The following is a 114,618-nucleotide window of genomic DNA, read 5'->3' on the forward strand; positions in this document are numbered from 1 at the left end:
GTATATATATATATATATATATATATATATATACATATATATATATATACATGTATATGTATGTGTATATATGTATGTGTGTATATATAAATATATATACACACACACATACATATATATATGTGTGTGTTTGTGTATATGTGTGTGTATATATATGCGTACATATAATTATATTATACTATACTATTAAAAGCAGCACTTTCAATTGTCATACATTGACGTACTGTTGGTACTTTTTTGGACATTGAATGTTCTACTAGTTTACCTGTTGAATTAATTATAAATTCACTAGAATCAATACAATAAAGTTTATCTCTCACCAAATAGAATATTTACTAAGAAGTCACTACTTGGTGTGTGTGTGTGTGTGTGTGTGTGTGTGTGTGTGTGTGTGTGTGTGTGTGTGTGTGTGTGTGCTCTGTCTTCTCCATCCCCAGTGAGTCGTGGAGGATGACTGCTTATACTGAGCCAGGATTCTGTGGAGGTTTCTTCCTGTTAAAAGGGAGTTTTCCTCTCCACTGTCGCTTTATGCTTGCTTAGTATGAGGATTGCTGTAAAGTTACTGACACTAGTCTTTGACTCGATGCAACCTGCTGGGTTCCTTATATAGGAAACTTTTTACTGATTGCCTTAATGAACTGACCTGTATTGGAATGTTTACTGTGTGCCTTGAGATGACTCTTGTCATGATTTGGTGCTATATAAATAAATTTGAACTTGAACGTTCCTCTTGTTTTGCAGAGATTAAATCCAGTAAATCCGTGTCTAGGCGACGCCTGGCCCGCTCTATAGCGTTTGAGCTGGATGGAGACCTATATGCTGTAGACCTGGAGCAGGGCTACCGACCGCTGGGATCCAGGAACAGCAGCTGGACCAGAGACAGGAGCAGAGCAGTGGGATATGAAGACGACACTGAAGAATTCAGTGGAATGGAAGTCACAGCCAGACCTACCAGCCGCGACAAGCTCACTCCACCCTCTTCCCTGAAAGTTACTTACAGGTGTGTGTGTGTGTGTGTGCGTGCGTGCGTGCGTGCGTGTGTGTGTGTGTGTGTGTGTGTGTGTGTGTGTGTGTGTGTGCGGGGTTTGACCTGAAGAGAGTGCTGCAGTGACGACTTTAGGCTAAATATTTAATTTTAAATGAGATGCACTTAAATGCCAAACTAATGGCTGCACATGTTCACAGCACGATTAGACACTCGTTTATACATTTTATTGGCCAAAAAAATTGACATGGGGATGAGTTGCTCTTTAAGGTTTTCCTCACCCACGCTTCCTGCTTTAGCCACAGAAAGGAAATGATTCGGTCAGAAAAAGCCACACAGATCTACGTCATACAGATCCAGTATGGCCGTGCCCACCATAGATTGGGGACTCTCTTGGGAAGGAGAGAGCAGAGCATATTTCAGATGGTATAAGCTAACTGTTAGCATTAGCAACACCACAGCATGGTGGAATTCCTTCAGGCTTGAGTTACTTGAGGAGATAAAACCGACATCAATGTTGTATTTTTTACCCAAGAAAAAAGAGCAAACGAAGGCAGAGGAAGAGTTATGTTGCTGTTATCCAATCAGAGGCTAGATGTTTACTTATCATGAATCTTAATGAGGAAGACTCCTTATCTTGTCCTTCCTCCCAACACCATTAAGGATGGTTACTTATGACGTTTGTACCAATACAGTATATATGTAACATAGGAATCGATACCAGTACTTAATGGTAGCAAGTTTCAATGCTTTTGAGTGTTTAATAATGAGTTAAATCTCTTTTTTAATTAAATATATATTTTTCTCAATACATAACCATATTTAATAAATATCATTATAAATAACACACAACTGTTTTTTTTCATTATAGTGTTGTACTAAATTCTTCAACATGAAAACCTCTAAGAGCAAGTCACCCCCTACCAGAGCCGCTAAAACACACACACACACACACACACACACACACACACACACACACAGGCCCACAACGACATTGTTACATCATAATGTACCAGCTAACGTCAAAGTGTACCTCTTAGCCAATAGCAATGGCAGATTTAAATTCAAATATACTGCAGAGTTTTTACCTGACGACAGCACAACACTGGCAGTTTTAGGAAGTAACAACAATTGTAATTTGATGATGGCCGGCGAAAAGCTGCAGAGTTGTTTAAAGTGGTTTCAGTAACCAAATTTTACCACAGGATGCCATTTTTACTTCATTCCTACATAATGCACCTTTAAACAGTTAATTTCACTGCTGCTGCAGATTAAGACAATGATGCCTCCCTTAGATCGTTGTCGCTGTTGTCATCATCACCTGTTCACCCATTGTATTATTTTTTAAGTGGACCTAAACTTTAGAGGCTTGCTCTGTTTACAGCTTGCCTCGCCAGCAGTGACCGACGACATTACGCTCTTGCACGTGCGCTGTTGTCTATCTTGGGAAGATCGCTCTCGCAACTCTTGTTAATGAAGGACAGATGCCGAAACAAGGCATCGTTTCATTTCACGTAAATCGGTCCTTGGTAGGTTCCACAGAATTTGCCTTAAAATGCCTAAAATGACCGATTCCTCCGGTACCCGACCCTAGATACCAGTCCCGTGAAAAACTTCAAACTCCTAACATATCTGCAGGATCTTATGATGCTGGATCTTATGATGCTGCATAAAATCACGTTATTTTCTAGATTTGATCAAATTCTATGGAAGGTTCTGGGAAACAACATGCACTCCTTAAAATAATGTCAGGTTGTTCTTCTCAACAATTGTGTTGTTTTCAGGTGTCAGAAACTAATTTGTGATTTCAGAGCTGTAAAAGAACCAAGTAATCCTAATATTAGAAAAGGTGAATCAACTGTTGATAATATTCCCTCAAAAACACATTCAGCCCCTAAAACCTGACACATTCATAGAATTTTTAAATTGAACTATTTGTTGGCTAATAATTATATAACAATTACAAACTTACATAATTATCCTAAGTAGTTTTTTACACAATATCAAACAAAACAAAAATAATGAAAACAAATAAAAGTTACTTGCAGTACTTTGATCCTCCACCAGAGAGCAGCAGATTTTGGTTGAAACCAGTAATCCGGGATAAATTTGGTTTTCTGTAGTTTATGATAATTTTGTTTTAGTACAAGTTGTGAATGACGACATCAGAAAACTGATTTAATAGCATAAATGTGTTTTCCTCTCAAACTAGGGGATTATTTGGGTAATCTGTATTCCAGGGCAGGAGACCAGACGCCAGTAGCTTCTGGGGTTGATAGATGAATCCTACGTGAGCTGCTGGAGCTGTTGGTGCTGATGGGGGGGGGGGGGGGGGGTATTCTTGATCCATATGAAACACCTCCGTGTGTGTGTGTGTGTGTGTGTGTGTGTGTGTGTGTGTGTGCGTGTGTGTGTGCGTGTGTGTGTGTGTTTGCAGGTGCTCCATCCTTATGAATGACACTGTGAAGTGTGATGGAGGACTCTATAAGTCCCTCCAAGCGTGGAAGGACCACAAGCTGCACATTGAACACGAGGTGCTGACAGATTATTCCTAATCCTGACCCATAATTTCTCTTCTACAGCTGAGACTCGTGATTTGAGTGACACTATGAATGTATTTGCTGCACTTAGATTGAAACTTTGCAGACCAAAATCAAGAACCTCCGTGAGGTCAAAGGTCACCTGAAAAAGGTTCGGCCAGAGGAATGTCAGTGTAGCTCTCCCAGGTGAGAGGTCACCAGGTGAACGTAAACCCAACGCAGGTCAGCCAGACCTCACAGCTGTCCTTTGTCCTTTCAGCGATGTGCTCAGAAATAAAGAGACCTACCAGCTCAGCGCAGGACGGACGCTCCCGCTCAGGTATGGTTCCGCTCAGCTTTGTGAGGCAGTAACGGAACGGTCCTCTAGCGTCTGGTTTACAACACGAGTTTGTGTTTTTACCAGAATGCCGTCCAAGCTGAAGACTCAGTGGCTGCAGAAGGAACAGAAACGCAGGAAGAAACTGCGTAAATTCCTCAAAAGGCTCCAGAACAACGACACCTGCAGCATGCCTGGCCTCACCTGCTTCACCCATGACAACCATCACTGGCAGACCGCCCCCTTCTGGACAAGTGAGGAGTAGCTGTGTGTGTAGTGGGTGGTGGGACAGATCTTTTGTTTCTGGTGCTGTTTTCCACTCCTGATGTGATGAAAACATTTTTCATGGCTCCCTGTTCTTGTTATCCAAACCTCACCCCACCCCCTCTGTCCCAGTGGGACCATTCTGTGCATGCACCAGTGCCAACAACAACACATACTGGTGCCTCCGGACCATCAATGACACACACAATTTCCTGTTCTGTGAGTTTGCTACTGGCTTCCTGGAATACTTTGACCTGAACACGGACCCATACCAGGTACCGTACCTGACAGCAGCAGATAACAGACACAAACACAGAAATAACTCCAACACGCTGCATTCCTCTGAGCACCGATGTTGTTCCAAAGCTGTTGCTGACATTTTGTCCCTGCTGTTCCTGCAGCTGATAAATGCAGTTAGCACGCTTGATCGGAACGCTCTGAACTCAATGCATCAGCAGCTCATGGTCCTGCGGGGCTGCAAGGGCCATAAGCAGTGTAATCTGGAGAGAGGTGGGTCAAACCTCTCAGGTACACATGTTTACTCGTGTTTCTATAGAGCAACCTGACAGATGTTTTCTCTACTTCTTTTTAGGAGGAAAGGAGAAAAACCACTTCAGTGACTACAGGTATTTCTTCCTCTATGCTGCTCACAGCTAATAACTTTTAAAAACTAGTCCAGCTGCGGTGAAGCTGCTGCTTGAGCTCAGGGAGGTTTCTGGCTCCCCAGTGAGTCTTTGGCCATGTCTCTGCCTATTGGGTAGTCAGGAGAATAAAATATAATAGTGCTGCTCTGAGACAACCTCCTCTACACATGCGTGATGCAGTCACAACCTTTTAGGACAAAGAACCAGCATCAAGGAGGACTAACGTGCAAATCTGCTTTGCAGCTTCTGCTGTTTCCTTTTATGTGTAATGATGCCTAATTGCTTGTTTCTGCTGTGCGTGTGGGGGTTGTGTGTGCATGCATATATGTGTGTGTGCACCTGTGCGTGTGTGTGTGCGTGTGTGCGTGCGTGCGTGTGTGTGTGTGTGTGTGTGTCTCCATGCACGTGCATTCGCCCTGCTGTGCATGCTTCAGGCCAGTTCATCGTCGAAAGAGGCCAAAAGTGAAGAGGCCCTCCTCCAAGTCACTGTGAGTTTGCCATGACCCATCTGCTCCTCTCGTCTCCATCCACATCTTAGCTCAGTCACATGACCATCAGCCTGCTGTGCTCATCCAAAAGTCTTGTGTTAACTCCAGAAACATACGCAGAAACATCTTCTTATGTGGCGTCTCCACTCCTGCTGTTGTGCTTTCTTGCTTTTTCCTGCAGCCCCGGTAGGAACTGGAGCCGTGCTTTCCGGGGAACGCTTGCAGTGGCACATCTAACTGAACATCATTTTATTTTTCATGTGCAGAGGGCAGATCTGGGAGGGCTGGGTTGGTTAACCACCTACATCTCCTAGCAGAGGAAGAAGGATGAACATAAACCAACATGAAGACCTTGACTGCACTTCTGTGGACCACAACCTGAGATACTTCTGTTCTCCAACTTGGGTTTCATTTCTGGGAGAGCTGCTCTCAGTCGACTTTTCCCAGCAGGAGGAGAAGCTAAGGCTGAGGAAGCTTAAAGACTCCGGAAACACCTCAGCACAGTTTACACTCATTACCCTCCAGCAGCTGAAGTAACTGCACCGCTCTGCTGTAAATAAGTGGGCAGCCTGGTACCCACCAGCCATTTAGCCTGACAGTGATGTTTGTAGATAATTTACAGGATTTCGCTTCGATCTGCTTTCTTTCATGGCAAACGGGACTCTATGGTAGAATGATGAGCTACGACGGGACTCTGCTGCTAGTGATGTCATGGCCTCATGACGTCCAGTCTGTAGCTCATGCTGGATAAAAAGACCCCCCCCCCCCCCCCCCGTGTTTGCACATGGAAGTGAAGGACAGAACCTTTCGCTGTCATCTTTTGTACCATAGTAGGTCTTAACACTGATGAATGTCTCTGATAAAGCTCGTCTGCTTCACGTTAGTGAGATGTGCAGGATTTACCCTTCAGCTTGAACCAACACCGCCTCACCATCAGTGGAGCCCTCCAGAACGTTGGACCGTGCACACGGTGTGTCACCAGTAAATATAACGTCATTCCCTTGTAAGGTCAGCCCCACGCCGTCTCCAGGTAGTTTAGCTGGTTCTACATGGTGCTACAGGACAGAACCCTGCTGTACAGTACAGTGTGTATTTGAATGTATGTTGTGCAATTAATATAAATGTTTACAATATTTTTTATAATACTGGAGAAACAGACCTTATTGTCCGATAGAAGATGGCGAGCTGAGTGTTGTGGGAGAGGTGTGACTCTGGGGAGTTCAGTACCTACAAGATGTCTGTCTGTCGTTTCCTTATGAGAGAAGCACTTAAAGGGTTCACTGTGATGAGTTGTCTGCTTAAAACACACACGATGTAAACCTAAATGTGAAGGTTAGCTGCCTGCTGTTGTTAGCTCCTGATTCCATAGAGCTAGAGATCTAATGGTAATTGTGAATAAAGTGTTTTGTTTGAAAATAAACAGCATGGATGTTATTGCGAAGCTGCAGTCCTGTCCAGCAGGTGTCTCTGTTAGCCTGTCCACGCTCTGTGCAGAGAGGACATGTTCCTGTCATCTAGAACCACACCAGAGAACAGCTGATGCCTCACCCTGAGGATTTTAAATACAAACAAATCCTGTCCAGCTATGCAAATGTAGTTTCCAACAAACAGGATTAGTCATGACCAGGCTCAGACTGAACTAGTTACGCATGTTTATCAGTGGAGACTTACCATTAGACATGGGTCGGCGGCCGCCTGGGGACCACTTATGTTGGGGGGGGGGGGGGGCTAGCCCTGACCGCTATGATTTTGATTGGTCAGAACAAATTTGCGGTCGTAGTCTTTGCGGTTGTAGTCATGTAGTCCAAAAATCAACACTTTTTGGAGAAAATATGTTTGAATTTCTAAAGGAAATGTAAAATATAAGCAACTGATAAACGGTGACCCTCAAAAGCTCTTGATGTTGATGAAATGGGGCAAAATAAAATATAAGAACTTTGTTGAAAGACACCAAGCAATATTTTGAGTCAAAAAATGTATTTAGATAACAACTAAGGAAATATACAGACGAACTCCACATTAATACAAACAGACGTGGCCTCACATATAAGAACTGTTCTATTTTGCGTCAGTCCGATGTTGTTTTTATGCAGTTTCACATTCTTTACAAAACAAAGATAATATGGTGTTTTATTAACAAATTACAATTATAAAGAAAACATTTAGGTATGGGGGCCCCTTGTCTGTGTTCGCCTTGGGCCCCCAAATTGCTAAATCTGCTACTGAGTAGCAATTACTGAGAGCTGCATTGTTGCTAATGCTGCAAAGGAAAACAAGTCGCAAAAGCTTGCTCCAGCGCTTTTTAACTAAGGATTGAAAAAGGTTCCGGTCAGCTGCTGCTGAGGGCCCCAAGCCTTTGCCTGCCTTGGGGCCCCAAACTGTTATGTCCGCCACTGTTGATCATCACGGATCATCTGGGTTTAACTCATCTGTGCCCTCCAGTCCTCCAACTCCTGCTGTCTCCTGCCCAGTTGGACCGCCGGGTGGAGGTGCAGGTAAGGCTGACAGCCTTCTCGGTGTGGGACTAGAGCGGGAGGAGCTGGGATGCCTCGGTGGGGTTACTGACCCCCCCGGCTCAGCTCATGACTCACGCGGGGAGGCGGAGCCTCTCCATCGGATTCACTTATCCTGGACTCCCCCGCTCGGGCGGCTCTGTCCGCTTAGAAAACTACAACCTCCGAAACAAGTCGCAGCTTTTCTTCTTCCTCTAACGTGTCGTTTACAATGTGAAGAGGATGGCCGAGGGCAGGTGAGTGGAGAGGCTTTACTTCCACACAGAAACGCTGAAGTTAGCTAGCTGCTTGGGGCAGCGGCGGGGAAGCAGCTCGCGCCGCTCGGGATGCTAAACGATCAGTTACCGGTCACCAAGCAGCTAAAAACTCTGGAAACTCTAGGAAAGTGACAGGAAAAGTTAAATATGATCAGTGGTATAAAAGCAGCGATAGTATATAAGTGTATTTGGTCGGTGTTATTAGCTGTTTTTATAACTCCTGTTGCTCCAGTCAGCCAGAGGACCTCCTGCTCCTCCGGCACTTGGATCCCGTCCAGGAGCTCGTTGGACTGTTTTTCCTCTCTGCTGTGGTTTAGGACGTTCAGATGGTTATTTTATGATTATTGATAGCTCTCAAGCCGTAGCTCCTGGTTTCATCTGCACATGTGGATGCCTTCACCATCTGCTTCAGAGCAGATGTGCTTTAAAACTTCATCATGCTGCTTCAGCCCTCACTAGCCAACAGCTGCCAACATGGTGGAGATGATCAACGCCGCTAAAGCTTACCAGCAAATATCAGATGGTTTGCTTCAACTCCGCTTTTGAAGGATCAATATCAATATTTCACTTTAGATCAATATTTGGCTTCCAGCAGCGACGAATGTTAAAGTTAAATAACAGTTGGTGCATGTTTAAATCTGATTATTATTGTAACGAATTAAACTGATGAGTACCTGTAGTCTGATCCCTGCATACCTTGTGGGCAGTACACACACATACCAGCTGACCACACATACCTCACATAGACATCTTCTCTCTGTCCGATGCTCTTTACTCAGCCCAAAGCTGTTGGTACTGCGACCCACCCATGCTTCCTGGGTGCAGTTGTGCCTGATCATCCTGTCAGCTCGACCAATCCTGGTGGGACGGGCAGGATAATCACACCATCCCAGGATAATCGGTGAAGCTGGCATCTGAAAGGCGTTGACCTGGAGTTTTTATTTTCCGTATGTTTTTTTACCGGCCTGCCAACTTTTCTCTGTCCAAATGGAAAATGGAGGGAAAACCATTTTGTGCCACTGCCTGACAAAATGTCTTTTGTTCACGTGAACAACTGGAGCCACAAAAGGACGTTGTCTCTGTGTTTACTCAGCTAACCCAAGGCAATTGTCAAGCAGAAAAAGGACATTTGACTCCTCTGTGCCCTCTCAGCAAAACAAACCAAATGGCCTGTATTTGTATTACACCTTCTTAGGGTTCCACAACCCCCCAGGCACTTCACAACACAGCCATTCACACGATGAGCTACAATGTAGCTACAGCTGCCCTGGGGCACACTGACAGAGGCAAGCCTGCCGTACACAGGCGCCACCGGTCCCTCTGACCACCACCAGCAGGCAAGGCAGGTGAAGTGTCTTGCCCAAGGACACAACAGCATTTTCTGGTGGGAGCTGGGGTCAAACCTGCAACCTTCCAATTACTAGACAGCCCGCTCTTCCTCCTGAGCTACTGCTGCCCAGAAATCAGAATTGTGTCTTTTGATGAGGACTTCTGTCCCGTCGGTTGGGATAATACACAACATTTTAAAATCTAAGAGGAAATAACTTTTTCAGTCTTCTGTAATTCTGAAGTTGGTTTAGTGAATGTCGAATCTGTTAGTTCTCATCTTTGGGATCCTAAAGGCAACACACTTCTGTTTTGGCTCTGGTTCTGTGTGGTGTGCCACAGCAACTCTAATCAGGTTAAGGTGATTTGGTTGGACATATTTATCCGCACCTATACACTCGTATGATGTGTCACACCTTCATCCTCTGGGAATTAGGGCTGGCTTACCTCACATGAGTTCCTAATGCTGGAAGTGCTGATCACCACTCTGGAGCATTAAATGGGATAGTAACTGGTGCTGCATCTGTTTTGGCTGAGTGGGACAAACAGATCAACAGCTGAAGAGCTCCATGTCATCATGTCAGAGAATCTAAATTTAAGGAAGAGACCTCAGGCTGAGGGAGCTCTGCCACAACCTTAAAGTCGGTCTCTATTAGGAAAATATTAATCTCCCCCTCATGTTTATCCCCTGCGATGGCCTCTTAAATCCAATCCTCCCCTCAGGCCCACGCAGACCAAGCCTTAACGTCTTCAGCAGACCGCTCTGCGTTTCTCATCCTGACAGGTTTGCATCTTCACTTCCTCTAGAAGACAGTCAGCCCGAACGTTCTTTTCCTGTGTGGCTCCTCGTCCGGCCACTGACCCCCAGCCTAACCCTGTAACTCGACTCTGGCCTCATTTGTCATGCCGGGGCAGGCGGGTGGGATGGGGGGTCCAAAAAAATCATGTTACAATCTGCTGCTGGTAGAGAACAAACCAGTCAGTCTGCACTCAGCTAGCACCAGTGTGTTTACTGCTGTTTGGTTTATTGCAGTTTCAGAATCCTAGGGTTGTCATGGTAACTGGTGTAGCGGTAAACCCCGGTAAAAAAGTTGACAATAACAATAACCGTCTTGTTTTAAAAAAACTTTATTATCTCGGTGGATTATCGTGGCTGCGGTGTAGGCGCGGTAACCCTTACCAGCCACCGTATCATCTGCTGAAGTTGCCGGCGGCACATGCGCACTTTGTTGTTTACAACCAAAACTTTCTTGAAGCTAAAGCTGAAATGATCGCCAAAGGAGGAGACGGCAGCGCTCAGGACATTTATTATCCCTCAAAGAAGACAAAGTCGGAAGTACGGGCATCTTTTAGATATTTGAAGAATGCCGAGGGACAGTTGATAGAAGACGGCTATCCTGTTTGCAACACGTGCAGAAAAAGAGTCTGTGAAAGGCAGCAACGCTTCAAATCTCATGACACATCTGCGTGACCATCACCCACAACTCCACAGTCAACGCAAGGCAAGCTAACGTTAGTGTTTTAGCTAAAATGCGTGATCCGAGGATTTGGGTTGAGGGAGAATGCAACGAGTGGCTATATGAAGCAGCCGCAGCGCCGCTACCTGCATATAAACCGTGTCGCAGACACCCCCATGTTGAAATGACGCTATGCATTACGGGGCTCCCAGGGGCCGATAAGAGTTGGTCTCTCTCCGAGAATAATTATGAATTTAACAATGATTACTGCCTGATGACATTTTCCCAGATCTGCAAAGCTCACTGGAAGGACACAAACCGAGGACAATATTTTCCTGATATAGTTTATTACTCAAGTAAGGGTAAAAAAGTATCTGATTAGAAGACTACTTGAGTACTGAGCATCATCTGAACTAATATTTTTAAATTGATGACCTCAAACAGACAAAAAATAAGAAGTTATGGGCAAATATTGGTATTTTAAAGACTAAAGGGGGAATATGTAAACAAATAAACAACATAATTACAAAATAGCACATTTTAGACTAAATTTAGACACAAACTGAGGACAATATTTTCCTGACATACAGGGTTTATTTAGTTTCCTGAAAATTTAACATGTTTAAAAAAATACCGCGATAATACCGAAAACCGTGATAATTTTGGTCACAATAACCGTGAGGTTAAATTTTCACACCGTGACAACCCTATTCTGCACATGTTTAACCTTAAATTTTATTGGACTGTAGACGTTTTAGGGTTATTAAGCATATTAAATCATTTGTTTTTCTTGCTTGGACAAGTGACCATGTTGTTCATACCCAGACAGCTGGTGGACCACTCCATATGTGATGCTCCCACATTCAGCCTCTTGTCCACAGTCTGTCCCAGCTCGTCTCCATATTTTCTTTAGCTGGATTTGAGACAACCCGAGAGTTCTGTTGGCTCTGTTAAAGCACGCTTGGTGGTCCCAGTCTCATGGCTGTTCCTGGAGGCTGTAAGTGGGAGAAGGTGAGGCGACGGAACTAGAGGGTACTCTCCATCCTGACACCAGACTGTTGCTGATCTGCCTTTAGTCTGTGTGACGATCAGCAACAAGTATCTAAAGTAGGTGAGAACACAAACGTGTCCTCCTGGAGCTGGTGAGGAGGTAGGCACTTTTATTTTACATCTCGTGAAGAATCGCTTCGTTTCAGTGGGGGCTGAACACTTTGGCAGCTTTAGGAAAGAATTCACTCCGGCCATGTAAAATCGGATGTTGGAAAGCTGCATGGGAAAAGCTGGCCTGGCTGAAGGTAGTTCATTGACCCAGTGGGTTGGGTCTAGTGCGATGCCAGTAGAGAGCTCTGGGTTTAGGCAGCTGTTGAAGGAGGTCACCCTGGCCCCCCCACCTCCTGCGTGGCTCTGATTGGCTGGGCTTCCCTGCGTGATGGCAACAGAGAGAGATCCTCTTGAATGGGGTCTGCTTGTTGATCTGACAATAGTCTGCATTGTTCTGTAGAACCATGGGTCCATTTCACAGGCTTTGTAATGCATATGGTCACGAGTCATCACAGCACATTCTTCGTCATCAGTTAGGTTCTCGTCTGTGGTGTTGCTAGAGACCCTTTAGAACCCGTCTTTATCTCATTAAAAGCTCTGAGGTCTGGTCAGTAATAGTCTAATGGTAGCATGGTCTGAGTCATCTGCTGCTTAGACTGTAACGTTATTCTGCTTTACTCAGTCGGTGTTCTTCAGAACATTTAAAACTTTAACGAGTCAAATCTACGTTTTTCAGTTTTTACGTAGAATTAAACCACATGTTCTGTCTAGTTTATACTGAGCAGCGGATAGAACCAGTCCGTCTAGTTGTGGTTTACAGGGTGCGTCATTGTGGAGACTCAAGGACGTGGCTCCGTCTCAGGTGAAACCAGACTATTTACTACGCTTCATTGGAAGTATATTTACTTCTCACCACTAAGTGATCATGGCTCCCCTGATAAGATGGCCGCTGCAGGGCCTTCTGCTTTCTGTCTAATAGATGCAACACTTCCATGTGTGTTTATTCTTCTGGTAATTGGACATTCTCACTGCAGAGAACTGTCTGTCTGCTTTAGTTCAGTCGACGTCCTACTTTTTAAAACTAAATCCGGTCACGGGGGTAACGGCTGAGGATCTTACCCATCTCCCACACCAACCCTGAGGTCTTATAAAGCGCTTTACCTCGCTTCCCCTCCCTGGTACGGTGCCATCATGGTGCTTTGGTCAGCTCACACGAGGCAGCTCAATCACGCCTCACGTGTTCTAGTGTGAAAGACAACCCCCAAAGTGAGGAATGGGCATCAACAACTGGTGAGGTTTAGGAGAGGAAGCTCCAGGAGGAAGTAGGATGAGACGATCCCTGGACCCTCTGAGGCTGCTCTATTTATCAGCTACACATTTGTTTCATTCATATTTCATGTTCCTTTAACCCGTGTGGTCGTTGTAGACGTCCTCTGGCAGAGCAGAGGGGAGTTTATTCAAACTTGGCAGATCTGTGTCACTCATTAGTTAAAGACAGACCCAGGTAATTAAATAGCATCCCAAAGCCTGGCATTAGCTTTGACGTGGGCTGGTGAATACCTGCTAGAGGTCCATCACACCCCAACGGAGGGCAGGCCTTTGTTTCTTCTAAAATGACTCAGTACTGGGCAAAAGTTGGGGCCGGTCCTTAGAAACCAGACTTTGAGTTCCCTCATGGACTGGGTCTTCCTCAGAGGAAAGGGGCTTTGCTGGTGAAGCCACAGAGCGTTGACCTTTAACCCATTCAGACCAAAAGGCTCCTCAAGCTGCTCCTCACTGGGCTCGCCTTAGAAACACACAGCTGGGAGAAAAAGTTCTTCTAGAGCCACTATGAAATGGTGCACACCACACTTAAGAAAAGGATTTGGTCACACGGAGTACATGATGTAATATTAGACACCCTGCATTGGTAGTGCACGTGTTCTTGTGGCAGCCCAGTCCTACAATGTCTTAATTAGGACTCCATTTGTTCAGTTTGGTGGCCAACGCCCGTCAAAGCAGTCTTGCATCTCTTGTGCTCTCCGAGTCTGATGAGGATTGGTTCTAGATGGGTTCCAGACACCTCTAACGGTTCGTCAGGCGTCCTTCAATGTTCAAGTTCCAATGAAATGCCTGAGAACCCTCACAGAAGTTTGAGACGGGCGTTTGTGATTTTCATTCACGGCTCAATGATTTACAGGCTGAAACTCAAAAGTTAAAATAATAGAAATCTTAGCAAAGAATCTCAATTTAGGCTCTTTGTTTCCAGCTGTTCTTCACAACGACACCGTTTAATTCAATGGATCTACGAAACACATAAACAGCACAGCCCCTCTGGTGTAATTTAGCTTTGGAGCTATGACTGAAACAAACATCTGTTGGTTGAAGGCTGGACTGCTAATGATTGATGGGTGGTCGGTGCTTCTCTGTTTAACTTTAGACACGAGTTTCAGGTTCTGGTGATGAAAGTAGTTTGTTTTAGGCCAGTTTTGTTTCCATTTCTCCTAAACGTGTCTAGTTTTCTCACTCTTCCTTCTATGGTCAAAGGTGAGTTTCACACACCATGACCAGATCTGACCGGGAACAGGCCAAAGCGCCCAGGAGTGTGGTTGTTGGGAGGCCACGCTGCCGTGTTCTGACACTATAGAAATGGCAGCGGCTGTTACACAAAAGGCTTAGAGAATGTGTGAACGGCAGGTGCAGGACATGGTCCTGTCATGTGAAGAATGTGAACTCTCCCCTCTCTCTGGGATCGCTCTGGCTGGAAACTTGGAAGGAACGGTTTTGTGTAGGGGCTGATTAACGGCTGAAGGGAGGACCGGTCCCGTTTCTGTTCTACAGGGTTACGCTATGAAGCAGGTTTACTCTTACATTTGGTCACAGCTACTGGAACCACTGCCAAACTCCCAGTAGTCTGCTCTTGTTTTACAATATTTAGATAAGCCGGTTGCCTAGCAGCCACCACGACTTCAAGCATGGTTTATCCATAACCAAACAGAAGTTTGTTTTTGGCAGATCATTCCTTGTATTTGATTGAACTACAGGCCTCTGCTTGCTCTACGGGGAAAGTAAGCAGCAGTTTCTCAGTGTTGCAACATTTTAATGGTTTTTATCCCCGTGGCAGAAGGATTTTAAAACCCCTGCCTCTCCTCACAGCAAAAGAACCCTACTTTTAGAGCAGTATCCAAGCATAAAGGGTGCTTTATGCCTGTAAATAGGAAGCGGCTCTTCTGTAAATACACCAGCCAGGGTGGACGGCAGCGCTTGTTGCTGCGCTCGCTGATCAGAGCGCTTAAGTTTCCCAGATGAATGCCGAGCGCTGTGTGAGCTGTCCGCCTGCCTCGCTCCATCAGGGACCGTCACAAGCAGGAACTCAGAAGTCTGCTGCTGGGAAGGTTTTAGGTTACTTCAGCAGGAGCGGGCTAACTGCTTTTGTCCATTATCTCGCTCAGAAACAGTTTTGGGAGGCAGAGCCTGGTCAGAGTCCCATTATCCCCGTCCATGGAGGTGTCGTATCTGTACATCAGAGATGCCACAGAGGCACTGAAGCAGAGCGCTGCTGTTCAGCCGTTACAGGCTGGGTGCTGCTGCTGTCGTAAGTCTAAACTTTGTCCTCCCCAGTGAAATCTCCCCTCTCTCTGTATGGTTTATCCCTCTGCTGAAGTCTACAACCACACTGGTATGTTATTTTGTTTGAAACCCAGAGCTGGACAATGACACAAGGCTGCTTGTTGCCCTATTTCCAGAGCGTGCATTGTCCAGTCCTCCATGTTTACTGTTGCTGGGAAAAGCTCCATTTACACTTTGGCGTTGGCTCTGAACAATGGGGCAGATTCCATGACTGTGCTGTTGTTTCCCTCTCAGCTGCAGTTATATTTGGCTCTGGCTGTAACTCTGGTGTGATAGATGAAGCATTCTCCTACAGAGAGCCTCTGTGACAGGGAGGAACATGGTGGTCAGGACGGCGTTGGTGAGCCTCATGGTCCCAGCTGTGGCTTGTGTTGTTTTATAATTTGACCAGCTTTATTTTTAGTCGCTGTTGAAAAAGACACATGCAACTGAAGTATCTCATTGACCCAAATGGGAGACAGAGACCCTCTGTACCATGAGCTGAGTGTGAAGGGACATGTGATTTCTCACGTTAGTGTGTTTGAAGCCTGCAGGCCCTTTCTGACATAGATCTGTCTGTCGCCAGGCTGATAGTAGCCCAGATGTGAACTAAAGTTCAGACTAGCTGGAAGTTAACTCACACACTTTGGTAGGAAAGTATCATTATCAAAGGTAAATGCCTCAGATTCCTAGAAGGATGCTTAACACCACCACCAGATTCTTTATCTAGTCATTTATGTTAGAAATGGTGGCGTTTTGGTCAAATCTGAAAGTAACATCATGCTCAGTCATGCAAGGTCTTGAGCATCCTGCTAACCCAGCATCTCACACGCCTGCTGCAACACTTAGTCAAACATTAACATGCTTTTTTTAGTGGGAGTCACCCACCACGCTAGTCAGGCTCATGGTGTCATTGAACAGTTGTGCTAATGCTCTCGCCTTTATTCGGTGTCTGATTAGTGTCTCAGTTCCGTCCCCAGCTCCTCCCAAAGTTGTCTCGCACTTTCTGACTCAGAGAAAGTAAACTCAGAGGGATCACAGATGTCACGGTGAGTCTGTTACTATTTTGAGAGGAGATTTATTGTGCTCGTTTTCATAAACGTGTACAGTCCAGCAGCATGAGACCATGTGACTCATACAGGGATAAAAGAAGCCAAAGGTTACTTTCCTCTGCAGGAAATCACTGCAAACCTTTGGAGACACGTTGGAATTAGTCCCAAAAGGTCACATCCCAGTTAGATACTGGCTTCAGCTCCACCTCTCAGCTACTACGGCACCAGGGTTCAGCTCAGTCAGTACATCAGAAAATCAAACTACTGGCTGAAGTTGTTTTTTAAATGCATGTAAACGTGTTCGTCTGGCGGAAGGCGAACTGGTTCTAATCCAGCTGAAGCACCCGGGAAATGCAGGGTGGCACCAACTTCCTTTTCTCAGCCGAGTTGTGACTGGTTTGACACTCACCTTCCAGAAGAGACGAGATCGCAGAAGTGGACTTCTGATGATATTGCCACCTTGTAACACCATCTAACAGTACAGTAGATACGCTGTGCTGCTGCGATGTGGTTGTCCATCCCTTTGGCCATATCGCCTCCTACTGCAGCAAACTGGAACATACTTCATTTTCTAACGCACATCTAAACTAGGATAAAGGCTCCCAGTTTATTGCTGTAGATCGACTCAGGTGTGCATAAACGCACAGACTCTAAAACTAACCATTTAAAGCCATCTATGACCATGTTTACATGCAGCCAATATCCGGGTTATGATCGGGTTAAGGTCGGTATTCGGGTTTCTGAGTTGATCAGAATAAATGGAGTTACCCCTAACTTGCATAACCCGATTTAAATGCGGACGTTGGAGTAGCGTCAGGACGTATGGACTACGTTAAGACGCAATATGCGGTTACCTTCTTGTATATTTCGCTGTCTCTGTACGTTCGGCCGTCAACAAAAGACATAATGTTCATACTTTTCACCAGACCGATGAAGACGGAGGTTTCCTCGTCACTCCAAAAGTGTGGTGCTGTGCCGCGACTCGCCATGTTGCTCCCAACTTGTTGTTTACTTCCGGAGTTCTGGCGCATACAAGACGTCTCGCTACTCAAAAGACCAAGATTCCTTGTGAACAGAGAATGCGCAGAACACACGCTTTGATGGGGATATCCCGATATGCGTTTACACGACCAAACATTCGGGTTAGAAAAGGGTTACCCCAGGTGTAGTAACCGGGTTTTTAAAAACCCGGTTATGAGCATATCCTGGTTTTTGGCGGTGTTTACATGGCCCTGCGGAACCGGGTTCTTGTGAATATTCGGGTTTTAAAAGGGTTACTGGCTGCATGTAAACACACTCATTGTATATGCTAATAGTGATTAGCCCCACCACCCTTCACCTTTATGCATTCATGAGGGGTTGTGGGAAAGTAAAGAAGAACCCAGTTTTATTGACCCCTAGTTCTCGCGCAGCTGTAGTGTTAGGCTGACACAGACCTGCACCATGGCCTCATGCTCACAGGTGAATCAGGTACTGTGTGCTCCAGTCATGAGACCCCCCCCCCCCCCCCCCCCAAGTTTATTTTAGATCAATATTCAATGTCTCCGATGGAGTTGAACCTCACAGACTTGGTGCAGACTGCATTCCAGACCATTTATGAACATTTGCAGCATGAGGCGGATTGTTTGGATCATACTTCATGTCTGTGTCTGAAGTAGGAGGAGGTGGAGGGGTCATTCACATGCTCTGATTTACACACGGTACTGGAAGGATTATTTAATGGAGATTATTTTATTCTTCAGTTGGTTGAAGTTTTATAGTCCACTAACTTCATTATGGTTGAAAAGAAAAAAACGAAAGCCTAATGACGTTAGCTCTGGAGAACACGCGTGACTTTGTATGAGGTAAACCCATTCAGGTGTGTGTTTAGTTTCTTCTCTATAATGATTTAAGAAGCTGAATGCCAGCTTGTCTTCTTCTGCTTATCTGGTGATGTCAGCAGAACCCTGCAGGTCAGCTCGCAGCCCCAGCTGTTTATTTACCCAAAACGAGCAGTCCTTTCTGAGCTGCTACACCCCATAGGGCTCAGGTTGTCTGCTGCAGCCTCTGGAGATGACCCCTAAACCCTGACTTCCTGTTGGACGGTTCAGGTCGCCGCCCAGCACGTTGACTTCTGGAGGTGTAGAGAAAATACACAGAAAAGAAGAAGCCACGACTTCTTATTTCAAATTTATGCTCTGATAAGTTTAGATATTTTCTCAGATGGAATTTAATTTAATGTAGATTTAATAGAAAGCCGTGATGATGGCAACTGAAGCAGCACATGGGTTTGGCTGCGGGAACGCCTCTAGAAATGGGCAGTAATGAGAGGATGAAGGGGTGGGTGGGTGTGTGTGTGTGTGTGTGTGTGTGTGCGTGCGTGCGTGAGACCCAGTGTTGGGAACGTTACTTTAAAAAAGTAATTAGTTATAGTTACTGATTACTTTGTCAACAAAGTAACATAATTTCTTATTAAGTTACAAGATTATAAAAGTAACTAATTACCAACAAAAATAACTATTTCGTTACTTTTTTCATTAAAGAATGCAAGAAAAATAAGTTCCTTTCTTAATTAAACTTAATTTACTATAAATCACTACAATACTGAGATATAAATGACTAATGACTGGAACATAATAAAATGTATGTCCAATTTTTTTCTATAAAACTGAATAATTGAAATAAATGGGCAGCAGTAACTACAAACAGGAAACATTACACTAATCTAGACTATTAAAATGTCACTGTGTGATATTAACCAAGACCCCAATCAGCTAAAATGTACAACTGCAAATAGAAACACCTGTAAGGGCATGCATTTTCATTTTTATGCTGACGACTGTCAGATCTACCTCCCCCTTCAGCGGGGGGTCGATGGGTCATTATCAAAGCTTGTAGATGCCTTAGAGGATGTGCGCTCCTGGATGGCTACAAACTTTTTACATCTGAATGACGCTAAGACTGAAGTAATTGTACTTAGCCCTGGCGTGTCTACACGCCCATGCGATGCTGTGAATCTGGGCCCTTTAGCATCCGACATGAAGACCACCATCCGAAATGTGGGAGTGCAACTGGACTCAGCCCTTAAATCCGACGCGCAAATCAACCAGGTTGTGCGATCGTGTTTTTTTAACTTACGCCGACTAGCCAGAATGAAGCTCCTGCTGTCCAGAGTACATTTAGAGACTGTCACACACGCTTTTGTTCTTTCAAGGCTCGACTACTGCAATGCACTGTATGCCGGCCTTAGTCAGGGTGCGGTAGCACGCTTGCAGTTAGTACAAAACTCAGCCACTAGGTTCGTGACAGGAACTAGGCGCAGGGAGCATATCAACCCCTGTGTTGGCATCCCTTCATTGGCTGCCTGTGTAATACAGGGCAGAATTCAAGGTCTTGGTACTGGCATACAAGGCCTTACAAGGAACTGCTCCAGCATATCTTGGCAACCTTTTGCATAGGCATGCCCCCTCGCGGGCCCTTCGCTCAGCCGGCAGGGAGCTGTTGATCGTTCCACGCAATAAGTGCAGGTCACGGGGGACCGTGCGTTCTCTGTGTTGGCACCTGCACTTTGGAACCAGTTGCCTTTGGTGGTGCGTCAGTCACCCTCATTGGGGTTTTTTAAGACTCGCCTTAAGACCCATTTTTTTGTCGAGGCATTCCAGGATTAGCTAATTTTACCCAGTTCCGATGCCCCGGCCTCTTAATCTTTTTCAGGATTTTATTTTTGGCTTCTACTGTCCTCTTTTAATCGATTTTATGTTGGTTTTATGATTGTTATATTTTATTCTGACAGTTTTATGTTTTTATTGTGTTGTGTTCAGCACCTTGGGCATCTGCATTGGTCGCAGAAGGGGCTTTATAAATAAATGAAATGAAATGAAATAAAGGTTCCTGAGCCTTTAAATGGTCTCTCAGTCTACTTACATTACTGAAATAATGTAATTTTGCCCAGTGTATAAATGTTTCCAGCTCCACATAATTGTGTGTTTTTAGCAGCATTACTGTTGCTGGTAAGGTAATCTAGTAATGATTGAAGAAATAAATAAATAAAATCCTTTAAAATGACGCTAGAAGAATCACAAATCTGATGGAGGACTTACATTTACTCACTTGGGTCAGACCCAAACACAGAGCAGCTGAAGCTGGGTGGTAAAGACGTCCATGACGTGTGAGACTGATGCATCAGTGTTACAGCGGGACTAAAGACATGATCAGAAACAGGTTACAGCTGGATGATCTAGGAAGGTAGAAGATGGTGAGGTCTGAGCGGTGAACAGGTGAGCGGACCTTCAGGACGTCTCCCTGTCACGCCAAGAAGGGCACGGCTGCAGCAGCAAATCTGAGGGTCTGCAGCCGTAGATATTCATCTCGTCTTCCTCGTTCTTCACGGGCCGTGATGCGCTTAGAGGAAAATATCCACCTCTTTAGCTCTCAATCAGCTGATGATGGCTTCAACACACCGCGCTGCTTAATTAGTAATGCACACATTTTCTTATCAGTAACAGAAACGGCGTTATGATTAAAGAAGAAGATAATTAGTTAGATTACTCGTTACTGAAAAACTATTTTTTTTAGTAACACCATTATTTTAAACGGCGTTATTCCCATCACTGGTGAGACCTCAGGGGGATGTGATTGCTGCTAAGTGGTCAGGGACACAAAGTAAATCTGTACTTTGACACTTTGGCATTTGTTGAAACAGCAAATAGCCAAAATTGCTGAAAACGTTGTAGAAAACTTCTTGTTAAAATGTTGTCCTGGTGTCCATATTGTCTCTGTTTTAATTTATCTTGGTTCTACAACGATTTGCCAGAATGTCAGCCTCTCCTAGTCAGGTGAATCAGTCACCTGTCTGAACAAACAAAGCCAAATTAAGAGTTCATGATGACTGTTGACACTCCGGTCCTAATGCTACGTTCAGATGTTTTCTGCTACCAGCAGGCTTCGGCCTTTACCCAATAGGACCACATATAAAATGGCCAGGGCAGAAAGTCAAACTCATGCAGTTATTAAAAGCTGCATTTATACAGTCAGTCACTGAGTTAAACATGCAGGCTGAATGTGAAAACGGTCTTCTACGCCTATTTCCTGCTTTAGTGCCAACAGGAAATGGATAGAAAACAGTTGGGTGAGAGAAGCCTGACAGATCCATGTCATGCTGAAAACTAACATTTATGGACTCGCCCATCATGGCTCGCGATGGGAAAGGCTGCTGTTTTAGTGTGAGGGGAGATTATCTCTTGGTAAGTGGAAGCTAACCTTTAGCATTAGCAACTCCACCACACGGCAGAACTCCTTCAGACTTGTGTTATTTGTGGACATCCATGTTGTAAAACAAACTGAGTCAGTGGTAGTGTCATGTTGCTGTTAGCCAATCAGAGGCGAGATGTCTGAATATCAGGAAATAAGACTACAAATCCTGCCGTCTTTTGCTCACCTTCGGCTAACTTCCACTACTTGAAACAAAGCTCCAGATGTGCAGACCGCTGCAGGTGCAACACGGCTGAGGGTCTGAGTTACAAGTGGGAGAACTGTTCTGAACCTTTTGAGACATTTTACCTGCTTTAGGTCAGGATTGCACTTCTCCTGTGTGCACAGCTCCAGCTTGTTTAGGGCATGTAGTTTTTTCACCCCAGGTAGAATGAAACAAACACCAGAACATGTTGAGTCCTCAAAAGGCGAGGGCTGTTTGCCTGGTGTGAGGGAGGGGGACAGATGGCTTCACAGCAGGGAGCTCAGGTCCAACTGGGAGAGCAGTGTGTGGAAGACCAGTACTCCCACTGTTTACCTGACTCTTATCTGGAGGTGTGGAGAGCCCGGGGCCGCTGCTGAGAGAGCCCGACACTTGATGCCTGATGAACAGGTTACAGTCGTATCACCCAAGGCTTTTCAGTTCAAACTGAGAACAGCTGTTGTTCCCAGTGAGTCACAGCCTATGGGGTGGCAGTGTAAATCTGGCAGAGCTGACTGACTGGCACCATGCTCGTGTGTCTATTTTCAAGCCTGGGGTGCACACGGGCTTGATCTGGCAGGAACACAAGGAACATATGAGTGCTTGGTGGATATTGTATCCACGCTCAGCTGTTTTGTCCCCTCAGATCATCCCAGGTAGTCTGGAGCAAAATATCACAGCGCAAAGAGCGTGACCAGGAGGAGAAAGGCTGGGAAATAGGGCTGCAACTAACGATTATTTTCATAATCGATTAATCTGTCGATTATTTTTTTCGATTAATCGATTAATCGGTTTGTTATTGTTTAGCTATTTAACCTATACAAGTGATGGATGCATTTCAGTTAAGAACAAAAAAACATAAGAGAATTGTGCAGTTGACTGCAATCTATTTTATTGCACATGAACACAGTCAGCAGTATAAAATGAGCTAAACAGTGCAAAATATCAGTCCAGAATAATTTTTAGCATTAGCTGGAAGCCTGCTCCTTCCACCATGGATAGTGGCCTCATGTCTTTTACCAGCATGTTTAGAATAGAGTTTGTAAGTGGTATGAATTGCTGGGGGGTGAGTGTCTTCTTCCCCATGTAGTTGTCCATCGTTGCTTGTTTTTTTCTGCATAAGAAACACAAATAGACTGAAATAAGTACACATATAAAATAAAGCAGCACACACACTACAACACTAAATCAATATTATATTATTTGAATTAATTAACAATATACAGTGATCATTTATTTTGAGGGTTACGTTCTACAAAATAGCCCGCAACAGGAGATATTCAGAAAAAAAGTAAAACATTTTTACTATTAAAAAGCTCTAAGTAAGAAGCTCATGAGGTTTTTACTTTGAGTCGGGAGTGTTTAAATTAGCCAGAGAAATGTGAAAAATGTTTATTTTGTGTAATACTGTTTAAGAAACATGATAAAAATGTGTTGTGAGGCGTTTTACAGCGTTAGATAGTAAAACAGCCTTTTAATAGTAAAAAAATGACTTTTTCTGAATTTCTCCTGTATTTAAAAATTGAAAGTGTACAACTATGCCGCGTTATATTCACCTGGACACAGCTTGTCTGTATATTTTTCTCCGCGGAGTTGTCCTTTTTTGAATGAGGAACATAGTTATGGGTTTGTGCCGTTTTTCTCTTAACGAGAACATTCTTATAAACAGACGTGCTAAATTTGGCAAGCGCATGATACACAACACGGAGGAGATTCACGATTGCATCTAGTCAATCAGAAGTAGAACACCGCAGACTGACGCGGCAAAAAAACATGTTTAACATCCACTATAACGAACTCAGCTAAAACACTAAGTCCAGCTTGTTTATTTTCTGTTACTTACCGGGCTGGCTCTTCCAAATGACGGCTCACTTGACCGCGGTGCTCTTCCTCTGCTGCATCAGCCCCCACATGCTTTCGTCTCAAATGTGCTCCCATACTCGTGAGGTTTTTGTCCGGGGTTTCTCTTCAGTTTTGTCGCTTCTATTTTTCTTCCGTATTTCCTCTTGTTCCGCCATCTCTCACAGAAAGATGAGCGTCAGTAACGTGATACGTCATGAAAACCGAGGGCACCCATTGGCTCATTTCTTCTTCTACGGCTCCACTGGTAGATCAGTGGCTCATTACTGCCACACACTGGCGGCAAATTTAACAGCTTGTAACCGATGTCAGATTGTGGTAAAAAATAGACTTTATGCGGTAAAATATGATTATTAAACAACTAATCGATGACTAAAAAAGTTGTTAACTATTTTAATAATCGATTATAATCGATTAAATCGATTAGTTGTTTCAGCTCTACTGGGAAACCATCCAAAACTTTCCCCACTGGCACTCTCTGCCAAAGCGACTAAGCTGGAGTAGGTGGGACACTAACGGAGAGGACCTCCAAGAAGTAATGGAGAGGAAAGAGAAAGGAGCCTTGAGATCAGTCAGATATTTAAAGTTCGTCCTCTGGCTGTGACCGACACACATCTCTTGTTTGCTGAGCCTCGCTGAGCCTCCTGGCGGTTTGAAGCAACTTTTATCCCCATGTGAATTTTCTGGCATATTTAAGGCTTCCACTGCAGAAGTAGACCAAAGCTAAGCCCACAGCAAGTTCCATGGCCTGGATATAGAGCTCCAGCAGCCTATTGTGAAAACACTTTGATAGAAATGGACCGAGTTACTGTTTCCTTCAGAGGCTTCAAAAGTGACCCGCCATGTCTGACCTGTAGAAAAAAAGTCATACCTGACCAAACTCTAAGCATCTTTCTCTTTGTTGGATTCATTCAAACGTATTTAGAAGAATTCTCTTCTCAGAGTCTCTAGAAATCTACAAAAACATCCTTTAGCTCATCAGACAGGAGAATTTGTATCGCAGTAAATGGCCTCGATTGTTCCTTTTACCTCTGTTTTATTATGTTTGAGTTTCTAACATTACTTTAGTCAACTTGGTCAGAGAACCTGAAAGTAGTCCAGCATCCCTATTAACACACACACGCACTTATTTTCCTCCACTCAGATGAAAGGAGGCGAGCTGTTGCAGCTGTCCTCATGGAGAATAAAATCCAGATCATTAGCATCAAACTATGAAATGATTGTTTCTGCCTGTAGGTGGTTTCCCTTTTGGATTCATGAGCAGCTTCTGTTTGTTAGCCCTTTAAGTGGTAGTTATTATTACTGAGACGCATGACGTTCCACTTGGACCTGCAGCTGCTTTTTAAACACATTTTCAGGTCAGTCCTTGCTCTCAGCCGTGACATCAGCATGTGCACTAGTGACCTTCCTACGTGATAAAAACAAGCGCTGGAGATGCTCAGAGAAAGCTTTTAGGCGTGAAACATTCGAACAGTAAACAGATCCAGCAGGACCTGCGCTGTGTTCTCCACGTTTTGTGCTGAGCTGGCCGTCCTAACCCTCTGATGGTAGTTAAGCTCTCTGAGCGTATGGCTCCCCTCATGTCCCACTGGGTGTGTCCACCTGTCTACCCACTATCACTCCTGCAGCTCCACTGCTCAGAGGTGACATCACTGGTAAAACACACACTCTCACACACAGATGGGTGCATGTAGGGAACACAAACATTACCACGGTCTCCATATGGACCGGTGTGCCTCTCTGAGCCACTCGGCCTGTCCGAGGGTGTGTGTTGTTTACTGCTGCCTGGCTGATGAGCGCTGAGGCGTGACCGTTGCTGCTGATGGAGACGTGTTTCCTGTTGCTCCATAATCTGTTTGTGTTTTTCGTTGGAGGTAACTCTGTACCTTCTGCCTTGTTTCTCCTCAGCGCTGATTGGGTGGAGATCCTGGAGCCGCGCTCCCGTGAGCGCATGTATGTAAACTTGACCACAGGTGAATGTGGCTGGGATCCTCCTCTGGGTGTTCCTGTCCGCCAGGCCGACGGCAACCAGTGGTGGGAGCTGTTTGACCCCCACAGCGGCCGCTTCTACTACTACAACTCAACCGGGCGCCGCACGGTCTGGCACAGACCCCAGGGAGCCGACATAGTGCCCCTCTCTCAGCTCCAGGCCATGAAACGATGCAGTGAGGCCTGGCAGGGTGGGGTGGGCGCAGAGAAGCACCGTACTGGGACCACTGGGAGCGTCGGTAGTGTGGGGAGCCAGGGGCGCCGTACCCCTCTGCAGGACCAGAACAGTGACAGCCCTCTGCCCAGAGCCCTGGAGTCCACAGATGACAACGTCAGCTCTGAGTTGGACCCAGCAGGAGACAGCAGGACGAAGGGAGACGGAGGCAGCACTGACGACTGCAAAGACCCACAGAGGTAAGTCTGCCTAATATTCATTATTGGCTCATGTTACCAGAAGAAACCGGATCCTCATCACAGCGTTCACCGTCGTGAGCTTAAATTCTTCAGCTGTGAGCGTTTGCTAGATTATGTTAATCTTCAACCATCTGGGCCAGACTCAAACTGCTTCTTGTTTTCTTTTTCACTTATCTGAGCATTCCTTATGTCCCGAGTTTCCATACGAGCCTGTGAACCGGTTCAGCAAATGGCTACCAAATGGGAGGAGAAAAGGTCGGTTCTCTTAGGGTTACTGGTGCAGAACCAGCCCTAACAGTAAGCCATTGAGAGACCCCATCATGTGCTTGGTGTTGTGGCCTAAACCACCTTTCCCTGTTTCCAAGTCAAGCAGCAGACATGGCACCTCTGTTTCCCCTGGCACACGGCCACAGAGGCCATCTCAGTCCCTCTGTGTGCTGACCGCCACCCAACGCTGCTCTCATTTTGTTTTTCCTAAAACAAATCCAGAACCCAGCTTGTAGAAAACTGTAACCCCTCTTACGTGCATGCACGAGAGGCATGTGAGAGTGTTGTTTGTGGTTAATAACAAGCAGAACCGCTACATTCCTGCTGCTTACGAGCTGCTTCTCTGGGGTTCTGCTGCCGCAAATGTGTTTTTCTTTTCTTGGACATCTGTAGCTCTCACACTGTCTAATCCTGTAGTTTGACCTAAAGCGGGACAGGGACGTAAACATTAATCTAGGACCTTTCTGGACTGTATCTGCTGTTTGTGGAGGGGTCACACAAGCTGCCCCATGACTCAACCTTTCCCAGAACCTTTTCTGTCTCCCCTCTGAACAATAACCAGCTGTGATGCAAAGGAGAGTCGAGGAGTGGCGTCTGATCCCCTGCTTAGCCATATGGTCCTTTAACTACTCGCCATCCTAAGATGGTCATTAGAAACCACCAAAACGCACAGCCAGGGTGGAATGTGTCAGTCAGCCTGGGGTGGATGAAACCACAGGCTTCACTTAGTGATTCAGCTCGTGAACAGGACGAGGAAAGAGAGAGGAGAAAGTTTAGACGACTCAAAGTCCAGAGACAAACGCGTTAGAGATAAACTGGTTGTTCTGTCTCTCCACGACGGTTAAAACTGTAAGGTGTGTGTGTGTGTGTGTGTGTGTGTGTGTGTGTGTGTGTGTGTGTGTGTGTGTGTGTGTGTGTGTGTGTGTGTGTGTGTGTGTGTGTGTGTGTGTGTGTGTGTGTGTGTGTGCGCGTGTGCGCGTGCGTGCGTTACGCGGGCGCGCGTGTGATCCCCCTTCATTGGTTTTAATAAAAGTTACAGTAATGATCAATCATGAGATCAAAGGTGTCCAAATGAGGGCCAGCATCTTTACGGCAATAGTCGTGATGACACACGAGCTCGATGATCGACTTTGTTGTTGTTTCATCTGACCTGTGGCCTCATGTCTTGGACACTCGGGTGAAGAGAGAGGCGGAGCTGTCAACTGACCACTACCTGGTGGTGAGTTGGCTCAGATGGTGGGGGAGGATGCCGGTCAGACCAGGTAGGCCAAAACGTATCGCGAGGGTCTGTTGGCAGGGTGTCCGCGGGTCCTTAAAAAGTCTTAAAAAGTCTTAAATTGGCGTTTCCAAATTTAAGGCCTTAAAAATCCTTAAAAATTACAAATAATCCTTAAATACAGTTTCCAAAGGTCTTAAATTACCAAAGGCCCACTAAACAAGATTATTTTATTTCTATAAAATTTTCATGAATTCCTAGTTGGTGTTCAGCGTTTTTTGTGTATGATATTGGCGTAAGCGGAACCGTACACATTCAGTTGGTTGTGAAAGGGGGCTATCTTTAGATGAGCATGTTAGCTGGTTAAGCTAGTGGGAGCTTGCGCCATGGGGAAGTGCAAGTTTAATGGTAACTGGATGGCTAATCCCACGTTCGTAACGTGGTTAGCACCGGTTCCAGGCAATAGCTGGAAATTATAGCTTAAATTAAGTTTTAAAAATAGCTTAAATTTGGTCAAAGTGGCCTTAAAAAAGGTCTTAAAAAGTCTTAAATTTGGCTCCCTTAAACCTGCAGATACCCTGTGTTGGGAACGTCTGGCAGAGTCTCCCGCCAGAAGGAGCTTCAATTCTCACCTCCGACAGAACTTCCAAAATGTTACGGGGGAGGCGGGGGACATTGAGTCTTAATGGACCCTGTTCTGTGCCTCCATTGTTGAGGCGGCCGACCGGAGCTGTGGTCGCCGGTGCCTGTCGTGGTGGCAACCCCCGAACCCACTGGGGGACACCGGTGCTGTCAAGCTGAAGAAAGCGTTCTATCAGGTCTTTTTGGCCTGTGGGACTCCAGAGGCAGCTGACGGGTACCGGCAGTCCAAGCGGAACGCGGCTCGGTGGTCGCCAAGGCAAAAACCCGGGTATGAGTTAGACAGCAAGACTTCCGTATGGCTTCAAGGAGATTCTGGTCCACCCTCCGGCGCCTCGGGGGGAAAGCTGTGCGCTACCAACACAATCTATAGTGGGGACGGTGTGCTGCTGACCTCTACTCAGGACTTTGTGGATCGGTGGGCAGAATACTTCGAAGACCTCCTCAATCCCACCGACACGTCTTCCAGTGAGGAAGCAGAGTCTGGGGACTGTGGGTTAGCCTCTCAGATCTCTGGTGCTGAGGTCACTGAGGTGGTTAAAAAGCTCCTCTGTGGCAAGGCTCCAGGGGTGGATGAGATCCGCCGGAGTTCCTTAAGGCTCTGGATGTTGTGGGGCAGTGTTGACTGACGCGGCTCTGCAATATCGCGTGGACATCAGGGGCAGTCCCGCTGGACTGGCAGACTGGGGTGGAGGTCCCCTTATTTAAAAAGGGGGACCGCAGGGTGTGTTCCAACTACAGGGGGATCACACTCCTGAGCCTTCCTGGTAAGGTCTATTCAGGGGTTCTGGAGAGGAGGGTCCGTCTGATTTTCTTCCTGGCTGTGGAACACTGGACCAGCTCTATACCCTTAGGGGGATCCTGGAGGGTGCGTGGGAATTTACCCAACCAGTCTACTTGTGTTTCGTGGATATGGAGAAGGCGTTTGACCGCGTCCCTCGGGGGGCCCTGTGGGGGGTACTCTGGGAGTACGGGGTACCAGGCCCTCTGATAAAGACCGTTAGGTCCCTGTATGACCGGTGTCAGAGCTTGGTCCGCATTTCCGGCAGTAAGTCTGACTCGTTCCCAGTGAGAGTTGAACTCTGCCAAGGTTGCCCTTTGTCACCGATTCTGTTCATGACCTTTATGGACAGGATTTCTAGGTGCATCCAAGGTGTGGAGGGCATCCGTTTTGGTGGCCTGAGGATCAGGTATCTGCTTTTTGCAGATGATGTGGTCCTGTTGGCTTCATCAGAACGTGATCTTCAGCTTTCGCTGGAGCGGTTCGCAGCCGAGTGTGAGGCAGCTGGGATGAGAATCAGCTCCTCTAAATCTGAGACCATGGTCTTGATTCAGAAAAGGGTAGAATTCTCTCGATTTACCGGTCGATCTGCGTTCCTACCCTCACCTATGGTCACGAGCTTTGGGTAGTGACCGAAAGAACGAGATCGCAGATACAAGCGGCCAAAATGAGTTTTCTCCGAAGAGTGGCTGGGCTCTCCCTTAGAGATAGGGTGAGAAGCTCTGTCATTCGGGAGGGGCTCGGAGTAGACCCGCTGCTCCTCCACATCGAGAGGAGCCAGTTGAGGTGGCTCGTGCATCTGGTCAGCATGCCTCCTGGACGCCTCCCTGGTGAGGTTTAACGTGCACGTCCAACTGGGAGGGGACCTAAAGGAGACCCAGGACACGGTGGAGGGACTATGTCTCTCACCTGGCCAGGGAACGCCTTGGGATTCCCCCGGAGGAGCTGGCCCAAGTGGCTGGGGAGAGGGAAGTCTGGGCCTCTCGACTTAGGCTACTGCCCCCACGACCCGACTCCGGATAAGTGGATGAAAATGGATAGATGGATGGATGGATAGATGGATGGATGGATAGATGGGTGGATGGATGGATGGATGGATGGATGGATGGATGGATGGACACATGATCCACAGAAACCAGGCTTTTTATTTAAAATATGCAAACTTGATTTCATGATGAGGTTTGTATTGGTTCTTCTCTAAAGGAGACCAAAATAGACATGTTGGTAAAAAACATCAAATGTTAAAGTGTTGATCTACATCAACAGTCTGCTGGAGAGTCACAGTTCCTCATTCTAGAAACGTGTGTGGGGTTGTTGAGCTCATTCTAGTTGTACATCAATAACTAGTTTAACTTTAATTTCAACCCAATTCAACATGGCCGCCACAGCAGACTGAAGGTAAAAACACAGAAATTTCTCCCACTGAAAATATGGAGTTTTGAAATGTGATGTTTCAGGAGACATGACCAAACAGCTGTACCTCCATTATTAAGCAACATAAAATAATCTGGGACTACATGTGCTGCATCTATTTCCATTTCTTAGCATTCTCCTTCAGGTCTTCACCAGGACCGCTTATGAAAGTAACCAGGGTAGAAAACGTCTCATTTCCTTTTCTCAGGTGTTTGATGTTAACACTCTGGCTATTCCAGACATGTCTGTACATGTCAGACCTGATCTGTTCCTCTTTTTCTGACCAGCACCAACCTTTGACATTCACGCCATTTTTGCTCCGTGCAGAAAAGGAACAATCACAGACTTCCCCTCTTTCTGAAAACGAATGAACATGTTGTCCTGACAGTGCCAGGCCTTTGTGTGTGTGTGTGTGTGTGTGTGTGTGTGTGTGTGTGTGTGTGTGTGTGTGTGTGTGTGTGTGTGTGTGTGTGTGTGTGTGTGTGTGTGTGTGTGTGTGTGTGTGTTTTAAGCTCATGCCCGTGTTTGTTCACAGTTAGCTCACAAGTGTTGCTACACGAGCACACGTGTCTGTCTGTGGAGTGACACACTTTTGAACCATTGGCCAGGTCTTATCACACATCCTGGGACTTTCAGGATACTTTGAGCCTGGGCGGATTGTGGGTGAAGTACCAGGCGCTCCACGAATTACCAGGACTGTTTCTGTCAGAGATGGGAAACTGGTCAGTCGCACACACCTTAACGGGATTCGTCCTGCGCGTTATTAACTGGGTTAATCAGATGTTCATTTTAAAAGCATTGGTCTGCCTCTGCATGTACATCCTGACTGGTGTGTGGGCTCTTATACCTGGAGCTTCTGAGTTCCACACCTTCAGCCGAGGTGCAGTAGACAGTGAAGCTTTGCTGACTTCTGTCAGACAAGCCAGAAGTGACTCACGGTAGTCTGAGTCGGTGTCAGAACTGCCAGCTGCCTCAGGGCTGCTAAAAACCTGCTAAAACAAAGAGAAGCTATTCCTGAACTGAGTTGTGCTGCGGGGTAAACCGAAGCATTCTTTTAGCAGGAAGTTTACGTACTCTGAACTAGGGCAGGACAATAATTCAATAATGATATATATCGATCAGTGGACGTGTGGTTCAATAGGGGAAAAATGGATCAATAAAAACTTTCCATTCTCCATCATTACCCATCGAGTAGCTTCATACTGGAGTCATTACTTACAACCAAGACCTCCGCTTTCAAACCTAAACTTGACAGCAGTGTGACTTAAACAAGACGTTGCAGCAAGGAGAGGTAGAAGAAGCCGTCCCAAAATGTTACAGTAGCTCACCAGCGTGTGATGCAATCATTCTTACAAGTCTGACAGAAAACAAACAACGGTTTGCAGCGAATCGATAAAAATCAAGTCTGGTAATGATTGTTTATCGATTGATAAGATGTTTTCTATACGTCTCGCCCTACTCTGAACAAAAAAAAAGTGTAAAATGCTCATTTATCTGTGGATCAGAGGCAGGCCCGTAAAGCACTCATTTCCTGATTGTGGGCGTGGGATAACTCCAGATGGTAAGCGATCTAGTTTTTATGTGAGTGTTTGGTTTGTGTGCTTGCACATCAAAGGTAAACATGGAGGCCGTGTTTGGGTTCATGAATGCAACGCGACCTCAGCTGAAACGTCGGGGGTTATTTTGTTAGAGGACACTTAAAACACAACTGGAATTATTCTACATTTAAAAAATTGGTTTCGGTCCCATTTTTAGGGAAGTTTATTTGGGAACTTTTGTAAAAACTACTCACACAAACGATCAAAAGAAGTCAAAATGAGGCAGCTTCCTCTGACTGGCTCATGACCAGCAGGTTGTGTGAGGCATGCAGCAGAAATCCGTAGCAGTAGGGATTATTTAGGAAACAAGGCTGGGTTTATGAGCCAGATAAAGGTTTTAATGAACCACACATTCTGTTCGTGTTTACGGCGGGAGTAGACGTCTTTATGCTTTTCATCTCCACCACTCTGAGGACAAAGCCACAGTTTTACACACTCTGGAAGGACTTTTATCTCAGCGCTCCTGGTGTGGTGAGCTCATGTTTCAGATCTTTATGGTTCGGTTTTCAGCCTGCTTATATAATCGCTTTTCCATTTGGAAAAAGATCCACTTTTTGGACTCCGGCTCCTTTTGTAATGAGTTGACTTCTTTTTTAAACCTGTGCTTGTTTCTTCGACATATTCCTCTTTGTGCTGGACGTAATTGGAAAGTTTCTGTAATCTAAAAGAGCTTTATTACAGGCTGAAGTTGAGTGTCCAAAGCCTCTTTTCATCGACCTCCCTGTCTGTTGTTTTGCTGAGAGAGAATCTCTGAGGCACCAGAGGTGAACTCGTGACATGCGCTGTGTGATATGGCGGATTTCTGCGTATCTCCTGTGTCTCTGACCCTCTGAACAGAGCGGAGTTGGTGGACCTGCAGACCGAAGCATCACACACGTTTTCAGATTCCAGAAAAGGGTCTCCAGTGGGGTTTGTGGCCTGGCTGTCCTCTGACCCAGCTTGGCACTCCCTGCTGGCTCGGGCTGCAGGAGCCACAGACCAGCACAGCTGCTGGACGTCTTGGAGTGTCTGTTCAGCTGTTCTGGGACAGCTGGCTCTCATGAGGTGTCTTCCACCAACCAGAACACTAAACTAAGGCCTAGTATTTATTTAGCGTGCTGTTTTACTCTTCAAAAACAAAATAAATGCTGTCTTTCTACCAACTGGAATCAGCTTGATTCCTCTTGTCAACGTTCTTCCTACACAGGTTGGAGCTGTGCCGTTGACCGGTACTCTGAGGTGTTAGTAGAATATTAACCTGTTTCTCACAGCACAGCATTCTTGCTTCTGTTAGCTTTGAAAAAGTCTAATTTGGTCTCGGCTAAACTAGCAGCTTGGTGCAGAAGACGGACAGTTGCTGGAAAAGGGCTTTAATTTCAAAAGGTTAGATCTGTCCTTGAAATCCTTTAATTATTTGGCACTGCAGATTTATGAATGGTGCCACATGTTTGAGCTGTAGTGCGTATGTCAACGGTAGAATATTGTTTCCCATTGTAGCATTCGTCAGGTTACAACCAACCCAAGAATACTGAGAAACTCCCGGAGAGCTGTGTGTTAGGCTGTTTAGGACGAGAGGCACCATAGTGGCTGAAACTTGCTGAGCATTAAGTTGATTTATTGCTTTAGAGTCTAATCAGATTACGTTGTCTGCTCCCAGACTGCCTCTGACTTTATGTGATCTTCTGTTTTTATTTTTGAAAAGGTCTAACATGCTAGCTTCTGTCTCTGCGTGAGTGAGCCTGTGTGAGGTACGTCTACAGCTGCATAACTAACAGGAGTGATGATGATGATGATCCACCCGCAAACAGTGGGAGCTAATGCACTCTCAGTTATAATGATGGTGTCTTTTCTAAGTCTTGTGATAAATAGTTGTGTGTAATCCCATCCTTCAGCTTAGCCTGTTCCTTCAGCTTCACCTGACAGGCAGCACACCCTTTCTAAACAACTTTCATTGTGGTTAGAAAGACACCTAGGCCTGCTCAGCGTTACGTAATCCCCATGTTGCCCTATCAAACAGAGGTCAAAGATGCCTCTTTCACTACCTCTTCCTTGATCTCCATTGCTGTCATTGTGGGAGGCGTCTCCGTGACGATGGCACGGCCATGCATTGTGTAAAGCTCCCCTCGCTGCCACAAAGCCTACTGAAAGAGCCCTGAGGAATTCCAGCCTTCCCGCTCATTCCCTGGCTGCACTCTCCCACGACTAATCCCCACCCCTTCTGCACACTTGCACCATCCGCCGCCACTTCTCCCACCCCTTCACTCCCCACACCAACACCACCGCCTCTACATGGCTTGTGTCGTAGCTGCTGAAGGTTCTCATCATTGTCTCTCGTCTTGGTTTCAGAACTTTAACCGTTTATTTTACCTGACCGCTGATTCTCTGGCATGGGCTTGGTGTGTAATGAGATTATAGACCTTGACTACAGATTGAAGACGCTACCGCTTTCATGTTGAAGTAAAATTATACAGTTCATACTTAAAGCCTGTTCTGGCATCCGGTATGTTCAGCTGATGCTGCGGGATGGGGGGGTCGGACCGTTACTGATCATGGTCATAACGGCGGGGGATAGGGTTGGGCAGGCAAACAAAAGACAAAGCTTTAGAAAATGCCTCTTCCTCAGCACTGCTGCACCAAAGCACCTCCTACAGAACAGTCCTTTGTCTCTTCATAGGCGTCGTCATTTTCACACATTTCACCATAGGATTAAAGATTTTAACTGTTGCACAGAAAGGATTGGATAACATAACACATATTGAGTGTCTATATGGCCTTGCATTCCTTCATGTAACAATCACACGGTGGAATATTTAAAGTGAGACCATCTTCTGTTGAGAGAAATGACCGATTTTCAGCTCCAAATAGTAAAAATATTATTTGTGTTCTCAAACTATATTGCAGATTTAGATCAGTTAGCTCTCAATTCTTGTCTTGGCTACTATTAAACCTAATTTAAGCTCATTATCCGTAAACATCCTTTTTGTCTTTTCCAAGTTCTGTTATAGTGGCCATTTTGAATTCCGTTGACTCCAAAGTGAATCAGTTTATTTGTTCCTTCTAGAGTTTCATCTAAATTCATCTAGTAATTCATGAGATGTTGTGCTAACAAATACCCAGAATAAAGCAGAACTATTATTATTTACATTGAGCATGATGAAACTTTTAGAGCTTCTTGAACTGAAGGATGGACTTTTTTCTGAAGTTCTTCCAGTCTGAATGCAGCGTGTGAACATCACATTAAGCATTTCCTGTTTGCATTTAAATTGGGGAAGCCTTCTCTCCAACCCTCCAGAGAATCTCCACATACAGGAAGGAGTGGTCACTGTTTTTGTCCGAGTCAATCCGCCACAGTTTTTCACTCTCAACCAAACCCACACTGATGTTGTATTCAAAAAGACGGCAACGTTACCATCAGAATGAGAAGCAAGCTTTGATTTGTCTCTGGAATGTCCTCGTGCGTGGAAATCTAATTATGAACATTGTTGGTGTTTCGTGTGCGAGTGTTTCCTGTGACGACAAACCAGTGCCAAACGGTCGGCTGTGCAGCACCTGCTGAGGTGGAACCTCTTCCTGTTTGACAAGACCAAAGTGAGAAAGCCTACACGGTTTCAAAGAGGGGTTTACATGTTTACAACTATTCCCCAACCACACAGAGTAAACCCTAAACATTCACACCTGCTTGTAACAACTAGACAGGGACAGTTTGTCAGAGCTGGTTTTCACGTCTGTCTGTGGATGTGTTAAAACAGCAGGAAATGGTCTTGATTGGTTTTGGTGAGGCTGGGACTGATGGCTGGTTCAACATCAGAGGTTTGGTGCTGGGCCAGGTAACCGCAACCCAGCTACTTAAAAATGTTGTACAACCACATTTTTTTACAACTGGAAATGGTTGTTTGAACCGCTATAAAGCTGGGGCTCACAATGGCCCAGGAGCCCTGATAATTGGCCAAACACAACCCTATAATAAAGCCCTAGAATGGAAACACTGGTTTGCCCTGCCCACTCAGCCAGGACATGAACATCGAATGAGCTGCGTGCTAATTGGCCGGTTAACCCTATTGGCTTTATGAACCTGCCTGAGCTAGAAACTCTGTACAGCTGTGTACAGTATCTGGAGAACTTGGTAGGCAAACTGGATCTATCTGGCATCCATTAAAAGTCTGATATTCCCAGTACATTACATGTGAGTTCCCACATTCTTGGTGATTTTCTTTTTGTCCAACAAGACGTTAGCAGTAGCTTGGGCTAGCATGATTGTAACCAAAATTCAGTGCTGGTGTTGTATTAGGGCACCATACCAGTCAGAGGAGCATACTGGGGTTAGGTTAAGAGTTGGGGTGCAGGGTAGGATTACAACTACGCCAGTCTGACATACCAGGCCTGTCAGACTGGCATGCCCTGTAATATGGGTATACCAATCCGACATTGTGTGGTCTTCGACAGAACACCGGCACTCTGCCCACGTGCATCACACCGTGTGAAGGGCACCAATTGACTATGGGTGCACCAACCAATCAGGCTTATGAAAAAGCTCACTGAGCACCATCATCCCAGCCAGGAGGAGAGATAAAAAGTACATGATTCATTCAAGGGTCTCATGTAGACTTTGGCAGCATCACAGTAATACCGTATATACAGACGGTCTTTAACCCTCCCACTGTCTTTATGGGTGACCCCGGGAGGAAAGTTGACCTTTGAGCAAGATTGATGGTTTATCCCTTGAGGTCCACATGGCAGGGGTGAGGCGGTGCTCACTCCTCACCCCTGCCACGTGGACCTCAAGGGATAAACCATCAACCCTGCTCAATGGTCAACTTTCCTCCCGGGGTCACACCCGTTAGGACAGTGGGAGGGTTAAAAATAGCAACGGTATCGGTTTCAATGGACTAAAAAATAAATAGGTCATTTAATGTATAAAACGGATTCGTAGTTTTATTTAAATAGTTTTAAATGTTTTGTCCAACTTTTGAGACCTTCCTCAAACTTTATGAATGTGACGTCATCACAGCGTGAAGGAGATGCAGCAAGAGGCACAGGCAGAACAATGGCAGGTCGCGCGTCAACTGACATGGTGTCAAAACTGAAGACAAGTTTGGGAGTATTTGGGTTGATAAAGGAGAGCCAGTAAACACTGATGAGATAATATGAGCCGGGCGGAAGACGCGTACCCCGTCGGCACCGCAGAGGAGCGTGACGGAGCTGTTTGGAGTCTTTTAATAAAAGAGAGGACTGCATATTTCTCTGCCAGTCTTTCCCAGATGTCACGACTAGCCCCAAAAGACCACTTGTGTCGGAGCCACAAGCTCATCAAAGCTGGTTTTCAGCACTGAGGCAAAGCAGTCGGTCGTTGTTGAAGCTGGAAAAGGTAAACACGCTGGTGAAAACGATAAGCTGTGTTTTTTTTTTAAGTTGTTAATAGTGTGTGTGTTATGTTACTGATTTAGTAATAGTGTTTGGTATCCAGTTTCTGAACGGTGAATGTCCAAGCCAACTTAGTAATTCCACTTGAGGCTTATGTCATACCTTTGGAATTATAATACCGTATTCCGTGGTACAATGTGGAGGAAGTTGGATGGGATCAAAATTAGAGTACCGCCCGAGCCTAGTCTCCTGCGCTGTTCTCGGGGATAATGTGGTTTCAAACCAGTCTCTTCTGAGTCCCGCGGGGAGTCCAACGATCACCCTAACGGGATGGAATTCGGTTTAGGGCACCCATGGTGCCGGCACTGGGCCTGCCAACATTAGGAAATTACCGATGTTGAAGTGGGATGGGACATGTTAATGTAAGGCTGTACGTATAAACTTATGGCGTGTTAAACCAGCTTTTCTCAGAACGAACCGTTTCTCCGTAGTCGGGACAAGATTACGAATCCACGTAGAAAGCGGCTGATGCGTCACACACCTTTGGTACATTAAGTTGCCTTTATTCAACAATAACAAGGTAAAGGAGGTTTTTAGTTAAAGGACTCTTGTAAAGGCTAGATGGACAAATCTGTGGGACTGTGAGGATGATGCTGTGTTTACATTCAAACGGCTGAGGCGCCGTGACTCACTCTGCAGAGGGAGGGGGCAAAGACTGGGGCCCTGATAGAGAGAGGGAGACTAGGAGGACTAGGGAAGTTTATCGTTGGTGTGAGGGACCTCGGGGGAATTGTTTCAGCATTGTTCCAGAGGCGTGGGGGGGGGGGGGGGGGTGTCACTCCACCTCCTTCTCTCCTCCCTCTGTCCTCTTCCTGCCGTTACAGCCCAACTCATAGAGGTCTGGGAAAAGTGAAGCCGTTGGACACGAGTTCTGTCCGTGCTTCTTTCTACCAGGAAGGTCCGCTTTGATACAGTTCTGTCTGATTGGATGTTCGGTTGCAGGTGGGGGGTGGAAGGTAAGTCCACTTGACCTTTACTAGTCATTTGCCTTTTTGACCTTTTCAGTAAGTAAGCAGGTAGATTAATCCAGAGGGTCTGAAGCTGCTTCACATGTGTTTCAGCGTTGGTGCCATCTGGCTGGAGCCTGTGTGTTGTAATGCCAGCGTCTCACACAGACGCTGGTCTAAGAGGGCAGCTTTTTGATCAGCTGAGGAATGAGATTGCAGAAGAAGATTATAAGGCGACAGCGGAGCTCAGGGCAGCAGACCAGAGCAGCGTGACCAGATTGATGGCAGATTGTTTTTCGTTGCTGGGATTAGCAGCAAGCACTCGGCTTTGAAGTTTGCCTGGTAGCTCACTTGGAGGAGGAGGATAACTCTTTGGATCTAAAGGAAAGCCTCCTTTGTGGAGTTCTGTTACCTCGTTTTTATCCAGATCTGTTGGTGTGCACTTGAGTTTTATTATGTTGGACAAGCCCCAGACGTACGAGTCGCACCTTGATCACACACACACACACACACACACACACACACACACACACACACACACACACACACACACACACACTGCGGTTTTGAGGGAGCTGTTTTGACTGGCAGACTAAAAATGGGCTTGAGTGGTGAGAGGTTACTAAGATGTTTGGGAAAGGATTTATGGACTGCTGGAGATTTTCCCAGCCCCGCCACACTTGCAGTAATCATATAAAATGGTGCAGTATGTTTATTTCAGGCTGTTTATTTAGGTTTCAGATATCTTTCGTCGCTTTACTGAGGTCGTATCTCATTTGTGTCTTGCTCAGGGATGTGTCCCAAAGATGGCAGCCAGCACCTGGTTCTAAAGCAGCCATGTTGGTGAAGGTGAACAGCATGAACCGGAACCAGCCCGACCCAGCGTTGCAACAACCGCTCCAGCACACAGCACACAGCAAGTCCAGTAACTTTACCCTCCAGAACTCCTGCAGCACGGCCCAAGGAGGATACTTGGGCTCCTGCCAGGGATATAAAACAACTCCCTCTGGAAAAATGTCTGGTGACCCGCGCCAAGCTCATCACCTTAGAAAAGCCAGCAATGGCAGCTTTTGTGTGGTGGCCTCAGATGGTAGTCACCCCAGTCCAGTCCTTCACAGATCCCACACCTGCACACCGTGCCCCGTCTCTCCTCAGTACGGGTGCACCACCCCCATCTATGATGAGCCAGTATCGGAATGTCCTATATATGATGAGCCCCCCACAGACATGGAGGTAGAGGGGGCACACCTTTACAATGGACAACCTCCGTCTCGCTTGACACCAACCCAAAGTCTCCAGAAAGCTAAACTTCTTCAGCACCCTGGTCCATCCCATTCCAGACATCGGAGGAGTCCTTCTGCGTCCGACTACAGCCCAGCAGGTCTGGAGTGCATCAAACACATGGTCAATGTGGATCCCAAGCAGAGCTACCCCTCCAGCTCTCCTGGACCCACCAAAGCCTCTTCTCCTACCTCGAGGCAGGACCCGGTCATGAACCAACCACAGCCACACCCCCAGGCCCACTCTCTACAACAGCCTCGAGGCCAGGTGAGGGACAGAGAGGGGGGGACCCCAGGCCCGAGTTCACTGGACAAAAAACAGAACTGGCGAATCCTGGAGGCTACGGTGCAGCGTGCCATGGAGGTACGACACAGCAGGCAGAGCAGCCAGGCCTCACAGGACTTCCCCTCCTCAACGGCCCAGGCCACGGCTAACTATCAGGACTCTGGTTACTCCACCGGGCCCTCTCCCAGCCTGAGGAGAAAGAGCAGGAGGAGGGTGGGAGCCGGTGGAGGTGTGGGAGGCAGGCCGGGGTCTGTGGGCAGCAGTGGGGAGCTGTGTGCACTAAACGAAAGGCTGATGGCAGAAATGAGGGAGGTGGTAAGTCGCTCCAACACCATGAGGGAGGTCAGAGCAGGGCTGGACCCGGAGATGGGGGAGCGGGCTGTTGTTCCTCGGACTCGCTCCCCTGCAGACTCCCTCAGGTGGTTCGGAGGAAGAGGAGCAGCAGGCAGGTGCCCATCACAAGAGGACGTCGGCGGGGCTGCTCGATCACTAAAGGGGACTGGTAACTATGGCAACCCCACTCTGACCCGTCTGGAAATATCAGGCAGGCAGAAAAGGACGTATGAAAAAGTGGACACTTTAGAGATGAGCATAAACAGCCAGGCCAGTTTGTCCTCTCCAGAGACTCCAGGACCCCCCTCCCAGGTAACTCACACACACACACACACACACACACTAACACACACACCTATGGGTGTGTGGATATAGCTCATAACACTAGTTTAACGGTGCGGTTCACATGTTTAATGAATGCATATGCAGTGGTCTCTAGTAGGAATTAATGCCTTGTAAGTCTTTCTCTGGGGAACCAAAGCTCCGGTGCACCTGTTGGAGGAGGTACAAGTGAGCCACTTTAGGGTTGAGCTTCTTATTTCCTGATATTTGGACATCTTTCCTCTGATTGGCTAACAGCAACACGACTCTGCCTGACTCTGTTTGGTCTGCAATGTTGATGTTTTATCTCCACAAATAACATAAACCTGGAGGAGTTTTGCTGTGTGGTGGAGTTGCTAATGCTAACAGTTAGCTTCTGCTAGTAGAGATGTTCTCTGCTGTTTCCTGGACGCTAAACCAACAACAGCCTTCCTCGTTGTGAGTCCAGATGGGTGAGTCCATGAATGTTAGTGACAGCGTGACGTAGATCTGTCAGGATTTTCTAATCCTAGAGTTTCACCGTCTGTTTCTATCACAAGCTAATGCAGGAGATGGGTGTAGGAGACTATTTTCATGTTCAGCCTGCATGAAACACTCATATTCATACTCCATATTCATTAAAAAATGTTTTTTCAGTAATCCACACTTTTAATTAAAAAGAAAAGAAGTGTGCTGTAGTCTAGTCTGGTGGCCTTAAGTCAGTTTTCTTGTATTTGCCCCTTGAGCTTCTGCAGGTCTGACCTCTGACCTCTTAGAACATCAGATTAGAAGGGTTCACGATGAGGCCCAGTCCTCTGTGTGCGGTAGAGAATTCCCTTGCTGGGCCTAGTCTTCACACGCCTAGTGGATGGCTTGTGTTACTGAGTTTTACCTTGTTTTAATGGTGTAATGAGGTTTTTAGTGGAATGCATTTTAGGGTTAGTTTCTACACCCAGATACTTGAGAGGAAGGGGTTCCTTCTTATTTGTTTTTATTTGTCGAGATTCCATTTTTTAAATCTAAACATTTGTTGTCCGGAATAAAAGTGTTGCTTTGAAACACTCCAGCGGAGAAGGACGCTAGAGTTTAGTGAGCCTGACTTTAGCTATTCTAGGATTTTCTAGTTTCCTGTGTTGTATCAGAATCACACCTGGCATGTTTTCAGCTGTTTAACTCTGCTTCTGTCATAATATCTGATGCAACCAGCTAAACGTTTCTCTGAAAAGGAAACCCCAATAACGTAGTCATTATGGTCTGTTCATCTGTAAATGTGGTGTTTAGTGTTAGTCTGATGGTGCTAGTATGAGTCTGAGGCTCAGGGTTGGCCCTAATGATGCTGGCACGTCACTGAGTTGACCTGCCTTCTCAGTAGAGGGGCAGCAGCTGATTAGGTGGTTTTTATCTCGGTCTTCTGCTAGTAGTCCACGCCTCCCCAAGGCCATTCTGTCAGTCATTAGCTCTGGCTTATCAGTGGTCGGAGAAGTGAAGGAATTATCCTGCACCTCTGTCCGAACCAAACTACAAAAACATGAATCAGGGCCGTGTTTTAATGTCTGGAGCTTTCAGCAGCTGCTGTTTCATATCTTCTTTTCAGGGCTAGAGGTAGACCTACCAGCTGCTACAGCTAGCTAGCTAGCTCACAACAACCCCGTTTATTTCATCAGCAAAACTGCTCCTGCAGATTTGTTTGTAAGAATCGTACTTCTTTTTATTATAATACCACGTTCTCCTGTGCTGTTACGTAGATGCTTATTTATTGTCAGATATAATAAGCATCTATGAAGGAGCCTGTATTTGAAACCCCAGACATTAAAGGTGTAGGCAGGTTTATTCACAACGGGTTGTTTAATGATTGTTCCACCATCACACGTGCTAGTGGACATGTGAGTTGTGCCGCTGTAACAGCCGGGTCCAAGCAGACTACAGGTGAGCGGAGAGCTGCTGACGGTGGTGGCCACAGTCCCAGCTCTTACCTCTGTCCATCTGCCCTGCACCGTGGGCAGCTCGACTCCTGTGCCAGGCCGGACAGATTCAGGACACGGCTCCCCCGGTCAGGAAGGATGGCCGCTGTGGCCCATATGGCCCGCTGTTGGCAAGCCTGTGAGGAGTGCAGGGGGGGGGGCTACAGAGACATATCAGCTGTACTGTTAGAGTCACATGTTTGAAAATGCTGCCCCACCCCACCCTGGTCTGCTCTGAACTGCTGGTGTAGTTCATACAGGGCATCCGCAGGTCCTTAAAAAGTCTTAAATTAGCTTTTCCAAATTTAAGGCCCTAAAAACCCTTAAAAATGACAAATAACCCTTAAATACAGTTTCTAAAGGTCTTAAATGACCAAAGACCCAATAAACAAGATTCTGTTGTTTCTATAAAATTTTCGTGAATTTCTAGTTGGTGCTCAGCATTTTTCATGTATGATGTTGCCGTAAGCGGAACCGTGCACATTCAGCTGGTTGTGAAAGGGGGCTATTTTAAATGAGCACATTAGCTGGTTAAGCTAGTGGGAGCTTGCGCCATGGGGAAGTGCACGTTTGGATGGCTAATCCCACGTTCGCGACGTGGTTGGCACCGGTTCCAGGCAGTAGCTGGAAATTATAGCTTAAATTAAATTTAAAAAATAGCTTAAATTTGGTCAACGTTGCCTTAAAAAAGCTCTTATAAAGTGTTACGTTTGGCTCCCTTAAACCTGCAGATACCCTGTTCATAGGTGGGTCTTCGTACTCGGATCCTGTTGGACATCTGACCCGTTCTACAGAGTCTAACCTCCACCGCTCTGATTTAAATAGAAACACGGTTCTGTCCAGAGTCTGGACCTCAGATCTGATACCCACACCTGAGATGGAGTCAGAGATGAGTCAGACTGGCACCTACGCACACGCGGGGCTTTCTGTCCCAGCTGGTTTCTGTTGTTCCTGGCTGAGTGACGATGGAGCAGGACCACCACAAGGATCACCAGGAGGTCTGGGGTCGGCTAAAGCTCTCTGTGCTCCTCAGGCTGCAGGGGCCAGGGTTCAGGAGGATTTGAGCAGGAATGTGTTTCTGGCTTTAGGAAATGAATGTGCTGATCTGGCTGCAGTTGCCCCTGGAGTCCAGGCACTGCAGGGTAGAGAATGTTCCAGCCCGTAGTGTCTCGGGGTAAAAGCAGCAGTTCCACACAGCTCGAGTCTCTCCTGGCCCGTGCTGAACTTTATCTTCTACCTCTACTCTTCATCCTCTTCTTCTTACATGGACACCTTTTCCTTTCCTGCAGGGAGGTACCTTAGAGCTACAGGCTCAGTTGGAGAGCAGGAAGAAAGGCATGGTGGACGGACGGACGGCTTCGCTAGGCCCACGCTGCTCCTCCAACCATGACACTCGAGATGGAGACGATGGGGCGGGAGGAAGAGGAGCGGTGGGATCCTCCTATCAGCTCTCGTACGCTACGCTGCGTCAGCCTCCACCTCCAGACATGGGCATGGAGGACTGGGCCAGCAAGCATCTCAACATGCACACACAAGGTCTGTTCCGCCGCCGCGTCTCCATCGCCAACATGCTGTCGTGGAACCGCGGCTCCATCAAGAAGCCCATGCTGGTGACCAGTAACCGTGCCGTCAGGAAGGAGGCCTGTGAAATGTTCAAGCTGGTGCAGGCCTACATGGGGGACCGGCCCTCGCGGCTCGACCGCCGCCACTGCGCCCTGCTCATCGTCACCAAATGCTGGGACATGCCAGGGCTTCGGGACGAGCTGTACGTGCAGCTGGTGAGGCAAACCACGGGCAACGCCAGCCCCCGCAGCCTGGCGGCAGGTTGGGAACTCATGGCCGTCAGCCTGGCCTTCTTCGCCCCCTCGCCCAAGTTCCGCTGCTACCTGGAGGGCTACATCCAGAGACACACAGAGCCCAGCAGCGACAAGAAATGTGAGTCTCAGACCAAACTACAGGGTGGGTCCCCTTTCTGTCCTCCTGCACCTCCCTGTCGTGTCTGATTACTCGTGTTCTACTAGCAGCCGCCGATTTAGCATTTTCTCATTCCTGTTTTATTTCTGAGGACGTCATCAGCCCAGGAGAATGGCGCTTGTTAATACTGACCTGTGTTGTTGTCTGTTGTTTAGTGACACACTTCATCCTGGAGCAGCAGGAGCTAAAACTTAAGAAAAATTCCAAGTCAAGGAAGAAGCGGAAGCAGAACACCGACGAAGAAGAAGGTTAGCAAATGAATGTGTTGAAAATGTGGGAGACGTGTTGTTTTTGCAGCAGTACGGTCCTCTTGGTTGGCTTCATTCGTTTGGTAGAGCCTGTAGACAAGTTGGGCCTGTTTTTGGTCCCGCCTCAGGAGTCATGTGTAGTCTGAGCGGTGCAGACCCGTTTCACATCAAACACATGGCTCCCTGTAGAGGGACCAGTGTGAGTGGGATGGAGAATCCAGCCCTGTGCAGTTTGTCAGACGAGAGCACGCTGATGTACGCACACGCACAGCCACGCTGATGTACGCACACGCACAGCCAGCAGCTCCACAGCGAGGAAAATGTTTGTGGGATGAGAATTTCAGATGGCTCTGTCCAGGCACAATGGACCGCACTGTGAGTCAGTCTGGGGCTGCCACGGCCTCCGCTACACCCCACCACACGGCCAGCTTTTAGGATGATGTCATCAGTGAGCGTCCCGATGATCTCACAGCAGGAACCTCGGCCACTGTCCTTGAGTGAGTCAGAACCCCTCGGCTGACTCAGACGGGACGAAGCAGCTGCTGCTGTTAGCTGGACAGAGTCAGGAATCGGTAGGTGATGTTCCAGTTGGCAGAGCTGTTCAATTATGGAAAAATCGTCCTAATCATGATTCTGTCACTCACTGAGCTGAACAACACGATCACACAGACCTGAAATAAATATGGAGTACCGTAAGATAACTGGTCTGTGTAGGAGAAACGAAAATGTCCGATCCATCGTGATTTCACATTCAGACACGGGTTCTAGACTCACGCACCCGCGATGGACAAAAGCTAAAGGTGGACAGACGGCGTTGCTATGACAACTCAGCAGAGCTGCTGCAGGACTCCGTGCACAGAAACTGTTTTTCAGAAGCTTAGAGCTGGAACGGTCCAGAAGAACGTCCCAGGACGCCGCGCCATCCGTCATGTGGGGCTCGTGAAGAGAAACCATGGATGTGTGGGTTTATGGAGACAGACGATGAATGGACGGTGAAGGAGTGAGGCTTTTAGAAAGTTGGGTGAATAGTTGAATTATTTCTGTTGATGAAATAGTTTTTATTGCTTGGGGCTGAAATCAAAAGTCCTGATGTTCAGCAGGAGGAGGTCGTCACTGGCTCCTTGGGCTTTATTAGCTCTATGCTGCTGTTGTGCAGACAGCCCCCCCCCCCCCCCCCCCCCCCCCCTCGGTCCAGATCACTCAAGCTCCTAATGAGCTCATATTTCTCCCAGGCTTTGGCTGCTTGGTTGTTGCGGCTTCGCCGGATCAGAACTGTTGTATAGACCAGCGCTAGTGCTGCAGCTCTGAGGGTTCAGCTGAGCCTCGATGGGAAACGAGGCTGGTCTTTGCCAGGACCGAGGACAAACGGCTGGACTTATCTGTCCAGTGAGATATAATTATAGTCAGATGAGAGGTTGTTGGTGTGTAGAGGGAGCATACAGGAGTGTTCCTCCTCAAGTTCATGAGAGGGAAGACTTTAGGAGAAGAGAAAGACCCACTAGAGTTTGGTGTTTGGGTTAGGTAACCTCTGAGTGAAGTTCTGGTGACCTATATCCCGGGACGGGTGGGGTTTCCGAGCATCCCCGGAAGCATTGACAGCCGTTCCAGCAGGTAGCAGTCAGGACACCTGGGGGCTTCTTCTGTTCTCCACATGCTGATGAGTCACCTGAGCCTCGGATGTGTGGGCTGGATCTCAGCCTGTGAAGCTTTTGCTCAGCTGCAGTAAATCTTCCCTCAGCCTGCCGGCAGAGCCCGGTACGCTCTAATCCCCCGGTCGCACCGTCACCATGTCTCCCTGTTAGCCTGCCTCTCATTTGACATCTGTGGGAAGTAAAAACACTGCTGTTCCACATCGTGGGAAAGAATTCAGATAATTTATTATTTTGTGCTTTCAGTAATGAATGACTGATGCTTAAGGATATTACACGGCTTTGTGTTTGGTCCTGACCTTGATTCCTCTGTCATCTTCAAGGCCTTCCAGTCAGCACGTATGCCAAGTTCTGCCATCGGAAGCTGCTGAAGGTGGCCATCACCGGTGGTAAGAAGGTAGGAGAAAGAGTGTTTTTACTGTAACGGTCGTGTGGAGTCAGTAGAACGTGTGAGGGTAGAGCTGAGTCATGCTGGTCTGAGGCAGGCAGACATAATTACAGGTGTGCTGGGACAGTCACAGGTGCAGACACAGATGAACACAGTCAACAGCCAGCGCTAGCACCCCAGAGTCAGCCTCACCTCACCTGTTCTCCCCCAGGGTCTGCGTAAGCCCACCGTAGAGGAGATTGACCACAGCAGGCGGGCCATCGTCACCCCCTCCCTCTTTGGCAGCTCTCTGGAGGAGGTGATGGAGAGGCAGAGCGAGCTGTTCCCAGACAGGAAACTGCCCTGGGTGCAGGTCCAGCTGTCCCAGTATGTCCTGGCCCTGGGAGGGGCTCAGACCGAGGGCATCTTCAGGTACCAGAGGGGTGTGTGTGTGTGTGTGTGTGTGTGTGTGTGTGTGTGTGTGTGTGTGTGTGTGTGTGTGTGTGTGTGTGTGTGTGTGTGTGTGTGTGTGTGTGTGTGTGTGTGTGTGTGTGTGTGTGTGTGTGTGTGTGTGTGTGTGTGTGTGTGTGTGTGTGTGTGTGTGTGTGTGTGTGTGTGTGTGTGTGTGTGTGTGTGTGTGTGTGTGTGTGTGTGTGTGTGTCATCATCCCCTTATGTCTAAGTATTGTGTACAGTTCTCTGTGCAGACCAAACAAGCACAGCCCTACTTTGCTCCTTACACACTCTAATTTGATACTTGGTGTGCGTGTGTTTATTAAGCATACATGCAATGCTTTTCTCCTTGCCTAATTTATACTTCTTCCTCTGCGTGGGGACGCACGCAACGCCGTTATCCGTCCTTGCGAGCCTGTTGGAGCACCCTCACACGGACGGACAGAGTCGAGCTCTCTTTTCTGGACACCCGTCCGTCCATACGGAGAACGCCAGCTTGTGATTGGTCAGGGCACCGCTGTCGTCTACAGCAGCTCTTCAAAAGCATAAAGAGAGCCGAGGATATCTAGCAGCCGCTTGAAGAATACCTCACGGATGAAAATATGAATGTTTTATCCCCCGTGACTGGAGAAGTGAAGATACGCAGCAAGCGTTTTATTCGTGGACGGAAACGACAGAAATGTGGGTTTAGAGGTGGGGAGCTCATGAAGAGGTGGAGGAGGATGAGGGACAAATTTGTTCATGTTAAAAAGTCTCAAATACAGAAAAACACAATATAAACACACCATCTTGGACCGGATACCACAGAACAGCGCTACGCCCTCTGGTGTTCTGGTGGAGAGTTGCTTTGTAACACTCCCCAGGAGACTGAGAAGTATGAGGGCAAGTTGTCGTCGCCGTCTGCGTGCGTCTCTCCCCCTGGTGGAGCTGTCGGAGAAGCATGACTTAGGCTTTAGGAAACCTAATTTACACGGTGACTCCTCATCGGCTCGGGGACTTCCCTGGAGAGCATGTTGGATTGTGATGGTTCCTTTTGTGGTGGTTTTCTCTCCAGCAGAAACATTTCAGTCTCCATGACTCCAATGGTAGTTTGTATGGTGGGTGTGGAGCTCCCTCTAGTGGCCTCAGAGTGTAACTGCTGCGTCTCCTTACAGAGTGCCTGGAGACATTGATGAGGTGAATGCTCTGAAGCTGCAGGTGGACCAGTGGAGGATTCCAGAGAATCTCTCTGATCCCAACGTTCCTGGTACGGTAGGGCTTTTAAAAGCTTTGACTTTTATCAGAAATGTGAATGTGTGTGTTGATGGTGTGTCCTTATCATGAAGCCTCTCTGATGAAGCTATGGTATCGTGAGCTGGAGGAGCCCCTCATCCCCATGAACTTTTACAAGCAGTGCATCAGTAACTGTGACGACCCTGTGGCGGCCATCGCTGTGGTTCAGTCTCTACCGGAGCTCAACAGGCTGGTTCTGTGCTACTTCATTCACTTCCTGCAGGTAACGCGCGCACACACACACACACACACACACACACACACACACACACACGCACACACACACACATTCAGCAGTGTTCCATATCCAGGCCACACCTCCACATTAACCTCTGCAGACATGTCTAATACTGTGCTTCAGCATGTATCAGAGGGACTCAAACAGGAACTGTTGCAGGTCAAAGGTCGTCGTGCACAGAGCTAGAGCGTTGGCCTCATTGCTTTTCCTCCTCTCTCACCTGATTATGTGCAGGTGTTCGCTCAGCCTTCCAACGTTGCCATAACCAAAATGGATGTGAACAACTTGGCCATGGTGATGGCTCCCAACTGCCTGCGGTGTCAGTCTGATGACCCGCGGATCATCTTTGAGAACACACGCAAGGAGATGTCCTTCCTGAGAATGCTGATCGTCCACCTGGACACGGGTCTCATCGAGGGTGTGGTGTAGACACTGTAAATCCTGGAGCGCACACATCAGTCGAGCTCAAACACTGTCCCTCTTAGGTCACACTGGAAACTGTTGCAAGGATGTCTTCCACCTCTGTCAGCATGAGGACTTCAGGATGTGTCCTCCTCTGTTTTCTTACTGAGAGATGAGGTGTATCTCTTTAGTTTCCACTGTTTTTATTCTGAAAATCCACGACGACTGCTCTCACACTGGCATGGGGGTCTCCTCTGAAGCTTGTGAAACCCAGTGACCCTTTGTCCTGTCCAAAGCTCACTGCTAGGGTTACGGGGACGGTTAGGTGTCCAGGTTTGGAGGTTTGTGGGACTCACTGCAGAAAATTTCTCTTGCAATAGAAAAATCTATATTTAAGCAGTATTGATCTTTTTTTTCCTGTGTTTGCGTGTGCGCACGTGTGTGTGTGTGTGCGTGTTTGTGTGTGTGTGTGTGTGTGTGCGTGCGTGTGTTTGTGTGTGTGCGTGCGAGTGTTTGTGTGTGTGTGTTTGTTTGTGTATGTGTGCGTGTGTGTGTGTGCATGTGTTTGTGTGTGTGTGCATGTGTTTGTGTGTGTGTGTGCGTGCATGTGTTTGTGTGTGTGTGTGTGTGTGTGTGTGGGCTCACATGGCCCATTGTTTTATTGTGTAAAGAGAGAATCTTCTAATTGTGTCTTAATAGTCTCGCCTGTGCTGCTTTGGGTCGTTTGTATCGATGGAAGGTTTTTCTCATTTTATCGTTTGAGAATCTTTATTCTAAACTGGGAGCTGCGCCGAAACCTGTTGGCAGTTTTGGGTGTTTTTGTTTTCTAAATCCTGCCAAAGTCAAACTAAAGGTTCTGGCTCAGCCTGATCGGACGTGGTGATGTGGGAGGCTGGCTGCTCATATGTTTTATCAATGTTTCAGTTGGATTTGTTCTCCTTCGTGGTCGTTTCTGTGCTCAGGTCTTCCGGATAAAAAAAACTGGTGTCATGTAAACGAGCTTAGTCTAAAACACTTGAGTGAATCTAAACGTCCGCAGTGATCACCCTCCAGGCTTTAGCTGATGTAACATAGGACTAACCTTTTATTATTCTAATCATCCATGTTGTGGGTGGGGGGCGCTTCGGTGCCACTGTAAAGAGAATGTGTGCGTGAGGGACGGAAGGGACGTAATGAACTGGTCATTTTATTCCTGCTGTAACAACAAAGATTCAAACCACTGTCCCCGGTGTGTGTTTGCAGACCGACCTGTCATGGCCGACCATAAATAAAAATATCCATTTGTTGATCAGCTGACTGGTGGTTGTTTATTTGAAGGAGAAAAGAAGTGTGAAGGACGACAAACAAGGGTTTAAACGTTTCTGTTGAGTTACGAAGAAGCTGATAAATCATGAAAGCCGAGCATCATTCTGACCCACATGGTTCAGGAAGAACCCAGACTAGAACACCGTGAAGAGTTTCACATCATCATCATGGCGAGAGAGGGTCCAGCTGGTTGTCCATGTGGACAAGTCTTCTGGAGACCTTTTGTGGTCAGATGAGACTGATGTAGCATTTTGGTCACCATGAGGAGTTGTATATAACATGGTGGTGGCCGCATCATGATGCGGGACTGATGCATTACTGAAGTAGGTTGACTACCTCCAGCTTTAACCCAAATCATCTGGGAGGGGGTCCAACAGGGCAATGACCCCAAACCCATCAAAGCTGGATGCTGATTGGATAAACCAGGCTAATGCTTAGCTTCTAGGAAAATCTTTACAAAATCTTGACTGTTGAAGTGATTAAAAAAACAACGATTTAATGAAGTTCTGTTGTATTTTCATGTCAGTGACTTCTATTACTGGTTTTAACTTCAGAGGGAATCAATCATTCAATAAAATGATATTTGGTTAAAATCTGAATAAAAATATTCTTACTGCAGGGAAAATTCAGAAAACATGAGTATCCTTGTAATCCTCTGTTCTATCTGCACTCTGGGGCCACATGTGGCCCATCAGCACCCCGGATGTGCCCCTCTGTGACTTTGACCGTAAATGAAATGAAGCGGAGTCGTGTTGGTTTTAGATGACTGGGGGAAAGACGTTTTATTGGTTTTTCCAGCTGAATTTCCACACAAGACCTAGCCTGGTGAACTAGACCAAATTCTTGCTTTGCAAAGTTTGGTCGAGGCATGCTCCATTGGAACCTCAGTAGCTCCTCACAGGACTCTGGCTAGCCAATCACAGCTTTCTAGAGGGGTTTCAAACACATAAAGAGCTGTGATTGGTCCATAATGGTGGGCCAATCATAGTGCTCTATCTGCTTAGTGAACAAATCACAGAGCTTTATCCGCTTTGTGGGCCAATTAGGGAACTCTATATGCCTGGTGGGTGGGATGATGCAACAGAGTGAAACAAGAGTATGTCACATTCATTGTCCAGTGGAATGCGGAGATCATTTGAAAGACAACGGTAGAACCCGCCCCACAACCGAGAGCCGTCAATGGAGCGTGGCCAGACTAAATAATACATTTATTTAGTCTGGCTTGCCAGGCTACAGAAGACCAGTAATACTAGTTACCTGGGTTAGCCCGTGTCTCTTTTATGAATTGAGACAAAACTTCACATCAGATTAGTTCCAATATAACTAAAAATGGCTGACAGTGTAGCATTAAGTCAATGTAATAAAATGTAATGGTCACTTTGGTCTGAAATATCCTGACCTTATGCCACGCTCAACTCATTCTTCCTGTAGTTGCATGACGGTGGAAACACCTACAACAGGGTTCCCTTCCCCAAGGGTCGGTTTCCAGCACGTTTTAGTTGTTTCCCTGCTCCAACACACTTGATTCACTTGTTCAGCAGCTCATTTGGCTCTGCTAAAGTCTATTAAGACACCTGCTGAATGAAATCAGGTGTGTTGAAGCAGGGAAACAAAACATGCTGAATAGCATGTTTTAGTTGTTTTAGCCCTCAGGGAAGGAGTCTTCTACCCCAGTCTACAAGAACCAAATGTCCATCTTCTAGAAGCTGGACTCAGGACTGAGGAGACTCAGCTCTTTAAATAAGGCGGTTTGTTCTGAATAAAGGAAAGTTGTAACTGTTTCCCATCTCTACAAGTTAGGAGGCTGATGAAAATGTCTCACCGAGATAAAAAAAAAAAAGATCCAACCTTATTTTAATTCACTTCATTTTTAACCATAAACTAGCAGTAAAACACATAAAACGTAAATCCCTCCTCCAATTGGAACGCTTAAATTGTTCGTTGGACGCGCATGCGCACTGTAGTTTTACGGTCCCCGCGGTGAGGCTAAAACAGCCCACCCGCAAAGATCTGCATGTTCCGTCGCGGGAACGCGCATAAACAGAGTTCAAAGGTAGACATGGAAGATGTTTACAGATGTTTATTTACGGGAATTAGATGCAGCCGTTACTTAGTTCAGATACATTTAGAATAATTTGATGATGAAAATGTTTAACGTATGCATCTTTGTTTTAGCGACATGGATTATCTTCTCTGTAAATAATAATCTGCAATAATCCGAGTAACCAGACGAAGAAAATATTATTTCTATAGCGCCTCTCAAGAAAAAAATCACGAGGCGCTTCACAAAAACAAAAAATGTAAAAATATTTTTAAAAAATCGAAAATTATTAAAAATATATTTAAAATGAGCAAAAATAGGCAATTGTGATAAAAAATGAAAGAAAGAGAGAGAGTGAATAAGAAAGAAGTGAGTGGATCCTGAGGGAGGTGGAATAGGTGGGGAGAGCAGAACACGCATCATCTGTTTTAAGCTGATGTTTATACATGACACGTGCTGATGAAGTCCAACTCACTAGTTATGACGTAGAAAGCACGATGTCACCCTTATTTACCACGAACAAGAGGTTTGCGTTTATTTCTATTCGTTTCTTTGGAGTGCGCGTTCCCGCGAGAAGGTACGAGAATCTCGACAAGCACGCACTTCTCAGCACAACACCGATGAACAACAGAGAAATTCAACTGCGTGGTCTGGAGCAGACAGGCGGAGGCGGCGGGATCTGCGCATTTGAAGGATTACGCTGCACATTTTTTACCCAACCAGCCTGCTAACGAGAGACTGGGAAACAGGTAGGCACGCCGAGTCATCTTCAGACCGCGCTTTTATGTGTTTGCTGCGCCATGAGCGGGCCTGCCTGGCGGCTGCATCATCTTCATCCACGGTTTGATGCCGCATGTCGGCTTTCAGAGTTCAAAACAAACGCGACCAAGTGGGTAATAACAGGCTCCCCGGGAGCGTGTCTCTGCTCGGTCTTCGCTGACTCGTGTGTTTCTATAATTACGGATGCGGGTCTTTTTACCGGGTGACTCTGCGTGTTTGTTGCGTTTCTCTGCTGAACAACTTTGCCGCGCTCCGTTTCCACGCCGCTCGTTCACGGTAGGAAAAGTACGGAGGTTAGGCCCAGCGCGAGGCCAGAGCTTCCCTGTGAGTGACGGCTTCATGCGTCCAATCAGGCATGAGGTCACGCCTACTTTTTTGTCGGACTCGGCCAATCACATGTGTGTAAAGCACTGACGTAGGGCTCAGCTTCTCGCGCTACACCCTACAGTTATAAAACACCAGACAATAAAGTGTCAGAGAAGAAAGTTATAAACAACCGATCGGCTGGAAATCTTTTAGGATACGGTTTCATTTTGTGTTTCCGGTTAAAATCACACTCGCGTGCGTTCATGTTTTGAACCTACTAACAAAAACAGCCCGTATGCGGCTCGTAACCCCGATTTCTTTTTAACATTCGGTTGAAAATGCAATAATCTGTACTAAAAACGTGCATATGACCTCCTTTCTTCAACGTGAACATTGATTTTGACATAATTAACGCTGGTTGCTCCTCCTCGTCTGGGCTGTCATGTTCGGCTTCCTGACCGCCATTAAAAGTCCTTAGATTAAGGTAAAAATCCTGTATTTGATGGAGTGGAATTGTGTCCAGATATAATGGTGGTTTTATTCTAGCTGCAACAGGCGGGAGATGATAAGCCTTTTGTCTCCTATTGTGTCTGCGTGAAACGGACTAAGCAGAAAAACACGTGGGCTGAGCGGCGCGTAGACACATCCGGTTTGTAGGCTGCAGTGCGTTGCATTCATACACCTCCATGATGGCGGGCCGAGCCGGGCGGCTCTGAATGTGAGCCCGGCCCCTGTTAGGTGAGTGGACCTGGACCAGTTAGATGAGTGACCCTGGTTAGGTGAGTGGACCTGGTTAGTGAATCTGGTTAGGTGAGTGGACCTAGCTGGACTCGGTTAGGTGAGTGGACCTGGACCAGTTAGATGAGTGACCCTGGTTAGGTGAGTGGACCTGGTTAGTGAATCTGGTTAGGTGAGTGGACCTAGCTGGACTCGGTTAGATGAGTGGACCCGGTTAGGTGAGTCGACCTGGACCTGGTTAGGTGAGTGCTCAGAACCGACAGCTTCAGGTGTTTGGTCCTCTGACCTCCAGATGAGGAGGGGCACTGAATCTGCATGTGACGTCATTCCTGTTGCATCTGCTCATCTGAATATTTGACCACCCGGTCTTCTCCACATACTCACCACCATTTCAGAGGCCTGGCTCACCTCGGTACTACACCTGTGTGTGTGTGTGTGTGTGTGTGTGTGTGTGTGTGTGTGTGTGTTTCCAGATAAAATACATCCCCACAGCCTGGCTAGTATTATTGCTGTGCTTGTGTACAGGAAGGCATCTCACGACCTTAGTGTCAAACCTACCTCATGATGAGTGGACTGACTTGAGGGTGTGTGTGTGTGTGTGTGTGTTTGTGTGCGCTGTTAGACACACATTACTATGGGGGTTGGGGTTTACCAACGAGCCTCGTTCTTTAATAGTGTGTTAACTGTTGTGTGTGTGTGTGTGTGTGTGTGTGTGTGTGTGTGTGTGTGTGTGTGTGTGTGTGTGTGTGTGTGTGTGTGTGTGTGTGTGTGTGTGTGTGTGTGTACAGGAAGGGAGCCTTGATGTGGGCAGTATGACTAAGACGCCCCCTAACAGAAGAGGGATAACATTTGAGGTGGGAGCTCAGCTTGAGGCCAGAGACAGCCTCAAAAACTGGTGAGTCATGGCCTCGTTCATCCCCCTCATTCCTCATTTACATACATTCATCACACGTTTAATGAAGGTCTGAAGAGTTCGGGTTCAGCAGAGCATGGATGATTTATTTGGTTTCATGTAAATCATAAAAGAATGTTTACATTACACACACACACACACACACACACAACTTCCTTTTGTAAATGCAAGTTCACACATTAGATATTAATCCCACTAATACTGGCGCATCATCCAGTCATCTGAGGGTTGGCGGTTCAATCCCAGCCTTTCCTGTCACTTTGTGTGTGTGTGTGTGTGTGTGTGTGTGTGTGTGTGTGTGTGTGTGTGTGTGTGTGTGTGTGTGTGTGTGTGTGTGTGTGTGTGTGTGTGTGTGAGAGAGAGAGATAGATGTAGCTCACCACCATCAGAGTGAATGAATAATGGATTCTCTCTAAAGCTCTTTGGCTCCTTTTTTATCATATAAGGTTATTATCGTCTCATTTAGGGCTGGGCCATTTGGACCAGAACCTGTAGCTCCACATCTTTATTCCTGTTAGGTATTTACAAGTGAACTCATTTAAATCTGAATTAACCAGCGAATTAAGTGCATCCTGGTTCTGCTGCCATCCACCATCAGTCTGAGCTGTGGGAACACTGGTGCAGTTGTCACACGTAGCTCTACGGTGCTGCTTACTACTGCTCTTATTTTCTGTCTCGTCCGTCTTCATAAACGAGTAAAGATGTCAACGAAACAAATCGGCTTCTGGGTGTTGTTTCTGAAGATTTGCGTTTCATGTTGTACATAAAGGATGATGGTCTAGAGTTCCTGCTCCCTTCCCAACCATCCATGATGTCATTTCCTCTTCCAGGTACGCTGCTAACATAGAGAAGATTGACTACGACGATGAGAAAGTACTGATCCATTATCGCCAGTGGAGCCATCGCTATGATGAGTGGTTTGACTGGACCAGTCCCTACCTGAGACCCGTAGAGAGGATCCAGCTGAGGAGGCAGGGCCTGAACGGCGACTCTTCACCTGTAAGCTCACATCTCCATCACGCTTTTGCCTGTGCTGCACAGGAAGCAAGGTGTTTGGTTCTGCAGTCCACTTAGCATGGTTCCCACACCTACCTGCTGTCACAGCCAATAACTAGTGATGCACCCATATGAAAGTTTTGGGCCGACTCCGGTATTAAGATCACTGTTGTGGCCGATAACCAATATTTGCCGATTACCGATATACTGGCATTAATGCTTCTAAAATCATCAGATTTTGTATAGAATGAAAATTATTAAAGCTGAATTTACATTAATATGTACACACACCACACACATTTATAGTTCTGAGATGATTACGATCACGGTCACGTGACTAAACAATCACACATCACCCACCTCACCCTCTGAAACAGGCAAACAAATGGAGACAAGATGGAAAAACTACCGGTTAATATCGGCCCGGTTTTATTTATCGAACCAATGCTGATAAGTTAAAAATGACTAACATCGGCTGATACCGAGATTGATGCCGATATATTGTCCATCCCTACCGATAACAAATATTTATCACATAGACATGCTTACACCACCTGCTTCTGTTAAACACCCCCACATTTAGGGCTGAACGATTGCGATTATTATTATTTTCTTCAATATTGCAATTGAGATTTAATTCACGAATATTTTCTCAAGGGGCTTTTCTCATTTTTCAACTAACAGAAGCAAAAATAATCTATGTACAGTTGTGGTCAGAAGTTTACATACACTTGTAAAAAATATAATATAATGGCTCTACTGAGTGTCCCGTTATTTCTAAAACTCTGATTTTTCTCTGATAGAGTGACTGGAACAGATACTTCTTTGTCACAAAAAAACATTCATGAAGTTTGGTTCTTTAATGTCTTTATTATGGGTTAACAGAGAAAAGTGATCACATTTGCTGGGACACAAATATACATGCAGCAGTGCTAATATTTGGTTACATGTCCCTTAGCCATTTTCACTTCAATTAGGCGCTTTTGGTAGCCATCCACAAGCTTCTGGTTGAATCTTTGACCACTCCTCTTGACAGAATTGGTGAAGTTCAGTTAAATTTGATGGCTTTCTGACATGGACTTGTTTCTTCAGCACTGTCCACATGTTTTCAATGGGGTTTAAGTCAGGACTTTGGGAAGGCCATTCTAAAACCCTTATTCTAGCCTGATTTAGCCATTCCTTTACCACTTTTGATGTGTGTTTGGGGTCATTGTCCTGTTGGAACACCCAACTGCGCCCAAGACCCAACCTTCGTACTGATGATTTTAGGTTATGTTGAAGAATGTGAAGGTAATCCTCCTTCTTCATTATCCCATTTACTCTCTGTAAAGCACCAGTTCCATTGGCAGCAAAACAGCCCCACAGCATAATATTCCCACCACCATGCTTGACTGTAGGCATGGTGTTCTTGGGGTTAAAGGCCTCACCTTTTCTCCTCCAAACATATTGCTGGGCACTGTGGCCAAAAAGCTCGATTTTCGTTTCGTCTGACCACAGAACTTTCCTCCAGAAGGTCTTATCTTTGTCCATGTGATCAGCAGCAAACTTCAGTCGAGCCTTAAGGTGCCACTTTTGGAGCAAAGGCTTCCTTCTTGCACGGCAGCCTCTCAGTCCATGGAGATGCAAAACACGTTTGACTGTGGACAATGACACCTGTGTTCCAGCAGCTTCTAATTCTTGGCAGATCTGCTTTTTGGTGATTCTTGGTTCACTCTTTACCCTCCTGACCAATTTTCTCTCAGCAGCAGGTGATAGCTTGCGTTTTCTTCCTGATCTTGGCAGTGATGAAACAGTGCCATGCACCTTATACTTACAAACAATTGTTTGCACTGTTGCTCTTGGGACCTGCAGCTGCTTTGAAATGGCCCCAAGTGACTTTCCTGACTTGTTCAAGTCAATAATTCGCTTTTTCAGATCCATGCTGAGCTCCTTTGACTTTCCCATTGTAGTGTTTGTGGGCGTTTGTATCCAATGAGCCCTATTTACCTGGCCTAAGAGAAGTCACCCGCTGTAGTCACTCATAATCACTCACAAGAAGTTAAGAGGCCATGCTATGAAGCTCAGTTCACTGACACGTTTCTAAGCCACCAAAATTGCTAGTTCATGTTGCTGTATGTATATTTGTGACCCAGCAAATGTGATCACTTTTCTCTGTTAACCCATAATAAAGACATTAAAGAACCAAACTTCATGAATGTTTTTTGTGACAAAGAAGTATCTGTTCCAATCACCCTATCAGAGAAAAATCAGAGTTTTAGAAATAACGGGACACTCAGTAGAGCCATTATATTATATTTTTTACAAGTGTATGTAAACTTCTGACCACAACTGTAACTTGTACTGAATATAAACAAGTTTATGTATCTACTTATTTATCTACAGATCATATCAACACGTTTATTCGTCTACATAAACATAAACACTCGCCAGTAAAGACCACATTTTGTATTTGAAGGTGCGATGCTTTGCAGCCAGGAGCACATCCCTTGAAGCAGCATAGTGTCCCGTTTAAGTCTTTTGTGTTTAGAGTTTTTGATGTCTTGTCCACACTGAGCTTCCGTAGTTCAGTTTCGTCCATAGCTGCTAGCCAAACCTCAGTGGAGTTAGCCTCTTACGTTTCCTAGCTTTACTAAAATATCTGTCTGTACTTATTTGATTAATGGCTGTTTTTACTTTTTATTAGACTCCAAATCTAATCATTTGGCACGTTTCTAATTCATAATTTGTAAGAATGTATTAGGCAATATTAGCATTAGTATCCCTAAGGTGTTTTCCTGGTGTATTAGCATTTTGCTAACCACTTGCTGCCAGCCAAATCGCAGTCTTTGCGATTAGAAAATCTCCTTTTGTTACATTGCAGTTGAATTGCATATGCAATTAATTGTTCAGCCCCCCCCCACCCCACCCCACCCCCCCAAAAAGCCCTCACAAACAGGTAGAGCAGGTTGTCCGGTAATCGGAAGTTTGCAGGTTAGATCCTGGCTCCGACCAGAGAGTGCTGCTGTTGTGTCCTTGGGCAAGACACTTAACCCACCTTGCCTACTGATGGTGTTCGGAGGGACCGGTGGCGTCTGTGCTCGGCAGCCTCGCCTCTGTCAGTGCGCCCCAGGGCAGCTGTTGCTACCTCGTAGCTCATCCCCACCAGCGTGTGGAAGTGTGTGTGAATGGGTGAATGACTGATCGTGTTGGGGGGGGGGTGTAGAACCCTAAGAAGGCGCTGTACAAATACAGGCCATTTACCATCAGTTTGGCTTATCAGAGCGAGGAGGTTGATGCTGATCCGTGGTGCATCCCCGTTATGGACTCCTCGCCCCTGAAACGCTGGCGGGTCGTTCCCATGATGCACTAAAGTCACGCTGTTTCCTCCAGGGCTTTCACGTAAATGACAAGGTTCTGGCCAGCTGGTCCGACTGCCGTTTCTACCCCGCTAAAGTCATTTCAGTCAATAAAGATGGTGGGTATCGTGTTAAATATTTAATGGTTTCATGAATCTCACAAAGGAAAGCTTTAGCTGGTGTCTTCTTTGGTGTCCGCTGTAGCGTCCTACACTGTAAAGTTCTACGACGGAGTCATCCAGACAGTGAAGGGAATGCACGTGAAGCCTTTCATCAAAGAGGTACGTGAAAGTCGGCGTTTCCGTCTGTGGTCCTCGTCTCGGCCGATTCTGCTCACTCTGTTCATAACTATGCTGCCCATAGAGACGTGGACGGTCTCGGTCCTCCGACCAGAACGTGGTGAAGAGGACGGCTCCGACCCGCCGAGACAGACGTCCACATGAGAACGGCGGTCCCAAAAGCAAGAGAGTCAGACGCAGCACTTCAGACCAGGAGGAGGACAGCAACAGTGATGATGAGGAGCAGGAAGAGGAGGAGGAGGAGGACCAGAAAACCAACGGCCTCCTGGAGGCGGAGCATCCTACCAAGCAAGTGGAGGACATGGTGGACCACTCTGAGCAGAACAATCTCACAGACACAGAAAAGAGGACAGGACTCCTGAACGGGGTGAAGGCTGAAGAAGACGATGAAGATGATGTAAATGTGGAGACATGTCACGTTAATGGAGACATGAAAAAGGAGGAGATGGGGTTGGAAGAGGGTGGAGCAAAACCAAATGCAGAGCTGCAGACTCAGGTGTTGGTCCAACCGGAGCGAGTGACTGCCTCTCCCATGAAGACGGAGTCCACCGGTGCTGAGCAGAACCCCAGCATCCAATCAGAGAGCGCTCCGCCTGCAGCAGAGACACCCCCACATCCACCCCCACCTGTCAAACGTAAGTGATGGTGAACGTTAGCTGATCTGCAGCATAACCCCTCAAAGGACTAAAGTGAGTCTCTGTGTCTCCCTGACAGCCATCAGGAAGCAGGGCTTCCACAACCCCAACAGATTCAGCAGAGAGCCGCGTGAGTACACGCTGAAGGTGTCGCCCCTCAGCTTGTCTCCACCCTCCTTTAACGGCTGCTCTTTGTTTTAGTGTACCGGGTGATCAAAAACCAGCCTCCTCCAGTCCTGTCCATCAACCTGGACCACAACCCCTTCAAGTGCAGCGCTGCAGGCTGCACCAAGTCATTCCGTAAAGCCAAGCTGCTGCATTACCACATGAAGTACTACCACGGAGAAGACCAGCCCCCAGAGGGACAGCACAGCCCCACCAGGAGCATCCACACCAGGGCCTCTGAGAAGCAGTCCACACCTGCTGGTCTGGAGGCTCCAAAGAGGAGGCGCACCATCTCAGCCTCCATGAGTGAGCTCCTGTCCACCTGTGTAACCATTGGGGGGGGGGGGGGGGGGGGGGGGGCTTCATCCATTCATTCCTGTCCCTTTTATTGTTCTCAGACTCTGGAGCTGTGGCGTCTCCCCGTGGGGAAGTGAAGACTGCAGGCAGACGCACGTCAGCCCCACCTGCAGTCAGCAGCCAGGGCCCCCAGCAGAGGGCGCTGCTGCGGGAGAAGAGCAAGGAGAACCAGCTGGAGCGGAACACGTGTCTGCTGCAGGACAAGGTCTCAGACAAGCCGGGCTTGGACATGGGTCAGTATAATGCTGCGTGTCTCCATGCTTTTGGCTCCAACACATACCTGTGTGGTGAGATCAGGTGTGTTGATGTGGGCTCTACGTCTGCAGGGTCTGTGAAAGACAAACAGAAAGAGAGGCCCAAGCAGAGGGACTTCCTCCGCATCAAACTGAAGAAGAAGAAGAAGAAAAAGAAGGCCGAGTCAGGTAAGGACCAGGTCCCTGTCTCAGGGCGAGGTCAGCCTGCTGCTCTGCATGCACGCGCGCTCTCTCTCTCTCTCTCTGTGAGTGACTGCTCGCTCGCCCTCAGCATAAAGCTCTCCATTCACTCCTGTTGCTATGGTGACTGAGATGTGTGTGGGAGGAGCTTACCGCTGCTTTCTCAGCATCACACTGCCACTGGTCATTTACTATTTTGTGTTAAACATCAGCGTCCTGCTGATAAAAGGCCAGGTGTGGTGGCACTAAGTTTGTGCCAAAAATGTCCGTTTACACCTGTGGTTGGCATGGCAACGGGATGCCTCCCTGTGAGGTTTACAGGCGTGAGCTGTATAGGCGTTTGTGTTCCCTGACTGTTCTTTTCCAGATGTTTGCTGTGCCACATGTTGTCCCTCTGACAGGAGTTATGTTTAACGTCTTGTTCTACGTCTGCTCCCTCCCTCCCCTGTATTAACAGACTACACGGGTAGTGAGGAGAATATTGACATCTCAGTATTGGGGCTTCACTCCAAATTGAATTTGCCACTCAAACCCCCCCCTACACACAATCACAAGCCTGAGGTCTATCCCAGCAGACCCGGATACAGCTACTCAGAGCAGATACGTGTCGATGGTGGGTACATCTATGACGGTGTGTGACTGTTTGCTCCGTACTGTGTGTGTTTGGGTGAGTGTTTCCCACTTTCTCTCCTTTGTGTCCTCCTTTTCTCTCTGGATTCAGTCCACCATGATGCTCATTGGCCTGGAGCTCCTGTGTGCTGGTCCTGCTCAGCACCAGATACCTGATATCTCTGGTTCATTGAATCCTGACTTCTCTGTCGCTGCTGTGGCTTGCTTCATAAATAATCCTCGGCTGTTTAATAAAAGCTCTGCATTCTGACTCAAAGGGAAGCTGCAGACTTTTCCAGTGGGGTTCTGACACCTCTGTGGTCGGAGGCTCTGTAAACAACCTTAGTTTGGAGTTTTCTTCTGAAAGATTGACCAGCTAACGGATAGTTGCAATGGAGCCAGTTCTAAAGTGGAATGATGTCATAATTTAAAAAATGAAACCTAATCTTAAATTGGGGATGAACCTTGTTATCTTTGCTCATATTAATAATAGATCAAATGTAGCATATCACGTAAACCCTCAGGTCTCTCTTTAATTTACTCGTCCTTGGAGGACAAAAATGTCCGCTCGTTAAAGTGGATATGAGAAAAATGTATACATTTATTTTATTTATTTATTGCCTTATTTTTTTTTCTCAATGTATAAAAACGTCAATCATTTTGAGGATTCCAACCCTTCAAACTCCGTCCAGAAACTTTTTCTGCCTGGGGCATTTATTACTAATCGGTCTTGGTCATGTTATGAAATGTCTAAAAAATTAGCATCAATAGTTTTTGTGTAGCAACAGATTTAAACGTTACCATCCTCTTGTAACTACTGAGGACAATAACAGCCCATTGACTTCCATTCAAACCGCAGTTCTTGATCCTGTAACATCTGCAACAAATAATCACGCTTTCTTTGGTATTAGGGTTTCATTTTGGAGAAAAGTAGCCAAATTTATGATTTTTACTGTTCACCACCAGAATCAGTCATTTCTCCATTAGTGGCACAGGCGAGGAAGTGCACACGTTTCTTTAGATCTTCTGCTTTTTGTATTGAAGTCAAAAGGTCAGCCTGACCTCAGACAGGGCTCTTGTAAAGCTTGGGTTATGCTTGACGCGTCCGCGAGGTTCGCCCGGCTCCGCGTGGCAGCATCGCGTCATTTCAACAACCACGCCCCTCCACCGCGCCTCCTCACGGCCCAAACTTTCTGCACCTAGGAAATTTTCTAACCACGCAGACGGCCGGATGCGGAAGAACATGGCGGACCGGTAAGAACTAGTATGGCAGAGGTTCGTAAATACAGACATTTGTATGATTCAGCTCTCAGAGATCACCGTGATCAACATGTTGTTAATAATTCTTGGAGAGAAATAGCTCGCACTGTCGGAAAAGACGAGGACGCTGTTAAAAATGCTGGAATGCCATGTTGTAAACAACAGTAAATTTTACTTCTACTATGGTGTAGTGTTGGATGCATGCCGTAGAGCTCCATGCTGCCCCCTACAGTTTGGGAGAATATTGGCTCACCGCAGAGACGAGCCGCATGAACCATAAACGTTGCAAGTTGTGAAGCGCGTTCCATCCGCGAGCCGCGTCACCAAGCGGAAAGTAAATGCGTCAAACATGAACCAAGCTTAAGCTGGAGCCTGTCTCCACACCGGGAACAATGATAGATCATGACGAAAAGGTTAGCACAAACACCAATGCCCCCCAAAAAACTAAAAACTAAAAAGCTAAATGCAAAGTTTAGGGCAGAACCTGAACCAAAAGATTTAGAGTCTTTTAGACGTCTCTTCTGTAGGGTTTGTCAGAAATCCATCAACCAGACGCGTAAGAGTATACGACATGACTGCTTGGTCAGAATGAGCAGCAGCAAGCTAGCATTAGCGGCGCCTGCTAACTCTAGAATTTGAGCGTAAGTAATACCAGCGTGAGCGGCTGCTGCTAGCTTGCTGCTGCTCTGGTCGAAGCGAGGCTTGAGTTGATTTTGTTGCATCGGATTTTTTTTTTTGCAGAAACTGAGAAGCTTGGTCTGTTTGTGGTGAAGCGCTGCTACAAAACAGAACCACGTCCCCCTGTTACGTTTGTGACGGTTAAACAGTCTTTACATTTTAGCTCTAGTTTATTATTCATTCACTTTATAATTACACACTGTTAGGCTAATAAATGTGGTTAGAACTGAATCAGAAAAGTAACATAAATAATTATGACTGGTTCATGCAAACACTGTTACAAATCTTTATACTACCTTAAATGCAGCAGTACTATTGGATTAGCATGGGATTGCCTTCCTGCCTTTAATCAAGAGTCTTTAGTCCGTGTGGGAGCGTTAATCTGTCCACAACCAGTCCTTCTCGTGTTCAGATACGTTTTCCTTGACCTCAGCTCGACTGTTGTTTCTCTGGAGTCTCGGCTCCTTTCCTCTGGGCTCTTGTACTGAGGTGATCCTGCCAAAAGTCTCCCAGCCAATAGGAATCCAGAGATGAAGCTGACCAATGAGCTTGTCACAGTCTTCCTCTGGGTATGCTTGTTTTTATTACCTACAGGGTGGGGTTGGGCGATATGTTGAGGGTTTCACCTCGATAACGATAAACGGACGATAACTACAGGTATGCGCAGAAGCAAAAGTTGTCCACTAGATGGGGCTGTCGCAGGTATTATGTTGAGTCACATACTCAAGGTGGTACAGCTTCTTAAGGGGACGCGAATGTTGCCAACCTACACACACGTTTTCATGTTTTATTATTACATTTATTGACTTGAGAAAATTTTTCACGATAAGAGTCAGAAAATTCGATAATGATAGATTCTTGATTTATTGCCCAGCCCTACTTCTGGGTTTACTCACCCACCCAATGATGTGTGGTTTTTGGGCGAGTAGGGTACTGACGCACCCCGAGGTAGGCTAACGATCGCGTTGGTGAAGGAAAACATCCGAACACAAGAAGGAACCTTTAGTGAGAACAGAGTTTAGAGCGAGCAGAACAAGATCTGAGTATGAAAACAACAATCAATGTCCTGGAACGGACAGAAAACGCTCCTGATTACAGGCAGGTTTTACCCCAGTACAATAAAACCTGTGTTCGTGTGAAGGCTTCCAGAAGAACAACAACAATCTACTGGCCCCACTGATCAGAGCAAATCTTTGTTTCTCCATACTGAGGTTGTTCAGACAGCCAGCTGGTCAGTTTGCGTAACCTCACTTGAAAGCTGTGAACCTCCCTTTAATCCAGACAGGAGCACGCTCCTCTGGCTGCTGCTGTGGTCTTGTATAAAGTGTACTGGTTGTGCTGGTTCCTGCAGACGAGGACAGCATCAGCGACTGGTCCACGGACAGCTGCGGGTGGAGCGATGACGACCTGGAGGTGGATTTAGACGTCACCACGCCGCCTCTGAGCGTAGATTCTGGAGCCCTGGACTCCAGCGACCAGGAGATCGTGCGATGCATCTGTGAGGTGGAAGAAGACAATGACTTCATGATTCAGGTGACCTGGTGGTGTTTGTCTCTGGAGACTCGTGTAAGACATGAACCCATGGTTCTACCTCACATCTGTCCTCTGTTCAGTGTGAAGAGTGTCTCTGCTGGCAGCACGGCACCTGCATGGGCCTGCTGGAGGACAACGTCCCAGAGAGGTACACCTGCTACATCTGCAGAGATCCACCAGGTGAGTTTGATTGTCCACTAACGTCATCAGGCTTGTTTTTGATCAGCGTCATATTCATGTTGATTCTGTTAGGTCAGATTTATCAGGCGGACTAATAAAAGGCTCCCATCAGTCATAAAAGCTAGGATTTGCTGTTCAACAGTGTCGTGACGTGCTGCTCCTCCCGATTCCCATCTTCTTTCTTCCTCTCAGGTCAGAGGCAGAGTCTGCGATACTGGTACGACCGGGACTGGCTGACCAGTGGACACATGTACGGCCTCTCCATCCTGGAGAACTACTCTCACCAAAACGCCAAGAAGATCACCACCACCCACCAGCTGCTGGGAGACGTGCACCATGTGGTGGAGAACCTCAACGGCCTGCAGCTGAAGATGAGCATCTTACAGTGAGTACCTGGAGACAGGGGACGGGTCTCCTCTGCTGAGCTTCTCTGGTTCATCATCCTGTCCCTGGTCTCCTCAGGAGCAGCAGCCACCCAGACCTGCAGCTCTGGGGCCAGCCCTGGAAGCATCTGCAGAGGCCGCGGCTCGGCTCGGACTCGCGTCAAGGCAGCAACACGGCTCCGTCTCCCGTTACTCCCGATGAGGACTTGAGCCGAGGAGAGATTTTAATGTCCAATGCCCTGGAGAAGCTGAGCCGGGCTGCCGCAGCCGCCACCTCCTCCTCCTCCTCCAGCGCCTCCTCTCCGTTCCCATCCTTCCGGGACTCGTACATAATCAGCGAACACTGTTATCAGAAGCCCTGGGCCTATTACCCCGCTGTAGAGCAGCGGCTGGTGGTGGAGACCCGACAGGGATCCGAGCTGGAAGACAGCATGAGGAGCACGGAGGAGCTGCTGGAACGGGAGCAGCGCTACGGGAGCCTGCTGGAGGTGGACAAGCCTAAAGCAACGAGCAACAAGGTAGAGTTGATGACTGTAGTGAAGGATTCAGGCCCAGCCTGTGACCTTCATGAGGTTCTGTAGCTGACAGCCACTTGGGGAGTAGGGTCAGCCATGCTGAGAGCTGGAAGGCTGGAGGTCATCCAGGGGTCTTACTCAGCTTTGTTTAGCCGTCCCTGGATCAGCTCTCCTCTCTATGAGTCACCAAGCATTTAGACATCATCCTTTTCTGTTTCAGGCCTTGATGGGTGTCTCCTGGTCGCCTGCTGAGGACAAGGAGGACAGTTGTCAAGACACTGGAGACAACAGGAAGTACCAGCAGTGGCAGATGAACTTACTGGATCACATAGATGCTGTCCAGGACGAGGTCTCACACAGGATGGACTTTATTGAGAGGGAGTTGGATGGTGAGAGAACGACGCACCTTTCCAGACCGCCTGGTGTGCAAACACAACCTCACTTCTGACTTTCTGCTGTGTTTCAGTGTTGGAGAGCTGGCTGGACTACACCGGGGAGCTGGAGCCTCCTGAACCTCTGGCTCGTCTCCCTCAGCTCAAACACCGCATCAAACGACTGCTGTCCCAGCTCAGCAAGGTCCAGCAGATCGCTCTGTTCAGCTCCACGTGAGGGTGCCAGAGAGCAGCTGCAGCCTCAGGCCCCAGCAGCCGCTGTACCAGAGCAGCAGGAGGGATCACTGATGCAAGAGACGCTAATCCTGTGTGGCGGTGGGGGGTGCGGTACTGCAGCCTGTCTGTGTCATATCTGGATATTTAAATGAGGAGAGTGAGCCTCTTGAATCAGGATGAAACAAAACAGAACCTCTGAAAGCAGGAGAAACCCTTCGGACCCGGTTACACTCGATGTGGCGCCCAAACCTAATGAATGCCTTCTTCTGAACTACTGCTTAATGTTGCCCTGTCTTTCTCAGTGCACAGTGCTCTAGCTCCACAAGCTTTATTTTCACACCTGAACCAACACTGCAGTAATTTTTGAACACATTATTTTCTGTTATTTGTGTCTCAAACTCACCTTTTTGCTCCTCTTTCCTGCCATACTGTGTTACAGGCCCTGCTGTTGATTTAGAGAATTGGTAACTTGAATACATTCACTCTGTTCTCTCACCATTCAGGCCGTCTTTAATGTTCCCAGTTAAACTGTGAAGTTTGCTTTTCTTAAGATTCAAGTCCTTTTTTACCATTTATTTGCTCATCAAATCATTTTCGGTTTTTCTCCCTCTTTATTTGGACTTTGTCGCTGTTGCATCTAATGCATCGTTTGTTGAGTTCTGTGTTGTTAACCTAGCATTCTGTCTGTACATTTCCTAGAAAACCTAAACATCTGTTCTTTTTTTACTCCTTTTCATCAGTTTATTTAACTGTTGATTATAAAGTTGTCATTCAAAGCTGTTTTGAATTGGCACGGTTCCAACCACAGTTAATGTATGCCACTGTACTGTAAGTGTGTGTCCTAGAAGCGGGGAACATGTCAAACAATACAAACAGATTTCCTGGTACATTAATAAACTATTAATAATCGGTATGAGCAGGTTTACTGGTGTGTCTGTGTGTGTGTGTGTGTACCATTAGGTTTTGTAAGGTGCACTAGTCTGGCAGATAAAACAAAGTGATATTAAGGTTGATGAAATTTTTCAGAGGCTAATTGGATGCTGTAATCACACTTAGGTGTGTAAAAAACCTATAATGTTAATTATGAGCAGAACATGTCAGAGAAATTGATAAAATGTGGAAAAACTTTTCACTGCAGACATTTATGTCACGTTATCTCTTTCGAATTAATAAGCTTCTAGCACACAGGTGGCCAATTCCTACAGAAAATATATCTCACTAAAATGACGTTCAGGGTTAAATAGCCCGCTGTCTGTAAATGTTTCTTCTACCTTCATTTGTTATTTTCAAATGTAGGTGTTACATTTAACTTATCTTCAATTTTGCCTTCAACCCATATGAATTTTTTAAATTTATCTGATTAAATATGCTTATCAAATTAAATCAGCTGTTTGCAATCAAACATTTACTCTACAAACATTTAGCTTTTTTACAAGATGGTTTCTATTTGTGTTTTATTTTATGTGATTGTTTGATTAGAAACTACAAACATAAGCTGGTAAATGTTTCTAATTAACATAGATTTGTTTTATAATTTAATTAATTTATTAATTAAAATTACTACTACTACTACTAAAGCTGCCCAGGTGTTGTTGTTGTGTTAATAATTGAGAAAGTTAATGAAAATAAAGTAAAAAAAAAATAAATTAATTAAAGTAAATTCCACTACTACTTACATTAAAGAAGTAAAGAAGTTTAATTAAATTGACTAGTTGATTAATTAATAATAAAAAATGGTAAATTAATTAATTATATCCACAATATTTTCTTTAGTGTTCTTTACTTTTTTAGTAAAGTAAGTAAGTAGTAGTGGTAGTAGTAGTGGTGGTGGTAGAAGTAGTTGTAGTACTAGATCTAGTAGTAGAAGTAGTAGTAGTGCAGAACTGTTGGGGGCGGAGCTTAAGTGTCCTTTGATCTGATGACATCGTAAAGAGTTCATCAGCTTCATCAACAACACAGACAATCTCGTCAGAAGAGAAGTTACCTTTGTCGAAGGCACATCGTTTTTGTCATTTTTAACAGCGTTTCGTACAACAGAATGATTACGAAAGTGCGTCGCCTCAGTACAAAAAACGGTCACACGTTTCAAAAACCAGCCATCGAGCAACTCAAAGAAAATAATTATTTTATCCACTCAGCTATTTGGTCATTAATTCACCGGATTTTTCAAAACGTCAAAGCCATCAATATAAAGAATAAACTTTCAGAAGGGGACAGGGGTTTCATCGATCGTCTAGTGTATAATATCCTGTGTAAACTTGGCGTAATAATAAACCTTCCTAATAACCCAAAGTCGACCGAAAGATTAGCTAAGAAAGTTTGCAGCGATCTTCGAAGGACAGAATCAGTTGCTAGCCTCGCAGCTGTGGTCAAATCAAACGATGAAAGAGTGTCGAACGGGATTGTGGATGCTATCGTTCGAAGATTGAGATCTCTTAGGGAGTTTTTTTCAGCCCACGAAGAGCGTATACTTTTGGTATGTATATGTATTATCTTGTTAACGGTATTAGTATATGGAGGTATCAGTGGTGGGCGGTTAGGGACAGTAAAGCCTTATCTGCTGGCCTAAACGTACTCAAAAACGTAAATGTATATTTTTTTTCCTTTGGTAAATATTTTTAAATAAAAAAAAAGTTCACTGGTCTATTTTCTTTATATCCTATTATACCCACTTGGCTGCGCTGCTTCCAGTGTTAAAATACCAAGGCTGGGTGTTATCCAATCAGATTTAAGCTAGCTTGTGTTTTCAGGCAGATTAAGTCTGCTCTAGGTAGGGGTTTAAGAGAATCTGTTAAAAGAAAAGCCTTATTTTTGTACTGCAAAGGTAAAAAATCAAACTGCATATTCCTACAAGAGACTCATTCATCTGATAGTGATGTATCTTTTTGGTCAAACCAATGGGGCAGCAAAATCTTGTTTAGCCATGGCTCAACAAGGTCGGGGGGTGTAGCAATTTTATTCAATAACTTTCCTGGGGATCTTGTAATACAACGAACTGACTTGAATGGTCATTGGTTGATCGCTGTAATGAGAGTTGAAAGTTTGTTTTTCATTTTAGTCAATGTTTACGGATATAACAATGAAAGTCAGAATAAAAATATGTTAGAAGATATAACTTTAAATATTTCCGAACTTAAAGATCGATACCTTACGGAATATATTTTAATGGGTGGTGATTGGAATATGACTCCTGATGAATGGACTGATAGATGGCCCTCAAGGACAGGTAGACCACAAAGAAATAACTTAATTATAGAATTTTTGATAAACAACAATTTGACAGATATTTGGAGAGTAAGAAATCCGGAAATGAAAAGTTTTTCCTGGTTTAAGCCAAATGGAACATGTAAATCTAGAATAGACTATTGGCTAGGAAGTGGCAACATTCTTAACCACACTGTAAATGCTGTGATGTCAAATGCACCTCTTTCTGATCATTGCTTTATTGAACTATGCTTAAAATCGGAAATTAGACAATCAAATAAAATAACTTATTGGAAGTTCAATGCCAAACTTTTACAAAATGAAGATTACTGCAACATAGTCAAAAAAATTATAAAAGATATTATGGCTGACCGTTTAATTGTAGGATATATCAGTAAATGGGAATTCATTAAATTCAAGATTAGAGAATTTACTATTCAATTCAGTAAAAATATAAGTCGAAAGCAAAGAGAATATGAATGTAAATTATTCCAAGAAATTACTTATTACTGTAGTAAGGATGATCTAGATAGCCAAGAAAAGAGTAAACTTATGGAGTTGCAAACTAAATTAGATCAGCTCTACTTAAATAAAGCAGAAGGAGCTTTTGTGCGTTCACGCGCTAAATGGATAGAGGAGGGGGAAAAAAATTCCTCATATTTTTTTAATTTAGAAAAGAGCAGACAGAAAAGAAATCTTATATCTTCCCTGTTAATTGATGGTATTGAATGTGACGACCCTAAAATCTTGGAAAACGAAACTTATACATTCTATTCTAATTTATACTCCTCACAGTTCTCTCAAGCAGACTGTGATGCCTTTTTTGAACAAATAGATAATCTGATCCCCAAAATTAATGAATCATTTAAGGAAATTTGTGAATCTGACCTTAAAATTGAAGAATTAGATGCATCGATTAAGAAAATGGCGCTTAATAAATCCCCTGGTCCAGATGGGCTTACAGTTAATTTCTTCCAATTTTTTTGGGAAGACTTAAGGGAAATCTTATTCAAAGCTATACTGGCCAGTATTGAAAAGGGAGAATTGATGCCTAGCATGAAACAAGGATTAATTACATTAATTCCTAAACCAACCAAAGATAAGCGACAATTGGATAACTTAAGGCCTATAACGTTACTAAATACAGATTATAAAATTTTCTCTAGCTCAATTGCAACAAGGCTTAAACAAGGGGTTTCAAGTATAATTAGTGAGACACAATCAGGGTTTTTGAAAGACAGGAACATTCATAATAATATCAGATTGGTTTTAGACTTACTGGACTACAATGATCTAATTAGAGATGACAGTTTTATTCTTTTCTTGGACTTTTATAAAGCTTTCGATTCAGTAGAACATCCTTTTATTTTAGAAACACTAACTCGATTTGGATTTGGGAATAAATTTAGGAAGATAATAGATATACTATATAATGATATAAATAGCTCTGTGTCGTTAGGCCATGGCACTGGTAAAAGATTTTAGCCTAGTGAACTAGACCAAATTCTTGCTTTGCAAAGTTTGGTCTAGGCACGCTCCATTGGAACCTCAGCAGCTCCTACCAGGACTCTGGCTAGCCAATCACAGCTCTCTAGAGGGGTTTCAAACACATAAAGAGCTGTGATTGGTCCATAATGGTGGGCCAATCATAGTGCTCTATCTGCTTAGTGAACAAATCACAGAACTTTATCCGCTTTGTGGGCCAATCAGGGCACTCTATATGCCTGGTGGGTGGGATGATGCAACAGAGTGAAACAAGAGTATGCCACATTCATTGTCCAGTGGAATGCGGAGATCATTTGAAAGACAACGGTAGAACCCGCCCCACAACCGAGAGCCGTCAATGGAGCATGGCCAGACTAAATAATACATTTATTTAGTCTGGCTTGCCAGGCTAAAAAGATTTAGCATTAAAAGAGGAATTAGACAAGGATGTGGAAGCTCTCCGCTGTTATTCATAATGGTTGTGGAGATGCTCGCAATTTTAATTAAAAATAGCAATGTGGCCGGAATTGAGATTATAGATAATTCGTTAATAATTAGTCAACTTGCAGATGACACTACTCTTTTCTTAAAAAATGAACATCAAATTCCCCTAGTAAAACAAATAATAACTACATTCTCAAAAGCTTCAGGCTTAAAATTAAATTTAAATAAATGTGAACTATTGGCGTTAAAGGAATGTCAGGCACAGTTTTTGTACGATATACAGGTGAAAAAGGAAGTAAAATATCTGGGCATCACAATTTCAAAAGATCACAAAGTGATGGAAAAAGTAAATATTTCAGATAATGTTGACAAATGTAAGACAATCTTAAATAACTGGTTACAAAGAGACATCACAATTTTTGGAAGAATATTATTAACCAAAATGGATAGTTTATCTAGATTTATATATCCAGCTTACTCTTTATCAATATCAAATAAAATCATTAAAACAATTAATAGCTTAAATTTTAACTTTATTTGGAGAAATAAATGCCATTATATATCTAAAGATGATTTGGTTAAACCATACATTGAAGGTGGGGGAAACGCAATTGACTTTGATGTAATGAATGGTGTTTTGAAAGTGAAATGGTTAAAATCCTTCCTAAATAATCCACACTCCATCTGGTTTTCTATACCAAGTAAGGTCTTTAACAAACTGGGAGGTATCGATTTTCTTCTAAAATGTGACTTTGAAATTACTAGGCTACCTATTAAACTTTCTGCATTTTATAAACAGGTCCTTCTTTATTGGAAAATGTTATTTAAACATAACTTCACTCCACATAATAGCCCAATTTGGAACAATAGATATATCCTAATGAACAGAAAATCTATTTTTATCCAAGATTGGCTTTCCAAAGGTGTTTGGGCAATTGCCCATTTTGTAGATAATGAAGGACATGTTCTAGAACATCAAGATTTTTGTCAAAAGTTTAATATCCAATGTTCTAAAAATAAATTTAATCGGGTTATAAGATCAATTCCACTGTCACTCAAAAACATAGTTGTAAATGATATAATATATTCTGGCATCTCCCCCAGGTTAAGACAATTATTTATAGAAGATATTCGATTTTGTGATGATAAATGCAATAATAAGTTTCTAAGATCTTCATTAAGGAATCTCTTCTATCCAAACTTACTTAGACGTAATTACATATTAAAAGATTTCCAAAGGGAAGAAATTGAAAAAATAAGAAGTGATTATATCACCTTCCCTATCGCTCCTAAAGGGAAAGAAGTCCAATTTAAAATTTTGAATAAAATTTACCCAACCAATAGACTCCTTGGGGATAGATTCAATATAGAAGCTGGTAATTGTGTATTTTGTGAAACAGAAGAGGAGGACTTAGACCATCTATTTTTTTTGTGCAATTTTATACAAATATTTTGGTTAGATTTTCATGCCTGGCTTTGTTCTAGTGGGATTCAAATTTCCCCATTTACCTTAAATATGATAATGTTTGGAGTGTTTTTGAAAGAAAAGAAAGTTAGTTATGGTGTTAATGTGTTATTAATTTTATGTAAACAGTTTATACATAAATGTCGATTTTTTAAGACCAAACCAACACTAGCCTATTGGAGAAATGACTTAAAATTATTATTTAAATCTTTGAATTTAGTTAAAAAGAAAAAGGCTGGTTTGTTTATTTCCTTTGTAGAAGATTTTGAGTTAGTAAGTCAATAATCTATTACTTAGATGACCCTAGCTTTAGATGTTCTTTTTCTATTGTTTTCTTTTTCATATACGTGAAAATGTTGAATATGTATGCATGTAATGATTATCTTTTGAATATATAATGTAAGGTGCATTTTGTTTGTATGTTACCTTTTCTAATTAAAAAAAAAAAAAAAAAAAAAAGTCTGCTCTAGGCCTTCAGAATCAATCGAGAAGCCCACTGTCCGCTGTAAGTGAACGGAGACGATCTAGTTGCGATAGCCAATCAGCTCACGAGTCAGCTTGGCCCGGGCCAGCTAGCTGGCCTCACGCAAAAGTTGACATGAACGCATCCTGTGATTGGATAAGCAGTAGTTAGAACTTTTCTAGCGGCATGAAGCAAAATATCAAAACTAAACACAGACATTTGTACCTATAGGCAGCTATCGGTGTGTTTTTGAACACATGATGGCTGAAAGAGGAGAAGGGACGGACTTGGTGGCAGATTTACTTGCCACACCATTTTCCAGACGGACCTTTCAAGAAAAAATGGATCTTGTGAGAACAGGTCGTCCGACTCCAATGCTAGCTGGCTTGTCCCAGCAGGGGAAAGGATTTGTTCGTCATTTTCAGGCAAGCAACTATGAACGGTACCCATGGCTAACAGCTTCAGAGAACCGCTGCAGGTTATTCTGCTGGGAATGCCCGTTGCTCGCATCAGATGGATTTGAAACACGACCCGACAGACACGGCTTTCAGCATTAGCCTCCATGTCCGTAGAAAAGGATCCACTCATGGACCTGAAGTGCACAGATAAACTGTACAGAGCCATTGAGGTTTTCCTGAGGAAAGAAAGAAGGATGGATTTTATTTTAAATGAGCAGGAGAGGAGGAGATCCATGCTGGACATTTATGTTGGTGAGTAGAAACATTTTATTAGTATTTTTTACTGTTTTGCCATTTCATTTTGTTAATAATAAATGGTAACGAAATAAAATGGCTAAATGAAATAATTCTATGTGTTCTGTTTCTATGCAATTTATATTGTGTATGACGTGGTGTGTGCAGCTGCGCCAACATGTTCAATTGTTTCGCGGTGCAATTTTCTCCAAAACAAATGCAAATAATGTGTTTGCTTTACTTATTTATTTTATTGTCTCATCTCTTAAACCCATCTTTCATTTTTGAGATTTGACAGTGTCCGTGGTCTTACTTTCCTACTCTCAATTGGGAATGCGAGTTTGATTCTAAGGGCTCCGGAAATGACGTCTTACCCAGCCACTGGTGTGTGTGTGTGTGTGTGTGTGTGAGAGAGAGAGAGAGAGAGGTTTCGCCAGCTGTGATGTCCTATTGATGGTATTTTAAGGTGTGTTAATTGTTTGAATGCTGTTCAGCATTCAAATTTTGAGCTATTTCAACAATTTTATATCAAAACGTTCAGATCGTTAAGCTCTTTCCGGCTATTACTTTTGGCATTGATATCTTTCAAATTCTTCGAGTTATTAAGCTTTTTCTGCGAAAAATTTCCCATTGAAATGAATGGGATTGGTCAATTTTCAGCAAATTCCTATCACTTTTTTGACCTCGAACTCTCTAGGGTTCCTTTTAACTTAGAGACTTCATTCAAAGTTTAACAAACTCACAAGACTTTCCTGTTTAACATATTAAAGAGGCTTTTTGATATCTTTTACGGTTTTTCTAAAATCGCAGGTAGAAGTTGAGGTACGACTTGAAATTTTCAGAAAAATTCACCAAAGTTATAATGGAGAAAGATAGGAGCAGTGACCCTCCCTTGCTCCATTCCCGGCGTTGTCCCGAGAGAATCGTAGGTCCGATTGAAATGAGACATGCGCTGGCTTACAGCTAACGAATATACCTTCGTTTTGAGCTATAATCCATGACTGTCCAAACATTGTGGCCGTACTGTTGATTTGTTTGAGAAAATTCAAATTTCAAAAAAGGTCTCTGCTCACTCTCACTTAAGAATTCCGCACTGTGCAGTTTTGAACTCCACATCTTCTGTGAACAACTCTTCACTACGCCCAGACCGTTTGGACTACCGTAACAAATTATACCTCAAAAAGTAGGAATTTTTGTCAGCTTTTCAGAATGGGTTTCATTTTATCTGTAAGTATTACTGTTCTTTTGCTACAAGCCTCAGAAGGAGGAGAGACCCAGCTTTTCTCTCATTGAAACCCATGTTAAAGGAGCAGAGATTTTCTCCTCAAAATGGCTTCAGACAGCTAAAAGTTTATCGTCATAGCTTCTAGACAATTCATGGTAGGCACATCCAAATCGGCACAGATGATCTTCAAAGTCTTCTGCCACTCACGCTTTTTGAATTTTTCAAATCGGTGCAATACTTTTCGAATGGTGATGAGAAGTTTGACAGGTTCAATTTCACTTCTGAAGGACAGATTTCAAGGGTTCTCTCGTTAACAGGAGCATAGGCGGAGATCCCGGGGGGGCGGGGGGGAAGCGTCCCCCCCCCTCACACAAAGTTGTCCCCCCCACAAAAGTTATTGTAAATGTATAAAAGCTATCAGTAAACCTGTATTGTCTTCTAAAACCACAACGTAAAAGTTAGTCTGCAAATACAAAACAATGTGTTTTTAATTGTTGAGAAATTATAGTCCACCCCCCCCACCCCCCCCCCCCCCATTCCTCAAGTTGGTACGGTCGGTCCACACGCGCTGTTTCCAACGGGCGGGGCTGCCGGCTTTGCCTCGCTCACAGCTTCACAGCAGCCCGCAGGCTCACAGGAAGCGGGAATCAAAAAGCCAGCGTTTTCCAGCAGTAAGTCAATTATCTCACGCTTGTTCTACAAACTTAAATATGTATGTCAAATGTGGTCATAAATGATGCAGGAAGATGAGAGACACAGGACAGGAAAATAGTTCAATAAAAACAAGAAAACAAAACTAAGTGTTGAAAAGTAAAATGTAGGTAGATTTATCTCCACTACACACATGTAATATTTATACATTTGATACAATTCAGATCACCTTCAAAACTCAGTCACACACCCAGGGCCGTTTCAAGACATTTTGGGGGCCAAGGCAAAATGACCCCCCCCCCCCCCCCCACACCCACCCACCCACACACACAAAATAACATACAAGAGAATTAAAGAGAATTTAAGGTGAAGCGCTTGCACATACTGTGTTATTGTGTGGTTTGTTCTGTGTGTAGAAACACGTTCAATTTGATTGACTGTGAGAAGGTGGGAAAGTGCCCCGCTCCCACCCAGCCCCCTGATTGGTTGAGAGAGGTCAATCATCTTCTGGCTAAATGGAATTACACACCCACACATGTGAGACATCAAATCGATCGGCTAGGCCTAAGGAATCCATCCATCCATCCAACCAACCAACACACCAAACAACCATCCACCCATCCATCCATCCATCCATCCATCCATCCAACCAACCAACCAACCAACACACCAACCAACCAACTAAACAACCAGCTCTATACACTTAAAACTCTGTACACTTAAAACTAGCAGCATAGCTGACATTTTAACACTAATCAGAAGGCAGGAACAACCCCCTCCTCCTTCATTGCTCTCTCATTGGCTGAGAGTTTTCAATCGTCTTCTGCCTAAAAGGAAATGTGCACCCACACATATGGTACATCAATTCAACCTGCTTGGTCCCAAGAGTCTTGTATTAACTTGATATTGTGCTCTGCGTTACCATGGCAACGTGCTTAGCAACAACATTTAACAACATTTTAGACACAACTGTATCAACATACTTTAATATAGAAATTTTATTCAAAGTTTAAATGACTCATGTGTTATTGTACATAGCTTTATTAATGCAGACTTCTGTCATCTGTTACCATGGCAACACAAGGAACTACAAATCACTTTAACCAAGTCTCATAGGAATGAATATAAAAAGTAGAATAATGAGCCATTAACAGACTCCTGTTTTTGAACAGTTTGAACTTAAAACTAGAAATAAGTTCAATTTGATTGACCGTCAGAAGGTGGTAAAGTGCCCCGCTCCCTCCCAGCTCCCTGATTGGTTGAGAGAGGTCAATCATCTTCTGGCTAGATGGAACTACACACCCACGCATGTGAGACATCAAATTGATCGGCTTGGCCTAAGGAATCCATCCATCTACATATAAATTCATACATGCTTCTATCTATCCATCCATCCATCCATCCATCCAATAAACCATCTAACATCCATCCAAAAATCCATCCGTTATTTCATTCGTCCTACTCTTCATCCATCCCATATCAAATCTGAACATATGTTCATCTATCAGTTTCAGATATCAGCAAATATTTCTAAATCCACAGTCCAGCCAATTATAAAAATGTACCCGTTAAACTATTCTCATTCAAATGCCAGCTGTTTAACGTTTCAAATTTCGAGTTTTTAATAAATGTTCAAAGATTAAAATTGTCTGCTGTTTAGCATTTTTCTCCATTCTCCGCCTATATTCTGAGCTTCATTACGCTTGTTGGTGATTTTTGCTTCTAAATCTTTAAATACATTCAGCTCATTTTGACAGTTCTGCTTTGTTTCAGCTTCAGTTCAGCTGTTCGGCGGCTTCAGCTTACAGTTTCAGCTGTCCAGCATTCAAACAGCATTTGTGCAACAAATGCAATTTTTCTAGTTTAGATTGGACTGAATAGGAAATCACTGAAGGCCCAGGGGTGGAATGCACCGCCCGCCACTGACTTCTACACTCCCACCGAGGGGTCTAAAATTATTCTGAGGGTCGGGCCATCAAGGGGCCACAATATTTATAGAGGGGCCACATACAGTCCAACATACTTGCATACTATTCCCAGTTATGTATGGTAGATACAGTTTACCACCCACACCATGTTGAAAAACATCAATGCAATCGTACATCAATTTTTACTGTACATTGACAAAATACAACCACACACAGCATTTGAGAAATTTTAGCATTCAATTTATTTTGCAAAGCCACAAATATCAGGTTAAAATATGTTTGTGTGTGGAAAAAACACCAGAAGAATATCACAGGACCCTCTGCTCTTGACTGGGAAATGTCTGGTGGGAAGTAAATTTAAGTCTGAGTCAATTGCTCATGTCTCTCAACCTTTAACATTCATGGCATTCAGAATCTGCAAGTGATTGACTGCAAAATTCAATTAAATTTAAAGAGCCTTTAAAAAATGAGAAGCATACAACCAGGTCCTACTGGAACAGAACACTGTTCTGATGTCTGCGCAGGACTCTGTGCATCACCCTGGAAGATGTCTGAAAACAGCAAATGAAAAATGATCTAACATAAGCCGAATACATACTGTAGCGGAATATAGTTGGTATATTCTTACACTTTTATTAAGGTTCAGGGATATCACTGATCCAAACCTGGGCTGGATCATTAATCTTTGGACCGGGCCCTTAGAATCAGAAGAGGTTGTTTTTACCACAGGGAATTTAATTCAAACACCTTGTATTGAATTAGAGACAAGAAGAGAGAGAGAGAGATGGGACATTTAAGAATATTTATTTTAGGAAGGGAAATCATATTTAGACATGCTCAGAAGTTTTATCAAGCATCTTATTCTACAAATTTTCAGCAATTACCTTAAATTTGGTATCTAAGTGCTTAGATTGTTCAGGACATGCAGCTATGACTTGTAGTATTGATGTGTTTAACACGTTTAAGATGATCAATAGCTTTCCTTAGTGAGTGGAGTTTATTAGATAATTTGTTGGCTTTCCTATCATACCGTGTCTCTTTAGATAAGTTATGAAGTTATTAGTTAGATAAAGTAAGAGGTTATTACTTATTAGATGAATTATTCAGCTTTTGGATTAATTTTAGTTTAGTTCAAATCTGAGCTATCTCAATGAAAGCTGAAAAATGTCAGAAGTGCATATCTGTACAAACAAAAGTGTTTGAAATAGGAAGTAGGTTAAAGCAATCACTTATTTGGTCCTACTAGTTTCTTAATTAGATAAAATGTTATATTATTAGATGACAAACAATATTTAGACAGGCTTTGATGGATTTCAAGGTTCTTCTGTTTTCGGGGTCAGGTCACGGGGGCAGTAGCCTAAGCAGAGAGGCCCAGACTTCCCTCTCCCCAGTCACTTTGGCCAGTTCCCAAGGCGTTCCCTGACCAGCTGAGAGACAAATTCCCTCCAGCGTGAACTGGGTTTTCCCTTAGGTTACCTTCGGGTCGGACGTGCCTCAGAAAGCCTCACCAGGAAGGCGTCCATGAGGCATCCCAACTAGATACTCGAGCCACCGCAACTGGCTCCTCTCAATGTTATTAGATAGTTCTTAGTTAAAAACAATATTTAGACACAATAGGCATGATATTAATCATAGTACGTAGGGCTGAGCAATGTCTCAACGTTTCCAAATATCAGTACAATTTAAGAAGAAACATGATGACCCAGTCACTATACAACCAAAGTATTCTAGAGTTAGCAGATGCAGCTACCGCCACTGCTTGAAAAGTGCTTTACAAGTCAAATCTGATAGATTTCAGCTAGCCTTTTCACCGTATATCTGTGGGACGCTTTGTTGAAAAACCCAAATGATGAAATTTGGGAGACATTGGGGTTATCGTCCCAAAATCACGACGCTCAACTCTTGCCCCGGTTGAGCCGCTCGTTTTGATGTGAAATATGTAGTGGCCGTTCGAGCCGCATTAACGTCTGAGGAATAAGAAAAACAAAGAGATTAAATCCTCCGGTGAATAACAATAAGGGCCCTGCTGGCAGAGCATCGGGGCATTACCCAGTCCACTTCCAGTTATAGCACAGATTGTGATTGACAATTATAGAATAACACAGTCAAGCCCACCAACCCCAATATTTACTCGTTACTAACGATCAGCTGTGTGATAAAGTCTCCCCAGGTGTTACAAAGCTATTAGAAAACACGGCTCACACATTCATGAATTAGAAACATGTAGGTTTACCTTTAATCCTCTGGAGGCAGGCGTTGCAGATTAGCAACATTAAAACCTACCTACCTGGTTACTCCACACACGTATTTCATGAGCATTTTTTTACTCAGAAGTACCCCTGAAGCACTTTGTTGCTCGTCCTTTTATCAAAACTTATTTTGACCCAAACTGGGTTAAATTTCTTAGTGGATGACAGCAAACTGTTTTGTTTCATCAAAGTAGGAAAAAGTGAACTAAAAATCAGACATAAAAACGTCATTTTGGTTGCATTCGTTTCTCAGGGTTGTGGTTTTGTTCTAGTTTTAATACAGATGCACATTTACACACAGAAAAGTCTAGAAAGATGCATCCAATAGGAAACATTTAGCAGAGTGCTGTAGAAAAAACTGGAAGAGGAGTTTATGATGAGCGAAGGGAACATTTACACGTACGTGTTAGATCCTGCCTGGGAGACTCTTTCAACTTTGAATCAATTCAGCCCCTTCAAAATATTAACTGTATTTTGATATAAAACTGGATTAAAAATACAGAAGGCATTAATTTTAGACCAAATGGACCTAGAAGGGATGTTTAGCAAAGAAAAAGATGAGAAAATCAACATAGAAAAGAAGTTTATTGACAAGCTGAAGCATATAAAAGCAGCTTGCAGAAAAGATAGTTTTCATTGAACATCTGCAAACACACTTTGATCAAGAACGTCAGTTCAGACTCGCACGTGTCCAGGAGCAGAGGAACGCCCAGCATAAGGTCGCCAATAATGAACAGAACTCAAGGCACGGTTTAATACAAAAGGTTCATTAGCAATGTTTGCTCTTTGAAAGTGTGCTGAGATGACTGGTGCTGTAACTTGGTGATATAAACTGAATAGAATAACTAACCTGAGAAAAACAGCAACAGCTTCCCCCAGAAACCTTAAAGAGAAATGAGACCAAGAGCTCTGACCACCTGAAGTAAGTGCTGCTTGTGAGCCTTTTAGTCTCTGGAATCAAAATATTTTTTATGATGTCACTCACGCCCTATTGGTTTGTCCTATTGGTTCTAGAATCTTCCATTAATTAGGACATTCTGCTGCTGCTGCTGCTGCCTTATTGTTCTTCAACAGAGGATTGTTTTCTTTATTAAAGGATCTTCTGCTTTGCCAGATGAGGAAGGGATTACCTGAATGCATCTCTATGATCACTAAGCTTAGCCTTACTGCAGCAAGAAAAAGCAGTTTACCAACATTAAAGTAGCAGCAGTGACTAAACTTTTCAAGATAAAGGCCCAAATGACCTTGCAGGCCACATAAATGAGATATTGTTAATTATAAAAAAAATTCTAATATTTTATTATGCTTTTGTAGTGGATCTACACAAGATGTGATGATTCCATATAAATATGACATATCAACCTGATTGGTCTTTGAATGTTTAAACAGAAGAGTTTAGGATTCTTTGCTCGTTCAGGGACCATAAACACACTTCGTATCAACTCAGAGTCAAGTATATGGGGGAAGGGGGGGGGGGGGTGTGCTGGGATCCTGGTTTCCTCAGCGGGAGCAGCCCGTGTGGTGCTCGGCCAACTGAATCCACAGGTGGGTGGGAGGTCATGGGAAAGCACAAAGCACATTGAGTGCCTCCATTTTAATGACCTCGCTGTGCAGAGACCACAAACTGAAGGTGGGGGGGTAGGTAGGGTTTTCACAGCATCTGTCTGCATTCCTTCCATCGTGGGGTTTTTTGCACGCAACTCCAAGGCTGCTTATGGCGTCAGATTGGATAACAGGACTTTGTTTGGGTCAGGCAGAGATAATTTTCCTCTCTGCCTTAAAGTCTGTATTGATCATTCAAGTCCTCCAGTGAAGCCAATTCGGGTGATTAAACATCTCCACACCGTCCAGTGACCCTCTCCGAGATGACATCCATTTTGCGCACTAATACCGGTAACGCAGCTAAGACATTGTCCAGCTTGCGATTCACCTCGAGTAACGTCCCAGTCTGTGAGGTCTCCGCCCATATATTCTTCTTCTGGCACTCGAGGAGTACAAACGCTTCCCTCTCTCGCTCCCTTATCTTTTCTTCCCAAGGCTCTGTCCTGTCTGCCCACAGAGCGCTTCTCTGCATTTCTTCTGAAAAACTCTATTTTTTACTAACCATGGATTTGATAAACTGGTCATTCAATGCGATCGATACGATTTTTTCAACACTAGCTGCGTTTATATGAGCCAAATTTCCTCAATCCGATTGAAATCTTGGTTGATCGGAATTTCCGAATGTCTGTTCACATGGACACAAACTGAAAGATCCGATCATGCCGTGCGTACATTTGCACCAAGCGTTTAATCCGATTAAATAGGTTGAGCATGCGCAGAGTTGCCTTTCCCGAAAGAAGAATTGTAAACAAACGCCATGAAACAAAATGTTTATGTTTTATTACTGAGCTCTGTTGTGGCTTATTATTAATAACGTGACAATCAGCTGAAACTGTTGAGAAAAATCTGTTCAAACAAAATAACAGAAAATGTTCAGAAGGTTTTAGAAGCCTGTGTTCATCATTAACGAACCGCATCTCAGGTCATCTGCGTTTACGTGCTTCTAACACGGACTTTACTGTCGTCCAGAGTATTTAACCGAGGACGTTTGCCTACCCAACATCAGCCTCCAATCAGGTCTGTAAAACCCAGATTATCCTGTCTTCTTTACAAGCGCGTCTCCATCACCTGCTGCAGAAGCTGCTGCGTTTAAAGCTGACAGAAATGGGGATCCGTGCGCTGCAACCCCTGCAATAAACCTGCGTATTTCCAGTACAGATTTGAACATGCTTGTCGAATGATTTGTGCAATAATCAGATTTTTATTTTACTTCCACAAAATGCAAGTTCTGAATTAAATATTACTGAAACGGGACAGCTTGTCGTCTGATTTAAAAGCCGCCGCTCGTTAATCACTCCGTCATTTTTGAAGTCAGGCAGTCCAAATGACAGAGAGGCCCGCTCGCTGTTGCACACATGCGCATTGGGCATTATTTTACCCCAACAATCCGAATGGCTGTGTACATGCACGTCAATCGGAATGAAGAACGGAATAAACCACCTCTCTCAATAGCCACGTTTACATGCGCATATTTAATCGGATTGAATGCCCATTCAGATTGAAAATTCTGCATGTAAACATGTCAATCAGAATATTCTGATCCGATTCGGCCCGATCGGATTGAAATTTCAATCCGATTGAGAGAGGTGGTTTATTCCGTTCTTCATTCCGATTGACGTGCATGTACACAGCCATTCGGATTGTTGGGGTAAAATAATGCCCACTGCGCATGTGTGCAACAGCCAGCGGGCCTCTCCGCTGTCATTTGGACTGCCTGACTTCAAAAATGACGGTGTAATTAACGAGCGGTGGCTTTTAAATCCGACGACAAGCCGTCCCCGTTTCAGTAATATTTAATTCAGAACTTGCATTTTGTGGAAGTAAAATAAAAATCTGATTATTGCACAAATCATTCGACAAAGATGTTCAAATCTGTACTGGAAATACGCAGGTTTATCGCGGGGGTTGCAGCGCACGGATCCCCGTTTCTGTCAGCTTTGAACACAGCAGCTTCTGCAGCAGGTGATGGAGACGCGCTTGTAAAGAAGACAGGATAATCTGGGTTTTACAGACCTGATTGGAGGCTGATGTTGGGTAGGAAAACGTCCTCGGTTAAACACTCTGGACGACAGTAAAGTCCGTGTTAGAAGCACGTAAACGCAGATGACCTGAGATGCGGTTCGTTAATGATGAACACAGGCTTCTAAACTTTCTGAACATCTTCTGTTATTTTGTTTGAACAAATTTTTCTCAACAGTTTCAGCTGATCGTCACATGTTATTAATAATAAGCCACAACAGAGCTCAGTAATAAAACATGAGGCTAACCCACCCCCGCTCTGTGCCGCAGCGCAGCGCAACAGCTGTCAATTCAGACCCGCAGACCAGCTGATCAAGAGGCAGACATAACCCTCCCTTATTTTAATCAACAATAAAATGCAGCAAAGCATATATGTGCAGTTATTCACTGAAGAAAACGTCACTTCTATGAGCTAAATAAAAATATTAAATTGAATAAATAGATCAGGAAAGCAGGAAGAATAGTTATTTCTGTTTTTACATTTTTCTTTTCGTTTCATGGCGTTTGTTTACAATTTTTCTTTCGGCAAAGGCAACTCTGCGCATGCTCAACCTATTTAATCGGATTAAATGCTTGGTGCGTATGTACGCACGGCATGATCGGATCATTTCAGTTCGTGTCCATGTGAACAGAGATTCGGAAATTCCGATCAACCAAGATTTCAATCGGATTGAGGAAATTTGCCACATGAAAACGCAGCTAATCGGATTGAATTTTCAATCTGATCGGGCCGAATCGGATCAGAATATTCCGATTGACATGTTTACATGCAGAATTTTCGATCTGATTGGGCATTCAATCCGATTAAATATGCGCATGTAAACGTGGCTAATGAGAACGGAGCAGGGGGCTCCCACGTGTCCAGAGGGGACGCACCCGGTGGGATATATTTTGGATTCCTGGAAGGAGTGGCAGATCATATGCCTCTCCCAGCTGTCCATTGAGGACATTGAAGACATGTGGATTTATCTGCTGCTGTTCCATTCCAGGAAGGACACTTCAAGTTCACAATCATAATTTTAAATAATTATTTTAATAAACTCTTGACTTTATCACTGTTATTACAATCATCATAAATAATCTTTTGGTTCAGTATAAATGTATTTTAATTACTGAAATGACTTATTATGCTTTGGGTATAATAATGATTATTGTTGATAATCGGTTATGTGTGTTCAGCAAACCAGAAGGTCATCTCGCACGTAACCAGCCTCATTTAGACGGGATTTCCAGGGTAAAGGGGGAAATCATCACATGTCTTTACCTCATGACCAAGCTTTCTGACGCTGAGAGTGGGCGTGTTCTGAGGGTTTTGTTAAAACCAAATTCCAGCAGCAAAAGTTTAGTTCTTGAACCATACGAGGAGACGGGGGAACGGCCGCCCGAATCTCTACTAAGCATTCTGTCACGCTGATAGAATTGCTCTGAATAAACGCACCTGTAACCAGCTGATGCAAAACTCCTTCAGAGTTAAGCCAGACACTCAACACCGTGTACCCGCGACATCTCTGGACCAGAGGATCGGTCCTACTCGAGTCTTCTCTACCGGACCGAGTACCCTGAGGCTGACAACATTCTCCTTGACCTCCGGATCCACACAGAGGGTCGTCTTGCTGGGTGAGGTAGCACACAAGATGGTGTTTGATGCTGTTCTTCTAAGAAATGACTCAGTTAGCTGCAAAACATCATTTCCGACCCAGAACGCTCTTCTCTCTCTGAAAGAAACCTTCGGATGTTCATTCACGCATCCAAAAACTCTCATTTTCATTTTAGCTTTCATTCAGTCACAGGTTTGCCTTTAAAACAAGTTTCGTATCAAATTGTCTGCTTAAAAATTGTCATTTCTAAATTGTCGTTTCAAATTGTCATTTTTAAAAGTGTTAGTAATAAATTCTTAATTTTAAAAACTTGACTCTTCTTTGAAATGAAACACAGAATGGTGTGTATTTTTGGTTGTTGAAAAAGCAAAGATTCCTTTAACTTCTGATTCAATAAATAAACTTTTGCGATTAAATTTAATTATTGTTACGGCCGCAGCCGTTTTGAAGCCCAGAGGTGTGCTCCGCGCCGTTCCCTGTGCAGCAGCGCAGCACCACGGACAGCTACGCTCTGGGATGTTGTCCTTACTCCAGCACCATGGAGAGCGCCGGAGCGGCAGGCACAAGCAGCTGGGACTTTTTATCTCATCAGCCGGCCCTTCAAATGCGGCCAGCTGGAGCTCATCAGGGGAGAGAAATGTTTGGAGTTGCAGAGGCAACGTTTGTTCTCTCCCCGTTGGCAGTTAACAGGTTGTTGTTGGCTTTTTGTAAAGAAGCAGCTTTAGAACCTTTTGTGTTTTGGGATAGTTGCATTTAAGCGGTAATTTTGGTTTTGGTGTGTCTGCTAGACCATCTTGTGGTTTAAGTTACCAGGTGGGGATTATTCCCCTTTTGAAGTCTCAGTTTTCTGAGCTATTTTTGTTGTTTGGGTAACCTAAGTTAATTCAGCATTTGGTTTTGTCTGTTAGACAAACCTTGGTTAATTTAAGGGTGGGATTTTCCCCTTTTGCTGTTTCATTCTCTTTTTAACTAAAGGAGATTAATTTTAAGAGTGGTTGGTCCTCTAGACATTTTCAGTTATTCGGTTAAACTCAGTTTGGTAAGGGTTTTTGGCCCTTCTTTTGGTACTTTCTTTTTGTAATAAAATCCTTGAAAGGAAACTTTGAGTTTTGGTCTTGCTTGGACAAGCCTTTTTCTCCCCAACAAGGGTCACTTTTTTGTTAGACTGGTCCATCTTATGTTTATTCCCCTCACCTTCCTAGCTGAGCCCATAGAGGGGTGTAACATAAATGGGGGCTCGTCCGGGATTTTACACTGATTTATAGCTGTTTTATTACACGTTTATAGCCTGTTTTAGATCAGTTAAGCCCGTGCCAAACGTTTGGACTAGTTTTAACATTTGCTCTTTGTTGGTTTTGTGAAGACACAAAACCCACGCTGTTTTGTGTTGTGTCATTTTGTTTTGTGCTTAAACATGGCTCAGTTTTGTGTGGAGACATTTATGGAGGCTCCATCCCGTGAGGTGCTGGAGCGTTGCCGCAAGGCTGACCTTCTGCAGATAGCTGTCAACCTTGCTCTTGACATCCCAAACCCTGTGCTGAAAAAAGACTTGAAATTGCTCATTGTGGAGCATTTGGAGGACATGGGGATTTTAAAGACTGAGAATGAGTCTGGTGCAAAGACGGAACCAGAAGGATCTCCTGCAGATCCTGATGAATGTGACGATCCTGAAGTCCCTGCTGCTGCGGAGGCTCATGAGGGTGAGACGATGGAGACAGGAAAAGCTCCTCTAACCGTACGAAAGTCTGTTCCGACCTCCCCAGGTTCGCCGACGGAAGGATCTCGAGACGCACGACTGCAGGTGCGGCTGGCACGTCTGGACATGGAAAGAGAGGAGAGAGCCCAGGCTAAAAGACTCCAGATGGAACTGGAGGTTCGGAGGATGGAGATTGAAGCTGACACAGCTGTGAGAATAAGGAAATTGGAACTAGAAGCCCAGCTTTCCAACCCTGGACTTCATATCACGCCCACCAAAGCTCCGCAACCCGCCACAACCCCGGCCTTTGACATTAGTAAGTGCATTTCCTTAATGCCTACATTTAGAGAGACCGAGGTTGACAGCTATTTTGTAGCTTTTGAAAGAATTGCGGAGACGTTGCAGTGGCCGCGCGGGGTGTGGTCTCTGCTGCTCCAGTGCAAGCTGAGCGGCAGAGCTTTAGAAGTTCTGTCTGCGCTCCCTGTCACAGATAGTCTGGACTATGACCGAGTGAAAACTGTTATACTACAAGCGTATGAGTTAATCCCTGAAGCTTATCGTCAAAAATTCAGACAAGCTAAGAAAAGTGCTGGACAAACACATGTGGAATTTGCACGTGAAATAAGCATGCTGTTTGATAAATGGTGTTCGTCCACAAAAATTAAAACTTTGAGTGACCTCCGAGAGCTTATCCTTTTGGAGGATTTTAAACGTAAGCTGCCTGAGAGACTGGTAACCTACTTAAACGAACAAAAAGTCAGCACTTTATCAGCTGCGTCCCTTTTAGCAGACGAATTCACACTCACTCACAGAGAGATTGTGAGGAGAGATGAGAGAAAAGACGTTCAGCCCGTTTTGATGAAGAAATCCATAAAAAGAAGCTCTCAAAACGGAAATCCTGAAACCCGTACCTGTTACTATTGTCACAGAACGGGACACGTTCTTAAGGATTGTTTTATGTTGCAGAAAAAGAACGGGAAGCCCACTGCAGCTCCTAAGGAAGTTGCATTCCTTAAAAAGTCGCCTGTGGTTAACCCCTTGTGCGCCGCCGGGGAGCCTGATGCTTGTTTTGCACCTTTTATTCTTTCGGGGGAGATTTCGTTGACTCCTGGTGATGCAGACAAGCAAAACGTTCGCATTTTGAGAGACACAGGTGCGTCTCAAACGTTAATACTGAGCAGCGCACTCCCATTTTCAGCCAGTAGTTCACGCGGGTACGCTGTTTTGTTACAGGGAATTGAAATGAAATCCCTGCCTGCCCAGGTGCACCGCGTTCACCTGGAATGCCAGCTCGTTAGCGGCTGCTTTGATGTTGCCATTTGTGACCATTTACCGGTAAACAGGGTTGATGTGTTGTTGGGGAATGATGTTGCTGGAGGTAAAGTGCTACCTCTTCTAGAAGTAGTTCCTCAACCTCAAGCCGAACATGTAAATTGTGCTGCTGATTCACATTTTTACCCAGCTTGTGCTGTCACCCGTTCGCAAACGCAGAATAATGCGGACATCCAGTTAAGTGACTCAGTGCTGATGAGACTCCTCAGTGATGACTCCGAACAGACAGCCCATGATGAACTTGGATTTGTTCCGTCATCAGGCGCAGAAGAGCAGAGAGAAAAGGCTGATGCTGAACCTCAGCAAGGAGAACCTTTTCCACTTACGGCAGAAACCCTTTCTGCTGCACAGAAGAGTGATATTACTCTGAAACCTTATTTTGAACAGGTGACCACTTCAGATAAAACAGACAAAACTACAACACATTATTTATTAGTTAATGATGTGCTGGTGCGTTGTTGGCCTCAGCCCGCGGCTGAGGGCATGGAATGGGGGTTGGTGAAACAAATAATTGTTCCATCCTCTTACAGAGAACATGTGGTCTCCTTGGCACACGAGAGTGACTGGTCTGGCCATTTGGGTGTCAACAAAACTTATAAACTGTTGTTGCAGCATTTCTTTTGGCCAGGGATGAAGAAAGAGGTGTCTCTCTTCTGTCGGCGTTGTCATGTCTGTCAGATGACAGGAAAGCCGAACCAGCCCATTCCTCCTGCCCCGTTACAGCCCATTCCTGTAGTGAGTACGCCTTTTGACCATGTCATCTTAGACTGTGTGGGACCTTTACCTCCTTCTAGAACAGGAAAGCGATTTTTGTTAACCCTTATGTGTTCAGCTACAAGGTTTCCGGAGGCCATACCGCTGAACTCCATCACCACCAGGTCTATAATCAGAGCTCTAACCCATTTCTTCTCCATCTTTGGGTTACCAAAGGTAATACAGACCGACCAAGGGACAAACTTCAAATCTAAACTGTTCAAACAGGTAACAAAAACCTTAGGAATCACACATGTCATGTCATCCGCGTATCATCCTCAGAGTCAAGGCGCTTTGGAAAGATGGCACCAAACTTTAAAGGCAATGCTGACAAAGTATTGCTTAAGTAAAAGCAAAACGTGGGAAGAAGGATTGCCTTTTGTGTTGTTTGCTGCTCGTGAGGCTGTGCAGGATTCTCTTGGTTTTAGTCCTGCCCAGCTTGTGTTTGGACACACTCCTCGTGGTCCCCTGAAAGCTCCAAAAGAGAGATTTCTTTTTTCTGATCCGCCTGACAGAAAAGTGCGGGAGTATGTCCAACTCTTCCAGAAAAGATTAAAGGAAGCAAACTCTATTGCTAAAACTCACTTGGACAAAGCTAAACTGAAGATGAAGGTTCAGTATGATAAGACGGCAACCAGACGTAACTTTGCAGTTGGAGACAAGGTACTGGTTCTAACTCCTTTGTCCAATTCGGCTCTCAGCACCAAATTTGAGGGACCATTTGAGATCCTGAGTAAGCTCGGGGACACAAATTATGTGCTACACACACCTGCCAGGAGACACAAAAGCAGGGTTTGTCATGTTAACATGTTGAAGCGCTATGAGGATGGTTCCCCTCTGTCTAAACCTGTAACAACTTGTGTTTTAGTACCAGATGCTGCTAACAAACCTATGGTACCACAGGAAGCTGGTGAAGTCGGAGAAGACTTCCCCTCTAGTTGTAGTCCTCGGTTAAATAACTCCGAGGCACTTAAGGAACTGGAAGGACAGATAACACATTTGTCACCTGAAATGGCTGGAGACTTGGTGAAGTTAATTCACTCTAGGAAGAGTCTGTTTGTTGATGTGCCCACTCAGACCACTGTGTTAGCACATCATGTTGAGCAGGAGCCCCTGGAGTTCACCCTGTCTGGTGGAGAGGAAACCAGATGGAACCGCTCGGTTTATAACCGATTACAGGAAGTTAAATGCGGTTACCATCTCAGACTCATATCCTCTACCCCGTATAGATGATTGCGTTGACAGTGTGGGACCTTCCAAGTTTGTGACCAAGTTGGACCTGTTAAAGGGATATTGGCAGGTACCTTTAACAGAAGAAGCTTCTCTTATGTCAGCTTTTGTTACCCCAGATGCCTTTTTACAGTACACTGTGTTACCCTTTGGCATGAAAAATGCACCTGCCACCTTCCAAAGGTTAATTAACACTGTTACTTCTGGCCTCTCACATTGTAGTGCTTACCTCGACGATATTGTTGTTTATACAGACACCTGGGAAGAACACCTCAACACTCTCACTCAGTTATTTGATCGTCTGGTGCAGGCCAACCTGACCCTGAACTTGGCCAAATGTGACTTTGTTAAGGCTACCGTCACTTACTTAGGTAAAGAAGTTGGGCAGGGGAAAGTAAAGGTCCTGCATGAAAAGGTGAAGGCTATGATGTTGTTTCCTCCTCCCTCTACTCGCCGAGAACTGAGACGGTTCCTGGGCATGGTTGGATACTATAGGGGGTTTTGTCGAAACTTTTCTGCCGTTGTTCTTCCTCTCACAGATCAGCTAAGTCCCAAAAGGAAGTTCGAATGGACTTCGGAGTGCCAAGCCTCTTTTGAGGCTGCCAAGCTGCTGCTGTGCTCTGCTCCTGTCCTGGCTGCACCCGATCTGACCAGGCCGTTCAAGCTGGAAGTTGATGCCAGCGCTATAGCCGCTGGAAGTGTGCTGATCCAGGAAGATTCAGCTGGTATTGATCATCCGGTCTGTTATTTTTCTAAGAAGTTCAACCGACACCAACTGCACTATTCCACCATTGAAAAGGAAACGTTGGCTCTACTCCTTTCATTGCAGCATTTCCACGTTTACGTGGGTTCCAGTTGTTCTCCTACAATAGTGTATACAGACCATAACCCTTTGACTTTCCTCAGTAGGATGTATAACCAGAACCAGCGACTCATGCGGTGGGCGCTCATCCTACAGGAAAATGCCATCGAGGTTCGACACAAGAAGGGGACTAACAACATCATTGCTGATGGGTTGTCCAGAAGTTTTGGTAACCTGTAGCGTCCAATAACCACTACATATCACAGATGCATACAATTTGTTTTAACTCCTCCTTCCAGGGCCCCTTGTAGGCACAAGGGCTTCACCCTCTTTAGGGTGTTGCCGTTTGTTGTTTTCTCTAGGGTTGCGGCAAGAGGCTAGTGTTGTCTGTGTCCTGCAGACATCTCGGGAGCACCCCAGGGTGATGGGGGACGGGCTTGCCAATGGGCCACCCCTCGTCGTCGCTGGTTTGTATGTGTACACCCACACATGTGCTTAATCTGCCCGCCTTAACCCGCATGAAGAGCAAGGGTTGAGTTAGAGAAGCTCCCCCATAGGTAGTTAGCGGGATGCCCTGGTTGTGTGTAAATGGAGGATACTGTTGAGTTTTAAATGTATCTTGCGTTTTAAGAAAAAAGATGGTGGTGTCTTAGGTATGGTTTTAGATTCTTTATCTCACCCCCTCCTTTTTTCTTTTAAGGGTGGGGATGTTACGGCCGCTGCCGTTTTGAAGCCCAGAGGTGTGCTCCGCGCCGTTCCCTGTGCAGCAGCGCAGCACCACGGACAGCTACGCTCTGGGATGTTGTCCTTACTCCAGCACCATGGAGAGCGCCGGAGCGGCAGGCACAAGCAGCTGGGACTTTTTATCTCATCAGCCGGCCCTTCAAATGCGGCCAGCTGGAGCTCATCAGGGGAGAGAAATGTTTGGAGTTGCAGAGGCAACGTTTGTTCTCTCCCCGTTGGCAGTTAACAGGTTGTTGTTGGCTTTTTGTAAAGAAGCAGCTTTAGAACCTTTTGTGTTTTGGGATAGTTGCATTTAAGCGGTAATTTTGGTTTTGGTGTGTCTGCTAGACCATCTTGTGGTTTAAGTTACCAGGTGGGGATTATTCCCCTTTTGAAGTCTCAGTTTTCTGAGCTATTTTTGTTGTTTGGGTAACCTAAGTTAATTCAGCATTTGGTTTTGTCTGTTAGACAAACCTTGGTTAATTTAAGGGTGGGATTTTCCCCTTTTGCTGTTTCATTCTCTTTTTAACTAAAGGAGATTAATTTTAAGAGTGGTTGGTCCTCTGGACATTTTCAGTTATTCGGTTAAACTCAGTTTGGTAAGGGTTTTTGGCCCTTCTTTTGGTACTTTCTTTTTGTAATAAAATCCTTGAAAGGAAACTTTGAGTTTTGGTCTTGCTTGGACAAGCCTTTTTCTCCCCAACAAGGGTCACTTTTTTGTTAGACTGGTCCATCTTATGTTTATTCCCCTCACCTTCCTAGCTGAGCCCATAGAGGGGTGTAACAATTATCTTAAATTAAACATTAATCTTTGGATTAAAATTAGACCAAGCTCATTGGCATATGAACTTCTATCGAATATATAATATCCTAGATATTTATATATGATAGAAGCTTCATTGTTAACTCGTTTGGATCTTTTCTCAGAATCTAACAACTGATAGCAAACAGTGTTGATTCTAGTATGTAGGTAAACACGCTACACCAGCCCATGACTGTAGCTTACAACTTGGGCGCTACCCAATTAAGGATGTCAGAGAAGCGGTCAGAGTCAGAGAGCAACACAACAAAGCTAGCAGGTGTTTCTGAGTAGGCTAACTTTCACGATGCTTTCGGGTGCGGCAAAACGTAAAAAGAAAAGAAATGAAGAGGAACAAAAGAAGAGACAGCGGGCGACTTTACAGAAGTTTCTGTCGGGCTGCTCAGGCAGCCGTCCGACAGCTGTGAACCTGCTCAAGTCAGCAGAGCCAGAGTCCGGGCCCGAGCCAGACCCGGAGAAGACACGGCCCGAAGACGCGGTGGAAGATGCAGCGGAATGGCCGTCAACATCAACGCTGTCACAGAAGGATGAACTAGAAGCCAGCCAGCCAGAAGTGAGCCCACTATGTCTTACAGCAGGAGCCTCTAGACCAGGGTTCCCAAATCCTGGTCCTGGCAGGCCGGTATCCTGCAGGTTTTGTGGTTTTTCTGCTCCAACAGACTTGAGTCAGTGGTTGAAACACCTGTGCAGCAGCTCATCAGGCTCTGCAGAAGCCTGTTAATTAGCTGCTGATTGAAATCAGGTGTGTTGAAACAGAGTTCAAACTAAAACATGCTGGATACCGGCCCTCCAGGACCAGGATTGGGGACCCCTGCTCTAGACCAGGAAAGGATATTAACAAGCTACATCTGATCCTGCAAAGTGGTACCAAATTGATGACAGGATGCGTGAGTACTTTGCACTAGGGGTTGTATGAACTAGTCGACTAGTCAACTTCATGGCTCTGTAGTGACTTTTTATGCCTGTCATCGACTAGTCGCTGTCACGTGATAATGACTGACAAGATGCAGTCCTCCAGCAGGTGATGAGCCCCTGCGCGTCGGGAGGCGGAGGCGACGCGCTGTGCCAGAGCGTTGGTACTGACACCGGCGGTAAAACGGACATTTAACCAGACTGTGACCTTTTCCCTCTTGCAATTTTACCTTCCCCTCACCCCCATCCTAATCTTAACCAGTTTGCGCATGCAAAGCTCCGATCGTTGACACGCTCCAGACATCTGCGTCCTGAGCACTGCCAAATCAGGTGTCACCACCTCAAAAACAAAATAAACACGCGATCGTTCATGTCGGCTCATTTCCATTCATGTTTTCTGTCTGTTATCTGTGCCTGATGCGTTTCGCTGCTGCGGAGCGAGGCTCTTTACCTGTTTTGTTCTCCGGTGACGCACCCCCAAGATTTCACTATCTCCGCTCCGCTCCGGCACAAACTCCGCAGCAAAAACGGTCCTGTTGTAGTCGGTCGGCGAGCAGTGGCACTCCGCTGTTTTTGCGGTCGGTAGATCTTTTAGTACTGCAGTTCAAAGGTAACTCATAAAGTGAATATAAATGAACCCACGTAGCAGTTTTGCTTTAGGATTGAGAGGAGATGCAGGAAGATAATAAGCAGACAGGACAGAAAAATAGTCAAATTAAAACAAGTTTGCTTTTGTACCTGGTGGTTGCAACAAACAGACACCATTGAAGGTAATCAGAAGTGAGGAACAGAAAATGAAATAATTATTTTAATGTTTAGAGCAGCAGGAACTCCGAGAGGCTGCAGGCGCATCAGTTTGCTGATGGGGCAAACTGGGGAGGGGGCAGAGGACTGAAGTAGGAAGCAGAAACTACCATTGTTAAAAGAGATGTGTTAACTTAGAAAATGTGGGCGCAATTTTAATTGTCAAAAACTCCAGCGAACCTACCGACCCCCCCCACCCCCCTCCGACGCTTCAGGTGTATGACGTTATCAACGACTAGTCGAAGTCGACTCAATTTTAATTACTTGACTGTCGACTTTAAAAAAAATTAAGTCATGCAACCCCTACTTTGCACTAAACCAGGGGTCGGCAACCTGTTCCCATCAAAGAGCCATTATTACCCATTTCCCACAGTAAAGAAAACACTGGGAGCCAAGGCAGCTGCGGCGTTGTGGGCGGGGCCTACCCTCAGACAGCAGAGAGCTGCTTTAACCAATCACAACAGGTGACAGCAGCCAGTACCGGTCGCTTGTGTATGTCAAAGTTATCTTTCATAAGAAGATAATCAATAAAACGATTTATATAAAGTTGATTCAGAAGTTGTAGCCCGTCTCTGCCTACAATATTTTGATATTTTTCACCCTGTTGGTGGTTTTACTGAGCAGGTGCCACTTTTGTCATACGTTTCTTTTTAAAACATGTTTAGACTGTTCAGAATACAAATCCAGGCTCTGTCATGTTTGATTGTTGTAATTAAACTTTGTAGGTGGGGAAGGTCTGAAAAGGATCCGATCATTTTGTTTTTCCCTCATTTACAGCGATGGAGATACCGGCACAGTGCGCCTGGCTCTGGTGTTAATCAAGTTTAATTATATCTCTTTGCAACAATTTTCACAAGCACAGAGAGCCGCATCAGATGTATGGAAGAGCCGCATGCGACTCCAGAGCCGCAGGTCGCCGACCCCCGCACTAAACCATCCCTCTCAAAATATTGGATATTTCTCTGCATCACAGAGGAAATATGGAGACATAAACCGAAGCTTAACCAAGGACATTTCTTTAGACGTTTTTCTGCTGTGACTGAGGCCTGTGATGCTGGAAGGCTGAAGATTATTCCGGAGTGGAGCGTGCCAAATGGTTTCCTTGGTAAGTGTTGCTGGTTTTATTAATTTCTAATTTCAAATGTTTTTATTAATGTTCAAATAGCATAACAAACAATAAGTTTGCATTCGGAAAATTCACACAGAATTTCTGTCACGACGCGAGGATGGTTTGGACCCAAAATGCAGTTACCCAGGATGACACGAGGCAGGAGTTTAATATAAAGAAAAATCCTTTTATTTTAGGCTGAACCAAACGACAAAAATAAATCCCACAAGGCTGGAAGCCAAAAGTCCAAAAATCCAGATAATGATCTGGAGATCCAAAAACACAAGAGGCACGAGAAGACTTGACAGAATTACCACAATGGACCGACACAAAACAGAGACAAGACAGGGCTTAAATACACAGGGAGGAATAATTAGGGAAACAGGAAGCAGGTGTGTGGAGTGAGGGCTGGAGGGAAGGCAGGTGACAACAATTATCTAAATGGGGAAACAGAACCAGTGGAGGACAGATAAACCTAAAACTATAAAACACAAAACTAAACCTAAAGATTGAGGGAAGGACTCACACACACATACACACTAACACACACATACACTCACACACACATACACTGAGCTGGGGAAAGGACACACACACACACACACACACACACACACACACACGCGCACACACACACGCACACACACACGCACACACACACACACACACACACACACACACACACACACACACACACACACACAGAGCTGGGGAATGACACACACACTGAGCTGGGGACCAAGAGGCTGAAGCTACAACTGGAGGGGCTGGGGATGACAGAATGAACACTGAACCTGAGGGAATGATCTGAAGGGCTACAAACAGAACGACACATAATTGAGATGCAGACAAAGGACACATGAGGGCGCTATGAGACACAAAAGGGGAATCTAGAGAGGGATGGAGAAACATCAGGAGACACATGAGGGAAGATGCAGACGCAGACCATGACAATTTCTCATTCAGCTGAGGCAATAACAGCCTGAATGGGCATAAAGCAAGATCAAAACTTAAGATAATGTTTTCATTTGATTAAAATAGTTTCTTTTAAGATTATAGATTGTATGAAAGTTATACTGAAATGATTTGAGCTGCGTGTTTATAGGTTCAAACTAAAACATGCAGGATACCGGCCCTCCAGGACCAGGATTGGGGACTTCTGCTCTAGACCAGGAAAGGATATTAACAAGCTACATCTGATCCTGCAAAGTGGTACCAAATTGATGACAGGATGCGTGAGTACTTTGCACTAAACCATCCCTCTCAAAATATTGGATATTTCTCTGCATCACAGAGGAAATATGGAGACATAAACCGAAGCTTAACCAAGGAACATTTCTTTAGACGTGCTTCTGCTGTGACTGAGGCCTGTGATGCTGGAAAGCTGAAGATTATTCCGGAGTGGAGCATGCTAAATGGTTTCCTTGGTAAGTGTTGCTGGTTTTATTAATTTCTAATTTCAAATATTTTTATTAATATTCAAATAGCATAACAAACATTAAGTTCACATTCAGAAAATTCACACCGAATTTCTCATTCAGCAGAGGCAATAACAGCCTGAATGACCTTAAAGCAAGACCAAAACTTAAGATAATGTTTTCATTTGATTTAAATACTTTCTTTTAAGATTATAGTTTGTGTAAGTTATACTGAAATGATTTAAGCTGCGTGTTTATAGTTTGTTTTTGTGCCTTTAAACATGCTTCAGTCCATTCAAATGAATCTGTTTCTTCTTGAATGTCTTTCCACTGTCATGTGATTAATTTGTCAACATTTATAAATGTTGAAAGCTATTGTAATTAGTAGAAAATCTTTTTAATTAAATGTGTTGATTAAATGTAAACAGAGCAAATAAGATGAACATATTTGCTCTGTTTACATAGTTTAAAGACACCTAGTGGTTATTTAATGGTACCGCCTTGGCAATGACACTCCCAATGGATAAGATGAGGATAATTTATTAGCATTTAATACAGCTGTGTAATGACGTATACATTATTAATACCAAAAAATTGTCTGATGTAATGTTTTACAGACAACACATGACTTATTTTGGCATACAAACAACCAATTTGTAACCAAAAACTAGGCTATGTAAAATGTGAATGAACTTTTATTAGTAACTTTGGTAAGTTTCAGATTTCAATTCATTAAATAACATCAATGGGGGGGGGGGGGGGGGGGGGCGGCAATAAATGCAGCCTGCCTAGTGTAGTCCATTTATTTAATCCGGCTCTGCTCATGTTGTGAACTGTTGATGTTCGTGCTTATATGTTTGAGGTGTTTTTTTGCGTAGCAAAGCTACGCCCTGTCGGGGCCTCCCCCAATTTATCCTCATGTAATCCCCTTTTCATCTAAATGAAATGAGCGCCGTTCATGGCTGCTCTCGTGGTCTGCCTGTATCTGGTTTGTCTACGTGTGTGTGTGTGTGTAACCTTGGTCAGACTGTGCTGCGGAGTCAAATTCCTATGCTTCAGGACGCTGGAGCACTGGCAATAAAGCTTTTCTGATTCTGAAATCTGGGTGTAAAATAATTTTGTTGTCTGCTATAAACTAGAGTTGATTATTCATAAAACAGCATCAGACACAATCTGTTGAGTCTACAAACCCTGGCAGAGACCCCCTTAGCGGATCCGGAACGGCAGGAAGTCGGGTGGACCTCAAGGCACCGAAGTTCGTAGATTAATCGCGTTGCGACCATTCCAGTCCAGAGATGTCTCCAGGTCACAACAGGCATGAAGGTTCGTCGGTCTAAACGTATGTCTGAGAGTTGCAGTAGCTCTGTAACCACTTGCAGTGTTGTGGCAAGTATCGAGGTGTCAGCTGGAAACTGAGTTAATCGGGAAGTATTATTACCACCTGTTATGATTCTGGCGAATCAGAATCTGACATGTTGTAGGCTTTACCAAACATCCATCAGAAAACCACACCTTCCAGATACAAGTGGATAAAGAATCTTTAAACTGTATGTGAGATGGCCTTATGGGCTCGACACACGGGAGGCGACATCGCCTCTCCTCCATTCATTTTCAATGAGACATGCGCGGCAAAGCGATAATCGCAGGTCTCCCTCCCACTAAGCAAAACGTGAAAAACGTGCGTGTGAAATTTTGTGCTTGTGCACGTGTCGTAGACAGGCGGTCCAGCGACGCAATCCCAGAAAGTTGAAATATTTTCTACTTTTCATCGCTGTCGCTCGGACGAGGACCAATCAACGGGGGTTTCATTCATTGACCAATGAGCAGGCAGGATGCTCCGTACACCTCCGAGCAAACATGAAGGAGAAGTGGATTATTATTATGTTTTAAATAGTAAAATCATAAGTAAGATTTCACATAACTCTAGCAGCACCTTGTGAAACATCATATCTACCACTTTATTAACTCTGAACCGCTTAAATAACCTTAATTCCCTCCAACCTGACACAGCCAAACAAAACAACAGAAGTTTCGATTTCGCCATGGAATAGAACACGTAGACGGCTTTGTCAATGGCCGCTGCCGTGGGTCGCCTCCCGTGTGTCAGGTAATGAAAGCAACAGCGACGAATTCCGCTGATCGCGGTCGTTTGTCGCCTCCTGTGTGTCGAGGCCCTTAACCTGAATTTGCGTCTTATGAACATTGTGTATGAGTGCAAATAATGATTAACTTGTTAAAAACGGTACTGATCATAATCTGTAAATGGATCATTGTAAGACAATATTCATTTCAACTTCACTGAATTAGGCACAGATTATTCAAACATTTCATATAACATCTGGTTCATTCAACCATATGATTATTTAACTTATGAGTTGTAAAAGTTCACTTTTAATTCAAAGTGTGGAATCCAGCAGTCCAGCAGAAACATAAAAAGTGTCATAAAATTTTTAAAAGTGTCGAAAAACATCAACAGGCCTATGGAGAGAAACGTTTCAAGAAATGCTAGAGGGGGTGCACATAATCACCCTGAGGGTCACAGATGGCCCCAGGGCCATACTTTGGTCATGCCTATTAGCATCTTTGTGTGTGTGTGTGTTTGGGGGGGGGGGGGTCACCCTGAAAAACAAGGCTGATTTTCATTCTTTCTAGGTCAAACCTTACTTGTGTCAGCCTTTAGAAATCAGATTTTCTTATTATACTGGCAAAACATGCAAATAAAACAGATTTAATCTTTAAACTTTCAACCCTGGTTTTGCCTTATTTAGATAAAAATAGGTTTCAAAGCATTAGCGGACATTTTTAGACTCATCAGAAGTGAGTTAAATTACCTTCAGCACCCACAAGAAGAAGCTGCTCATTGTCACATCTGCTGCTTCTGTCACGGTCTGCCTCAATCAGCAGGAGAGGAGACTTGGCAGTCAGCTTTTGTGTTGCAGGTGGGCGTGGCAACTAGCTCCAGCTGATCCTGCTAATCAGAGGGCCAGGGGATTTAAGGAGCGGTGTGACACAACTCCAGTGGCGGTTGATACTCTCACCAAGGGTAGCTTCTAGCCCAGTATATCTCCTGAAATTCCTGCGAACTTGTCCTATGAAATCCGGTGTGTTCTTGTTCCAGTATCTCGCCTCGTATCCTCTAACCACGCCTGGAGTCGTATTCCATGTCCCGCCATTCAGGATCCTCTGGCCTCCACTCTTCATCGCCTGCCTTCCTGCCAACATACACCCTGGACTCATACAACCATCTCCTGACCACCTCCTCTTCAGTCATAGCTCCTCTCGCCTCTCCTCAACTGATCTTCACCCAGTCCACCACCGCTAAGCCCTAGCCTACGACCGTAAGAACAAATCTACCCAGAAAAAGATTATTGTCTTGGTTCTCTGTTTCTGGCACAAGTTTCACAATTGTTTGTTCTTTTGTTTTAGATTGCAGTCCCGTCCTGTTCCTGTTTTTCTGGAGCAGCACCTTTAGTTTTCCTTATCCTCAGTTAATAAATCATTTTATTATTTTACTTACCTGTTTTTTTTTGTTGTTGTTGTGATTCTTCATGTCCTGGGTTAAACAGCTTGCCCACAGCATGACAGCTTCTCAGAGTTCAGGACCATGGACAGCGTAATCTACTGCTTCCTATGACCAGCAACCAGGACTAACCCTGCTCAGCTGCTCTTAAGTCCCTCATCACCACCTGAGAGCATTTAATGCTTGTTTCTACTATTTAAAAAGACCACACCAAGATTAAAGCAATACAAAGTTTTCTTATTTGCACTGAAAAAAAATGCTCGGGGGAGGCTGGGATCCTGTTTCCCCAGCGAGAGCAGCCCTATGGCGCTCAGCCACTGTAGCCACAGGTGGGAGGGAGATCTTGGGAGGAGTGCAGAGCACATTGACACCTGCAGGTTGATGACCTTGCCAGGCTGAAGTCCACCAATCCGAGGGGGGGGGGGGGGGGGTGTAGGTAGGTCGGGTTCTCACAGCATCTGTCTGCATTCCTTCGTGGAGGTTTGTTGTTGGCATTCACAAGGCTGTCATGGCGTCAGATTCGAATAACAAGACTTTGTTTTGGTCAGGCAGAAATAATTTTCCTCTCTGCCTTGAAGTCTGTAACTGATCATTCAAGTCCTCCAGTGAAGCCAATTCAGGTTTTAAACATCTCCACACTGTCCGGTGACTCTCTCCGAGATGACATCCATTTTGCGCACTAATACCGGTATCACAGCTAGAACATTGTCCAGCTTACGATTCACCTCGAGTAACGTCCCAGTCTGTGAGGTCTCCACACCGACGGTGCTTTCCGTGGGTGCGGGTTGCCCTCCAATCGCTCCCGTCTTCCCAAATTTCCAGAAAACCAGATATCCTCCCACTCCAATTCAGAAGAAATCCACTGATCATTAGGCCAATTATCCACACATCTTTGACATCCTCCAAGGACAACTGAGAGAGGCATACGGTCTTCCACTCCCTCCAGGAATCGAGCATATATCCCGCTGCATGTGTGCCTTGAGGGCAAGTGGGAGCCCTCTCCTCCGTTCTCATCGTAGAAAAAATCTTGTCAATCGCGTTGAATGACCAATTAATTTAATCCATTCTAAAAAATAGGGTTTTTCAGAAGAAATGCAGAGAAGCGCTCTGTGGGCAGACAGGACAAAGAGCCTTGGGTGAAAAAAAGATAAGGGAGCAAAAGCAGAAGCGTCTGTACTCTGCGAGTGCCGGAAGATATATTCACCAGCCAGCCACCAGTCCCCTGCCAGATTATTGAACACGTTTTGTTAGTAGATCTTCCAGCCTTGCACCTTGCCTTCAAAGCCTCTGGACCTCGTTTTTTTTGCCTGACCCCTGCCTTGAACTCTGCCTGCCACCACGACCCTCACCTGTCTACAACCACGTCTCCAGCCTGCTCCCTGTACCTGCTTGTCCCGATCTGGTTTTGACCCACGCCTCCTCTCCGACTCTGTCTCCTGTCTTGCCCTCCTCTGGTAACGTTACATCAATAAAGACTTTTTATGAAACTTTTACTGTGTTTGGTGACATCACTGGTCTTCCAAGTTCTGGTCGTGACAGAATATTCTGGCCAAAACATAAACCCGACACCGACACAGTACTCGCATAGCAGTTTAGCCAACTTTCTTTCAGACCTGTCATGGATCCAGCGGTGGAGCATCTCACGCTTATTGAATTTATTTAGCTGGAAAAGGAACAGGAGTCACCGTTCTGGGGAACGCGTCTGGCAATCAGGCCACTGCCACACAGAGGTTCCACCCCACTGTCCAGGCCTGCTGCGGCCGTCTTACGCAGCGGGCTCCTGACAATGCAACAGTGGCGGCTCCGGAGACCCTCTACTAATTCATGGCCTTCACAGATCCAAGGTTTAGCAGTCATGCCGCTCAAGCCTCAAGTCCCTCCCTTCAAGCCAAGTCCAGCGGTGGTCCCAAAAGTCGCACCGCGTCCACGTCCTGCAGTGGTCCCAGGAGTCGCACCGCGTCCACATCCCGTGGTGGTCCCAGGAGTCGCACCGCATCCACGCTCAGCGGGGTTCCCACTTTCACCTTTCCAAGAGGCTCCTCCTGTCCATGACCAACAGTGGTCCCAGGGGTTGCACCGCATCCACGTCCAGCGGTGGTCCCAGAGTCCTCACCACATCCACGTCCAGAGGAGATTCCACCTTTGTCTTTCTAAGAGACTCCGCCTGTCCAGGTCCAGCGGTAGTTCCTGGGTTCACCGCATCCAGGTCCAGCGGTGGTACCAGGGGCCGCATTACATCCATGTCCAGCGGGGGTTCCACCTCCGTCTGTCCGGGTGGCTCCATCTGTCCAGGTCCAGCAGTGGTCCCAGGGGTCGCACCGCATCCTCGTCCAGCGGTGGTCCCGGAGGTTGCGCCGCATCTACATTCAGCGTTGGTTCCAGAGGACGCTCTGCATCTTGGGTCCAAACCTCCTGCTCGCCATAGTGACAGAATGGACCCGACCACACCTGGACCCAGCAGAAACCTGGACTCCACCAAAAACACTTCACTACAGGTACTGTGGAATCCCATAGACCCACCGTACCTACATCGAAGCCTGCACTTAATACATGGACCTGGCTTCCTCGGAGCATGACAAAGTCTCCTGATTAACTACATACTAAAATCAACACTGTTTGCTATCAGCTTTGTTAGATTCTGAGAAAAGATCCAAACAAGTTAACAATGAAGCTTCTATCATATATAAATACCTAGGATACTATATATTTGATAGAAGTTCATATGCCAACGAGCTTGGTCTAATTTTAATCCAAAGATTAATGTTTAATTCAAGATAATTAAATTTAATAGCAAAAGCTTATTTATTGAATCAGAAGTTTAAAGGAATCTTTGCTTTTTCAACAACCAGAAATACACACCATTCTGTGTCTCATTTCAAAGAAGTTTTTTTAAAGTTAAGAATTTATTACTAACACTTTTTTAAAAAAGTGACAATTTAGAAATGACCATTTTTAACAGACAATTTGATATTAAAATTTGTTTTGAAGGCAAACCTGTGACTGAATGGAAGCTAAAATGAAAATGCGAGTTTTTGGATGCGTGAATGAATATCAGGTTTCTTTCAGCGAGGGAAGCGTTCTGGGTGGAAAGTTGTTTTGCAGCTAACTGATGGTTATTAGAAGAAACAGCATACAGACGCCATCTGTCAGAAGTGTCTACCTCACCCAATATCAGGAGACCCTCTTCTGGATCCGAGATGTCAGGTGGAGATGGTTTCCTCCGGGCACGAGGCTGGTAGAAGAAGAAGAAGAAAGAAAATATCATTTCTATAGTGCCTCTCAAGATAAAAGTCACGAGGCACTTCACAAAAACAAAAAATGTAAAAATATAAAAAAGCATTTAGAAAATGTTTAAAAATATACGTAAAATGAGCAAAAATAAGCAATTGCGATTTAAAAGAAAAATGTTAAGAAAGAGAGTGAACAGGAAAGAGGGAAATCAGTGGATCCTGAGGAAGGTGGAATAGGTGGGGAGAGCAGAATAAAGAGAGAGTGGTGAAGAAGGTCATACAAAAGCCAGCTTGAACAAGTGAGTCTTCAGCTGCTTTTTAAATGAGACCACTGAGTCCACTGATCTTAGGCTCAGGGGGAGAAAGGTCCAGAGTCTGGGGGCCACAGCAGCAAATGATCTGTCACCTTTGGTCTTTAGCCTGGTGCATTGCACAACCAGTAGGCTTTGATCACTGGACCTCAGGGACCTGCTGGGGTGTAGGGACTAAGAAGATCACCAATGTAAGATGGTGCGTGTCCATGTAAGTAAGTAAGTAAGTAAAAGTTTATTTTTAGAGCGCCTTTCACAGATATAAATCACAAAGCGCTGTACAACATGATAAAGATCAGGGCAAATACCTCTAACCAATAAAAACATCAGAAAAACAATAGCAGTGATAAACGTAGAAAATAAAATCATGAGTATAAACAAAGTGAAGGTGTGAACCCGAACAAAGCCATCTTTTTGAAACATTTAGGGAGGGAACGCCTGGATGAAAAGGTGAGTTTTTAGATGATTTTTAAAGACCTCTACAGTGTTAGAGAGACGGAGATTTGAAGGTAGACTGTTCCAAAGTCTGGGTGCAATAGTCTGAAAGGCCCTGTCCCCTTTGGTTTTCAGTCTGGTTCGAGGAACAGCCAGGAGGTTTTCAGATGTGGATCTAAGGTTCCGAGAGGTGGTGTGTGGGGATAAAAGCTCAGATAGGTAGCTTGGAGCCTGGTTGTTAAGAGCTCTATAGGTCAGGACTAAAACTTTAAACTGTATTCTATGTTCTACCGGGAGCCAGTGGAGGGACTGTAAAACTGGAGTGATGTGAGCTTGTCTGCTGGATTTGGTTAGGAGTCTGGCTGCTGCATTTTGGATGGCTTGAAGGCGTGAGAGGGAGGTTTTGCTGAGACCAGTAAAAAGAGCGTTACAGTAGTCTAAGCATGATGACACAAAGGCATGGATGATTTTTTCCAGATCTGCAGTAGAAACCAGTTTACGGACTTTTGAAATGTTTCTCAGTTGAAAGAAACAAGAGCAGGAGATGGTTGTGACGTGTGAGTCTAAACTTAAAGCTGGCTCAAAAATAACTCCCAGGTTTCTAATGTTGGCCTTGGCTGATGGGCAAAAAGAGACAATTTCTTGCTCGATTTTTGGCTGAAGTTCCGGGGGTGCAGCGATCAGGGTCTCTGTCTTGTTAGCATTTAAGACAAGAAAGTTGCTGGACAGCCAGTTACTGATCTGGGTCAGGCAGAGTACAAGGGTGGCCAGCCTGTCCAACTGGTGTGGCATAAAGGACATATAGAGCTGAATATCATCAGCGTAGATGTGGTAGGAGATGTCTGGGAAAGACTGAATGATGCCAGCTAGGGGAAGAATATAGAATGCGAATAGTAGAGGCCCTAGAACTTAACCTTGTGGGACCCCACATGTTAGAGAGGCAGTATCTGAAGAGAAGGTTTCGGACTTCACTGTAAATGTTCTGTTAGTGAGATAGGAAGAGAGCCAGTCTAGAGCAGAACCTGAAATCCCAGCCAGGGCCTTTAACCTGTTTAGTAGAACGTTGTGGTCTACAGTGTCAAAAGCTGCACTGAGGTCAAGCAGGACCATGACAGAGCATTTCCCTGCATCAGCAGCCATCAGGAGGTCATTATGCACCCTTACTAGAGCAGTCTCAGTTGAGTGCTGCTTCAGACAGCCAGACTGGAAGGGGTCAGAGATCTTTGACTTAGAAAACCAGGATCTGAGTTGGGTTTCAACAACCTTTTCAAGTACTTTGCTGATGAAAGGTAGTTTAGAAATGGGCCTAAAGTTACTGGTGGAGCTGGCGTCAAGGTTGGATTTCTTTAAGAGAGGAGTCACTACTGCATTTTTAAAGTAAGATGGAACACAGCCTTGGCTCAGTGAGCTGTTGATTATAGTCAACAGAGATGGACTGACAGAGGCAAGGGACCCGACTAAAACAGAGGGAGTTAAGATATCTGATGAGCATGATGAGAGTTTCATCTGACTGATTATTGAGGTTAAGTCATTTAGTGTAGTTGGGAAGAAGGAGGTGAAAGACTCGGAGCACTGGGGGGCCTCCCCTCCTGAGGGGGAGAGGGCTAGTGGAATGCTGGATCTCAGATTCAGCACCTTGTTTTCAAAAAAGTGGAGAAATCTGTTACAGTCATCAGCTGAAGATAGCTGAGCCTGCTGCGGAGGAGAAGACACGATGCTGGAGATGGTATCAAACAAAACCTTAGGATTGTTCTTATTTTGACATATGAGGTTGCTGAAGAAAGAGGACGTGGCATTTTCTACAGCTTCGTTGTATGACTCGAGAAGTTCTTTAAAATATTTGCGATGAACAACCAGACCTGTACTCTTCCACCGTCGTTCCGCTTTTCTATAGGAGCGTCTAAGTTCAAGAATCTGGTTGTTCAGCCAGGGTGAACTGGAGGCACTGGAACTGCGGCTGGTTTTGTAAGGGGCGACCTGATCTAGAATTTTGAGGCAGTGATCATTAAATGAGTTGGTAAGGAGCTCTACGTCATCAGAGGAAGGGGGTACAAAGTCAAAGAGGGAGGAGAAATTTAAAATGGTAGAACTGTTGATAATACGTCTTTGCTTAGCAGAGACTGGTAAAAGAGATTCAGAATTTAAGTTGATATGAAAAGAAACTGACTTATGGTCACTGAACACAACATCATTTATCTGCAGCTTATCAACAAGAAGTCCGTAGGAAAAGACCAGATCCAGGGTGTGGCCTGCTCTGTGAGTGGGACCAGACACGTGTTGAGAGAAGTTAAAAGAATTCATCATGTTTAGGAACTCCCTAGTGAAGCTGATAGATAGAGCCTCAGCGTGGATGTTGAAATCTCCAGCAATGATTATCCTGTCTAGTTTAATAGTTGAAGATAGGAGGTCCTGAAAGTCAGACAGGAAGGATGAAGTAGATCCAGGTGGGCGATAGACCAGAATTCCATAAACTGGTAGAATTCGACCAATTTTAATCATGATCATCTAGAATGAGCTGTAGGAGTTTGCGGATATAATTTGGCACGAAAAGTGTTTCTTAAAGATAACAGCTGTTCCTCCACCGCGGCCTGTGGTTCGTGGAGCAGAGAAGAAAGAGCAGTCTTGAGGACAGAGCTCACGGAGATGAGTGACGTCATTTTCGCGCTGCCACGACTCGGAAATCCACAAAAAGTTTAATTTTTTGGTCTGGAACAGATCGTTGAGGATGTGAGACTTGTTGGCGATGGAGCGCGCGTTAATCAACATCATTTTCGCGGAGGAATCTGGCGGTGTATGTGCCGCGGGCTCGATAATGGCGGGCGGCTGGCGGGCTAAGCTACGAAGCGACTCCAGGCTACGCCTGCGGAGGTTCTTTGTCTCCCACGCCTTCAGGTAGCGTCCCGCATCAGGGGCTCCATTTAGCAGCGAGATCAGCCCAACTCCGTTAAGTTTCTGTTGGATCCGCCACAACACAGCCGCGGAGCAGCGATCAGGCAGAGCTTCGCCTCTCAGGATCTTTCAAAGCTGAACGAAGAAGCCGGCTCTCTTTCCCCGTTTCCTCTTCCATGGCCTCCTGGGCAGCGGCAGGCTGACAGGTAACAGAGGGCCGAGATCTGGGTTAACGCCAGGTTCCAGAGGCGGTGGGAAAGCGGGTCCGGTATCGGAGTTCTGGAGGTTGATCATCGCGGACCTGATCGACAACAGTAAGTCTCGATCATATGTTAGCAGGGACTCTGCACCAGATAGAGAAAAAAACAATAAAAAACAAATAACCAAAACAGATCAGGAGCCTAGCAGACGCACAGCCACTCATGGGCACCATCTTGCTTGCTTGCTGTATGTAAGGCCCTATAGACCAGATCCAGGATCTTGAAATGAACCCTGAAGTTGACTGGCAGCCAGTGAAGCTGGAGGAGAAGCGGGGTGATGTGGGTGTGTTTGGAGGACTTGGTCAGAAGCCGAGCACAGGCGTTCTGAACCACCTGTAGACGGTTCAGGGAGGTTCTGCTCAGACACGTGAAAAGAGAGTTACAGTAGTCTAAGCGTGAGGAGATGAAGGTGTGGAGAACTGTCTCAAGTTCAGAGTGGGACAGAATAGGACTCAGCTTAGCAATGTTCCTGAGATGGAAGAAGGAAGAGCGAACAAGAGAACTGACATGAGAAGGACCTTAGTGCGACCAATTCGGTCCTGAGATGTCTCCGTGGGTCACTCAACTGGTGGAACTATTAGCGTCTCAAAGTCAATAACTCTGAAGGAGTTTTGCGTCAGCTGGAAACAGGTGCGTTTATTCGAAGCAATTCTATCGGCGTGACAGAATGCTTAGTAGAGATCTGAGGGCGGCCGTCCCTCTTCTCCTCGTATGGTTCAAGAACTGGCTTTCAGCTGCGAGAGCTTTAGTTTTAACAAAACCCTCAGAACACGCCCTCTCAGCATCAGAAAGCTTGGTCATGAGGTAAAGACATGTGATGGTTTTACCCTTTACCCTGGATCCCTTCTGAATGAGGCTGGTTAAACATGCAAGATGACCTTCTGGTTTACTGAACACACATTAGGATTATCGACAATAATCATTATTATACCCAAAGCATAATAAGTCATTTCAGTAATTAACATACATTTATACTGAACCAAGAGATTATTTATGATGGTTGCAATAACAGTAATAAAGTCAATAGTTTATTAAAATTATTATTTAAAATTATTATTGTGAAACTTGAAGTTTCCTTCATCTTGGGACGGAACAGCAGCAGATAAAGATGACAGTCAGCAGACATCATGGCTCCTGGCTTGGTTAATCTGTGGGGCAAAGTTACAGTCGACCCAGCTTGACCCAGCTGGGGAAATGTGACCTTTGTCACAAATTAGAGGCCATTCATGACGCTACAGGTGTTACCACCGCAGGCCAACCTGTTCCATGCTGCAGGAAGAAAGCACCACTAGCACGAGTAGCTCTGTTCATCATTCTAAAGGATTTAATGATCACTTGGTTTTTATAACTTTTGATTCCAAGAAACAAAGGCCAGATTTATTAGACAACAGAGAGATGTATGTTCATTTCAAGCAGATTTCCTTGCAAACTTTGCGTCTCCAATCAGCTGAAACCAGTCACAAACCAGTTAGGTGTTAGCTAAAGCGTTGTGGTCTTCTAAAGATCAGACAGATAGGAAACTTTATGATTACCAAAGAGGTGGTAGTTGTTGACTTCTGACCTTAGGTTTTCACTAGAGTTGTACTATTAAATCCAAGCGTGGGCTTTCCTGGAAGAAAGAAAAACAAAAGTATATTTGCATTTATCTGTTTTATATCATCTATGTGGAAATGGAGGTCCTCATGTTCATGTGTGCCGGAGGAAAGCAGCTTAGCCAGGCAGCTAGTTGGTGTAAGGTTATGAAGTTCATGGTTTTCAACTCCATACAGCTGGCCCCTGGGCACAATAACACCGTGTAGAAAAACCAAGGTCGGGTTGTTCCTCAGACTGTTTACATTCCAGGAGAAGAGTCCGAAGGAGAAGAAGAAGCTTTACCTAATCAAAGTACTTTATTTGTGATTAAAATTATTAAGCAAAACAGATGTTGATCAACAATAATCAAGTGAATGATCTGTGAAATAAATATGTCATGAATTATGTTTAATGAAACCAGGACTACGGTGCAGACATACTGATCCTCATCTCCATAGAAATGCATGACACATTGTTCCAACCAATCAGAGCTTTCGGCTGCCGCAGGAGAATCTGGTGTTGACTTCAAGTGTCCAATCTACTTTACTGAAACTTATCAACAATTCAGAGATATAAAACAAGGCAACGCCATTTTAAGTCAGTTCCATCTTGACTTCAGTTCTGTTCACCATCATCCTAAAGACAAGCGCAGCCTGGCCGGATGCGTTTTCTTTAAACTAAGAACTGTGAAACGGGAGATTTTCGTCGTTTAACAACCAGACGACGTCCTTTCAAAATAAGAGCACCTGCTGACGCCGCTGAACGGTACCGGGGTCAACCCTCCAGACGGGCTTTGAAACGTTGTGATCGCTGCACCGACAGCTCCACCGTACATCCGAGGTTTCCAGACCTGGCAATTCCTGATCTACTTGGGAGACCCCACTGGGTACGTACACGGCAAAATAGCGGCTCATGTCATCACTTTATAAGCCTCGTGATACCTAGTCATAACAAAGACGACCAGATTCGATTACGTCATCCTAGAGAATCTGAACCAGACACACGCACTCACACACACGCACCAACACAACATCCGAATTCATTCTCATCCATCACAGAGTAGTCCTGGTAGATTGTTTAGAATTTATAATTCAGAAATTAAAGATTCTCAAACGATCCCATCTCTCTCTCTTTTATTGTCTCAAAGTCATTACAAAGTGTTTAATTAAACTCCCTGATGATAAAAACAGCCTATTCTTCTGTTTATAAAAAGTGAACTACTAACACTGTATTAAAATACAACTTTGGTTAGTTACATCACTTTGATTCCGTTACATTGGCATGGGAACACTGGACTGGGGGTCGGAGGGCAAAGCGGAGGGGCCGAGCATCCTTGCCCCTCCTGTCTTTTGCTTGTGCTTCCCTCTGACCCCTGAAGCAGCCACCTGCTTCGGGACAGAGAGGCAGCGGGCCGCCGTGGTCGGAGGGAGTGCTGAGTGGACCGGGTCAGAGGGGGTGTCTGGGTAACTGAGAGGGTGGCAGAGAATCTGTGAGAATGCTTCCACTGCTTGAGGGTATCTGTGAGTCTGGTATGCAGAACCCTGAGCCCCCCCCCCCCCCCCCGGTGGAGGCCGTGTGGGTGATGACAGTGGAAGTCACGCCAGTTGTTGCATGGAAACCAAACTTGGGGCAGGGCAGCAGATATAGATAGCAAACACTAGCGAGGGACGGCTGATCGGCATTACTGGTGAATCCTACAGAAAGAGGTGCATCACTGTATGACTGGTGTCCATACAGCAGGGCTCCTGATTTTAATTCAGTTGTGTGGAAGTCTCCGCAATCCTGACTCGACCTGGATTGGTCCGTGCGAGTGCTTGAAGTAGAAGGCTGAGACAAACTGTCTGATGAGAGATCAGGCTGCAAAAGAAAGAGTTATTCAGCTGTCTGTGTGCAGCACGAATCCCCCCTCCCCCCACCCAGATATAAACAAACGCGTCTGCTGAACTTTTACTCCGTAATGTAAACTTTAACTCGTGCAGCGTAGAGGAAACGTGTTAAATACGTCAACACGGTGGATTTAATAGAAGCTTTAAAGAACAAACTCTGGACGGTGTGAGGTGAGTTTGTCTCACTGCAGAAATAAAAACACACACGGAGCGTCAGCAGTCAGACGCAGCCACCCACCAACACGTGTGTGTGTGTGTGTGTGTGTGTATGTGTATGAGCGTCAGAAAGCTGAACAGTAACCTGAAGAATAATTAAAGTCATTATGCTAGAGCAGCTTCTCTGTTGTGGACCACACCAGCCTCTTCTACAATAAATAATAATAATTATTATTATTATTATAATAAATAACATTTTAATTTCCTTTCTGAACTATTTCTGTTGAGTTTTAATGTTTAAAATCTGTTAGATTGTTACTGACAGCAGCTACGTTTAAGTTTCACTTCCTGTTCTGGCTGAACGCTGCTGCATCATGGAGGTGTAGTTCTCAATCATCCTGGACATGATCATCCTGAGAGTTTTAGCTGGAAACAGCTGCACGTTTCTGGATCTGTTGGAGACATTTAGCCTCTCATCCCAGAGGCTTCTTCCACACTTTGGTTGTGGTCAGAAACAAACACACTGGTTGTGCTGCAAGTCTTTTTCTTTTTTTCTCCAAAACATGTTTGTGTCTAAATGAAGGTGATGTTGTTGTTCATAGAATTAAATTCATGTTTAAGTTAAGATTATTTCATCAAGTAGGACCTGTGGTTAGCTGGCTCGTGCAAAACATGGAATGTCTTGAAAGAATCAGAATCCGGAATTGATAGGAACCGGAATCGAAACGAGGAATTGGAATCGGAATCGTTCAAAATCAAACGATGGCCAACCCTACCTAAGATTTCCTTGAAACACATCGTTTGTAAAAACAAAGTGTATAAAATTGTCTAAAATTTCAGGATTTCTTAAAAAAAAAAAGAAACTGAAGGTGTAGTGTTCATCTGGTGGCCAGCAGAGGGCGACCTCTCTTCCTACAGATCTTTTTTAACAAAAAATTTAAACTTCGGCAGCATTTTAAAAACAGAAATAATTATGAAGTTTTTTGTTTCTACTAGCAAAACAATTTTTCACTAGCATGTGTCAAATCCAGCACATCTCAGCTGGGAATGCATCCCAGATTACCTGGTATGTCCATAAAATCATCCAGGTTGGGCTGCAGTGGAGTCAGGCCTGGCTGAATGATGTCAGCGTTACAGGTGTACGCTGAGAAGGGACAAAATGAATAAAGTTAACCACAAAACAACCTGCAGGAGTGTTTTGATTTAAACTTACACCGTGCCACTAATCAATGTCTTCATTGTTTATTTTGTCCAGTGCTATTTGCTAAACAAACATCAATACTTCTGATTGTCTTTAAATCCATTTCAGGCATTTTAAATATTTAAACAACTTTACTGAAGTGTATTTATGCTTTCAAACTGTCACTGTCAAGGTGAGTGTTTGAGATATTCCAGCATAATCCTCTAACAGTCCATGCTAAAAACTAGTTTTACGTCCTAGTCTCACTAGTCTCAGGGCAGTTTTTCACCACTACTCAAAACACACCTTTAAAAATCAAGCATGTTAGAAATATTAATTTAAGTGTGTCATATTTCAGGAAATGTTTCTGTTCTTAATCCATCTCTAGTTTGCAGAGTTGCAAATTTCATGCATCACATCTAAGATTCAGGTGCTGAACTTGTTCTCACCCAGCAGAAGCTGATCCTGATGCAATACTGAGTTTGCATGTTTCTCCATACGAGCAAGGAGATGGTTAGGACCCAAAATGCAGATACCCAGGATGACACGAGGCAGGAGTGAAGATTAAGAAAAATCATTTATTTAGGATGAACCAAAAATAAAATAAATCCAAAAAGGCTGGAAGCCAAAAACCAAAAATATCCAAAGCTGAACTGGAGATCCAAAAACACTAGAAAACTCAGGAGACACTGGAAGCAATAGAAACACTAGAGAACACATGAGAAGAGAGTGACAAGCACAATGGAGCCACACAACAATGAGACAAGGACAGGGTTTTATACACTGGGGCTGGAGTGATAGGAGACGAGGAGTAGGTGTGTGGAGAACTGGCACAGGTGAAACCAATAACTGAGAGGAGGAGCAGAAAGGAGCAGGGGAGGACACCAGACCTGACTGGGGAAGGACAACACACACACACACACACACACCGAGCTGGGGAAGGACACACACACACACACACACAACTGAAATAAAAGAGCTATAGAAACTAAGGTGGGGAGACTAAGAGACATGAAGAAAACCTGGAGGGAGGTGGGGACAAAAAAGGCTGGAGCTACAAGGACACAGAACATGAAGGGACACCTGGAGGGGCTGGGGATGACTGAAGGAACACAGGACCTGGGAGGAATGAGCTGGAGGGCTGCAAACAGGAGGCACATGAAGAACCAACACATTCTCACACCCTAAGCGTCGGAAACAAACGCTTGGTCAGCCACCCTCCACGTCAGACCCCAGACGCCAAAAGTGCCCTTTTTCGTTACTTATGTACGAAAAGGGGTTTTTCCCTTTTGTAACTG

At 44.9% G+C, this 114,618-nt stretch overlaps 3 protein-coding genes and 1 long non-coding RNA gene across 15 annotated transcripts in view; 3 read left to right on the forward strand and 1 right to left on the reverse strand.

Annotated features, from left to right (window-relative positions):
* sulf2a (sulfatase 2a) overlaps window positions 1–5,667 on the forward strand; it is a 57,878-nt gene extending 52,211 nt beyond the window's left edge. For 5 of the 6 annotated variants that reach the window (XM_070549155.1, XM_054747760.2, XM_054747765.2 and 2 more), the window contains exons 12-21: window positions 742–1,000; window positions 3,423–3,519; window positions 3,617–3,711; window positions 3,785–3,844; window positions 3,929–4,095; window positions 4,238–4,380; window positions 4,507–4,615; window positions 4,698–4,731; window positions 5,184–5,237; window positions 5,504–5,667. In XM_070549155.1, coding sequence (XP_070405256.1) covers window positions 742–1,000; window positions 3,423–3,519; window positions 3,617–3,711; window positions 3,785–3,844; window positions 3,929–4,095; window positions 4,238–4,380; window positions 4,507–4,615; window positions 4,698–4,731; window positions 5,184–5,237; window positions 5,504–5,534 — 1,049 coding nt within the window. In that variant the 3' untranslated portion in view covers window positions 5,535–5,667. The remainder of the gene's footprint in view (window positions 1–741; window positions 1,001–3,422; window positions 3,520–3,616; window positions 3,712–3,784; window positions 3,845–3,928; window positions 4,096–4,237; window positions 4,381–4,506; window positions 4,616–4,697; window positions 4,732–5,183; window positions 5,238–5,503) is intronic. The other variant, XM_070549157.1, reaches the window with a different exon arrangement.
* A 2,161-nt stretch (window positions 5,668–7,828) lies between these two features.
* Window positions 7,829–49,448, forward strand: arhgap46a (Rho GTPase activating protein 46a). Of its 4 annotated transcripts, none has more exons than XM_015960030.3 (10): window positions 7,829–7,986; window positions 25,671–26,165; window positions 39,218–40,637; window positions 43,876–44,545; window positions 44,716–44,808; window positions 46,781–46,854; window positions 47,057–47,256; window positions 48,431–48,522; window positions 48,602–48,771; window positions 49,021–49,448. In XM_015960030.3, the coding sequence occupies exons 1-10, from the start codon at window positions 7,973–7,975 to the stop codon at window positions 49,213–49,215; spliced, it is 3,423 nt and encodes a 1,140-aa protein (XP_015815516.3). In that variant the 5' UTR covers window positions 7,829–7,972; the 3' UTR covers window positions 49,216–49,448. The 4 variants fall into 4 exon arrangements, with proteins under 4 accessions (XP_015815516.3, XP_015815517.3, XP_015815519.3 ...); XM_015960031.3 differs by having other exon boundaries at window positions 43,876–44,521; XM_015960033.3 differs by lacking the exons at window positions 7,829–7,986; window positions 25,671–26,165 and adding an exon at window positions 32,414–32,550.
* LOC139068837 (uncharacterized) lies at window positions 22,776–23,921 on the reverse strand. Its single transcript, XR_011520090.1, has 2 exons — window positions 23,746–23,921; window positions 22,776–23,016 (listed from the first exon to the last, which is right to left on the reverse strand). It is a non-coding gene; the product is annotated as an uncharacterized lncRNA (long non-coding RNA).
* Window positions 49,449–53,129: 3,681 nt separating the features above from the next.
* phf20a (PHD finger protein 20, a) lies at window positions 53,130–67,491 on the forward strand. 4 transcript variants are annotated; one of them, XM_054747812.2, is made up of 17 exons: window positions 53,130–53,283; window positions 55,147–55,253; window positions 56,102–56,270; window positions 59,637–59,721; window positions 59,807–59,883; window positions 59,966–60,536; window positions 60,616–60,666; window positions 60,738–61,007; window positions 61,100–61,291; window positions 61,385–61,480; window positions 61,950–62,105; window positions 65,391–65,572; window positions 65,653–65,752; window positions 65,945–66,137; window positions 66,215–66,653; window positions 66,871–67,039; window positions 67,117–67,491. In XM_054747812.2, exons 2-17 carry the CDS (start codon window positions 55,171–55,173, stop codon window positions 67,257–67,259), a joined length of 2,976 nt encoding a protein of 991 aa, XP_054603787.2. In that variant the 5' UTR covers window positions 53,130–53,283; window positions 55,147–55,170; the 3' UTR covers window positions 67,260–67,491. The 4 variants fall into 4 exon arrangements, with proteins under 4 accessions (XP_054603787.2, XP_054603795.2, XP_070405260.1 ...); XM_070549159.1 differs by lacking the exon at window positions 53,130–53,283 and adding an exon at window positions 54,748–54,770; XM_054747820.2 differs by lacking the exon at window positions 61,950–62,105.
* The last annotated feature ends 47,127 nt before the right edge of the window (window positions 67,492–114,618 follow it).

The sequence above is a fragment of the Nothobranchius furzeri genome, chromosome 3 (assembly GCF_043380555.1).
Source record: "Nothobranchius furzeri strain GRZ-AD chromosome 3, NfurGRZ-RIMD1, whole genome shotgun sequence".
Lineage (NCBI taxonomy): Eukaryota > Metazoa > Chordata > Actinopteri > Cyprinodontiformes > Nothobranchiidae > Nothobranchius > Nothobranchius furzeri.

Bases quoted from the DNA above. Each gene is read 5' to 3' on its own strand.
- phf20a (XM_054747812.2), top strand. From the start codon at position 55,171: ATGACTAAGACGCCCCCTAACAGAAGAGGGATAACATTTGAGGTGGGA. The intron at 61,292-61,384 runs GTCAGTATAATG...CTACGTCTGCAG, and splicing joins CAAGCCGGGCTTGGACATGG to GGTCTGTGAAAGACAAACAG. The intron at 66,138-66,214 runs GTGAGTACCTGG...TGGTCTCCTCAG, and splicing joins CTGAAGATGAGCATCTTACA to GAGCAGCAGCCACCCAGACC.
- arhgap46a (XM_015960030.3), top strand. The intron at 48,523-48,601 runs GTACGGTAGGGC...CTTATCATGAAG, and splicing joins CTCTGATCCCAACGTTCCTG to CCTCTCTGATGAAGCTATGG. The intron at 48,772-49,020 runs GTAACGCGCGCA...GATTATGTGCAG, and splicing joins ACTTCATTCACTTCCTGCAG to GTGTTCGCTCAGCCTTCCAA.